We start from the raw sequence: 122,312 nt of genomic DNA, 5'->3' as shown, positions 1-122,312 counted from the left end.
GTGTGTGTGTGTGTGTGTGTGTGTGTCCCCTCTCCTTCATATATCTCCCCTAGTGGCTCATGTTTCTCTCTGTTTTTTTACTATAAACGAAAAGCTTTAGAGAAAAACAGAAAAGGGAAGGAAAGCTCTTCCCAACAGGATGTTGTGATGGACAAGCCCTGGGCCTGCCTCCTGATGACCCAACAACCAGTGAGAGTTGCTTGAGCTATCAGCCAATCCGGGGAGGGAGAGAGGGCAGTTTAAATTTGAAAGTGGCAGTTTAACTGGCAGTTGACTCTCAGGGGACAGGGATTAACTGTCAGTGTAGGCAGTTGGGGCTTGGACTATCTGGCAGGGCAACTCAGTTTTGATTCCCTGAGGGAAAGTTAAATTCTAGAAGGGACTGAGTGGAAGTTGCTGTTTAGGAACACTGATGGCTGTTCTAGGTGGGGGAAATGTACCTGAGCAGAGCTTTGGAATAAAGTGCTGTTTAAAATCCTCTGTAAAGAGTGTGTGCCTGAAACCAGGTCTTCTGCCTCACGCTTTACTCTAGTGGTTCCCAAACCTTTCTGTGCCACTGCCCCCTTGATCCCATAAACTCATCTCCAGTGCCCACTACCCTACAAAAAGCATTTTTCAGAACCCACTAAGGAAGACTATGACACAATAAAATTCAAAACAGGGGCAGATGAAATTATTAGAATACACAGAATTAGCAAGGATGACAGGAAGAATTAGAGATAATACAGATCAATCATTCACTAGAGTGGGATATTTGCAGAAAATATCTTAAAGAGCATTGTAAAAATATGAATTCTCTGGCGGGCCTAGAATGACCCCTGTATGAACATAGAAAACCTTATTAAAACAAAAATGTGGGAGAAGTTTGGAGTGATAATCAAAAGTGCACTACTCAAAAGAAACCTGGGACTCTCGATGGGGTGACTGGAAGTCATAATAGAAGTATTGTAAGAAGTTAATTTAATTTTTTGTAATTTGTATTGTATCATCCTTTGGTTTTTTCCTTTGTTGGCTGTTTTTTTTATAATCAATAAAGCAAATTTTAAAAATTCAAAACAGAAACAATTAACGGGACATTTATTCAAAATCCAGTTAAAACTATGTAGCTTAATTCAACAACATAGATGAACTTGATTCAGAGATGCTAACTTTTAAAAGTCTCATAGCCATTCACACCTCCAGCACCCCCCTGCCACCACCTTGCCTCTTAGATGGGGAATCCTACTGCCTCCCATGGGGCAATACCACCCAATTTGGGAACCACAGCTTTAAACCCCCCTAAAATGTAATTAAACATTTAGTTTTGTTCCAGAAGTGTCTCCTCAGACTTTGAACTTCTGGATGTGGAATGAGTAGTCACTGGGCAGCCTTCATGGAAACTTAATACCTTGCTGCAGATTAAACATAAGCACTTCCACAAAACATTTTCTAGGCCTCTCCTGGGTTAGTAACAGGGAGAATTTTTATCTATTAGTGGGTAGCATCCGTCTGTTTTGGGAGACAATGGAGAAGTGCGTCTTTGGAGGTGAAGTCAAACTGTTGGAAAGTTACAGTGCCAGCTGTGGCTATAGAGACCAATACAAGAGAGACATGTTTTGTTGCAGCTTGGGCAGATGAAGGTGTTCAGTTTTTCTGCTGCAGCTGCACTATGGTGTTTCTTCTCTCTGTGGTTCTCTCAGCAGTCGTTTCTCCTCTGGTCACTACTATAGAAGCACAAACTGACTATTGTCAGGTCTACTTGTCTATTAACAAACAATATAACACACAATATGTCTATTATCTCTTAACACACCTATAAAATCAGTCACGTTACTCAACAGCGGCCTTCAGTGAGGGTGCCTGTTGCACCCCTTTACGACCTTTTTCTTGATCATCCTGCTTTCAGGATTGGAGATACTGTAAATATCCCACAATATCAGAGGTGAAGGGAAAATGGGTTATGTAGAATTAGAGACTTGATGGACAGAACGGGACATGTATAAGCCAAGACTTTAGATGACAAGCACTGAATGTCATAATAAATAACAAGATGAAAGATTTTTATTATTATTATTAAAAGAGGATCCAAAAAGAACTCCCTTAAAAATAACTCCAACCCAAAACTTTTTGTCAAGTGGAATGGAAAGGAACAATGTGGATTTGCCTATAAAGGGACTCATTTGTGGAGAAGGAGAAAATAGAAACAAAATAAAAACTCCACTCTGCAAAAGGACATAAGAGGGATGCAACAAGCCTGGCCTGCATATAAATATCAGAAGGACTTATGGATCAACACTTTGAAAAAGATGAAAAGAGAACAGAAGACAGATACGACTGAATTAAGGGCCAAAGATTTTGGGAGGGTTGGAGTGGGCTGTGGCTTTTGGGTTTGGGAATTTGTGAGGGTGGGAATGGGTTAAAAAGGATATGTTTTCTGTTACATTTTTTGTCTACATTGGTTAAGTAGATGATGGGATCTGGATACTGGCTTAAAGTGGAATATGTGAAGAATTATTAGCTAAAAATTTCGAGACCAGAGGGTGGGAAGGGTGTAGAAAAAAGATTAAATTTAAGTGAGTAAATTTAGCTAATTTGGAAAATTGGCAGGGTTTAGGAAAGGTTCAGAAGTGCCTAGGAGCCGAGGTTTGGTAAAAAAAAATTACCTTTATCCTATTACACAAAATCAATTAATATCATACTTAAATCCTTATAAGTATGATATTAATTGATTTTGTGTAATAGGATAAAGGTAAAAATTTTATAGGTATGTAAAATAGATTTGACTAAGGAATTGGAAAACTGCAAAGAGGATAGACAATGAATTCAATAGGGGGGGATTCGGGGAAGTCAATTGACAATGAAATTAAGGAAAATATGAATGTTTGGCCTAGGGAAATAGGCCAGACTTAAGCAATGATTTTCTCTTTTTTTGTACGTTAAATATGTTAAATTTTAAAAATGTTTAATGTTTTCCCCGGTGAGAGAGGGGAGTGGAAATTTGCTCCCCCCAGTGGGGGGGGGGGAGGATGAATAAATTTAACAACTATGTAATGTGCTTAAAACTGTAAAAACCAATACATTTTTGATAAAAAAAATAAAACAAAAAGAACTCCCTTAAGAGAATCAAGTCTTTTTGTCTTAAGACAGTCTTTAAAAGAATATTTCAAAAAAAAGTTTATTTAAAATAATTCCAGTAGCACCCGAAGGCCCATCTAAGTATAAGCTTTCTAGGTATGAGCTTTCGTGTGTATACACACTTCTTCAGATACTCTGAATCAGAGTTTCTGGCACTGGAAATACAGCTGTGGCACAACTGCAACAAGAGGGGTCACATGGGCAGAATGTACCTATAAGGGGTTTGCCAATCGCTCAATGATTACCACTCTTAGCCAGGAGCATTTTGTTCTGTATTGTTGCCATCACTGGACACAGGACAAACCTGTTTCTAACATCGCTGCCTTGACCAAGGAACCTAGCTTCCACCTGGGAGCACCTCAGGTACAGGGATTTAGCCATCTGCTGGACCCCTTCTTTGCATTCTGATAACACTAGCTAAAATGCCCACATAAGCCTATCTCCAACCTCAGCCCTAAACCTAAACCCTAACCCCAGCACTAATACTACACTAACCCTAACTATCCCTCTATATACAAAATAAATATGTACAAAACATACACAATGTGTGTGTGTGTGTGTGTGTGTGTGTGTGTGTGTATGAATATGCACAAGGGAACATGTAAAAAGTAAGGTAACATATTAAAATAAAAAATAAAATTGTTAGCATGACAACCCATCTACCTTGACCCAGAGGGGTGATGTTTCTTCAGAACTTCTGTTCTGTCTGCAAGTTCCCCAAATTTTCTCTCTTCAGGTTCATTTGCTCATTTCAGATCATTCTACATTCAGCAACATTTCTAAAAGACCATTGCAGTAGAAAAATCCCAAATCTGGGGTGCCCATGAAGAAAGGATCACATGCAGATCGCTGTTCCAGCACCCGGAACGGCACACATGCTGTGCACCCAGGGGCGGGGCAAGCCACCCACAGGGGCAGTGTGGTGAGCACGGGGGTGCCACTACCCGCGGCGAGCATCGGGATGGTGGTGATGTCAAAACTGTGGGAACGTTTATATAATTTAGCAGAGTTTAAACGATCCCCTGTTTGAGTTTATGCAGTGACAAGTGGGTTGCTAACTCATTTGAGTCCTATCAATAATTATACCTTCCTGGTTGATAATCCCTTTCTGTCCCTCTTAAAGAAAACACACATGAATCTGAATCATATTAACACAAACTACTTTACTTTCAGATTCATTCAGGTTTACAGAGTTGTTCCTAAAGGCAGGCTTAGGTTACATAACAGATAAACTATATACTAGATAGTAGTGAGTCATGAGGAGACTAAATCCAAGCAGTTACCAGTTAACACTCCTTGCAGCAACCGACCAACCAACAAAACTGACAAAACTGCCTGCCACATAGAGGCAGTTAGTCCTCTCGGAATGTTGGACTTGACTGACAGCTTTATATCCCACAAATACCGCCCCCCGGGATGACACCTGGAGCGGGCCATACTCCCCTTCCTCCGCCAGTGATTAGACAATCTGCTTTGCATAACGATTATAAACAACAACAACAACAACAAATCCTGAGCAACATCTCCTGTTAGGGCTGTGAATGTCACCAATTTGAAATGCTGGTGAGCTGCTGCCAGTCAGTGTAGACAATGCTGAGGTAGATGGATTGATGTTCTGACACTGTCTAAGGCAGCTTCTTATAAGTAATTTATCTGAAGATGAGCAAGCTAACTTCTCCACAAGAAACGATAATCTTTTCCTTTAAGAGACTTTTTAAAAAGTTTTTTTTAATGTTGCATTTTGGAGCACCTGAGAAAACCCATGCTCCAGTATTTATTGCCAATAGCTGTGAAGCACCCTGGAACTTTGAATGAAGGGTGGTAGAGACCAATAAGTGCAAACCTTAAAAAAATCATAAAAAGGTGGGGGAGAAACCTTCATCAGAGGGAGCTACTTTTATTATTAATATTATTATATGTCTTTTTCCCTGCTGGGACTCAAGGCAACTTACAGATAAAAACACAGAAAGATGCACTCTTAATTGCCTGCATAGGGCTGGTGGAATAGAAAAGTTTGCAGCAGGTGTTTAAGAGTTAAAACAGAAGATGCCTGTTGCATCTCTATTGGAAGAGCATTCTGCAAGACTGGACCTATAACACGGAAGGCTCAGTTTCATGTTGACCTCAGATGAGCCTCACCAGTTCAGGAAACAACCAACAACAGATGAGCTCAGTGATCGAGCTGGGAAATAAGGGTTTGGGTGGTCCCTGAGGTACCATGGAGCTAAGTAGTTCAGGACATGGTAATACAAGGACTTCCATGGTAGATGGGCAGCCGGTAAGGCTATTTAACAATGGTGTCACATGTCTGCTAGATGCCTCTACCAGCAGTCTGGCCACCGCATTCTACACCAGCTGAAGCTTCCAAACCAGACCCAAGGTTTATTGTGTGTTCATCATGCTTGCTCTCATTTCCAATTATAACGATAATGTGAATGAGGAATGTGAATAATACGAAGCAGGAACTGCGGTGCGACTGGGTGTGGAAGAAATGGCATGAATGAGTTTGTGAAGGAACACGGGATTTTAATGAAAATGAGAAGTTTAAAGAAGAAGAAATGTCACTTTCCCCCAAGACGCTTCTTAATAAACTGCCCCACCAACTTCTGGGGTCTCTCTTCGTATTCAACCAGGACTTCATGAGAGCTGGTGATCTGGTCCCCTTGAAGCCGATTCAGGAGTGTGACACAGACCACAGCACCTAGAGGTCAGTGAAAGAAAACAGGAGAGGACCCCAAATGTGACTTCAAGTAACACAAAAGAATGAAGAAGCCAGAAGCCAACTTCTCTTGCCTGCCTAATGATGCTGTGATAGTCCATTAACATTTTTGTTTTCTTCCCCCTATTATTATTATTAAAATATGTATACTGCCCTTCATCCATATATCTCACGGCGGTTCACAGCATAAAAATACAAGATGAAAAAACAAGATACATAATAAAAGCAAGAACAAAAATAAATCAATAAGCCCACTCCTACCCACTACACATTTAAAAGCATTCAAGTAAAAATATGCAAAAGGCCAAATTCTGTTTTCATGCTAGCCAAGATGATGATGATGATTATTATTATTATTAGTAGTAGTAGTAGTAATACTAGTAGTAATATAGTTAGTATTTATACCAGTTCTGGTCACTTGACTTCAAAAAGGATATTGTACAGTTGGAAAAGGTTTAGAAAAGGGCAACTGAAATGATCAAGCGGGTGAAGCAAATCCCCTATGAGGAAAGGCTGCTGTGTTTGAGAGTTTTTAGTTTAGAGAAAAAGCAAGTAAGAGGTGGCATGATAGAAAAGACTTCAATGCAAATTTAGGAAGGGGGCTGTTCCCTTCCAAGAGGGCTTACATTCAACACTAATGCACTTAATGCAAGGTCCACAGCTTTCTGGAGGGCTCAGAGCCCCCTGACATCATATGACATCAGAGCTGCCCACCTATCAAAAGTAGCCCAAGAAAGGGTGTCTACTTTTTGTTCTGGCCTGCTGGACAAAAGTGGCTAACCGTCCCTGGCTTAAACAAACCACAGTTTAGCATTATGTGTAAAATAGGCCACCGTCCTCTTCCAAGGATGATTTGATGCAATCTGATACCTGCATGTAAAGAGCCTCATTTGAATGTCTCCTCCCACATTCTCTTTTAAAACTCGGCAGATATATCTGATACACTCTTGGTATTACCATCAACAAATTTTGTCCACCATCAACCCTGATGAAGAACTATGGATAACACAAAAGCATGCACACTATTTTGAGAAATTTTGGTTTGCCGGATCAAAGTATCACCTTAATAGGAATTGAGCATTAGCTAGCAGCTACCCAAGAGGCTGAAATTCATAGATCAAAGTTTGACCATTTCTATAGCAGATGCATCAAGACTGGCTGCATGAGTTACCTTTGATACCACTAAGATTGCACATCGCTGCAACAATGGCAGATTCCATCTCAATATTTTTTACTCCAGCCTCGTGAGCTGCCTTTAAATATTTCATTTTGTCTTCCTCCGTGTAGGAACAGATAGCACCATCAAGGCGAGCTTGACCTAAAAATATCACATCATATATTATTGACACACCTTGCACACAGAGACAAATCACATTTAACAATACCTCAGTCTCATATTTTGATAGTGTTATGGGTTTGGGGGGGATCAGTCTAGATTAGGGGTGGCCAACTTCCAAGAGACTGAGATCTACTCACCGAATTAAAAACTGGCAGTGATCTACCCCCCTTTTGGGGGGTTCAGGTCAAAGTTGTTGAGCTTCTTTAGGGAAGAAGAAAGCGACATTCAGCTTTTTTTTTTTTTTTTTAGGAAGGAAAGCCCTATTTTTGGTGGTTTGGGTCGTTTTAGGGGTGCAGGACAAAGATTTTAGGGGAGCCAAAGTTTTTTAGCTTCTTTGGGGGGAGCCACTGATCTTCCGGTAATCTACCACAGACGTCCAGTGATCTACCGGTAGATCACGATCTACCTGTTAGACATGCCTGGTCTAGATGACACCTGTGGTTTGTTTCCTAATCTTTAATCCTATGTATAGGAAACTAGGAAGCTTGCTTAACCAGTCGGGCCAGTTCCTTTGTCAAGGTTATGACCTTAATTGCTTAGTCTTTTGCATCTTAAAGGAGTGAACTCTGGGAATGGGATAGTGGCTTCCTATGAATTCTTAGCACCCTTAACAAACTACAATCCCCAGAGTTCTATGGGGGGGGGGGAACATGACTGTTTCCGTATTCAGTAGATTTCAGTGAATTTCTGCTCCCGTTTTTGTTTTCGTCAAAATTCTCTGACCACCCTGGTTAAGGCATTCACTTTCACTTCCAATTTCCAGACTTAGAATCACAGAATCATTGAACTGTTGGAAAGGGACCCTGTGGGATATCTAGCCCAATTCCTGCACTTTGTCAGGGGGATATACCTGTTGCGCTTTCCCACTAAACCTCTAAGCTCCATCACTGCCTTGTGCTCTCTCTTCTCCCTTATCCCCACCTAAGCTTTTAGGAATGTCAATTTCTTTATTCAAATATTTTTTGCCCCACTGGTTTTTTTACCCCAAAGACACCCAGAGCAGCTTACAGATCAATTTTAAAAGAAAAGATGATCCCACATCAAACAGAAGTGCCTTTTACCAGCTGCAGCTACCCATATTGCTCGCTCCATAAGACGCACCTGACCATAAGATGCACCCAGTTTTTAGAGGAGGAAAACAAGAAAAAAAATTCTGAGGAAGGATTGGGGGGGGGGGGTCACATTTTTGGAGGGGGTGCTCCTTCAAGTACTGTCTGTGGAGTGTCTGCCTCCTGCCTGACCTTTCGCACTCCATCGCCTTCTCCTCCATGCCTTCTTCAAACTGGTGTCAGCCCCCCCCCCGGTGCATATTTAGGGAGGGCATCTGGGGCAAGGGGGAATATTCTGGGAAAGTTTCAGGATGGGCAGTTTCTAGAGTGGGCAGAGCTGGGATGGGGGCAGGGGTTAAGAGGGAAGGCTTGGAAAGAAAGGGTCTCTTACAGGCTCAGGGGGCAAGAGCGCATATTTTGGGAACGTTTCAGGGAGCACGGGGGAATATTCTGGGAAAGTTTCGGTTTCTAGGGTGGACAGAGCTGGGATGGGGGCAAAAGCGACAGCCTCTCCGGGGCTGAGCCGGGCTCTCGCTTTGCTTGCTTTAAAGGAGGAGCCCACGGAAGGCAGGCAGGCAAGCCCGGCTCAGCCCCGGAGAGGAGCCTCCTCCTCCTCCCGCCCTCCGCTCGCTCTTCCTGGGGCGGAGATAGGCTACCAAGCCTGCCCCAGCGAGAGGCAGCGGTGGTAGGAGAGAGCCGCTTACACACTGCAGCTTTTTTTCCTGTACAGTGAGCAGGGAGGAGGGACGCATGGCAGCCCCGTCTGCCCCTCCTCCCTGCTCTCTGTACTGCAGGCTCCTGTCCCTGCTCTTGTGGGCATTGGGGGGGGGCAGGAGCGGGGGGGGCGGATAAGCGGCCGAAAGGAGCAGGGGCTGCAGTTGGGAGAGGCGCTGCGCTGCACTGTGCCTCTTCCAACCGCGGCCCTGCTCCCCGCTCCCACGAGCACCAGAGGGGGCAGTGGCAGAAGCGGGGGCAGGCAGATGAGCAGCCGAAAGGACTCCTTTCAGCCGCTTGTCCGTCCGCCCCCACCCCCCGACACCCGCAAGAGCAGGGACAGGAGCCTGCGGCCGGAAGAGGTGCAGGCTCCGGCAGCAGAAGCATCCCTCCACTCGTGACTGCAGTGGCTGCCAAGGGATTCCACTGCCGCCCAGTGCCTTCGCTCCATAAGATGCACAGACATTTTCACTTACTTTTTAGGAGGGGAAAGGTGCATCTTATGGCGCGAAGGCACTAGGCGGCAGCGGGATCCCTTGGCTGCCTTCGCTCCATAAGATGCACAGACATTTCCCCCTTACTTTTTGGAGGCGGAAAGTGTGTCTTATGGAGCGAAAAATGCGGTAGTTCGACAGCTTCGGCCATTCCTGGATTGGGAAGAATGGTTGGCAGAGTTTGTTGTACTTCTGTCCTATTTTCAAAATTTCCTCACTGGCTTGTTCATTCAGTCTGTCTATTTTATTCTGTACTTCATCAATCTTTCTTCTTCTTCTTCTTCTTCTTTGGCGATCACTTGTAGCTGAGTAAGATTGTCTTCCATAAACACGGTTTTAAAAGTGAGTCCGTAAGTGACTGTGGAGACCAATTCTGGATCCACATGTCATTCCACAGTGGGGACATAGATTTCTGGGTGGGAGTGATCACAGTGAGGGCTTGCCAAGCGTGCCTTCCTCTTAGGGTGTTTCTCCCTTTTGTCCTGAGTTCGAGTGTCTTCAAAACCCATGACATCTTTGGTAATGGCTGTTCTCCAATTGGAGCGCTCGCAGGCCAGTGTTTCCCAGTTGTCGGTGTAGTATAATTTTTTAAGATTTGCCTTGAGAGAGTCTTTGAACCTCTTTTGTTGACCACCAGCATTACACTTACCATTTTAAAGTTTGGAATAGAGTAGTTGCTTTGGAAGACAATAATCAGGCATCCGAACAACATGACCAGTCCAACGAAGTTGATGTTGAAGAATCATCGCTTTGACACTGGCATTAGTTTGCCTGTCTTCCCAGGTGATGTGTTAAATTTTTCGGAGACACCATTGATGGAATCTTTTGAGGAGTTGGAGATGTCGTTTATAAGTGGTCTATGTTTCACAAGTATACAGTAAGGTTGGTAGTACCATAGCTTTGTAAACAAGCATGTGCAATTGCTTCCTGCTGCTCTTTGTCTGAGATCTCATCAGCCCCATCGTGGTTGGAGTTGAGCTCCTTCTTGCTGACTGTGGCCACCAGCGCCCACATGTTGGGAGCAAGAGGAGGTGGGGAAAGCAAGCGAGAGAGAAAGGCAGGCAGGGACGGAAAGAGTGGAAGATCCACGGAGCCTCGCCTCAGACAGGGCTTAGCTGGAGCCGCTGCTTCTCCTCCTCCTCCCAGCTCCTCCTCCTCCCAGCTCCTCCTCACACCTATAAATAGTTTTAACAATAACCAAGGGAACATACAGTGCTATTTTTCTAGAAAAAGAGATGCTGGAACTCACCATGAACACCTCCCTCGTTCTCTTAGAATAGCAATGGCAATTGCGCCCACCTGAGAGGTGCCGGAACTGAGTTCCAGTAGGTTCCCCCTGAATAAAAAGCCCTGGGAACAGAGAAATCTCTGCTGAGCTGCACCCACAATTGTGAGGTCTGAAGAGGTTATGATGATGCTGCCCCAGCTGTTGCCATTGGCTGAGGACACTCTGTGATGCCATAAAAGCAAATGGTGGCCAGCTGAGTGGATATAAAGGTGGTCCTTTGCCTCTTCCCCAACAGGACACAGCAGGCAACATTACAGTCACTTGGCTCCAGCTTGCTTGATTTGGTCACTGTGTCTGTGTTCCTGCCCCAGCCTCAGAGGAGGAGGCGTTGTGGGGAGGAGCACACGGATGTAAAATAGAATGTCCCTATTTTCATCTGAGGAATGTTGGAGGGTCTGTCTCTGTTGCACAAGGATGCTCCACTCATGTAATGGAGAATCCAAAGTCATCCTTGGAATAGGAAGTAACTAAGATAAGAAGCTTTTCTTCTTTACTAATGAGACCTCTGTGTGCATTAGTATAGTGGGGTGGGGGGGAGAGGAGGGGCAGCTGCCCCCCATCAATAAAGATAAATAAAAATACATAGCTAATTGAGGTTCTGCCCCCCCCAACACAAGGCCTGCCCCCCCCAACAAAAATCCTGGCTACGCCCATGTCTGTGTGTTTTATTTTACCTTTTAAGCAATGCTAGCAATGCGTGAATGAGACAGAACAGGGTCATAGGACTGAGTAACTTCAAACTGAATTACATCACCCCCCTCCCATTCCTGCCTGGGACACAGTATTCAGACCAAATGGGGCTCCATTGCAGCAGTCTTACCTTCATAGAAATCTAAGGTGCACATTGTGTTCCCAATGACCGTGTTGAACTGATGCAGTTCCTTGCCACATTCCAGCAGTTCCTCAGCCAACTTCTCATCGAGGTTTGTGTTGCGAAGAACAGACTTCCCCAGGACCATCTGTTCTAACTGAGGCTTGAAAGAGGCATCGACAGCCTGTTTGGTGATCACCACAGATCCTGGCTCCAAACCTGTTTATATACATATGCCTTTACTTCCTTTCATTTTAGCTGGCACCGACTTAAAAGGGACCTCCCCAAAGTTTTCACCAGTCTGATTTATCAATTTCACAGTATAGATCCGTTTCCCATAGTGATTTTAGGGAGCCTGGTTCGATCTAAGCACCACAGCCATCAACTGCAAAAACATTTATTTAGAGGGGGAAGGGGGAAAAGACTAAGAGGAAATACCTATTCCGCCAGATGTGCCAATGCGAATAATGATGACGTTGGAGCATTTAGCATGATGCAGAAGTTTGATGAGCTCATGCAACATAGTTGCAATGGAAGACATCCCTATCCCATGCTGAAAAGGAACAACAAACAAGCACCCCCTTCTATCATCGGAAGAATTTCCCACTGAAGATAAATATACCAAATAGCTCCGGTCCCGTTCCCCCCCCCCATCAGCAACAGAGATATAATTGCTTTTAAATTATCTGTGCTCCCAAGAAAGCTAGTGTGATGTAGCTATCAGAGTGTGGGATTAGAACCTGGGAGAGGCCAGGGTTCGAATCCCCACCCAGCTACAAAGCTCACAGTGATCTTGGGTCAGTCCTTCACTCTCAACCTGACCTCCCTCACATGGTGGTTGTGAGGATGAAATGAGGAAGAGGAGACCTACGCACACCACCTTGAGCTCTTTGGGGAAAGGTGGGATATCCCGTATTTTTCCATCTACAAGATGCCCCCATGTATAAGATGCTCCCTATTTGGGGGGACTCCGATTTAAGAAAATGGGGGATGTATCCATGTATAAGACGCCCCCCCCCAATTTTTGACATTTTTAAGGGGGAACAACCTAGTCTTATATACGGAAAAATACAGTTAATGTAATAAACAGACCTGGATGAACTCTTTAATATTTATTTATTTCCATCCTTCCCTTCGAAAAAAGTTTTTCGAAGCAGATCTGCCATTCATGAAGTACAGCAACGTCTATGGCAGAATGGAAATGAAAGCTGAAGAGTAGCAGAACCTCAGGGCCAGTCAGCTACTCTCAGCCTAGCTTACCTCATGGGGTTGTTGTGTGGATGTGACTGGGAGGGGAAGCCAACTGTTTGTACACCACCCTGAGATCCTCAGGGGAAAGGTGAGAGACAAACTCAATACAGTAAATAAGTAAGATAACGGCTTGTGTACTTACGCTAAGTGCTAGCACAGGGCCAGCTTTGTACATGGCGTACCGATCCATTGCGGCACAGATGTTGGGCAAGTCGCAGGTCGGGCTCCCGATGGCCAGCTCCTTAGCGATAGATGTGATGAAGGCTTTCATCCGCAAAGGGCTTCCACCAGTGCATACAAACTAGACCCAATGGCATTTCAAAGAAAAAAAAGGAAGATTTTTAAAATAATATTACTCAGTCTGCTAAATGCAGATAGATCTAGCTATTCTGTAAAATGTTACTGGTGTTATATATTAGATGGGGGAAATCATTTTTATTTATTTTTTTATAAGAATTTATTGACATTTTTACTTATAACAACATACAACCTTAACCACACCTACATTTATACACATACAATACAAATACAATTACACATCTAATACAAAAATTGCCATGATTTTTCTTCTTAATTAGACATCTCAAAAAAAAAAAAAATTTCTTTTTCCAATCTTGACAGTTGACTTCCCCTGCCTTTTCACCTTCGAGTTTATATCCATATTCTACTTTTTAACCTCTTCATTTAAAAAATTAAACTTAATTATATATATAAAATAAAACATTCATCTTAATCTTCATCTTAATTTTAATCGTCTTAATCTATAAACTTAAACCACTTAAATTGACTTTATTTATACTACATCCTCATAAATCCTCACAAATCATCCTCATCAAATCTATCTCTTCTATCCTTTGAACTGCTGCTAATAACATAAAAACTTGAAATATCTCTTTTCATGTTCAAACAAATAATAAAACAAACTATTGTTGACAGTGTTCACCCTCCGATTTCAAAATACCATAACAGGTTGCTTTAGATTTTACTTAATACTTCACCCCACACCCCCTCTGTCCATTCTTCTTCTCCTGATGGCATCAGCACTGAACTTCCATGCAACTTCCCTCTCCCAACGTCCACAGATCCAGGCACAGTCCAAAGCTCTCCTTGCCACGAGCTCCGAGGTATCCAACTCTCCCTCTCTCAGCTTCTCCGGTTCTTTGTAGCATTCCTTTTCTTCTTGTAAATACCTTAATTCTCTGTCCCTGGCCCCCGAGCTCACACCTCGGGGACTGGATATAGCAAATCTTAACATCGCCTTGGGGCTGCCACCCCCAACAAGCGAATTTCTTCTCCGAAGTAGCTCATTCATTTCTTCCCATCTTTGCATCCATCCTCTCAGCTCTTTGACAAGATTTTCTTCCAAAGTGTCAAAAGTTTTGTAAGCCTCCTCTGTGGGCAGTTGGTTCCATTTCAGACCCCCACACAAGACTTTGACTTTTCTGTAAAGTAGTTCCACCTTCAAGGCAGTGAGCCTTTGTTCATCTGTTAGTCCAGAGTTCAATACCAGTTCAAGGACAAAACCCAGCATACTGGCAGAGGAGGAGGAAGTGGGTATCATATTTCTTCTCCTGTCTCTTTGTTCGTCGCCATTTTCCTAAACTGGAGCGCAAACACCGCAACTTTAAATAGAGATATTTTCCGCTAGTTAGCTTCCCAAGAAAAAAGTTTGCCAGTCTCATGTATCGATTTTAGATACTTTATGACCAGTTCTGTGGCAGCAATCCCTCAAATTGGTTAAATTCTTAGGCTCGAAGGGAGGGAGGCAGGCTGCCTTTCTCCTTCCCCCCGGATCGTTCCAAAAACACGATTTCTGCCAAGATTATTTACTCACGACCACCGGGTTCCTTTAGCTCCATTCTTCACAGGTAGAACTTAGACGCTCACCGCGGGCTTTGCCGCCGCATTTGCATCCCGGTTGGGGCATATCCCTGTAAGCCCGGCTCCGTTGTCCCTTCACCCCCACTCCCCCTTTACAGGGGGGCAGGGGAAGGGTTCGGAGCCTCCGCGGGCGCAGCCGGGGAGCCCAGGGTGCGGGACGCTCTTCCCGCACCCCAACCGGAGCCGCGCGCTGCGGTAGCGCGGCTCCTAACCCCCGGGATGGACAAGGCGCTTCAGACCCGAAGCAGCCTTCGACCACCCAGTGATGGCGTCGCCGCCGGAAGTCGCCTAGATGGGGGAAATCAATTCAGTTCACACTGAAAGGTGAATCTACCAAATTCACACCTTCTGAAACAATAGAAGTGAAACACAGCTCGCTATTAAAATTCACACTAATCTAGAATTTGTAATGTAGCTCTCCAGCCAAACAATGTAATTCCATCCTTAGGTCATCAGTTATTCCTTAAGTACCTCTCCCAAATCCAATTTTCAGCCATCAGAGACAGAGTTTAATGATTCAGTGTTCTGACACAACATTCGTTTTCTTACCTTCACGTCTCCAAACAAGGCAGGTAAATTGTGGGTCCCAGTTCCAAGAGCTAAATGATACAGGACGTCCTCTTTCATCTTCTGAAGGTGGGGGTTGGGGACACAAATGGTGGTTTCTCTATCAATGCAGAGTAGACGGGCATGAGTTCATAGCTATGGCACAAAAACAAGTAATGTCTAAGGAAACAGCAGGATGAGTGCCATGACCTCTTAATTATAGCTTTGATCCAACCCTGGTATTCTAAAGCCAACCAATCGTTTCAGTTAATCCAACTGGATCATAACACTTTTTACACTTACTTTGATGGCTGTTCTCCCTCTGCCTTCTTAGCTGTGCCTGTAGAAGCCATTCTATGTGTCTAGAGGCTGAAGAAGAAAAATATTGGAGATAAACCAGCATCTTTAGAGACCTACTATTATCCTGTTATGCACACCCCAGGTTCTGAGTGGTGAGAGACTCCAAGGTTGCCGGCACTTTCCCATGGTTTGGTTGCGATGTCCTTAGGATATATGATTTTATTCATTTACGCATATATATAACAAGAGCATAAGATGAAGGTGCTCTTGTCACTAGCACCATGGCAGATTTTGCTACCCCATTAAGGTTTCTAGGAAGGCCCTCAAAGTTATAGCTTTGGTTCCAACAGAAGAGAGCAAGTCAAGCTTCCCAGTTCCAGACCAGTGTAAGAAAAAAACGCTATCCCCTACTTCTGGGGAAACTGCCAGCCGGGTGAGGTGAGGGGTCTATTCCCACATAGCTGTTTCTATGGCAACACATCTGTACTTGACCAATTCTTTAGATGTGCAAAAAGGATGCTTAACGGATTGGGCAAGGACTGTTAGCAAAGAAGCAAGTGTGACCAAAAATTTAGACAAGTATAAAACAACAGGCTTGGAAGGGACGCAATGATAAATACCAAAGGTACTTTTTAAATCTGTTTTAGTATTTTAACATTCGTATGTTTTAAAGTAGGGTTGCAAATTTTTCTTCAATTATCTTCTCTAAACCCCTTTGAGGTTTTTGTTTTAAACAATCAAGCGGTTTATAAATTTTATGAAATAAATAATAAGATAATAGCAGCCAAACCAACCAAGCCACCAAACCTACAACAATAACAAAGCAAATAAATAAGTGACAAGGTTATAAATAAAATGCTTTGGTGATAAGTTTATGTACAGGAAAGATGGGGCATTCAACTGAACTAACCCTACAATCTTCATATGGTCAAGAGTTAAAGGCACACATCATTTTGTGCAGAAATTGTGGCGGGTTAGGAAGAAGTTCATTCAATCTCGGGGTTGGAAGGGATCTTGCAGGTTATCTACTCTGATCTCCTATTCAGTACAGGATCTGTATGTAATGCAGGAGTCAGTTACAGCATCTCTGGCAGAGAGTGATGTAGGTTCCTGCTTTAAAGACCAGCCAAGAAGAAGTCTAAACTTCCTAAGACACTCTGTTCCATTTTCAAATAACTCCAACTTTCTTTAAAACAAACAATTGGTTTAATTGTTTTAAACTGCAAAACTATGCCTTAATTTACCTGTTGGCCTACCTGCTCATTTCTGATGATCTACAGGATTTTGTACACCTGAAGTAGTATTAAACCATAGATCTATGCAGGTTGGGTTTTCAATCTTATGGGAGGGTCTGAAGGAGGAGAATCTCTCCTGCCCCAGGATAACCTCTGTTTCAATTACACTTAGGAACTGTAGTTCTGTGTCTACAGATCACTGACAGTATGATCAGCAACTTTACCTGACCAGAACTCCTAAAATTCTTTGAGAAAAATCCTTGACAATTAACCTGGATGAGAAGCATCAATGGACCAAAAAAATCACAACTCTCTAACAGACTCATGTGAACTATTTTTCTGCCATAAAAAATAGTATTTACCTTTTTGTCTAAGAGCCCCTCTGCTCTCTGAAAGTACTTCTCCAACCTGCATCCTCTGAAACAATGGCTGCACTGATGTCATTTATCTTTCTGCAATGGAAGATCTGATTGGCCATCCAGTTCATTACATCATAATATCACAGAAATTGTTCCCTCTCAGAATACCAGAATTTGAAGGAGTCCACCAGAGTAGATTGGCAGTGGGTTCCAAAGAGACCAAAGAAAGTCTCTCCACTGGGCTGAGTGTGAAATGGGATTCAGTTCACATTTAAAGGCAAATCTAGCCAATACAAAACACAGCCATCCTTTGGAATTTGCATTTCTCCGAATTTTGCAGTGTACTTCTCCAACCAAATAATGCTTGCAAAAATGAAGATACTAAGGGAAAGTGTGCATCAACATTAATATATCAGTAAAAATACCAAAAGTGAGTTATTTGCCTGCAAAATGTGTTTTAGTCAAAACTGCATACAATAAAATATGTGTTTCTTAGGAGAAACTCACTAGTGATTTTCCTGTGGATTATATATATATATATATATATATATATATATGTATGTATGTATGTATGTATAGATAGATAGCAGGTGGCCAAAGAAACATGTAAAACTGAATTTCAGGAAAAAATTGGAATTTGGAAAAATGAGAAACTGAGTGTGAACTGAAATGCAGGGCTCCTTCAATTCCTACACTTGGCTAACCACTGCTCACTGGCAGAGAAAGGAGTGTGTGGTGGGGGTGGTCCACTCCGGGTGTCATCCCTGAGGGGGGTGTCATCACCATGGGCAATTGCGCAGCAGTTGGACATGCCTAAAGTGGTTGCTGCCTGTACTGCTGTTTACCACCCCCCCCCCAGTGGTTCATCATATGAGTGATGAGAGATCCCAGGGGTACCCAGGGTTCGTGTTTCCCTCAAAATGAGGTACAGCACAGACTATGGTGTCTTTATGATAGGTGGTTTATTTACACACACATATACAGGGTGAGTCTTTTAAAAGAGGCCCCGTGGAACATGTGTACTCTGTATCTATGGGGCCTTTTTTAAAGGACTCACTCTGTATAACCTGAGCGCATGATGGAGGAGTTTGTGGCATTAACACCCCAAAAGGGTATTGTTTCTCTCATAGCCGCATCCTTGGATTCAAACAGAAATCAAGCATTGTTTTCTCTTCCTCTCCCACTTGCTGCTTTGCTTCTAGTCCACGTCACTACAAGACTCAGCTCTCAACTCTGCCTTTGTTGTGGCCAAAACAAAATAAAAAATAAAAAAATTCCTTCCAGTAGCACCTTAGAGACCAACTAAGTTTGTTCTGGGTATGAGCTTTCATTTCAGATACACTGAAAAGGAAATCACCACACCCTTATATATAGTGAGAGAGTTGGGAGGGGTATTACAAGTTGTAGCGTCTGCCCATTTGCTCCCCACCTTTTCCTTTGTTGTCAATGGCCCAGGCTATCACCGCATCAGGAAGTTAGTCTGGCTATTTCAAGAATTAGAATGTAGGCTTGGGGGCTCCCATGGAAACCTAATGGGGAAGCAAGATCTTTTGGGGTGTTTTTGCTATGAGCTCCTCCATCTTATTACCGTATTGGCCTGAATATAAGCCACACACACCCCCAATTCCGACTGAAAATTTAAAGTGCAGCTTATATTTGGAACCAAACACTGCACGCTCGCCTCCCGGCACTACTGCTTCCTGATACTCCTGGCACTACCTCCCCAAGCTGGCGCCAGCTGCTCCCGTTGCCCGTTCCAAGCCAGTTTGGTGTAGTGGTTAGGAGTGGCAGACTCGTAATCTGGGGAACCGGGTTCGTGTCTGCACTCCTCCACATGCAGCTGCTAGGTGACCTTGGGCTAGTCACACTTCTCTGAAGTCTCTCAGCCCCACTCACCTCACAGAGTGTTTGTTGTGGGGGAGGAAGGGAAAGGAGAATGTTAGCCGCTTTGAGACTCCTTCGGGTAGTGAAAAGCGGGGTATCAAATCCAAACTCTTCTTCTTCTTCTTCTCTTCAAGCGGTAGTGCTGGGAGGCAGGCCACACCCGCAAATAAGCCTTGAATTTTAGAGATGCGGCTTATTTGCAGATGCGGCTTATATTTGGGCCAATACAGTATTCCAAGGATACAAAACCATGAGTAAGGGCCTGGAACCTCTTAACAATTTGGAGATTGGGGTGGCATGTCACAATATTACCAAAACCATTCACTATTATGCTATTTGTCATTTTAAGGAAGCTGCACAATGTGCAATTTTTCTACATCAGCTATTTTATTAGTGAATCACCACATTATAACAAACAAGAACCATCACATGAATTTCACTAACAATGAGTCTCCCTGTATGTTAAAAGTTGTTTCCAACAAGTCAAATCTTTCAAAAGACAGTGAGCATAATATAATTATAAAAACTACACCAGGAACCTCTAAAAGAAAAAAAAAAGGGGGGGGGTGTTTTGTTATTTTAAACATTGCTGGTTGTTTTCTGACACTACAAAACTTTAACAGGAAGTTGCTTTGGAAAGGAGGTTTGCTAGCCAGAAACAAATTGTGGTTCCCCCTGAAGAAACAAATCTGAGGGCTATTTCTGTGAGCAAAAACATTTGCATTGTGTCAAAAGCTTTGGAAATAATGTTTCAGATTTCCAGTATAAGTTCTTTACATGCCAGGTCACTTCCTTGCCACTGCTCCTAGTCCTCATTCTTTTTAGATCCTAGATTTCCTGTGCCCTTATGATGGAGACATAGGTTTGATCATTCCATAGTCCATGAACTTCACGAGGCATTCCCGAGCCACCTTTAGGACATGCTGCCTCTGGGGGTCATCAGCCTGCTTCCCAACAATGGTCAGGATTTCCAGCATCTCACTTTCCACCAGTTTCTTAGCCAGCTCTTGGTCTGCGTGGATTAAGTTGTAAACAATCACGAGCCCACGGTGCTGTACGTTGAGCTTGGCATGGAGGCAGAGCCTCTGCAGAATCTCCAGCCACTGGGTTGTCTGCAGAAATAAGATTTGCTAGGTTACTTGCACATCTTTGAAATGTGTAACTACACAGAACTGTTCAAGGTGCTAGTCCACACCATACAAGTAAAACACCCTTATACCACTTTAACAAGCATGACTTCCTCCCAAGTATCTTGGGTACTGTAGTTTGTTAAGGCTGCTGATAGTTGTTATGAGGCCCCGCACCAAACTTTTCTCTCTAACTGCTTCCTTTTCAGGGCTAAATTAGTGGTGAATTATTTCTGAATTAACCAGAGCTGTCAACCTTCCTTTTTTCTTTGCATTGGGAAACGGCCATAGCTGTCAACTTTCCCTTTTTTTGCAATGGGAAATGGTGCTGGAATAAGGGAATTTCCCGCAAAAAAAGGGAAAGTTGACAGCTATGGATTAACTCAGGCATTTCCTGCACGACGAGAAGGCTTTCGTTACTAATTTCTTCATATTATTATTATTTTTTAAAAAATCACAGAATAGAAAAGGAAGAAAAGAAAACGAGAAAACTGCTGAGGAAAGCTCCCCAGAACCCCAGCAGCGGTGAACATCAACTATTAATGAAGCGACAATTTATAGACACTAAAGGGGACAGAATTAGAGAAAGAAGCTACCAAGAAGGAGCTTCAAAATAAAGGCACAGGAGCTCCAAAAAGCCTCAAGGATCAAGCCAGTGGCCCATCTAGTCAAGCATCCTGTTCTCACAGTGGCCAACCAGAAGCCCTTTCTCCTCCTGCAGTTTCCAGCAACTGGCATTCTGAAGCATTGCTGCCTCTGACTGTTGTGACAGAGACGAGCCATCGATAGCCCTCTCCTCCATGAATTTGTCCAGTCCTCTTAAAGTCATCCAAGTTGGTGGCCATCACTGCCTCCTGCGGGAGGGAGTTCCATAGTTTCTCCAGTGCATGACAAACTACTTTCTTTTATCTGGCCTGAATCTTCCCACAATCAACTTCATTGGTTGCACATGAGTTCTATTGTTATAAGAGAGGGAGAAAAAAAATCTCTATCCAATTTCTCCATGCCACAAATTGTTTTATATACTTATATCATGTTACCTCTTACTTGCCTCTTCTCTAAATTACAAGGTACCCAGCACTGCAATCATTCCTCATACAAATGCAACTTTAAACACACACTTAATGCTCCAGGGCAATGAGACCCTTACCACTTCGGTCAGCTTATGGCAGAGTTTCTTGTGGGCAGCCGTGAGCATCGCTAGGGCTCCTGCTGCGGCGTTCTGGACTTTGTCGTCGTCCTCGCCACACAGCAACACAAGCAGTTTGAGTCGGTCATTCCCATCTGCTATGAATCTCTCTTGAACCTGGTGCAGGGGGCAGAGGTGGGGAAAAGTGAGAGAGATCTGGGTTAATCCATCCCCTAACCACAACAAAAAAGGGACAGTGTTGGGGGACCTATAGCCTTGTGGGCCAAACTGGAACCCATGGCAGGCCAAATTGGGCTGCAGGTTGCCCTCCGTTGAGTAACAAGGGCTATTTTACCTCTTTGTTCACCACGAGGTTGCACATGCATTCTGTGGCCGCCTGCCGAAGCTGATCGTGGTTTTCGAACATGTAGTTCTCAATGTCAGGCAGGGCTTTCTCTTTGATGATCTTTTGTCTGAAAGAAGCAACGTGTGTGCGTGAAATTGCAGAGCACACACTAGCATGTTAATTGCAAGTAAAATTCTGCACCTCTCAGGGTGGAATCCTGCAGGCAACCTTGGGGCAAGGAGTCTGAGTGAAATTTGGCCTCCACTTTAGAAGCCAACTCCGAGGGGCCATGAGGGCTTCGGCCCCCACAATAAACTATTTGAGGGGACTGGGCCCCCGCAAAGTTGATGGGCATTCCCATTCAAGTGGTGTGTGTGTGCAATGCATCATGTGATCGATTATGCGGGGCAGGACTTGCCTGGGCCCCCACTAATATCTTATTCAAGTTAGCATCCCTGATCTCCACCTAACAGGCAGGCCACTCTCAGGCCTGGTTGCGGTCTGCAGCTTGTGAAACCACCAGGCGGGATCCCATAGGCCTCTGTGTGACATTTGATTCCAGCTGACCTGCAACATCACTTCTGCCCACATGACTCCTCATACCTTCCAATATGAAGAGGCCCAAACCCAGGGCACCATCTTGCATGAGTCATGTGACCTGCATGAGTCATGTGACCTGCATGAGATTGCATCCCCCTAAAAAGCACTGGGGGGGAGCACAGCGCAAAAAAGCGTGTTTGGGGCACCATGCCCCCCAAAAGTGCAGCGCGAGATTGCGACGAGCATTTTGGCTGCTGTCGTCTCGTGAGAAAAAAATGGGATGTCCCGTTTTTTCTGGGGCAGTTGATGGCCATGCCTCCCGTGGGAGTGAGTTTCATAGTTTAACAATGCACTGTGTGAATTAGTCCTTTCTTACATGAGAAACATAGATCCCTATCTTGGCCCTATCAGGCTGTCTACCAATAGCAGGAGGCCATGAACCCCCCCCCCCCCGGGGGAACAAAATGGCTGCTGCAAATCACCTGAGCTTGTCGCTCCTCCCTGAAAAGTTGGTGAGGCCCAGAAGAGCCTCGTAGTTCTGCAGCCCATCCCGCTCGGTGTTCAGCAAACTGACCAGAGGACGCACGACTTCATACACCTGTGGGAGAGGCAGGCAAATGGATGTCACCCTGGGGCACCCTGGAGTCCTGTGGCCACTCATTCAGACCCAACCACCAATGGCATTCGGCCCCTAGAAGGTTGTCCAGAAAGGGAATGTTGCTTTTGGGCTGATAAAAGTTGTCCCCTCCTTGTTTTAAAGTAATAAATGTGCTCCTGGTGCTCTCCAGTTGCTGGACTCTGTTCTGTTCGCACAAACATAACAATGTTCTAAATATGCCATGGATTGACTCACCCTCTCCCCAGGGAACGCAATGTCAGGATTGGAGATGGCTGCGATCTTGGCCAGGGCATGTGACGCTTTGATTTTGCCAACTTCTGTGCCTTCCATAGCCAAGGGGATCAGGGCCTAAGAACAACAAATTAGGTGATGACACCAGGTAGTTGAATGTCCCTGTTGGCTGAGCATCCTACCCTAAATTCTTATTTGCACATTATGGGGGGGGGGGAGTGCCCCAACAACACACCCACCCACCCAGATTAATTGCACAAAGTATTCCTAAATAGGAGCATCTGAAATAGGAAGCTGAAAGAATTACCTTCCCACCCCCTTGAGCAACGATGGTACCACGGTCCTTGGCATCTTCACACAAAGCAAGAAAAACTCTGTTGGAACAGAAACATACACTTGGGATAAGTGTCCCCCGTTGTTGTTGATTACGTCACAAAAGCAATGGTCTCTCTCTGTGTTGGCAGGGGCTGATTGTTTGTCTGAAACATTCCTGAGGATTCCTGGTGCCATTTTGGCCGCATAATGAATGCCCCCCCCCCGAACCCTTGCTATTAACAGGAACATCTTCGGCTTTCACCCTGAAGTACCGATTCAGCGTGTGAACATCTTTCAGGGCAGAAACAGACACAAGACTTAGTTGGATGCTTCTCTGGAATCTAGAGTCTGTGAGGGCACACAGTTCACCCTTGTATCCTGCACTGACATTTCAGGCTCTCATACAATGACTTTCCTGCTGCATCCTGCTATCGCCTGAGAATTCTGAAAAGGCGGAAGCGAGGCAGCTTACCTGGCTAAGAGCTCTTTGGTCTGATCGGTCAAAATGGCGCTGTCCGCTTTCACCATGCAGACCAGGGAGGAGGTGACTCCGGCAGCGACCAACCGTTTGACCCGCTTTGCGACAAAATCCTTCTTGTCCTGCGGGAAAGTAAGGAGTCATGGTGAAGCCCAACTTTAATCTCGGTCCCTGCCACTCTGTGGAGGAGTAGGGATGGGTGGATCTGTCAATTTCTGGTGTGGTATCATCGTTAGCGTGTTGGACTAGGGCCTTGGGAGAACTAGGGTTCAAATCCTCACTCAACATTGGGTGTGACCTTAAAGGCGAGTCTTCTCTCAGTCCAACCTACCTCACAGGGTTGTTGTGAGGATAAAATGGGGAGGAGGAAAACCACATACAGTTCCCTGAGTGCCTTGGTGGAAAAGGTGGTATATAAATGTAATAAATAAATATATTCCAGTTTCCTGTTTTCCCACTCTTCAGTTCCTTATATTTCTACATCAGGTTGCAATTTTTTTTTTAACAAGCCCTCATGAAAATTAATCGGAACTTTAATGGGAGTTTCTCCTGGTTATAGTCTGCACTTTTGCCTAATATATGTACATATCCATAATGCACACATTTTTTTGCAAAGCTTTCCCCCGAATATAATGCTTTTCCAAACCAGGTTCAATATTTATTATTATGGCCAATGAACAGCATTAAAAAACCCAGGCAAGAAGCACAGAGAACACATTAGTCTGATGTTTATAATGGGGTAAAAAAGAATGAAATTACATACATTCATTTTGTATGTCATTTTCACTAATAGGTTTTTAATGTATTTGTTTTTGTGCTTTCAACTGTTTTAAATTATATGTTAATGGCCTTTTCGTACATAATACTTTGTTGGAGAACCGCAATGCAAAATGTGATGTGAATTGTGGAGCATGGCTTTGCTTCGGTTCTGGTACTGTTTTGTAAAGTGCGAAATAGGTAGGTTTGCTTTTCAGTGCAAACCGAATAAAAATTCTCTCCCATTGCTAGGGCAGAGTTCTTTCCTGCTGGTTATTAACAGCATTTGGTGTTGCCAAGGGTGATCGGCCGGCTACCTTCGGGTGTTCCTCGGGAACATGCTGTTTGGAAAACTTGGCCAATTGCACGAGTTCGGGGACAATTTCCTTGACATCATAGCTGTTGGTGCAGTTCACCAAGACGGTGGCCACCGAGTACAAAATGGTCTTGTCGCTTGTCTGTAAAAGGCAAAAGCAAAGTGGTTTTCTTAAAAAGATAAAATCAGGTATTTAAAGTGAGAGAGACTTTGAAAGCAAGGGAGACCTGTGTCCAGTCCAAGGGTTGCATATCTAAAAGATTGAGTTTTTACAAATGTGGCACCTATTAACAGTGCCGGTTCTGCATATCAAAGATCATTTCTATTTCCATTATGCTTATGATTTATATTTGTTCAGATGAGCCACCTGGGACACGGGCAATTAGGGCTGTAACGATCTGCATGTATGTGGCATTCATGCAAGTGCCTGTGTGATACAGCCTACCTTGGCTAATTCAAACATGGCCTGCATGGCTGGCTCATCTTCCACAAAGTCATCCTTCACGTCGGCGTCCAGGGTCAAGTAAGCAAGACCTTCTATAGCCCACTTCCTTGTGCGGGTGTCAATGGCGGGGTTGCACAGCCATCTGAAGGAACGAGGCAAGGGAGATGAGGCTCAGTAAGGCAAATGTTGGAGAAGATATTGGAGGAGAACAGATTTTAAGCTGATGTCCTTGGACCCTTTAAATATCCAGATTATTTGCAAAACAGTATTATTATTAGTGAGCTCCCGTTGCTCGGTTCCAGCTCCTGCCCACCTAGCAGTTCAAAAGCATGTCAAAGTGCAAGTAGATCAATAGGTACCGCTCTGGCGGGAAGGTAAACGCCGTTTCCGTGCGCTGCTCTGGTTCGTCAGAAGCGGCTTAGTCATGCTGGCCACATGACCCGGAAGCTGTATGCCGGCTCCCTCGGCCAGTAAAGCGAGATGAGCGCCGGAACCCCAGAGTCAGACACGACTGGACCTAATGGTCAGGGGTCCCTTTACCTATTATTATTATTGTTGCTGTCATTCTCTCTCTCTCTCTCTCTCGTTCCAGGGCATGTTACAGCATTAAATTACAATATTAAAAACAATTTAAAACAACCTGCAATCGTTAAAATAAGGTGGGTCCTAAAACCATACACCTCAGTGCCAAAAGCCAGGGTAAAAAGGTGCACCTTCAGCGTTTTCCGGAAGCTGTGCAATGAAGGTGCCAGACGCATCTCTGTGAGGAGGGAGTTCCATAGCGTAGGAGCCACCACAGAGAAGGCTCTCTCCCAGGCCAGCCCCCACAGGTCTCTGAGGGTGGAGGAACTACCAAAGGGCCCACTTTGCTGATCTCAGCTCCTGAGAGCGTCTGTAGGAAAGGATGTGGTCTTTCAGGCATTTGGGGCCTGAGTCATTTAGGGCTTTAAACACCAATACCACTGCAGCTGTTTCAAAACAGGGTTTATATCAGATTTAAACAGAACCCCGGCCAATAATCTGGCATCTGCATTTTGGACCGACTGAAGTTTCCGAATAATCTTCAAGGGCAGCCCCATGTGGAACGCACTGCAGTAATCCAATCTGGAAGTTACCAGAGCATGGAAGATGTGATTCTGTTACAGAAATGCTAGGATATTACACACCACATGGACCTAAGAGTCTTGCTGGGATGTTTGACGAATATGCTTCCAGAAAGTAACTGGGAGGAGCTAGCAATTAGTCTGGCATGCAAACTTGAGAGACTGGCAGCATCTGTTCTGGAATCTGCTCTCCCAACTCCTCCACCCCTTGTCCCCGAGGTCGGTCTTCTGCCACTCACTTCCGGCACTGCCTGGCCAGCTTCTCTGTTGACCCTTCGGCAAACTGTCGCAGGCCGTAGTCTGTGCCCCCGGCGGAGCCCAGCTTGCAAAGACCCTGGGAAGAGAATCAAGGAGGTATTGGTGGGCTCAGTATTGCACTGGCATAGCCACCCCCACCCCCACCCCCCTTTAAAAAATGAATCTGCTGTGGCATCTACTTCAAAATGTAGGCCTCCGCCAACAGCTCAAATCGTTTGGCTTTAGGTTTTGTAGCCTTCCCGGCTGCAAGGTGAAGGGTTGGTACAGATCCTACACACCTTCCCCCAAGGTACCTCACCCATCATTATCTCTTCATTTTTAGTCAAGATTCTGTAACTATTTTATACAGTAACAATTGACAACAACATTAGCACACCTTAATACAACCAAAACACGGAATTATAATCCTAAATAGGATGTTGTTGTTGTTGTTGTTGTTGTTGTTGTTGTACCACCCTTCACCCAAAGATCACAGGGTGGTTTGCAACATAAACAGACAGAAATCATGTGGCCTAAATCACAAATGGTACTAGGATAGTTCATTCGCTAGAGCATGAGAATCTTAATCTTAGGATCGTGGGTTTGAGCCCTATGTTGGGCAAAAGGATTTCTACATTGCTGGAAGTTGGACCAGATGACCCTCATGTTCCCTTCCAGATCTACAATTCTACGATTCTAAGAAGGCCATATAAAAAAAAAATGTTGCCATTTGCTCTGTGACTGGTTTATGGGAACCAATAGCAAAGTGATCATAAGAGTGGCCGGGGAGGGGCTGCATAATGGGGTGTATTAAGTCTTTCCTAGTCCCTTGATTGAAACTGCATCAGGGAAGGACATGCATGATGGACTTCATCTCAGCATTGCTACAAGGGCAGCAACTGCCATTCATCGGGGTTTTGTTGTATCTGTCATCTAATACATTAGAAGGGAGAACATTAAACCTTGCCATAGGGAAAGCCTTCCTGCATTGAGGATAATCAATCATCTCACGCGTGGCATTCCATCTTTGCAGGGGAGGCAAGGTTGCCCCAGTGACTGGGGGGGAACAGGGTTCCCCACTGTTCCCCACCCACCCCTGAGCCAGGAGAACTGACCACCAGAGCTCTGATCTTGATCTTCTCATTCTGGGTCTTCTTGTAGATTTCCTTCAGCAGGCTGATCCCGTTGGTGATGTTGAAGGTGGCCCGGCTCAACTTGGTCGAAGCGTGGATCAGGGCTTCCACGGCCACCATCTGATCGATCTCTCGCTCGGAGCCACAGAGGGCCACCATCATCTCCATGACCCCTTTCATGCCCAGCAGTTTGTTCCCCAAATCGAAAGGCCCCTGCAGGACCCCAGACACTGTTTGGATGGCATGCAGAGTCTTGTCCATGTCCTGGGGGTCAATTTTGCTCCTAGGGGGATAAAAAAAGCAGAGGAAGGAAGGAAGGAAGGAAGGAAGGAAGGAAGGAAGGAAGGAAGGAAGGAAGGAAGGAAGTGGAAGGCATGGTGTCCCTACCTACCCATCAAAATGGCCCATTGGTGCTTGGGGAAATTCAGGATATCCACCCATGATTTAATTAGAAATACAATCCATTTCACCAGTCCTATTTTTCTATAAAAGGAGTTACCAGAGATCATCATGAACATCTTCCTTGTTCTCTTAGAATGGCAAGGGGCTGGAGCTGAGCTCTGGCTGAAAAAAAGCCCTGCATTTCACCCTGGTGGAGGGAGACTGTATAAAATGACACGTGGCATGGAGAAAGTGAGAAGAGAAAAGTTATTCTCCCTCTCTTAATGGTAGACCTCACGGTCATCCAATGAAGCTGAATGCTGGGATTTTTGGGATAGGTAAAATGAATGACTTCTCCACGCAGTGCATAGTTAAACTATGGAACTCCCTGCCACAGGAGGCAGGGATGGCCACCAACCTGGATGGCTTTAAAAGGGGACTGGGCAAATTTGTGGAGGAGAGGGCTATCAATGGCTATTAGCCACAATGGCTATGCTCTGCCTCCACAGCTGGAGGCAGCAATACTTCTGAATACCAGTTGCTGGAGACTACAGGAGAGAAGAGCGCTCTTGTGCTCAGGCCCTGCTTGCGGGTTTCCCTTTCTTTGGCCACTCTGAGAAGAAGATGCTGGACTAGATGGGCCATTGGCCTGATCCAGCAGGCTCTTCTTATGATCTTATATTCTTCCTGTGAACAGGCGGACCTGTGTAGGTGCTCACTGTGGTTGGTCATCTTCAAGTCTCCCTCCTCCCCAGTTGAACTGCCCTCCCTTCTTGGAGTTATCTTTAAACAAGGCTCTTCAAATGCCTTCAGCGTCCTCTGTAAAGCAGGACACACAGCCCCCTTACTCACTGGATGTACTCTTCGCAGAGCAGCCTGAAGTTATCCCTCTCTGGGTCACACCGCAAATCGTCATACAGCTTGTTCAGGAGCACCGAAGCTGTCAGCTGGGTGTTCTCAGTCAAAGGGAGGCAGTTTGGCATGTCAGGGATCTGGCCAGCAACTTTCAGGATCTTCTTGAGACCTGGGAGCAGAGCGGGGGGGGGGGGAGGGAACGAACACAGGGTCAGTTTACACTCAAATGCAGAGATGCAACCTTGGACAAGGCTCTAGGTTCAATCCCCAATAACATCTCCAGGAAGAGCTGAGAATTCCCCTGCCTGAACTCCCGAGGAGCTTCTGCCAGCCTGTGTAGACAACACAATAAAACATCAAACACTAAAAACTTCCCTAAACAGGGCTGCCTTCAGATGTCTTCTAAAAGTCAGAGACTTGTTTATTTTCTGGACATCTAATGGGAGGGCATTCCACAGGGCGGGTGCCACTACCAAGAAGGCCCTCTGCCTGGTTCCCTGTAACCTCACTTCTCGCAGTGAGGGAACTGTCAGAAGACCCTCAGCGCTGGACCTCAGTGTCTGGGCTGAACGATGGGGGTGGAGACGCTCCTTCAGGTATACTGGGCCGAGGCCTCCTTTCTTCCAAGGAGCTCAAGGTGGTGTCTGTGGTTCTCCTTCTTCCCATTTAATCCCCACAACAACTCTGTGGGATAGTGAGTCTGAGAGACAGTGAGTGACTGGCCCTAGGTCCCCCAGGGAGCTTCCTGGCTGAGTGGGGATTCAAACCCTGGTCTCCCAGGTCATAGTCCAACACTCTAACTATTGTGCCACACTGGCTCTCTTTTCCTGCTGTCAGATCTGGACCACCAGGAAAAGAGGATATTGGCGCTGGGCTTACCGTTGTCAATGACAAACAGGGTCCTGCTGTTGTCATGGATTCTCAGGTCCTTCCTCGGTATATTCTTATTGAGCAAATTGAGAGCACGGTCTCGGCCTTGTCCAGACACCTTTTTATTGGGGAGCATGTCCAGGAGGCGCATTGTGACTGCCTTCAGGTCCTTCTTTGGGTCTGTGCAAAAAAAAAGAAAGAAAGTTGGGCAAAACACAGTCATTTCTGGAAAATGATTGGTGTAGCTGTTAATATCCATCCATTTCTGAACAGGGACAGCCTGGCCACTGTTGTCCATGTGTTGGTAACCTCAAGGCTGTAAACCTCTTTGATTATTTTAATGGCATAATATTTTTTTTTGCAAATAAATAATATACACAGGTACTAACTTTCATTCATATCAGCCTTCAACTACCTGATGCCCTCCAGATGGATGAAGGACTCGAACTCGGAGCATGGTTTCCGCCAAAACCTTTAACGCTCAGATCAGCGCTTATCGATGCACCTTTTAGCAAAGTTGCCAATAATTACCCAGCACCAAGGCATCCTCTTTCCCATGCTCTTCCTTCTTGCCTTCCCCGGTTAGTGAGTCAATGATGGCTTGCAGGAGGTTGGAGACGGCCAGCGAGATCTCTTCATGGTTGGTGGACATCCACAGGCAGATATTGTCAATTCCCAGCATGTGAAGGATGGCTGTTGCCTGTCCAGCGAACAAGAGATTGATTTTTTTCTGATTTACCTGCCCGTATTTTCTCATGCTGATGGAGAGTTAAAACTATGAAACCCGTTCTTGCAGGAGGCAGTGGCAGCCACTAACTTGGGTGGCTTGAAAAGAGGGCTGGACAAATTCACAGGAACATGGGGCTTCAGGAAGATGCCTTGCGTCAAGACAGACCGTTGGTCCATCCTGTGGGAGGGTGGGGAAAGGTAAAGGACCCCTGGACAGTTAGGTCCAGTCAAAGGAGACTATGGGGTTGCAGCGCTCATCTCACTTTCAGGTCAAGGGAGCCGGCGTTTGCCTATGGACAGCTTTCTGGGTCTTGTGGCCAGCATGACTAAACCGCTTCTGGCTCAGTGGAACACCGTGACGGAAGTCAGAGCGCATGGAAACGCTGTTTCCCTTCCCGCCACAACGGTACCTATTAATCTACTTGCACTGGTGTGCTTTCAAACTACTAGGTTGGTAGGAGCCGGGACAGAGCAATGGGAGCTCACCCGGTCATGAGGATTTGAACCAAGAGGCTCAGTTGTTTAGACCACAGCGCCACCCGCGTCCCTTGGGAGGGTGGGGAAGGAGAAAGCCTTCCCTGTGGCTGCTCCCAGATTGTGGAGCTCCCTTTCATGGGAGGCTTGCCTGGACCCCTCTATGATTTTCTTTTGCTGATAATAATAATAATAATAATAATAATAATAATAATAATAATAATAATTTATTTGTAAGCAAAAGCTCCCTGCACCCCTTGTTTCAACAGCGCATTGGCCACTCACTGACTGTTCTGGTAGTGTCTTCTGAGTGTTGTACTTTTCTTTCAGCTTTTAGTATTTGTCCTTTTAAACGTTTTTAAGTGTTCTCGCTGCCGTTTTAATATGGTTACTTATTTAATTGCTTAAAGCTCTCTCTCTCTCTCTATATATATATATTGTGTGTTTTAGTTGTATCTGTCTTAATTTATGCCTGTGCTGAGAGAAAGGCATGATACAAGAACATAACATAAATAAAATCAAGTTGGGATTTGGTCAACAGTAGGTCTGGGACCAGGGGGGAGAGTGTAGAGCAGAGGGTGATATGTGAAGCAGGCAACCTCAGAGAACACTTACCCTTGCCTTATGGTCTGTGCACATCCCTGAAAGGGTCCTTATCGCTGCAAGGACTAGCTCTGGGTTTTTTGTGTCTATCAGCCTCAGTAGCAGGTTCAGGCCATTGTTCTGGAATATCCTCTCTGCGCCCGCTTCCTCCCGGCCGAGGACAATGAGATTGTTTGCAGCCTGGTTTTTAAAAAGAAATGGCAATTGACATAATCAAATGGCAATACAAACTCCAATATATATGTAATTGTTTAGGCAAGCCTACCCAGATATTTAGAAAATTGATGCGGGTTTTAATCTGCTTTTAGTTTATCATTAATTTAACTTTTTGAAGATCTTAAATTATTGTTGCTAATTCTTCCTATTGATAGTTTTATTGTTTTATCTTTAAAAAAAACTGCTTTGAGGGCTTTTTTTTTTGCAATGAAGCAGTGTAAAAATTTTATGAAATAAATAATAGGTTTGACCAGTGTTCCTGCATATGTATCACACTGATTTAAGCATGAAAGCCTTTGGGGAGAATCATCTTCTGAGTTCTTGTTCTTCAATAACTGGAAGCCAGGACAGAAATCTTAATTATTATAAATAAATAAACCCCAAGTATATAAAGAAATATCTGTAATAATTAAACAACCTGTTTAGGCTTTCCCACAACCAGAGGCATAGGAAGGTCAGGTGGTACCCGGTGCAGAAAATTTCTTGTCAACCCCCCCATTGATTCCCACCCTGCAAAAATGGTTTTACGTTATTTCATATTTTCTTACAAAGGAATAATAACAAGTAATAATAATAAAAAAAACTTTTATTTATATCGCGCCCTCCCTGGCCGAAGTCGGGCTCAGGGTGGCTAACATCAGATACATAACATTGGTATAAAATCAAACAATAATTAAATTGCCTCCAAAAACATCTCAAAATCAAATTAAAGTTTAATTAGATGGCTTTCCACAGGGTTAGGTTTGGGAACAGTAAGAGCTCCACTGAACCGAAATTTCAGCCTTCACGACACAGGAAAACAGCCAAGTAAACAGCTATTTTGGTGGAGGAAGGTCAAGCTATTAACCGATATGCATGAAATTTCATATATAGCTATATAATCCCTAGTATAGTAAGATAAGACCTTTGGCGCAGGCATTATTTTTTTTAAAAAAAAAGTTTTCATGAACCTCCCTAGTAGGGCAGTAATTGTTCCTTGATAATTTGTCACCCCCTCCATTATGGAACCGGGGGGGGGGGGGTTCACCCCCTACGCCCCCCCTTGCTACGCCCCTGCCCACAACTGTCATTACTCTGTGTGCGGAAGGACTACATGAAAGTTTGTTGTTGTACTAAAGAGCTTTTGACGTGGATGTTAGCTGCAGCCAGGATTTCAATAACCCAGCAATGGAGAACTGCATTTGGCTGTGTGGTATAGGAATTTATGGACTTTGGCTATTGCAAGGGGGCTGGGTGGGGAAGTCACACATAAGCTGCATGTTTCCAGGGTGGTGGAGGATCTGGAACACTGGTGGGGTTTTTATTTCCTTTGCTTTAGACATAGATGCTCAACATTCATCATTCATGGCCGCTTGGGAAATATGGATGTCTTGCCTTTTATATTGGCGTGTCACCATTTCTTTCTCTTGTTGTCTACTGTTTGTTTGCTTTTTATATGGTACGATGGAATGCCCTGCTGCCACACTTTTGGGTTGTCAATCAATCAGTCCTCACCTTCTCTCGCTTCTCTTTCTCACTCTTCTCATCTAGCAGGATCTCAAACATTTGCTGGACCCTGGCATCGGTAGAGAACTGGACACGCAGCTACACCAGGTCAGTTGGGAAACAAGATATGAGTTAGACTAGAGCAGTGGGCAACCTCAGGCCCAAGGGTGAAATGTAGCCCTCTGGCCTTCTTTCTCTGGCCCTTGAGACTCCCCACCCTCCCTAACCATACCCCTATGATACCACTTGGGGGAGTCATGGCTTCTCCCCCAAAGTATCCTGGAAACTGTTAAGGGTGCTGTGAGTTGCTAGGAAACCTCCCTAGTCCTCCTCCCAGTGCTATAGTTCCCAGGGAAGTTAACAATCTATCCCTCTTTACTGGGAACTCTGGAAATTGTAGCTGTGGGAGAGGATACTTCAGCACTCACAAAATATGGCCGATCAGGAATTCAGGACCACGGAGAGCTCTAAGTGAGCAACTTGATTCAGCAGAACTGAACTGAAGCCCCATCTGAACTATATAGTTAATATGGCACCATTCCACTTTAAACAGACATGTCTTCCCCAGAAGCAACCTGGAAAATGTAGTTCATTAAGGGTGCTGAGAGCTGTTAACAGACCCCTGTTCCCCTCCCAGAGCTACAGTTCCCAGGGTTACCCATGAAGCGGGATTGTCTGTTAAAGCACTCTGGGATGGAGTTGTAGCTCTGGGAGAGGAATAACAACTCTCTAGCACCCCTTAACAAACTACAGCTCCCAGAATTCTTTGGGGGGAAGCCGTGACTTTGCAAAGTGCTATTATGGTGCTTATATGTATGGTGTGAATCAGTTTTCACCGATGAGCAGCATCAGAAACTCCAGGTAGAAAAAGAATGATGCTGTTCTCTTCCTGTATCTGCACAAGATTGCAAATGACACCACATTCTAGAGCCAGGGGCCCAGGAAATAAGAAATGCTATCATTGTGACTTTTTCTTCTTCTTAAAAAAGTTAGCTGCCATCCATATAGTGGCATTGCTGGAACATTTGACAGTAGCTGACCATGGTAAAAAAAACAGGCAGTTGGGTGACAGTCTCTGACCAGTCAATTGACCAGCGTGCCGACCTTACTCTGTGCTTACCTTCTCTTGAATAGAGGCTCCTAGACGCCGGAGGGTCTCTTGGAAGTTTTTATTCCGAGGCTCAATAGTGGCACACCTCTGGATATCTTTGAAGGCCTGATCCAGCTTGCCCAGATTCTCCAGAGCTTGGCTACGTCGGTATAAGGCCTTAATATCAGAAGCATTGATGTCGATAGCTAGTGGGGAATTAGCAAATGACAACTGTCACCTTGCAGCAGCTATTCCATCTGGCTGGAGCATTTGGCCCACTCCATGTGGCTCTGCTGAAAGGCCAGCTCCTTTGGGCTGCTGAAGTTCGCTTGTTTATTTTCTCTTTACTCTCATCCTTTTTTTCCTTTTATGCCATGTCATTCAGATTGCAAGTATGCGAACAGGGTCTGTCCTGTCCGTGTACTTTTTTTAAAGGGTTGGGTTTGTGGAGGTTAATCTGAAATGACAGAGCCATTGTTTGACCTACCTCTGGATGCATCTGACGCCGCCTGGGCATAGTTCTCCTAAGAATTTGGGAAGAAAAATGGCTGGAATCAGTGACTGAGACGGCTGGCTTTGATCTCAGCCAAATTCTCTTTCCCACCCCCTGCCACAACACCTTTCCAAGGCTGACTACTGCACAAGCAAGTCAACTTGTTCAATAATCAGTATCCACACAACTCACTCATGACTTCATAAAATGACTTCCCATTGACACCTGAAGTTCAACAATAGTTAGACTACTGCACTGATGCATAACAATATCTCTATTTATTCTTTTGTATTAGATTTGAATGCCTATCCTAATTGATTCCCATTTTACGGGGAACTTCGTCATCACGAATCCTAGAATTGTAGAGTTGGATGGGACCACATGGTCATCAACTCCAACCCCCCCCTGCAATGCAGGAATCTTTTGCCCAATGTGGGGCTTGAACCCACGACCCTGAGATTATGAGTCTCATTCTCTACCCGTTGAGCTATCCAACATCTAATCTCATTGGCTTTACCTTTTTCAGGAAACAAGCTGCCCGGTTTCGGAACAACACCGCCTGAAGCGATTTATCTTTGGCGACCTTGAGGCCTTTGGTGTAGCTTTTGATAGCATTCTCATAATCATTGCCTTGGAAATACTTATTTCCCTCCTCCTTCAGCTGCGAAGCGTCATCCATCTGGGAAAAGAAACCAACACTATCTGTCTAGGACAGGGATGTAGGACTGGATATGGCCCTCAAGACCTCTCTGCCTGGCCCTCTCCATCAACAGGAGGGCTGCATTCCTTTCTGGGCAAACTCCTGGGTGGGCAGAGCCAGAGGTAAAAGTGGGAAAAGCAACAGGTAGGAACATAACCTTTGCGCAGTAGGCTAATTCCAACACACACACTCACCCCACCCCACTGCTCCTGATCCTCTATCTATGCAGAGGTGAGAAAGGGAGAACAACAGTTTGATATCCACTTTCTCCATGCCATTCATAATCTTGTAATCCATCATGTCACTTCTTTCTCAGCTTAAACTAAAACTTCCCAAACGCTGCAGCCTTTCCTCACAGGAGAGTCATTCCATCCCCTTGACCATTTGGGTCATCCTCCACTTTCTCCCCACACTGCATAATTTTATATACTTCTGTTGAGCCCCTTCTTCCTTGCCTCCCCCCCCCCCTAAACTGAGGCATCGCATGTGGCTGATGTACTTCACTCAGTCACAGTGATGATGATTACAGGTATGGTTTTTAAAAGTTCTTTTGCTTGATTATTCTTTTGCTTGATTATTCTTTCACTTGGTTTTTAATACTTCTTTTGCTTGACTTTTTACACCCGCAGTCTCAAAAGCCAATCAATCAATCAATCAATATATACGTGTACGTGTGTTTGTATGTATTATGTGTATGTATGGGCTTTAAGTCTCCTAAAGCTGTTGCCAAGAAAAATTGCTTATTCCTTTTTCAGGTGGCTCCAAAATTCTTCCATCGCCTATCCTACAGCAGACTCTCCCGTAAGCGGCTATATTTGGCCAGCCACAATATGCCTCTGGGATATGTCACTATCGCCTGACACAATCTCACATTCCATCCCCGACAGAAGCAAAACCCACGGTTGATTTTCAACACAACCACCAGCTTCAATCTGCTATTTGATTTCGGTTCCTGCCCGCTCACTACCCAGATTTCCATACCTTCTGCCGTTTCCAAACTCTGAGATTATTCACCAGTATCGGCTGTTTTCCCTTCGATCAATGAACTGTGAGCACTTCTCTCTTTGTGTAAGTGGACTGATATGCCTGCCTGGGCTTCAGACAGATAAGTATATATTTATAGCTCAATGAAATGGTCACAGATCCAGGACTGTAGCACAGTGCAAAAGACCTCAGGGGTGAAGGTCTAACTTCCTGAAACAATGCTTGGCATTAAACTGAGCGCAATGGATGGGTATGAACAATTTGCTGAAATATGTGTCCAAAATGTGCACCAATCTTGGGCAAGACTGAAGGAGGGGCTATTTAATAGCGAGAAAGAAATGCAAATAGCCCCCCTGGATTCACCCCACCCCACCCTCTGAAATGTACTCTGCTCCTTCCCATTCTATTTAAGGAAGTGTCAGACATTTGAAACACTGGGACAAATGGCTTTTACTCCAGAGTCCTAGAAGAGTTTCAGTAGCAGCTGCAACTTGCGGGATGCCTCCAGTACCTTCGAGAACCGCCCCCACCCCCACCGCCGGCAGAGATTACATTCACAAATTACGTTCCTTCTCCAAGGGCTTGGAGAAATTCCAAACAATGGAAATAGCTAGGTGAAAACTCCAGATACACTGGCCAAAAAGCAAGAGAATTGATTGGGCTGATTAACTGTAAACCGGACATTCTTTATGGATTCTGTACATGCAGCCATATAACTGTTTTTTAAAACATTATGATCAAATATTGATTGTTTAATATGTTTAGTGTTGTTGTTTTTTAGCAAATGAAATTTGGAAAAGCAAATAAACTGGACATTCTTTATGGATTCTGTAAGGGTAAAGGTAAAGGTAAAGGGAACCCTGACCATTAGGTCCAGTCGTATCTGACTCTGGGGTTGCGGCGCTCATCCTGCAGTACTGGCCGAGGGAGCTGGTTCATGTGGCCAGCATGACTACTAAGCCACTTCTGGCGAAACCAGAGCAGCGCATGGAAACGCCGTTTACCTTCCCGCCAGAACAGTACCTATTTAACTACTTACACTTTGACGTGCTTTCAAACTGCTAGGTTGGCAGGAGCTGGGACCGAGCAGCGGGAGCTCACCCCGTCACGGGGATTCGAACCGCCGACCTTCAGATCGGCAAGCCCTAGGCTCTGTGGTTTAACCCACAGCACCACCTGCATCCCTATGGATTCTGTACATGATGCAGCCATATACAGTAACTGAGTTTTAAAACATTATGATCAAATATTGATTGTTTAATATGTTTAGTCTTTTAAAGCAAATGAAATTTGGAGAACCAAATAAATTCCTGCAGAATGACAGAATTGATTGGTGGCTAAAGGATGGATGAGCTACAAGGATTTCAGAGTTAATGCTGAAAACTGAAACTGTTGGATGTCTGAAACTCTGCAGCAGCCTTCCCCAACCAGGTGCCCTCTAGCTGTTTTGTTCTACCACTCCCATCATGGCTGAGGCTGATGGGAGCTATATAGTTCAAAACAGCTAGAGGCAACTCTAAAGCCATGTCTCAATTATGTTTTCCTGCTTCTCTTAGAAGTGGGACTTGCTTCTTGACTATAGATTGAAGGCAGGTGTAGCCAGCAACGGTGCCCTCTAACACCCCTAACCACTGGCCATACTGGCTGCTGGGAGTTGGAGTCCAACAACATCTCAAAGGCACCACCTTGGATACTCCTGCTTTAAGGCTACTGAAAACAAAGGAGAAGGCTTTGTTTTACCTTTAATAGGTGGATGGATGGGTGGACTTTGGTAGGTGCAGCTTGTCATGATGTGATGGGAGAACAGTCACATGCCAAAATTCTCTCCTGTGTTCAGCCATCGGAGTCTTGTTCTCCTTTTCCTCTGCTCATCTACCCAGTTAGAGATCACATGAACAAAATATTCTGCTTCTACTGGTCCTTCCCCAGGTGTAAACCTATTGTTATGGGGCTGAGGCTGGGCTGGATGTCCTATTTTATTTTATTTTATTCAGAAATTTTTGAAATGCTTGATGCCATTGCCTGACTGAGAGGACCTTTTATACGCAACAGGGGAGAAAGAAAACTCAAGAAAGAAATACTATATAGTAAGTCCCATTGAATTCATAAAATCCTAGAGTTGGAAGGGATCCCCAAGGGTCATCTAGCCCAACCCCCTGCAATGCAGGAATCGCCGTTAAATAATCCCTGATATACGGCCATCCAATCTCTGTTTGAAGACCCCCACCGAAGGAACAGTCCAGCACCTTCCGAAGTAGTTCCGTTGGGCTCATTCCCCGGCAGCTTATTACGAGTCTAATATAAATAGGCAAGAAAGCTATGTGCTGTCACTTCCACGACAAGCCGGCAGGTGGGGCTAAAGCGCAAGACTTGGTGGTCCTGGAGGAGAAGGAACTGGCCGCTCTAGGAATAAAGCAGGAAATAGAGCTGCAAAGAAGGCGCTCAGTTTGCATGCATGGGGTAAGTGGGAGCCGAAGTTTTCGGAGATGCAGGAAGGGAAGGTCTTTTTCTGGGGCTCCGGTTTTACAGGCAGTTGCAGCTTTGCACGTCATCCTGCCAGCTGCATGCCAGCAACTTTCCAAGATTTCAGGCAGGGGTCTCTCCAGCCCTACCTGGGATGCTGGGGACTCGAACCTGGGACCTTCCCAAGTCAAATGCCTCGCCACTGAGTCAAGAGACCAGTCCTCATGGTTCCAAGTCAATGGCTGATTTTAATAGGAGCATGGAGGGAAAGCTCAGTATTGTCTACACTGACTGGCAGCAGCTCCCAGGGAATTCAGGTAGTGGTTCTCACACAGCTTTGTGCTGGCGATTGAACATGCGACCTTCACAAAAGCATGCTTTGAAACACACCAGGGCACGTGTTAAGCCTATGTGCTAAAATAGTAGAGATATAGTAATGCTGCCAAGTTGTTAATGTCGCAAGTTGTTTTAAATTGTTTTTAATGCTACAACACACTCTGTGACTCTAGGATGAAATGTGGGCAATAAATAACAACATCAGCGTAAGGCACAAGTCAACATCTGCAGGGAAAAAAAGTGGTCTCATTCTGTATAAATCAGCTTCTTGTAGTGGGTTGCTGAGGATTTGCCCTGGTTTCCTTGCTTGTGGCTCCAGGATAATAATAATAATAATGAATAATAACAATAATTTATACCCCTCCCATCTGGCTCCCAGCAGAACGTTAAAAACACGATAAAAGATCAAACATTAAAAAATTTCCCTAAACAGGGCTGCTTTCTTCTAAAAGTCAGATAGCTGCTTATTTCCTTGACATCTGCATCTGATGGAAGGGCGTTCCACAAGACGGGTGTCACTACAAAGAAGGCCCTCTTCCTGGTTCATAGAAGATTCATAGAAACATAACATAGAGGTGGAAGGAACCACGAGGATCATCTAGTCCAACCCCCTGCAGTGCAGGAATCTTTTTGCCCAACGTGGTACTCGAACCCATGACCCTGAGATTAAGAGTCTCATGTTCTACCGACTGAGCTTTCTCCCCAGATCCTCAGGCCTCTTGCTGTTCCCCACCTAGGTTCTCACGCCAGCCATGATCCTCCGTGTGGGGCTGTGTCCTGGGCTCACGCCTGAGATACTGCAGCATCTGAAGACCAGTGGCATCAAAACAGGTCAAGACTAGACTTCCTTTAGCTGGTTTTGGGGTGGGTGCGTGGGAATGAGAAGGGTGTCTGATCCGTATCTTGGGGTTGGGGTGGAGGAGGCCTTTGAAGCTTCTGGGCAGTTATTACCACAAATGATTTGTGTCTTGTCTTTGCAGATATTGTTGGACTCCAACTCCCATCAGCCAGTATGGCCAGGAACTGTGATGGGAGCTGGGTGTCCAATGACGTCTGGAGGGCCACATGTTCCCTGTTTCTGATTCGTTTAGCAGAGAGCGTGGCTTTTGGAGAAAGCACAATGACTGAATCTGATAGCTTCCTGCCTGAAAAATCTTCCAATAAGATTAATAGATATATAAATAAATAAAATTACAGTGCAGTGAGTGAAGTGGCAGGGGTGGGGGAGGAAATGGAGAAGGACATAAGAGGAATCCTGATGAATTGGACCAAAGACGTCAGTACCCAGCTGGATCCTCTAGGAAGCCCATGAGCATGTTATGGTGGCAATAGCCATCTCCCATGGTTTGTTTCTCGATAGTAAAGGTAAAGGGACCCCTGACCGTTAGGTCCAGTCATGTCCGACTCTGGGGTTGCGGCGCTCATCTCGTGTTACTGGCCGAGGGAGCCGGCGTACAGCTTCCGGGTCATGTGGCCAACATGACTAAGCCGCTTCGGGTGAACCAGAGCAGTGCACGGAAACGCCATTTACCTTCCCGCTGGAGCGGTACCTATTTATCTACTTGCACCTCGATAGTAATGGTATACAATCCCCAGAGTGGTTTTTTCACAATCAATCCCTCTTCACTGGGAACTTTGGGAAATTGTTGCTCTAGGAATACTGGTTTCGTGACAACTCTTTTAGCACCCTCCACGAACTACAGCTCCCAGCATCCTCCAGGGAAAAGCCACGACTGTTAAAAGTGGTATCATAGTGCTTTAAAAGTATGGGATGGATGTTGTCTAAGTACTACACCACACTTAAGAGATATTTTGGGGTGGGGCATGGCAGTCCCTGGAACACTACTGGCTCTTCTTATTTTGACCACATTCAAATCATAAATAGCACCATAAAGTGCTATTATACCAGTTTAAGCAAACATGGCTTTCCCCCAGTGAATCCTGGGAGCTGTCATTTGCTAAGGGCTCTGAGAATTGTTAAAAGATCCCCTGTTCCTCTCAAAGAACGCCAAATCCTCAGAGTTCCCTGTGAAGAGATATTGACTGTTAAACCACTCTGATGAAGGGAATGGGGGGGGGGGGGCTCCTGACAAGTGTCAGTACCTGTAAGAAACGACAGTTCCCAGAATCCTTTGAGGGAAGCCATGGCTGCTTAAAGTGGTGTCGTAGCACTTTAAATATACAGTGCAAATGTGGCCTAAAGTGCTTGCACACTACATTTCGTGTTTGGGAATCTTACGGTCTGGTTCCCAGTTGCTGACTATATCTGTGTGTCCCCCGCCCCACCTCTCCCCAAACATTTTGCAGTGGAAGATCTTGTTTCATCAGATCTAGAGGAAATTGCCCAGAAGTGTTCGTTGTCGTACAAGGTGAGTACATAAGAATCTGCCTTATCGTGAATCAGCCATTGCTCCACCTCACTCTATACTGCCGGCATTGACTGGCGGCAGCTTTTCAAGATTTCAGGGGACACCCCCAGCCCTATACCCCATGGTTCCAAGTCAAGGGCTCAGCTGAATAAGAATATCAGAAGCTACCTTAAAGTGATTCCTACCCTTGGGTCCATCTAGCTCAGTACTGTCTACACTGACTGGCAGCAATGGCTCTCCCAGGATTTCAGGCAGGATGTCTCTCCTAACCCCACCTGATGATGCCACTGGGGATTGTACCTGCAACTTTCTGCCTGAAAGGCAGGTGCCATATCACTTATCTATAACCCTCCACCAGGCCTTTTGTGATGGTTTTGACAATATTTTATTGCTCAGTACACACAAAACAGGTAGCAATTCTTCTCTTGCTTCCCAACAAAGCAGGAGTTGAACGAAGATCTCTCTGCAAAGGCTAGAGATATTCTTATTATCATTATTATTAATATTGTTTATTATCACCGCCACACCTTTTTCTGTGCTGCTTTTCAGGTGGCTTATGTAGGGGAAAGTAAATAACGGAAAGTTTTTTCTCTCTCCCTCTCTCATAAGACTGAAACTTTTGGACATCCAATGTAGCTGAATGTTGGAAGATTCAGGGCAGATAAAGTCCTTCTCCGTGAAGTGCATAGTTACACTACAGAACTCCCTCCCGCATGAGACAGGACAGGGATGGCAACTAAAAGAGGGTCGGACAAATTAAGGCTACCAATCACTACTTGCCACAATGGTTATGCTTGCCACAATGGTACCACTCGCCAGAGTGGTACATGCTCTGGTTATCTCCCGCTTGGACTACTGCAATGCGCTCTACGTGGGGCTACCTTTGAAGGTGACCCGGAAACTGCAATTAATTCAGAACGCGGCAGCTAGACTGGTGACTGGGAGTGGCTGCCGGGACTACATAACACCGGTCCTGAGAGATCTACATTGGCTCCCAGTACGTTTCCGAGCACAATTCAAAGTGTTGGTGCTGACCTTTAAAGCCCTAAACGGCCTTGGTCCTGTATACCTGAAGGAGCGTCTCCACCCCTATCATTCAGCCCGGACACTGAGATCCAGCGCCGAGGGCCTTCTGTCGGTTCCCTCACTGCGAGAAGCAAAACTACAGGGAACCAGGCAGAGGGCCTTCTCGGTAGTGGTGCCCGCCCTGTGGAACGCCCTCCCATCAGAGGTCAAGGGAATAAACAACTACCAGTGTGGTGTAGTGGTTAAGAGCGGTAGACTCGTTATCTGGGGAACCGGGTTCGTGTCTCCGCTCCTCCACATGCAGCTGCTGGGTGACCTTGGGCTAGTCACACTTCTCTGAAGTCTCTCAGCCCCACTCACCCCACAGAGTGTTTGTTGTGGGGGAGGAAGGGAAAGGAGAATGTTAGCCGCTTTGAGACTCCTTCGGGTAGTGAAAAGCGGGATATCAAATCCAAACTCTTCTTCTTCTTCTTCTTCTTCTTCTTCTTCTTCTTCTTCTTCTTCTTCTTCTACCTGACATTCAGAAAATACCTGAAGGCAGCCCTGTTTAGGGAAGTTTTTAAACTGTGATATTTTAAATGTATTTTAATATTTGATGGAAGCCGCCCAGAGTGGCTGGGGAGACACAGCCAGATGGGCGGGGTACAAATAATATATTATTATTATTATTATTATTATTATTATTATTTACATCCACTGTCAGGCATGGTTTGCCACAGGGCATAAATACAATAAATAGAGTAAATAAATATAAATAAATGATGGTGTTGGAGGGTTAGCTTCCAGACTTGGCCTTGACTTATTCTGCTTTCTCCTCAGGCCTTAGCTGCAGTAAGGCGTATCTTGCTGGCCCAGTTTGCCTCATTCCCTGTCAATGGGGCAGACCTCTACGAAGAGCTCAAAAACACCACCGCCATCTTGTCTACCGGGAGCAAAAGGCAAGAGCAGACCCTGTCAACTCCTTTACTGGACCTTTCCCTCTGATGTCCAATGTAAAATAGGGCTTTCACCACGGAGATGTCAAAGGATACATCTACAAGGGATACTCTACACCTACTGAGAATTGTGCCTTATGGCATCTTTCCTTTTTTCCAAAGACACATCAGGATTTGAGGCTTCATGTGAGCCTCTGTGGCATGGGGATGCTGTGGTCTAAAACCACTGTGCCTCTTGAGCTTGCTGATCCAAAGGTTGGCAGTTCGAATCCCTGCAACAGTGTGAGCTCCCATTGCTCTGTCCCAGCTTCTGCCAACCTAGCAGTTCGAAAGCACTCCAGCGCAAGTAGATAAATAGGTACCATCGTGGCAGGAAGGTAAATGGTGTTTCCGTGCGATCTGGCTTCCATCACGGTGTCCTGTTGCGCCAGAAGCAGTTTAGTCATGCTGGCCACATGACCCAGAAAGTTGTCTGTGGACAAACACTGGCTCCCTTGGCCTGAAAGTGAGATGAGTACCGCACCCCATAGTCGCCTTTGACTGGACTTAACTGTCCAGGGATCCTTCACCTATGCCATGGGGCCCCTGGCCTAACTTCCTGTGGACCTTGGGAGGTGGTGATCTGCTCTTGTTTTCTGGACAACCTCCCTGGGACTCCCTTCCTCTTCTGTCTTGTCTGTGAGAGAGGCACTCCGAGGCATTTATTTCTCTTCCTGAGGGCCAGATTGTGAGGCCTGGTGGGATGTTCATGGGCCATGGGCTTGAGATTCCTGGTCCATGTGTGAGTCGATTTGCAATGGGGCCAAGTTCAAGGTGTTGCTATTATTAAGGAGATTCTGACATTAGGAAGAACTTTCTGAAGTCAAGAGCTGTTTGACAGTGGAACAGACTAACTGGAAAGGCGACGGGCTCTCTTTTGTTGAAGGTATTTAAACAGAAACTGGATGGCCATCTGTCAGGGATTCCTTCGCTGTGGTTCTTGCGTTGGAGAGGCCTGGACTGGATGATCCTTGTTTTGCCTTCCAACTCTATGCTTCTACAATTCTATTTCCCTGTTCTGATTATTTTTTGTTTTTTGTTTTCCTTTCCCATCGCTCTTCAAGCTTGGACAAGCTCCTGGACTCTGGCTTGTACACCGGGGAGGTGACTGAGCTTGTGGGGGCTCCTGGAGCCGGCAAAACTCAGGTAGGCCGCTTGTGAGTGGGGGGAATCTAGCAACTGGGGTCACCGGAGTCGCTGTGTCTGTTCTGGTTGAAAATAACTCTCAAAGCAGTTGAATAGAATAAAATGATCAAAGAGAAGAATGGTCCACAATAATGGAAGACCTTCGAAAAGTCAAAATAGCAATAGGCTAAGCTTGCCTAAACAAAAATGTGTTTAGAAAGTGTAATATCAATAGGCAGGGATTTCCATGATGATGATGATGATGATGATGAATGATGTTGGCTGGGGCTGATGGGAGATGGAATTCAACTCAACACCTGGAGCTTTTCCAGTTTTGGAAATGACATTTGTGGCGATTGTGCTTTGTAGAATCATCACATGTGAAGGCATCTCAAAAGCTCCTCTAGCCCAGCTCTCTCTCTCTCTCTCTCCATATTTCTAGGTGTGTCTCAACATAGCTGCAAATGTCTCCCACAGCCTCAAGCAGAACCTTCTGTACATTGACTCCACAGGGGGCTTCACAGCCACCCGTTTGCTGCAGCTCCTTCAACTGAGGACCGAGGATGAGCAGGAGCAGGTCTGCGTGAGCCGAAGAGGACAAAGGGCTCTTATGTCCTCTTTATATTATTGCATTTATTTATATTTTGGCTTTTTAAATTTCTCTTCATGTAATAAAAATTAGATAGAAACAAAACTAGGGGTTGGCATCCATCTAAGTTTTACATAGAGTAGACCAATTGAAATTAATAGATCTCAGCCACATTCATTCATTTCAGTGGGGCTACTCTCAAAACCAAGATGTGCTCTCCCAAGTCCACATCCGCAGCACGTTGGCACTCCTGTCTCAGCGACGTCTGCGCTGGCTTGGACATGTCCACAGCTTAGAAGAGGGCGTGATCCCCAAGGACGTGATCTATGGGAAACTGGCTTCAGGCACCAGGACTGTTGGCAGACCAACTCTGCGTTACAAATATGTCTGCAAATGTGGCATGAAGGTTGGCAACATCAACCGCCGCCGTGTGGGAATCCCTTGCAAACCACCACAGTGCCTAGAGACAAACAGTTGGGTCATGCATCCAGAGGACCACTGGGGGAGCACAGAGAGAAGAAACGTCATGGTGCATCTGCAGCAGCCCAGCTGGACTCCCTCCTCTGCCCCAGCTGCAACAAAACATGTCTCTCCCTATTGGCCTCTACAGCCACAGCAGTCACTGCAACCATCCAATGGTTTGACTTCACCCCCCCAAGACACACTCCTCCAACAGATGCCAACAACTCTGAGCAGGACTAATGTTGGGTACAGCCCCGTATGTTTTTTGTAAACCGCTTTGAGTTTGTGGTTCCCCTCCCAATCCAGTGGTATTTATAAATATGTTACAAATAATGCAGAGAATGAGACACATTCTTGGCTGTGTCTGCCTTAACAGCTTTTCCTCCCTGCACCCATAGGCAGAGGCTTTGCAGAGGGTCCAGGTCATCCGTGTTTTTAACGCCTATAAAATGCTGGACGCATTGCAAGAGTTCCGCAGCAGTGCAGCCCACCAGGTGAGATTTCTCCAGTGCTCCTCTGCTTGCGAGACGCTCCATTGCTTTCCACCTCTAGAGCTCAAGCTGTTGCATCATATTACCCTAGAAATCCCCAATGTGTTGGAGTGTGGGTGAATGAGTGGCATTCTGCACATGGTCAGCTATACCCTTCCCTGTTCTCAACTTGCATCTTTCCCGGGGGGGGGGGAGTGGTGGTGGTGGTGGTGGGAGAGCCCTGACACAGAGAGCACACATTGCAGAGCCGAGTCCTCAATCTTAATTTAAACTGCGCCCTGGATCCTTTTACCACTACGCTTCTCCTACTCCTTGGGTTCTGCTATCGAGGACTATTGCAGTGGCTAATTTGCTGAATGCAAAATTAATTTCTGTGCCGAAAACAAATGATTTCCCTGCAATTTTCTGAGCTCTGAGATTTTCCGGTGGCAGAAGTCCTGGATTTTGTTTCCCTTGGTGGGGAGCTGTAAGGGTAATCCCTTGTGGGATGTGTGCAGAGGAAGGCAACCAAGATGATGAGGGGTTTGGAAACCAAGCCTTGTGAGGAACAGTTGAGAGAGTTGGGCATGTTTAGCCTGGACAAGAGAAGACTGAGTGGTGATATGCTAGCCATCTTCAAATATCTGAAGGGCTGTTGCATGGAAGATGGAGCAAGCTTGTTTCCTTCTGCTCCAGAGGGGAGGACCCAAACCAACGGATTCAGATGGTAGGAAAGGCGATTCCAACTAAACTTCAGGAAGAATTTTCTGGCAGGAAGAGCTGTTCAGCAGTGGAACAGATTACCTTGGAGGGTGGTAGACTCTCTTCATTGGAGGTTTTTAAACCAAAGTGGGATGGCTATCTGTCAGATTCATTAGCTGTGTTTCCTGCATTGCAGGGGGGTTGGACTAGATGACATTGAGGTTCCTTCTGGCTCTGCAATTCTCTGATTCGACAACTGTGGCTTACTGTTAATTTGCCCTGCCTCATCGTTGGTGCCTCAGCCAGGGAGGGTGGGATACAAATAATTTATTATTATTATTATTATTATTATTATTAGTATTATTATTATTATTAGTAGTAGTAGTATTATTATTAGTATTATTAGTATTATTATTATTCTATGTGCATCCTCCCTCAGGTCGTCAGTGCATCTGGGCCAGTGAAAGTTCTGGTGATTGATTCCATCTCCGCTGTCGTTTACCCTCTTTTGGGAAGTCGGCAGCCTGACGGTAAGCAGCAAGCCCACCGAACCCCCACCCCTGTCTCTCAGCAGGCACTTGCCTGTTCCAAGTTAAGGGGTTCCACAGAGAACAGCCCCCCCCCCAATCTTGCTGTTGGGTTTACCTTATAAACCAGAAATGGGGAACCTGTGGCACTCCAGCTATTGTTGAGAGGTTTCACAATCAATCCCTCTACTCAGGGAACTCTGGGAACTGTACCCCTGTGAGGGGAATAAGGGATCTCCTAAAAACTCTCAGCACCTTTGACAAACTCAGTTCCCAGAATTCTTTGGGGGAAAGCTGTGACTGTTTTACAGTACTGTAGCACTTTAAACGTATTTTGTGATTGTGGCCTGAAATATTCCTGCCACTGCTGCGTGTGGTGGGGGTGGGGAGAAGCTCTAAGATCTGATGAGCACATTTCTCCTGGTTGGCTGAAAAACCCCTTGCTCCCATGGAGAATAGCAGTTAATGGCAAACTTGGGAGGACCACGTCTCCGTCTTTCCTGCAGGCATGGCCCTCATGATGCATTTGGCGTGGGAGGTGAAAACGCTCGCCAGAGAGCTTGGAATGGCTGTCGTGGTAAGTGGTTGAGAGCAGCCACTAGACATCCCCCTTTTTAAAAACGTTGCCCCTGCTGATTGCATAGGAGAAGAAGGGGGTGTACATCAGTGGTTCCCTAACCTTTCTGGGCCACCGCCTCCTTGGTTCCCCATAAACTCACCCCTAGTGCCCCCTGGCCAGCGTTGTATAGTTAGAGTGTCAGACTAGGACCTGGAAGGCTGGGGTTCAAGTTCTGACACAAGCAGGAAGCCCTGCCCCCAAATCATTCAGGTTTGTGGCTGTGGGAATTTTTCATCATTTTAGAATTGGGGTTGGGGGTTGTACAGCAGACCCAAAAAGGGTTTGTGCAGCTAACTACTCCGAAAGGGAGATGAAAGAGGACTAAAACCTGCCACACTGTTTTCAGCTGACAAATCACGTGACCAGAGACAGTGGGAATGGCCATCTCAAACCAGCACTGGGTCGCTCATGGAGTTTCGTGCCCAGCACTCGGGTGCTGTTGGAGGACGGCAAGGCATCTTGCGGGGGAACTGGCACCTCCCGAATTGCATCCTTGACAAAATGTCCTCGGCAGGTGAGAACTTGGGAAGGTCATGCATCATGCCCCTGTAGCCCCAGATTAAGGCAATGTGGAATCATGGGGTAGGCAATTTCAGATGATCTAGCAATTGCAATTGTAGATGACCTAGCACTGTTCTTGAGAGTGGTCTGGGCTTTTAAAGGTCGTTTTAGAGCATGTGTACCTGGATTTTCAAACAGAATGAGGCTCCCAGAATGGCTTACACGCAAACAATTGAAAATAAGGCAATTCCTGCCTGCAGGCTGAGGCCTGAAAGACAGTCTGAAAGGAGGAGGGAAGAGGAGAAAAAAGAAGGAACTTGGGTGCCAGTTCTAAAAGAATAGCTGGAATGGAAGTGGTTCAGAAGCAGGAGGCACAGCCTGCTGGAGCTGAGATTTAAGAGGAAGCCAGGCCCTGCAGCTTCCGCTCCAGGAACCTTGCAGTCCTTCATTAGCACATTTCTCAGCTCTACATGAAATAAGAGACTGATCCTTATATTCTGTCCTTTGTCCTTTGCAGCCTGTTGGGATTCGGGTAGATCTGGATCTGGGGAACTGGGAGCTGATGGAAGGTGCAGCATGATGTCAACTGGAGAGGGACCCTGATGGAAGATGCTAATGGGGGGCCCCCTGCCTCTTCAGCACAGCTGGCTCCCTTGCAGGATGATGACCCCATACGTGGCAAGAGCAGCTTCAGAAGATGTCCTTCCTTGTTTTTCTATGTACCGACATTCTCCTGATTACTCGTGGAATAGCTATAGGGGCTGCGTTGCCATGCGATGGTTCCACTTGGCTGTAACTTAATGTGGATAAATTTCTGGTTTGAGAGGAATAAAAAGAAAAGAGAAATAGGATGGCCAATTTTGTTACTTCCAGGAAATGAGCCTCTGTGTTCTTATTCTTTGTTTTGCTGTGATATTGTTGTATGAGCCCCAGTCTCCCAGTGGTGAGACACCAGAGTTTGGTTTCCTTAGAATTAAGGTCAGTGGAGACTGTAGTGTCTTTAGAATACATGGTTTTATTTACACATATAACCTGAGCATAGGATGGAGGGGCTCACAGCATTAACACCCCAAAATATATTTCCCCCCCCATTAGGTTTCCAGGAAAGCCCCAAGTCACAGCCTTGGTGGTGCAGTGATAAAACTGGTAGCACATTTGCAAAGCTAAGCAGGGTCTGGTCTGGTATCAAATTGGATGGCGAACTGCATTTTGAGATTCCTGCATTGCAGGGAGTTTGACTAGATGACCCTCGGAGTCCCTTCCAAATCTACAATTCTGTGATCCTATTTTCTTCATATATTAATTAGTTCTCAGGGTCACATGTATTTCTGAGCCATTGAACTCAAGTCAGAACATGTGTCTCTCTGACTTCCAGCACCACCATCCATGTCCCGGCCCCACTGCTCACCCCATTATTGTTCGCCATCTTATGATGAAGTGGCATCCAACCATGTCAGGTGAGAAAAGGCCCACCCATTTGTCACTGTGGCAACAGAGCTCACTGTTTGGCCATGTTTAATAGCAGTACTCCAGTACTTTGAGGCTCCAGTACTTTGGCCACCTCATGAGAAGAGAAGACTCCCTAGAAAAGACCCTGATGTTGGGAAAGATGGAGGGCACAAGGAGAAGGGGACGACAGAGGATGAGATGGTTGGACAGTGTTCTCGAAGCTACTAACATGAGTTTGGCCAAACTGCGAGAGGCAGTGAAGGATAGGCGTGCCTGGCGTGCTCTGGTCCATGGGGTCACAAAGAGTCGGACACGACTGAACGACTGAACAACAACAACAATAGCAGTACTTAAATGGTCATCTGAGGCAATCACCATAAGAAATGAACCAGTCTGACTGGCTCATCAGATTCTTCTACAGTATATCCTCACAGATACAGGTATGCAGGTTTTGTAGGGGACCACGGGCATCATCCAGACTGACGACAGTAATACTCATCACACTATTCTGAAATCCTGTTTTTTATCAGGTTGGTTAGGTTCATAAACTCACACAGCAAATATGTATCACTATTTACAGTTTGCAGTTAGTAAAATTAGCAATAAGGAATAATAAAATTAAAACATTCATGTAAAAGCGCAAAATATATAGACACATATTCTTAAAATAAAACATGATATTTATTCAGAGCTGTCAACCTTCCTTTTTTTGCATTGGGAAACGGCCATAGCTGTCAACTTTCCCTTTTTTTGCAATGGGAAACGGTGCTGGAATAAGGGAATTTCCCGCAAAAAAGGGAAAGTTGACAGCTATGTATTTATTTAGTACAAAATGTAACACATGACATTAAAAGTGTTCGTGTGAGGTGGGGGAATGATCTCAAAAACTAAGACCCTTTGGTTAATTTTTAGTGGATACTTACAGAGGAAAACGAGAGGGAGACAAGTGATAGTTAGCAATTTATTATTTTTAAAAAATATTATTATTTTTAGCAACCATTTAAAAGAAATCTGAAAAGGAATTTTTATATTCCGCCCCACCAACCAAAGCGAGATTGGAACTCGTGGTTTGTCTTTCTGTCTCGTGGCGACTTTCGGCCTCCGCTCCGCTAGGGTGCGGCGAGGCGTGCGCAGGGGCCCGCTTGTCGGTCCTTCTAGCCCGCAGACATCCTTCGTCTCTATGGCGCTCTGCTTGGCCGCCTTCTCTCATCCCGACCATAGAGAGGGGGGCGGAGACGGAAACCCAACTGGGCTTTCCGCTCTTCCCCAACGCTGCCCCGCCTCCCTCTTTCCCCACCCGTTGCCATGGGAGCGAGCGGCGCTGCCCAGGGAGGCCAGGCGGCGGCCGGAGGGGGGCGGAGCCGTGCCGGCGGCCCGCCCACTACTCCATCTGGCTCAGTCAGTCGCAGCCCGGCCTTCGGCGAAGGAGGAAGTGCCGCGGAGGTAAGCAGGGGCCCCTCCCTTGGCCCGAAGGTAGAAGGAAGGGGGAAACGGAAAGCGTGGCTGGGGGGGGGGGGTGCCGTGCCTGCTGGGCTATGAAAGAGAGATTGTATTGGGGGGGGGGCAGCTATGGGGCTGGAGTGTGGGAAGAAATAAGGGGGTGTGGCTTCTTTTTGTGGAGGTCTGTTAGTGGCAGAAGCTTAATGGGGAGAGCCTTTTCCTTAATAACACCCAGTATTGTTGGTGGTGAGGAAATGTGGACTTTATAGGGTAAAAATATAGGGGTTCGGTCCCCTGCTTCTTAATGAGATCAAGGTAAGTTGTTTGGGGGCAGAGACTCCTGAGGTGAGAGAGGCTTATTATTACTACTAATACTACTATTATCATCATTATCATTGCATTTATATACCATATTTTCTTGCAAGGCACTTGAAGGTGGTGGACATAGTTCTCCCCCTCTGCATTTTATCGTCACAACAACCCTGTGAGGTAGCTTAGGCTAAGAGATGCTGACCCAGTGAGCCTCATGGCCAAGTGGGAGGATTTGAAGCCTGGCCTCCAGGTAGTTCTAGTCCAGCACTCTAACCATTACACCATACTTCTTTTTAAAGAGAGATCCAGTTTGCCTGGTGGTGAGAGGAAGTGTGGAATGGATGGGGTTGCAAAGTAGATGGTTCAGGAGGTAGAACATGAGAGGGCTGGGTGTGTGTTTGCTGTTGAGCACTGGCTCTTGTTTTGAAAGAGGGTCTGCGTGTTCATGGAGCGGGGAAAGCAAAGGGGAGGCTGTTTCTTAATTGGAGGCCTGGATTTTGGGTGGTGATGAGGCAGGTGAGTAGATTTTATGGGTGCAGCAAAGTTGGGGCTGGGGACGGAGATTGGTGCCTAGCTTTTGCTTTGTAAGGTATCTTGCTGGGAAGGTTTGTTTTAGAGGGGGTCATCAGAGTTCACAGGGCTGGGTGCCTATGCATGGGATGACAGTAGGAAGCACTTAACTGATAAGAAGAGTACAGTCTAGTCCAGCATCCTCTTCAGTGTAGGGGAAGGGCTGTATCTCAGTGGCAGAACACCTGCTTTGCATGCAGAAGGTCCCATGTTCAGTCTCCATTGGCATCTTCAGGTAGGGCTGGGGAAAGAATCCTGCCTGCCAGTCAGTGTAAACAGCACCTTCCTTATACCAAGTGACCTTATACCAAGTCAGACCCTTTTGTCTATCTAGCGCAGTATTGTTGACACTGACTGGCAGCAGCTCTCCAGGTTTTCAGGCAGAGGGGAATCTCAGTGCTACCTGGATATGCCACTGGGCATTGAACATAGGGTCCTTCTGCATGCAGAGCAAATGCTCTGCCACTGAGTTATATCCCTTCCTAGGAACATAGGAAGATGTCTTCTACTGAGTCAGACTGTTGGTCCATCTCCCTCAGTATTGTCCGCGCAGGCTGGCAGCAGCTCTGCAGGGTTTCAGGCAGGGGACTGTTTCCCAGTCCTATCTGGAGATGTTGAGGAATGAACCTGGGGCCTCTGTAAGCCAAGCAGGTACTCTCCCATGGAGCTACTCTTCTCATAATATAGCATACCACAGCTTCATGGAGTGGCGTCCAACCTCTGCTGAGATACCTCTGGAGAAGTATAGCCACCCCCCACCTTCTGAGGTAGCCTGTTCCACTAATGCTTAGCCCCTACCGTATCAATGTGGAGATTCCAGCTCTGCCCCTTGGAACAACTGAGGAAGTGCTTGCTTTGCCTTCTGCTCAGCAGCACTTCAGATATCTGAAGCATAGGTGTGTGTGTGTGTCTGTGTGTCTGTGTCCCTCTCTGGTGGTTGGAGAGATGGTCAGAGAGGCCTAGCGGTTAGCAATTCCAGAGAGGAGGAGAACTGGGTTCATATCCCCCCTAATCTGTCACAAAGCTCACTGGGTCACTCAGGGCTGGTTGATGTCTCCTATAGGCTAACCTACCCCACAGGAGCGTTGTGAGGATAAAATGGGGAGCAGGAAGAGCCACGTGCTGCCTGGAGGACAGCTGAGATATAAATTATATAAAACTGGGAATTATAATAATATTTCCACTTTGGAGATACCATGGTTTGGGGGCAGTTGGGGAACAGAGAACAGAATTTGTAGGGCTGGGATTTTGGGAGTGGCAATGAGGAGGTTGTTAGTAGGGCAGGGAGGTTAATTGGAGCAGCAGCAAGAATTTGAAGGGAGGTGACTGTTGCCTCTTTGCTAGAGAGGTGATTGTTTTTTAGGTTGGCAGGTGGCAGTGGAGAATCTTTGGGGCAGAGTTGCAGCTATAGGAGAGGGATGGAGAGTCTCACGCATTGGACTCTCTGTGCCTGCTGTCTGGCCCTTGGAACTCTCCCAAAGCCCTGCCCCCTCTTCCCAGGCCCCACCCCTCACTGTCCCTGCCTTGCACCCTCCTCCAGTGTTTTTCCCTGTCTGGAATGCTTCCTTGAACTCTGATCTAGCGCAACTCCCTGCAGTGCTGGAATCACAGCTTAAGAATCCCTGACTGAGGACTATCTAAACTCTGTTTAAAATCCTGTAATGAAGGAGAGCCATAGAATCATAGAATTGTAAAGTTGGAAGGGACCGTGAGGGTCATCTAGACCAGTGTTCCCCAACCTTGGGCCTCCAGACGTTTTTGGACTACAGCTCCCATCATCCCTAGCTAGCAAGGCCAGTGGTCAGGGATGATGGGAGTTGTAGGCCAAAAACAGCTGGAGGCCCAAGGTTGGGGAACACTGATCTAGACCAACCCCCTGCAATGCAGGAATCTTCTGCCTGACATGGGGTTTGGACCCTTGATAAAGAGGATCATGCTCTACCAACTGAGCTATTCACCTTGGTATAATCATAGAATTGTAGAGTTGAAAGGGACCCCAAGGATCATCTAGTTCAATCCCTATAATACAGGAATCACAGCTAAGGAATCCTTGACAGCCACCCAGTCTCTGTTTAAGAATTTGAATTGGTTTGTTTGGGAATATTTGTTGGGGGTCACTTAACACTGGGGCTGGATTGTGGATGGCTTTGAGAGTGTTTTGTCTGGGTGGGAAAACAGATTGTAGAAGTACAGATGACCACGAATGTAATCGCACCCCAATCCCTCTTGTGGGTGTGTCCAGTGCTTTGCTGTGGTGTTGGCCAACTCTTCTTAAACACAGGCCATGGATAGGATTTGGTATATTATGGGAAATCCTTACCATGGCTATTAATGCAAGATGAAATCACATGGTCCTACAAACAGCTACAGTGTAAATGTCCTTTCCAGCAGCCATAATGTTCTTCTGTGCCGTCCTCGTTACCTATCCCATTAACTCTCAGGGCCGGCACTATCATTAGACTGACCAAGGCAATTGCCTCAGGCGGCGGATACTGGAGAGGGGGCTGCTGCCATTCCTCCTGAACCTCTGCCCATTCTTCTTTGTTGGAAATCAAAGCTGGGTGTGCCACAGGCCTGTTGTACACCTCCCCCATGCTAAGTTGCTCCCCTTGGGTGCCCTGGATGAGACTTCCCGTTTGCCGGCATTTGGTTGAGGGCCCTCCATCTTGTCCTCAGACGCTTGTGGCACAATGTCCTGTTTTATGGGCAGTGCTTAAGTACAGGAGCCAAGACTGCTGAAATAAAGTCCGGGTGTGAACGCATCTTAAGTTGAGTTGGTGCCAACACCTTTCGGTACACACTTCTTCAGAGGAAATGGCACTTTCCGTTTTGGGAGCAGATTGAGAACTAAAATGCGTGCTCTACTTTCAGTTTTTAGTATCGGTAGTAATGCGCAGTGGCAGTTCAGAGAAGTGTGTGCCCTATGAGTCAGCACAGAGTGGTAAATATTGAAATTTTGTTTGCTGTGAGTGCTGGAACTGTGTGTGGCAATGTAGACTGGAAATGTAGGCTGCTGTCTGGGGCTGATAAGAGTTGTGGTCACAAAACATATGGAAGGCGCAAGTATGTTGGGAATAAAGGATATCTGTGTGAGTGGGGTAAGTTCTGTGGAAGGGAATTTACACTGTTCTTTGATGATCAATGGGAACTTCTGTGAGATCCCATATAAGCACCCACACTTTGGAACTCCTTGCCTCTTGACACCAGGCAGGCATCTTCACTATTTGGCACCTCCTAAAAACAAGCTTGCCTAGATATGTAGAATATCGACATGTTTTTTTAAATCTGTTTTAGCATCAAATTTAATTATTTTTAAACTTTTAAGTAGTTGTGTTTTCCTGATAGTTTTATTGTTTTGCTGGGTTTTTTTGTATACTGCTTTGAGCTTTTCTGTCTTTTTTTCACAATCAAGCAGTATATAAATTGTATTAAAGTCTTGCTTCTGTTCGTCATGGTATAAATCAAGGCGTAGACCTTCCTCACTCTGTTCAGTTGCCCGCTGTTGCAGGCTGTGAAGAGGAAATATTTGTAGGGACTTTGGACAATAGGGCTGACTCCTGAAAAAAAGATTTTTTAAAAAATTGCTTGCTAACCTGTAAGTCAGGTGTGAAATGGCTTTATCTCTCCTGCCACTATCAAAACCTCATGGTTGAATTTGTTCACGGCCCTGCTATAAGTTGCGCTGTTGAGCGAGATCCTGATGCTTCCTGGTTTGGGAAAAATAAGTGATATGCTGGCACATAGCCAAAGCTATCCTTTGTTATGGCTAAGGGCTTAAGCCATAGGACTATTCACTCAATAATGTCCTTCCTTAAATCCCTACTTCAGCTTCTTATCCACTGCTAAATCCATCACGATTTCTTTGCCCTTGGTTTCAAAGCCCTCTAGGGCCTAGCTGCAGCCACCCCACTCCTTTTCTCTGTCTGCCCTTATCTTGAAACATCCATGTCTGTGATCTCCAGGTATACCACCCTACTTTCCTTTCTTCTTCTGATTTCCCCACTGTGCTGAATTTTTGATTGTATCCTTCTCAGGGCAGGGACCTTTCGGCATGTATTTCTGTAAAGCACACTGATGGCTCTAATGATAAGAGGGTTGAACTAGATGATGCTTTGGGTCCCTTCCAACTCTGCAAATCCATAATACAGTAATGTTGTATGGGCCCTCAGAGTTTGCCTGAGCCCCTTTCTCATTGCATTTAATACTTGCTATAAAGATGTGTGGACACAAGGCGCTTCCGGCAGAAGTGTTTTCCCTGTTTCAGTAACTGTATCTAACGCTAGTGCAGCCGATCATAAGTGCGCAGTAGCTGTGCACTTTATTCCTTATGGTGTACTTGCCTATCTGTCGAAGCAGCATCGAGGCAAGTTCTCCACTGTTAATCTGGTGTGCAGCAGCTTTTTATCTGGAAACGAACACACATCTGTAATTGGCCGCGAAACTGAACATGTTTACGTGTGGAAGTGCATGCTGCTGCTGGTGTTTTGGCCTGGGCTTTGCCCTCGGGACCGTTTAATGCACACACTGCGCCTTTGTCCTTTCTCCTGTTCCTGCTGAACATAAATAAGGAACAAGAGGAAATGGTGTTTGGGTTTCAGCGGTCTCTCTTGCTGGGCTTTGGATTGGAAAATACGGTGTTTGTTTACTTGAAGTTATCTTCAGCAGCCCAGAAGATGGTGGCATGTTGCCAGACTCCAGCTAAGGTCAGCATTCAGCCTCTGGTTCAGTCTTGCTTGTTCATTTTTAATGGGTAAAGCAGGGGTTCAGTTCCTAGTGGCAGCTTCTGGTAGGGCCGAGATTCTCCCTTGCCTGAAACCTTGGAGAGCTGCTGCCAGTTGGTGTAGACAAAACCAGCCTGACTCTGTGTAAGACAGCTTCCTACATAGCATCTGTGGGGCAAAAGGAAGAGCAGGAAGCACAGGAATCAACAAGGTTTGGACCCTCTTGATAACAATGGGAACATAATGGCTATGTGGGCCGATGTAGTACTGACAGTGGATAATGGCTTAATTGCTCTGGAGAAACAGGCTCAGCAGCCTTGTTGTGGCTGTAATCGCTGTGCTGCGTACGTGTTTGCTACCTCTGGGGCTGGAAGACTGCAATCCCATACAATTTAATGGGTTTCCTGAAAGGTAAAGGGGCTTGCGGCAGCAGGGAGCAGGCTGTACACTTCCTCTTTCCTTGTTGCTGCTTGTTGTTGATGGGTCTTCTCTAAAGCTTAAATAGCTTCCTCATTTTGGAAGGCTGCCGTTCCATCTCTCCATCTCAGTTTGAGCTTTGCTGAAGGCCCAGCTCCATTTGGCACCTCCTGACCCTGAACTGTGCTGGCTGCTCATTATAGGAACAACTGTTTAGAAATTGGTGCCTGAGTTGTGATTTTTATTTCCCTCACCCCTTTCCCTTGTGTGTCATGGTTATTTTTAGATTGTAAGCCTGTGGGTAGGGACTGTCTTGTTTTGATTGTATATAAGCCGCTCTGGGAGCCTTTTGGGCTGAAGAGCGGAGTACCAGTGTTCTAAATAAATATTTTTTTGGGTGGATGACCAGGTACTTCTGCTACTGTTTGCTGCTGTGTGTATAACCAGGCACATGACAAGACATTTTAGAGAACAGAAATGTGGTAACAGTTGTTTACAGTTTGCATTGAATCAGATCTATGTGATGCCAACCTTTGAGGCACTGCATGTGTGCTCTCACACACATACAATTTCATTTACCCAGGCAATTTATTTTGGGACAGACTGGTAGTTCAGGGACAGAGCACCTGCTGTGCATGCAGAAGGAGCAAGGTTTGATTCCTGGCACCTCTTTTATAGATTTTATATCCCACCTTTCTTCCCAAGGAGCTCAAGGTGGCATACATAGTACTCCTTGCCTCCTCATTTAATCTCCCCAACAACCCTGCGAGGTAGGTTAGGCTGAGAGGCAGTGACTGGCCCCCCAAATTGCCCAGTGAGCTTCATGACCAAGTGGTGGCTTTGAACCCTGGTCTCCCAAGTCCTAGCCCAACACTAACCACCACTGACTCTCTTCAGGCAGGGCTGGGAAACCCTGGAGAGCTGCTGCCAGTCAGTGTGAGTGATACTAAAGTAGATGTAGCAGCAGCTTCTCCTGTGGCCTTTTTGAAATGGGGTGCTTGCTCAAAGCATATGGTCTCAACAAGCAAATGGAAGAGTGAACAAGGAATTTATGGGAAGTGGAAGAAATTTAGAAAACCTCCAAAATTAGGGTCCTCCCCCTCTAATTTCATCCCACCCGTTCTGTCGCTTTCATCTGCCTCTCTGATCTCACTCACCTGAGCTATAAACTGGGCAGGTCCTTGCTTTAAATTGTCATGCCCTTGTGGTAATGTCCTGGGAGGGTGGGCTTTGTGTATATGGGAGCTTCTTAATTATTATAAGCTCTGACTTGTTTAAAAGTTTTTTTTAAAATGGGTGGGGCATTGGACTGAAATGAGTTGAAATTGAAGCAGGTGGCTTGGGAGGATTAACATTCCTAAATGTATTTTCTTGGAGTAGATTTTACTTTTCTAAAGGGTATAGGATTGCATCTCAGATGATCATAAGATGAGGCTGCTGGATCAGGTCAATGCATCCTGTTCTCATCATGGCCAACCAGTTGGTGTGGGAAATAGGCAAGCAGGATTTGATCACAAGAGCCCTCTCCCCTCCTGTGGTTTCCAGCAACTGGAATTCAGAAGCATTAATGCCTCACAATCGTGGAGGTGTAGAGTCCATGTTTACCACATTTTATACCCCTCCCGTCCCCACAATTATTTAGTTACTACATTTTTATACAACGTTTTCTTCCAAGGAGCTCAAGGTGGTCTACATGGTCCCCCTGCCCCACCATTTCCTCCTCCCAAAAACCCTGTGAGGCTGAGAGAGGATGACTTGCCAAGGTCACCCAGTGAGCTTTGTGGCTGAGTGATGATTCAAACCTTGGTTTCCTGGGTCATAGTCCAACACCCTAACCATTACACCAAACTGGCTCTCATTTTTAGCACCAAATCTTTGCTGGCACCTGTTGTTTCAGTATACAGAAGCATTGGAATCTTACCTTTGGCATGTCTGGAAAGAGTCTATGATGTGATGTGCTTATGAAACAGCAAGAGGTGGTTCTCCTGGAGTTGAATCTGATGATACGGTCACTTTCAAGTGTGACATCCTTTGCTGATCCGAACCTTGCCAGCCCCATCTGAATTGCATTGGAATCAAAGAGCAGGTCTTGAGGCTTCTCTCTCCACCTGCCATCCCACCCAGTTGTATAATTTACATTTTTTTTACATGCATAAGCTTGTATCATAATTTAGATATTGTTATGGGTTTGGGGGTGGGCAGATGCCCCTAAATTGCTGGATGCCAGATCCTCCCCATAATTCCTGGATTTAGTAAGAGTCAGATCTGATTAAACTTTACTAAGCACTGAAACCCCCTAGATTTAGATTCAGGTAGGTAGCTGTGTTGGTCTGACGCAGTCGAAATAAATAAATTTTTTTTAAAAATTGTCCAGTAGCACCTTAGACTCTTAGAGAGCAATATTTTTTATTTTTTTTGATTTATTTCCCCTAGATTTAGTTATGCTAAGGAGCCAAGTCAGCTCTGCAGAGCTAGCTGGATGGGCCATTGTTGTTGTCCTTCAGTCATTCAGTCTAGGCCATTAGCAGGGGACAAAAGCCGCTGATGGCCCATCCAGGAAACCATCAGAGGGCAAAACTGGCAGGCAAGGAGAGGGGGGCTCCTTCTTTGCTGGGTGCTAGTAGGCTGGGGGGAGGTCCTTAGCAGTAAGAAGGAGAGGAAGGGGCTGGGCATGACAGGCTGGAACTAAGAGACACAGAGGATGGCTTTTTGCTATCTGAATCCAGTGCTGCCCTTAAGACCCTAATAGGATGTCAATGCTCTACAATTGCTGCATCTGGACTGAGGTTGTATATATGTGTAAATAAAATGGTATATCGTAAAGACACCACAATCCCTGCTATGCCTAATTTCTGAAAGAAATGCAAACCATGGCTACGTGCCTGGAACCTCACACGGATCGGAGATAGGGGTGGCGTGCAACAATATTTTAAGATTATCTCATACTTAAGATGACTATCATGTTGCTTTGAACACATCAAGCTGCTTTATCCCAAATTAGCCCTGATTCAGTAGCTGTTGCTGGCCTTATCTCCCATTAATTAGCCAAATCCCCTTCTAAAGCCCTCCAAGTGGGAAGTCATTAGTGCGTTCACTTCTACAAGATAGCCCAAGATGGCTCTCCGAGGCTTGTGGGCAGAGAGAGAGAGAGAACAAAGGAACACAGGAAGCTTCCTTATCCCAAGTCAGACCATTGCTCCATCTAGGCCAGTATTGTCTACAGTGCAGTATAGACCACTGACCAGCAGTGGCTCCTCAGTTTCGGACAGGAATCTCTCTCATTCTTAGCTGGAGATGCTGGTGGGGATTGAACCTGGGACCTTGTGCTTGCAAGGCAGACTACCACTGAGCTATAGTCCTTTCCCAAGAAAGAACGAAATAAAAAAATCCTTCCAGTAGCACCTTAGAGACCAACTAAGTTTGTTCTTGGTATGAGCTTTCGATGAACTTGATGCAATGATATCAGCTTTTCAAGACCTTATAGTCATTTACACCTCCAGCACCGCCTGATGCCCTCTTGCTCCTTAGCACCCCTCCAGGTAACCCCCCCAGGAGATAGTACAGTGGTACCCCGTGTTACGTACGCGATCCGTTCTGGGTCGCGCTACATAACCAGGGCGTACGTAATGCGAACGAACAAAAAAAGAAAAAAACCCGAAGTTTGTGCGTTTTTGCACTTCTGCGCATGCGCGAAGTGCGCAGAACGCATCTGCGCACCCGCGTGCTCCGTGGAGGACTTCTGGGTTGTGGAAGTCCGGAACTTGAACGCACGCAACACGGAGCGTGCGCAACACGAGGTATGACTGTACTGCCATGGGTGTAGCCAAGGGATCAAATAAAACAATAGAAAAACTTAACTAACTGACCAATCACACCGGTTATGCCTCCCCAACAAAAGCCCTGCCCCCCTAACAAAAATCCTGGCTATGCCCATGAGTACTGCCCACTTTTGGAACCACTGATCTATTCTTTGGACTTTGGCCCTTGTCCAGCAAGCTTTTCTCACGATGGCCAGCGATGTCTCTGGGAAGCCTGCAAGGAAGAGCAGCGTGCAACAGCACTTGCAATTCATAGCAACTGATATTCGGAGGGATGCTGCCTCCTACCTTCACACTGCTGATTTTTTACCCTCTCTGATAGAGTCCCACCCCCCTGCTTCAGGGAAGGTGGGAGATGGACCGAAGAAATGGTCCCCCACATGTCTGGCCCCTCTGGAGTTTCCAGGGATTGAATTTGGGTTCTTTTGCTTGCAAAGTCGGGGACACTATATCCCTGAGCTATGCCCCTTTTTCTATGCAAAGTTGTTTGGCTGTCACTGTATTGCATAGGACACCCGCCTGCACCTCAGCAGGTTTCTAGCTTTGAGAAGGAGGAGCACCTGAAACCCTGGGAGCTGTTGATAAAATGGATTCTTCTAAATTTGTAGGGTGGGTGTGTTGACCAGAATGATGCCTGGCTGCAGAGAGGCTTTTCATGAGAGCTTGCTTTGGTAGATAAGAAAGCAGCGGGTGGCTGGCTGTGCATGCATGCCTGGAGGGTTCCTTACTTATGCCTGCAGATGGAGTGCAAATTAAGAGTGTTCCAGCTGTTCCCAGTTGTGGGATATTCTGAAAGGAGCCCTCTGACCACTCAGGCCAACGGGACTGTTTATCTGAAGGCAAAAGGCACAAACTGTCTGCAGACAGTTTGCCAGTATGCAGTTTTAAATTTTCATGGCTTTCAAAATTGACCATCTTGTTGAGGTTTTGTGGGAAGTGAGGGTGACCTAGGGTTGTTGCAAAATGCTTGGATCCCATTACCACTTTTCACGCTGGATAAACATGGGTGTGCCAGTGTGACCGTTTTGCAATTCAACAAGTCTGAGGTGTGCAAGTGAGTTTTTTAATGGGTGTACCCAGAACGGAGCACATGATGAAAAATGTTTCCTTTTGGCATCTGGTGGCTGAAAGATGAATGTTTTTGGAAACTTTGAAATTGTCAGTTGTGAGGAGATCCTGTTTGTTTCTAATTTGTTTAAAAGTTGGTGGTGGTGGTTTTTTTTTTACTGCCCTGGGCGAATCCAATAAATATAATGTGTATTATACATTGGAAGAGCCTTAGTGTATCAGGCAGATGGACCCCCTAGTTCAGCAATGTGCTTTTTGACACTTCAGGGAAACCTGCCATTAAAGCATGAAGGTAACCCTCATCTGTCTTTGTCCATGGAGTTTTCTTGGCAGGGATACTGGAGTGGGTTGCCAGTTCCTCCTCCTGTTGAAATAAGCAGAATTCTGTTTTTTTTCCTTTCATTGTCACCTCACCTGTTTTTGAATTTGTTCTGGACTGCTAAGCATTAGGTGTACTATGTTGGCTTTGATGGCTATCCTGTCGGCTTCACATATTTTGTTCGGTTCATCTTCAATCTAGGAACAAAATGTTAGTTGAGTTAGTATAATAACATCTCGAGACACATGCATTTTTACAGCAAGTGTATTGGTTGCATTGTAATCTTACAGGAAGAAGTGAACTCTACACATTTATTCTGAAACATGTTGGGCCCAGTAAATATTTTCCTGTGCATATTGCCAATCAGACAGACAATAGACAACAACCAGTTGCATCACAACAGCTCAGCTTTGGCCACCTCATGAGAAGAGAAGACTCCCTGGAAAAGACCCTGATGTTGGGAAAGATGGAGGGCACAAGGAGAAGGGGACGACAAAGGATGAGATGGTTGGACAGTATTCTCGAAGCTACTAACATGAGTTTGGCCAAACTGCGGGAGGCAGTGAATGATAGGCGTGCCTGGCGTGCTCTGGTCCATGGGGTCACGAAGAGTCGGACACGACTGAACGACTGAACAACAACAACAACAACCCTCATCTGTATATCCTCAGAGTTCAGTAGTGAGATAGACTGCCTCTGAATTTGAAGGCTCCATTCCTTGGTCCTTGTGCTTAATTGCTGCTGATATGCACGTGTCCTGCAAATTATCTAATTAATCCTAGCTGGATCAGACCAAAGACTGATCTCAGCTTTGCTCAACCTAGTGCCTTCTTAATGTTGTCAGACTCCAACTTCCCTCAGCTCCAGCCAGCATGGGCAACGGTTGAGGATGCTTTGGAGTCTGAAATTCCAAAGGGCTCTGCTTCCACAGTTGGAGGCAGCATTGCTTCTGAATCCCAGTTGTTGGAATCCACAGGAGGGGAGACGACTTGGATCCTACTTGTGGGTTTCCCATTGAGGCATCTGGTTGGTCTCTGTGAGAGCAAGTTGCTGGACTAGATGGGCCATTGGCCTGATCCAGGAGGCTCTTTTTAGGTTCTTATGGTGCTACTCCTACTACACTGCTGTTAGTGGCTGCCAACCAGGGGAAAACAAAAAATCGCTGGGGAGAAATCTGCATGGAGGGGGAGACGAGGGTTCAGCATTCTCCTCCCTGCTGCCCCTGCCGTCATAGGCAGTTGGGGGCTCCCTAGTTTTGACAGGCTACTTCTGCTACTGCATCTAGCTTGGCCTTTAGCATTGCAAGCTGCATGTTCTTTAAAATTATTTTTTTAAATAAACAAGTGCACAGGTTGCAGCTCATAAAATCTACAAAGGATCGTTGTGCTTTGTAGTCTTAGTTTATGGTTTTTTTTATTATACTTTGGAAACTTGTTTCATGGTTTTCTTTACTTTTTATGTATGCTTGTTCTTCACTTAGATTTTCTTACAGGAAGTATTCTATATCTATCTATCTATCTATCTGTATCTATCTATCTATCTATCTATCTATCGGTGTGTTATATATGGCTTAGTCTGGATGAACACCTCTTTTCATTGGGAAGAGGTTGGTGTGTGGGAATTAGTAGACCTGAGTCTCAACCATTTGTATAAAATAAGCATTGAAGCATATTCTCCCCCACCCCGAATGCTCCCTTTTATGGCCGGCCGTCCTTCTGTTCTCCTGGGTTGTTTCATACCCACTTGCGTAAACCGGGACCTTTGTCTCAGGACAATATGTTCTGGTTGGCAAAGAATTCTCATAAAGAGTGTGCTTTGGTGGAGGAAAGCATACAAAGAGCAGATGCAGGCATTTATGTATGCAGATAATAAGCAGCTCTGCATTTATGGGAACAGCAAGCATGGTATTCTACAGAGTTGATCTGTGCTGTTGTGCTCCGTTTAACTTGGAATCTCCTCCTCTGGCTTGCTGCGCTTAAGAGCTTGTTGGGTCAGGCCAATGGCCCATCCAGTCCAGGCCCCTGTTCTCACAGTGGCCAGCCAGATGCCTGTGGGAAACCTCTCTCAAATGCATCCTCAACAGTCTTCCGCACACAAACCTCAGTCTCCAACATTCCCACCAACCACACAGATAACACAACTAATCCCCAACCAGCAATTAGTTGCAAAAAATTCTGGACAGCCTTAAGCTTTATCTACAACCAGCTCACGCACCCACCTCCATCTAGGCTTCTGCTTGATACCCTGTTTACAGAGATGAAAGCAAGACCCAGATCGGTAATGTGGATGGTGCCACCCGACTCCAGCACTGACCCTGTAGGCTTGCTCAGTAGCAACGGGCATCCCATTCTTCCGCTCTTCCCCTCTCTGCCTTCCCACCACCTGTGTAGGTGTCACATAGGGGAAGGGATGCAGGATTTCCACGGCACAAAATATGTGGCTAGTGCTGTCCTACCTCACAGGGTTGTTGGTTCGCTGTGCCTTAGGACACTGCTTAAGATATCGTAACCCAATATCGCGCAGTGGCGCCTGACATTAAGGAGCAGATTTTCCTCTGTGTTTGGATATGACTGGGCACTATTTTGAATTAAGACGGTGAACTTTCAAAACTGCTTGGTTTTCAAGCGCTGATTTCAGAGCTTCACTGAGCTTTTGGCTTCTTCGAATGTTTAAGGAGAGCCTGCTGAATCAGGCCAGTCTAGCCCGGCATCTCGCTCTCACAGTGGCCAAGCAAATGAGGATTTGAACACAAGAGCTGTCTCCCCTCCTGTGGCTTCCAGCAACAGAAGCATTGCTGCCTCCAGCCGTGGAGGCAGACCAAAGCCATTGTGGCTAGTAGCCTTTGATAGCCCTCTGCACCATGAGCTTGTCTGATCCTTGCTCTTTTACGAAGCTTTCCCAGCTCTACAATAACCTTTCTGAGGCGAGGTGACCAGAACTGCACACATAATTCCCAAGGCATCCCAGGTGTGAGTCTGCTTTTGTGCATAGGAGACATACTTGTAGCAGCCAGCCTGCAAAAGGACTGTTCCGGATGGGAATATTTTTAAGCAGCAGAGTGATTCATATTCTAAAAAAAATAGAAGTTTCGTTTTATTTGGAGGATGTGTTGAAAGGGGCTTTCCCGTGGGGTGTGTGAGAATTAAGGAGTTGTCTTACAGCAATTTGTCAGGCTTCCTCTGACCTGGTTAAGACATACCTTTTCCTTGTTAATTTGTAACTCACACTGTCCCTGCGATGCTGAGTCACCCTAATTCCAGCGCAGGAAACCTGCTTGTGATCAAACTCCACGTGGATATAACAAATGCTCATGAACAGTGCGAGGAAAGCATAGCAGTCTTGCGTCCAGGCAGACGCAGTAGATGAGGCAGCAGCAATTCCAAACAATGCTTCTCTCTTTGCTGGTGATATAATTCTGCCGGTGAATGCTAACTAGCAGCAACATGGGTTCTATTCATTTATCTGCACTTTTTCTTCCTGACCTTGCCTCAACAGCATTTCCAATGGTGCAAAAGCTGCCTAGAAAAATTGCTTTATGCATTTAAAGGGTAGTAGGTCATGTGGGCTGAGCAGGAAAGCAAAAGGCTGTTCTCAGAGAGCTGGGGAGGGAGACCTCAGCTGAGTAGTCTAGGCCAACCTTTCCCAACCAGGTGCTCTCCATGATCCAGTAGGTGAGAGACCACGTACACAGGGAAATGCCTCAGCAGGTAATCTCTGGGTGCTTCAGGAAGCCACTGGGCTAATATCCCTCAACCAGAATCCCATTGTTCTCTCCCAGATAAGTGCTCAAGGTATCCTTGCCAATACTTAACACCAATTCACATTGGCCCAGGGCTATCTCCCTGATATTGCTCTGTTTCCCCCATATGCTAATCTTGTTTTTCCTATATGTTAATCATGTATAACCCTTCCCTTTCGTGATGTAATGATGTTTCCAAACTGTATTCTGGGATATGATAGGAGTTTTTAAAAGTTCTTGTAACACTGCTCTGGGTGTGCAGTTTGACTGTAACCTATTGCGCAATAAACCCTGTCTTGTCCTTGCTCCAGTGGCTGGACTTCTTTTATTTAACTCCGCAGAAACCAGTGGGCTTATCCCTAAGGGCCAGGTGGCTGGGCAGTTCCACACCTGGGATTTTTCCGTTACAGTTCCCAGCATCGTATGTCCATCTGATGGGAGTTACGCCAGATTGGGGAAGGCTGGTCCAGGCTGTGGATAGGTTTATTTCTGAACTCCTTAAGCCTTGGACTCTGGGTCTTGTTACCATTTCTTGCCCAAATTCTTAGCTTCCTGTGCTGTGCTGGGTGAGTCATCTGACCTTTTGTATATTTGGTCTTCCCCGACAAAAAAAGAAAAGAAAAAACTATTTCCTTGCTGTAACTTTCACTACTGACTTAGTGTTTTGAGAACTGGACCACTGTGGAACATTATACCTTTTAAAAAAGCAAAAACTCCTAACTTTGAAAGAAGAGTTTCTCTAAATAAACCAGCCAGGATTTTTCCAAGTTTCAGGAAATGAATATTAGGCTGGGAGAGTGTGGCTGTTTGCTGGCAGAAAACAAACTTGGTACAAGGTACAAAACACACACACTTCTTCTTTGGCGATCACTCGTAGCAGAGTAAGACTGTCTTCCATGAACATGGTCTAAACAGTGAGTCCATAAGTGACTGTGGAGGCCAATTCTGTATCCACACATCCTTCCACAGTGGGGACATAGGTTTCCAGGTGGGAGTTGATCATGGTGAGGGTTTGCCAAACATGCCTTCCTCTTCGTTTCTTCCTTTCGTCCTGAGTTTGAGCATCTTCAAACTTCCATGACATTGTGCTGCACCAACAAGCACAAAACAGCCCCCCTGCAGTGCCACAAATCCTGCTTCTATGTGGGCATCCAGTGTTGATGCATAAGTGCTTAGAATAGTGGCCTGTTGGTTTTTGGTGAGTTTTATTTGAAGGATTGAAAGTCGTTCATTAATGCTGATAGGGATTTCTAACAAGAGTGATATAAGGAAAAACTGCTCCTTTTCCCTTGTGGGGTACCCAAGAGCCCATATAGAGTCCTGTTTTAGGTTCTCTATTGGTAGGAGAAAATAACAGAGGCAAACCAGAGAATCTTGAGAAGCAAGGCAGCTAGGAAGCCTGATCTTTATTAAAGCTGTTGCAACAGGGTGTTAGCACCCCCCCCCCCAATGCAGGAGAGAGGAAGAGGACTGAGAACAATGGGTTTACCTGGAGAGCCTGACTATTCTTTGTAATGATAACTACTGACCGCTAATCCTGAATCCAAGTTGCAGGCTCATCCTGTTGTTGTTCAGTCGTTCAGTCGTGTCCGACTCTTCGTGACCCCATGGACCAGAGCACGCCAGGCACGCCTATCCTTCACTGCCTCTCGCAGTTTGGCCAGACTCATGTTAGTAGCTTCGAGAACACTGTCCAACCATCTCATCCTCTGTCGTCCCCTTCTCCTTGTGCCCTCCATCTTTCCCAACATCAGGGTCTTTTCTAGGGAGTCTTCTCTTCTCATGAGGTGGCCAAAGTACTGGAGCCTCAACTTCAGGATCTGTCCTTCTAGTGAGCACTCAGGCCTGATTTCTTTGAGAATGGATAGGTTTGATCTTCTTGCAGTCCATGGGACTCTCAAGAGTCTCCTCCAGCACCATAATTCAAAAGCATCAATTCTTCGGCGATCAGCCTTCTTTATGGTCCAGCTCTCACTTCCGTACATTACTACTGGGAAAACCATAGCTTTAACTATACGGACCTTTGTCGGCAAGGTGATGTCTCTGCTTTTTAAGATGTTGTCTAGGTTTGTCATTGCTTTTCTCCCAAGAAGCAGGCGTCTTCTAATTTCGTGACTGCTGTCACCATCTGCAGTGATCATGGAACCCAAGAAAGTGAAATCTCTCACTGCCTCCATTTCTTCCCCTTCTATTTGCCAGGAGGTGATGGGACCAGTGGCCATGATCTTAGTTTTTTTGATGTTGAGCTTCAGACCATATTTTGCGCTCTCCTCTTTCACCCTCATTAAAAGGTTCTTTAATTCCTCCTCACTTTCTGCCATCAAGGTAGTATCATCAGCATATCTGAGGTTGTTGATATTTTTTCCAGCAATCTTAATTCCGGTTTGGGATTCATCCAGTCCAGCCTTTCGCATGATGAATTCTGCATATAAGTTAAATAAGCAGGGAGACAATATACAGCCTTGTCGTACTCCTTTCCCAATTTTGAACCAATCAGTTGTTCCATATCCAGTTCTAACTGTAGCTTCTTGTCCCACATAGAGATTTCTCAGGAGACAAATGAGGTGATCCGGCACTCCCATTTCTTTAAGAACTTGCCATAGTTTGTTGTGGTCGACACAGTCAAATGCTTTTGCGTAGTCAATGAAGCAGAAGTAGATGTTTTTCTGGAACTCTCTAGCTTTCTCCATAATCCAGCGCATGTTTGCAATTTGGTCTCTGGTTCCTCTGCCCCTTCGAAATCCAGCTTGCACTTCTGGGAGTTCTCGGTCCACATACTGCTTAAGCCTGCCTTGTAGAATTTTAAGCATAACCTTGCTAGCGTGTGAAATGAGTGCGATTGTGCGGTAGTTGGAGCATTCTTTGGCACTGCCCTTCTTTGGGATTGGGATGTAGACTGATCTTCTCCAATCCTCTGGCCACTGCTGAGTTTTCCAAATTTGCTGGCATATTGAGTGTAGCACCTTAACAGCATCATCTTTTAAAATTTTTAATAGTTCAGCTGGAATATCATCACTTCCACTGGCCTTGTTGTTAGCGAGGCTTTCTAAGGCCCATTTGACTTCACTCTCCAGGATGTCTGGCTCAAGGTCAGCAACCACATTACCTGGGGTGTATGACACCTCCGTATCTTTCTGGTATAATTCCTCTGTGTATTCTTGCCACCTCTTCTTGATGTCTTCTGCTTCTGTTAGGTCCTTTCCACTTTTGTCCTTAATTGTGGTAATCTTTGTACGAAATCTTCCTTTCATATCTCCAATTTTCTTGAACAAATCTCTGGTTTTCCCCATTCTGTTATTTTCCTCTATTTCTTTGCATTGCTCGTTTAGAAAGGCCCTCTTGTCTCTCCTTGCTATTCTTTGGAAATCTGCATTCAATTTCCTGTATCTTTCACGATCTCCCTCGCATTTTGCTTGTCTTCTCTCCCCCGCTATTTGTAAGGCCTCATTGGACAGCCACTTTGCTTTCTTGCATTTCTTTTTCATTGGGATGGTTTTCGTTGCTGTCTCCTGTATAATGTTACGAGCCTCCATCCACAGTTCTTCAGGCACTCTATCCACCAAATCTAAATCCTTGAACCTGTTCTTCACTTCAACTGTGTATTCATAAGGAATTTGATTTAGATTGAATCTTACTGGCCCAGTGGTTTTTCCTACTTTCTTCAGTTTAAGCTGGAATTTTGCTATAAGAAGCTGATGATCTGAGCCACAGTCAGCTCCAGGTCTTGTTTTTGCTGAGTGTATAGAGCTTCTCCATCTTTGGCTGCAGAGAATATAATCAATCTGATTTCGATGTTGCCCATCTGGTGATGTCCATGTGTAGAGTCGTCTCTTGTGTTGTTGGAAAAGAGTGTTTGTGATGACCAGCTTGTTCTCTTGACAGAACTCTATTAGCCTTTGCCCTGCTTCATTTTGAACTCCAAGGCCAAACTTGCCAGTTGTTCCTTTTATCTCTTGACTCCCTACTTTAGCATTCCAATCCCCTATAATGAGAAGAACATCCTTCTTTGGTGTCATTTCTATAAGGTGTTGTAAGTCTTCATAGAATTGATCAATTTCAGTTTCTTCAGCACTGGTAGTTGGTGCATAAATTTGGATTACTGTGATGTTAAAAGGTCTGCCTTGGATTCGTATCGAGATCATTCTATCATTTTTGAAATTGCATCCCAGTACAGCTTTCGCCACTCTTTGGTTGACTATGAGGGCCACTCCATTTCTTTTACGCGATTCCTGCCCACAGTAGTAGATATGATAGTCATCCGAACTGAATTCGCCCATTCCTGTCCATTTTAGTTCACTGATGCCTAGGATGTCAATGTTTATTCTTGCCATCTCATTTTTTACCACATCCAGCTTTCCAAGGTTCATGGTTCTTACTAGGTTCTTACTAGAATAGGCTCATCCTATTCATGCACAAACACACCTTTAAGACAGGATTTGTGAACAAAAGAGACAATAGGGAGGCTTCTGCATTTCCTTCCCCCTTGTAGAGAAATATTTGAGGTGACTGAAAGAGTCAAAATGGCTTTAGGATTTTTTTCTGTGGGTTTTAGACATGTGGTTCATATATTTATATATGTGTTTGCTCTGTACATTTATGAACATTACACACACACACACACACACACACACACATATATATATATACACAAGACCTTAAAATTCTTACAACAATTGCTTCACAAGATTGTTTTTGATAGCAATGCCTACTCCATGTATTCAATGTTCTTGTTAAAAAAAAATCTTTCCCAGTAGAATGTGTAGCCTCCTTTTTCTTCCTTCAGTTGTCCCTCTTCTGCTCTTGAGTTTCTTAAAGCGCTGCAATATCAATGTTTAAACATCACGGCTCTCTTGCAATGATGGCAGTTCTGCGTTCGGGACGCTCATTATCTGTGTTATCCAACAAAGTCCACCTATGTTCCAGAGCTCAGTTGTCTTTTACCACCGCTGGATGGTGACCCCACTGGGTGTGGTAATTCAGTCAGGGGAAAAGGGAGGCAGACTATGGTTAGGGCACCTTTTCTAGCCCCCCCCCTTTTCAGGGTGAGCAGAGTGGATCCTTAAAAAAGCTGCTCAGTCATGGATACAGCTGCCGATCTGCTCAACTGCCTCGTTCCTTGAGTCAGAACGACTGAATCTGTATTCACCGCCCATGTGCCGGTTCATGACTAGGGGCTTCCATGTTTCACGTTCCTGCCCCTGTTACCATTTGCCAATCCCCATGGGACTTTTTGGGGTTTGGGTTTGGGAAGGGTTTTTGGAAGAGGCCTGTGTGTGAATTTGTTTGATGTGTTTTATGTGTGCACACTGACCTTCACTGCCGTTGTAACATACCCCTTGTTATCACCTGCCTGTTCTGCCATTGAGGACTTCTTGGATTGTTCTTTTTCTAGCTCCTTCCCTTTAACCTTACCGCCTTGGGTGATCCTGCTGGGAGTATGAGACTCCTGATGGTTTCACTCACAAGGGTCATAGGAATGTGCAAGCCCACTCACCCCGACAAGGTGATGATCCAGCGAGTGAGACAACACACACACACACACACACAAATTGCTGTGTTTTAATTTCTGCTGTCTTCTAAAGTGGTTAATGTTAATGTTTGTATTTATACGCCACCTTTCAGGCACAGAAGACACCCCAAGGCAGCTCACAAACAATGCAAATACAACACAGTGTAATCAGACTAAATCTTAAAATACGCCCCTTTTCCTGCCGAAAAGGCAACAGATTCTTCCCCAGAGAAATTCTCTCCCTCATTCTGGGTGTTGTTTTTTTTCTCTCTCTCTTCTCCGGTGGCAATTTAAGAATTTTGGGGCAGCCCTTTAATTATATGTATTGTCATTAAACGCCTTGTTTACACCAGCTTTTGCCCAGCCAAGGTGCCCTCCAGATATTTTGGGGATACAGTTCCCATTGTCCCCAGTCAGCACCACTCAGTTATGCTGAGTCTGCTGGGATTATGGCTGTGCTGGCTGGGGGTGACTGGAGTTGTACCGCCAAAACATTTGGAAGGTGCGTAGGTTGGCAAAGGCCTTTGTAGCAGCTTAGAATAATAGAATTGTAGAGTTGGAAGGGACCCCAGGGGCCATCCAGTTAAAGAATCCCTGACAGATAGCCACCCAACCTCTGTTCACAAAACCTCCAATGAAGGAGAGTCCACCACCTTCCAAGGGTGGTGGACTGTCAAACAACTCTAACCATCAGAAAGTTCTTCCTAATGTTTAGTCCAGGGGTAGGCAACCTAAGGCCCATGGGCCGGATGTGGCCCAATCGCCTTCTCAATCTGGCCCGTGGATGGTCCAGGAATCAGCTTGTTTTTACATGAGTAGAATGTGTCCTTTTATTTTAAATGCATCTCTGGGTTATTTGTGGGGCATAGGAATTCGTTCATTTTCTCCCCAAAAATAGTCTGGCCCACCACATGGTCTGAGGGATGGTGGACCGGCCCACGGCCGAAAAAGGTTGCTGACCCCTGGTTTAATCAGAATCTCCTTCCTTGTCATTTGAAGCTATGAGTTCGGTTCCTACCCTCTGGAACAGCAGAAAACAAGCTTGCTTCGCACCCTGGAGAATCCTAGTGTCGATTGTGAGCACCCCTGACACTGACCAGTTTTGCAGTTCTGAACATCTGCCCACCAATTGTGTGTGTAGTATAGCTGCTGAAGCTCCCCACTTCTTTGAGTCCTCCTAGTGGGATTTACTGAGCTCTGTTAACTTTGGTTCAGCCATCAGTTTGGAAGTAACCGTCACTTTTTTTTTTTTGGCAGTGGTACCTGCCAGACCTGTCATCGTGTCTTGCCAGCTTGTTCCTCATTAGCAAAGGCTTTTGGGCAGTTTCCCAAGCACTTGGTGCTTCCTATTGGAATTGTTGCTGAAGGAATGGCAGTGTGTGTGTGTGTGTGGGGGGAGGCAGGCTTCTCTGTGAGCTTTCGTGTGCATGCACACTTCTTCAGATATACTGAAACAGAAGTCACCAGACCCTTATATATAGTGAGAGGGTGGGCAGGGGTATTACACAGAGAAGGGTGGTGGGAATGGGTGGGACACACAAAAGCTTATACCAAGAACAAACTTAGTTGGTCTCTAAGGTGCTACTGGAAGGATTTTTTTGTTTTGTTTTGTTTTGACTATGGCAGACCAACACGGCTACCTACCTGTAACTTTAAAAAGTGTTCTGCTGTAGCAGAACTGATGTCAGCCGGGAGATGTTGCTGTTTCTCTTTGGCTAAATCCGAACAAAAAACAAATCAAGATTCCTCGCATGTAGAAAATTAGGATACTAGAGGCAAGGGGTTTTCCAGGCATGCTCTACACGTGTCTTTCCATCTGTCTGTACAATGAAGTAACATTCTGTCTCCTAAGCCTTCCTCCGCCTTGCAATCTGAACTGGTCCCATCCAGAAATGGGCTCACCTCTCCTGCTTTTGTGAGAGCAAGGGCATTCTTATCTCCCCGCAAAGCAAAAAAAAACGATTGGCTGCCCTCTGAAATGTGCATTGTGCCGCCCTCCTTCCTACGCCCCGGGCTTTTTTGTTTGTTTGAAGAAACTGGCTTTCTTAACTCAGTTGACTGATCTTGGCTTTTTTGTTTCCCACCCACCCCCTCTCCAGTTCTAACCATTTATCATGTGGGCGACATGCTGCAACTGGTTTTGCCTGAACGGGCAGCCCGAGGAGATCCAGCACTGCCCGCAGCAGGGGACCCGCGCGCAAGCCTACGCCAACGCCGGCTACAGCTCCTTCCCTTCGCCCACTGGCCCTGAGCAGGGCTGCAAAGGCTGCGGGGCCCGTTTCAGCAACGCCTCCCTTAAGGTGAGTGGGGTGTCTTGCTCCACATTGGGAGCCCATCGTGGGAACCTGCTCTAGTTATTTTACTGTGTTTCATGGGAATTGTGTTGGGGTTTTGTATATTAAGCGGTATATAAATATTATTTGTGATGAGGACAAGGGACCACGTCGGCTCACAGTGCTGCACTTGGAGGGCAGAGTGGACTCAGGTGCGCAGTGAGCTGGAACACAACCCCCTTGCATATGGGGAGTTGCCTGTATATATTATATATTGTGATTGATTGCATTTTTTGTAATTGTAAGGTGTGTTTTTTAATATTTTGAATTGCATATTTTACATGGTTGTAACCCACCCTGGGACTTTAGGATGAAGGGAAAGTAATTATTTTTATTATTAATAATAATACTGATGAGAAGTTGAATGGATACTTATGAGAGAGAGAGAGAGAGAGAGAGAGAGAGAGAAAGCACATGTGCTTCCAACAGAGCTTAACTTGTGAACTTGGGTTATTGGGTTATTGTTTTTATTTTTATATGTACTTTTTGGTTTTGTATTCTGATTTTATCCTGTGAACCTCCCTGACCCTGCAGGTATAGGGCTGCATATAAATTCAATAAACAACAACAGCAACAGCTTACTGTGACAAGCTGAGGTGGTGGCCCCTGCCTGCTGAGACGGCTTTTTAAAAGGTTGGGTGCAGGAGGGATTGGACAAATTCAGGAAAGAGGTTTAGCCTCGCTAGGAAAGTGGAGCCTCCACATTTAAGGGCAGCGTACCTTGAATACTGGAGAGCAACAGCAGCGTCTTGCCAGCGGACTTCAATGAAAGCCACCAGCTGGCCGATCTAGAAAACGGGGGTTTCTAGAAGGATCCCGACAGGTGTCTCTCATAGGCATAATTTAATTTGAAGGCACTGTGGGGCTGATTTAGGGTCAGCCCAGGGCTGGCTATAGCCATTTTCATAAGCCAGGGTTGGGGGAAAAAATCAAAGCCTGCCATTCCTGTGCTGGTGGGGCTGATGGGAGTTGTAGTCCAAAGCATCTGGAGTGGACACCAGGTATGGGGAGACTGTTTTAAAACAGCAGGTTCAAGAGCCCCCTTATTCTCTCCTGTCCCCAAACCTGTTCCAAACTTGCACATTTTGTTCCAAACATGCACATTTGTGTCGCACAGGAATGCCTGCGGTGGAAGCGGATGTTTCCCTGCACAGTCTGGTTTTTCCTTGTATTGCAGGCTAAGTTCTGGCACGCTTGAGTCTCCCTGGGGGTGGGTACGGAGGAGGGTAGGCATCTTCACACTCGGAGAAGCCCATTTAAATGAGGAGGGGTTTTCCGCTCCTGGGAACTCTTCCGTTCGGATGGCAGGAGGCCAGCCTTCCAGAATCTCGGAAAGCATCTGACCTCCTGCACGTTCTTGGATGGAAAAACGGCAAGGGAAAGGGAGGCAGATGTGGAGCCTTTGTATGGAATGTGTGTGCACTTGTGTGCTTGTGTACACACACACAACTCCCTTACACAGTGAGCTTCCCAACCATCCTGGGTTAGTTTCCAACAGACCTTGCATGCTTTTGTGATATTTTTCTTGGGCCCCAATAAATAATATTTCCCAACTTTTGACTCTGAACTTATTTCCCTGAAAGTTAATTGCTCGAACTTTTATAAACACACTGGCCACACCTTCCAATATAGGACCTCTTTTCTTATATCTTACTATTTCTTCTTTTTAATGGCATTTAGTTTAATTTAATCCTCTGCTTAGTCCTTGAAGAGAAGAGCAGAATAAATACCCAGTTCCCCCTACTCCTGCCCCAGCTTTTACTTTCTGAATAACCTTGCAAGGTAGATCCGGCTGAGTCTGTGATGTCGTAGGAAAATATACATGGTTCCACCTTCCTCATTTCATCCCCACAACAACCCTGTGAGGTAGACCAGGCTGAGAGGTGGTGGCTGCCCCTGCCCCGGTCCCCTCGTGAGCTACGGCCCCTCCCCTACATGTACACTCTTCCTGGGTTGGGGTACTAGACGCAGAGCTGACTTGGGACAGACAGGACCTCTGGGATGTGGGAAGTCTGAGGTCAGTCAGGTGAATTTCACTGCAGGGCTGGGATTTGAATCCAAGGCTAAAACGCCAGCCACCACAAATGTTACTCCAGCACACCACAAGGGACTGCTGGCTTTCTCCTAAGGAATAAGAGCCTGCTTTGAAGCTCTCTGGAACTGCTGTGGTGGCTGAGCGTCCCAAGATCCTCACCATTCCAGTTTTGCTTCTACTGAACACTTTTTAAGTCATCCAGGTTGGTTTATTTACAGCCAAAGGTCACCACAGAACAAGGCTCCGTTAACACTCAAGGCAAGGGAGCAGCATGCTGCATCATGCACATGAGCATTCGTTTTGCTGCAGTCAGTAAATGGAGGGAGCATCATATGATCATGGAGAGCAGGACGCTCACTGAGCATCTCAGCAGTTTATACTGAATTATCTCCATGACACGAGGGCATCCGTAATTTCTCCTCTCCCCACCCTCTCCACTGAAAAAATGTGATTAAAAAAATAAACGGCTAAAATTTTGGGCAGTGCCTTATACATACCATCACATATGTGTAAGGTTAGCATTTAAGTACAGACTCCTGGATCAGGCCAGTGACCCATCTAGTCTAGCATCCTGCTCGTGCAGGGGCCAACCAGATGCCTGTGGGAAACCCTCAAGCAGGACAAGAGCAGCCCTCTCCCCTCCTTTCTTTCCAGCAACTGCGGCTTCTAGCCGTGGAGGCTGAGCAATAGCAATCGTGGCTGGTAGTAAGTGATAGCCCTCTCCTCCATGAATGTGTCTAATCTTCTTTTAAAACCACCCAGGTTGGTGGCCATCACTGCCTCCTGTGGCAGGGAGTTCCATAGTTAACTATGCGCTGTGTGAAGAAGGAAGAATTTCTGTTACAAGTCCTGAATCTTCTGGTATTCAGCCTTGTGGATGTCCAACAGTTCTAGTGTTATGCGAGAGGGAGGAAAACTTTTCTCTACCCACTTTCTCTGTGCCATGCATAATTTTATAAACTTGACTATCACACCACATTCTTTTCTTCTCTAAACTAAAAAGTCCCAAACGTTGCACTCATTCCTCATAGGAGAGTTGCTCCAACTCCTTGATCATTTTGGTACTCGATCATTTGCTACTGAGGCACTTTAGCAAAGGGCTTTCTCTATCTGTTGTATTGATTCTAAGCAGAAGCAGGCATTAAATACTGTTGCAACAATGGCTTATGTTGAAATTTTTTATGGTATGAGTGAAGATTCCTTCCTTGAATTCTGAATCCTAAGCAGTCCTCAAATCTGGGATAGCAAAACACCATTCTTTTCCCCACCTTGGCTGGGCTACCAACTCATTTTTATTTAAATCCATCAGCAACTTCTAATTTTCTTGGTTAACAAGCCATCAATTTCCTTATGTGTATAAAGCGATCGTAAAATATACACAGGTGCAACCAAGACATGAAATGCCTTGAAAAACCAAACCAGTACGAAACAATCATATGAACGGTTGGCTCGGCTTGATTTATCACTGACTTGTTATCCAGGATCCTACAGTGCCCAGAAGCTCGTTTCTTTTTTTGAGACCCAGCTCCAAATACAGGGGTCTGTCTTATCTCAGAGGCTCCCAAACCTTTTTGGGCCACTGTCCCACCCCAGTTCAACACATCTCCAATGCCCCTTACCCTATAAAAAGCATTATTCTGATTAGTTGTTTCCATGATTCTCTAAGGAAGATAAGAGCACGATAACATTCAAAACAGTGACAGTTAATTGCACATTTATTAAAAATGCAATTACAACTGTTTCAACAGAAACTGATGAACTTGGTCCAGTGGTACCCGTCCGATAGTCATTTAACTCCACCTCTCCCCCAGGGGGCGCCACTGACCACTTTGGGAAGCACAGGCCTGTGTCTTCCTCTGCCCCGGCTGCGTCCTCCTGACATTCCTCTCTTCCCTTTCCTGGACAGCACATCTGCCTGGACTGTAAAAAGACCTTCTGCCTCGCCTGCTCGCACCAGCCGGAGAGCGGCCCCTGCCTCTGCCACCTCTGCGAGCGGTCCGGGCCACAGCCTTCCAGCGGAGGAGCTGATCAAAATGAAGGGGAAAGACCTGCGGGACTACCTGGAGCTGCGGGAGATCTCCACCGAAATGTGCCGCGAGAAGGATGAGCTGGTGTATCTGATCATCGGCCAGCAGCCCACTGTGGGTCCCCAGGGAGACAGGACTGCCCGGGTTTCTCCGGTGACGATCGTCTCCCCTGCCCAGGAGCGAGAGGCCCCTGCACCTACCTCATCCGGACTGTCCTGCTGAGTGGCCTCGACAGACCCTGCCTTGCAGACTGAAGAGCAGCCGCAGGTACTGCGAGTGTTAATCTCCTGTCGAAACACCTGTGTGGTCCTTTGCCCTCACTCTTTGGCAGCTTCGTAAGGTTATTGTTTGCCTCTCAAGGGTTCATAGCTTCATTTGTAGACTTATTTATTTATCAGTCTTGGTATTCTATATTGCCCCAGCCTACCATGTCCTAATGTGTGCCCCAGTGCTAAGGTGGGCAGGGCTGGATTTTGGTCTTTCCAATTTCAGCGGTGCCCTATGTGAGGCCAAGATTTGCGCCTCTCGCCTTCCCGTTCTGCTCAATTCACAACTATGTCATTTGCAAACCCCGCAGTGGACCCCAAGGCCCAGTGCGGTGGAACCATTTGCGCTTCCCTAAATCCGCCTCTGAGTTGGTGTAAAACCAGCCTGAAAGCATTACAAAGCATGTCAGTGCTATAAAAACAATGTGAAAACTCCAGAAAAGGCCTGAAAGAATATAGGAACATAGGAGCTGCCTTTTTGTTCCGTCTAGCTTAGAAGTGGCTACAAATGACTGGAAGTGGCTCTTTGGGGCTTCAGACAGTCCATGCCCTACCTGCAGATGCCTGAATTTGAACAGCACCTTCTGCATGCAAAGCGGATGCTCTTGCACTGCACTATGACCCTTTCCAAGATACGGTCCTGAGAAAATCCTGATGTAGGTGCTAGGTGAGCCTCTCTGATGAGAGCATTGTGTAACTGGGTGCCGCCACCAAAAAAGCCCCCTCCCTAGTTTTGAGTTGAATTCTGTGGGTGCCTTCCCTTCTGCCTCTTCTCCCTCCCACAAGCATTAATAAATAGATAGGGTGTTCACCCACCCATTTTTACTTTTTGAAGTGTTCCAGGTAAAAATGAACTCCAGTAGAATTAACCTGAGCCTTGGAAAACCCATAGAGCTGAAAGAGGAAGTGGGAAAGAGTGGCACTCTTCCCCGCTTCCTCTTACAGCTCTGTGTCTTTTTCAAGGGAGGAAAAGGAAAGCACCCTCATCACCGAGGGGTCAGTGAGCATGGGCAGGCAGGGGAAGGCTCTTAAGAGCACCACTAAGCCTTGGGTGCCGCATGGTGACCACTGATCTTTACCAACCTCATGCAGCTCTCTGGCAGCCCCTCGCCGTTCTGCTGCGTGCTGCCTTGGCTCAACCCTTTAGCCCACAGGCTAGCCGGAGGAGACCATAGAGCCCTTTTTGCCCACCCACCCCTCCTCCACAAGACATGGGGGGTGGGCAGCACCCAGCCATGCAGAGATTAGAGTGTCCTTGGCCCTGCAGCGCTGTGTCACAAAGAGCCAGGCTGCCTTGCATTCTCCATGATGTCAGCCCCGCGTCACAATGGAAGGCAGCAGGGCACAGCCAGGCCTTCCCAGCATGGGCTCTTGGACTCTGCAGCTCAATCATGACTGACTCAGGCCTTGGGGACACCACCGTAGGGCTTCCCTACTCAAGCGTAGGCGGTCTTAACGGGGCTTAGTCATCATTAAGGTAAAGGGGCCCAGCAGACGTCGTTTCCCAATGGGATCAATTTCAGCATCCAGCTTGGGTCTGTTTGGGATCTCCCGAGTTTCCTCTTGGTTCCCCCCACCCCATTATTTTTGTTTTTCTTATTTGCAATATATATATGTAAAGAGTGATTCATACGCAGGTGATTTTTTTGTTCTTACATATCAGCCCCGCACAGATTATTTAATGCAATCATAGAGTTGGAAGGGACCTTTAGGGTCATCTAGTCCAACCCCCTGTAATGCAGGAATATGCAGCTGTCAAACCTGCAACCTTGGTGTTGTCAGCACCATGCTCTGACCGACCGAGGTATCCAGTGACTGAAATCCAGTGATTTCAGTTTTTATACAAAGGTATCATTCCACAAGCCGCCATGTGTTCTCAGAAGCCTATAACCATATTCCATTGATGCTGCATATGTAATAAAATTATGCCAGGCTGATGGAAAAGTAGTGATTTTCTTGCCTGTTTGACTCACTTGGACAGTTGTCAGTTTGGCCATTGATATTAAGTCCCAGAGTTGTGAGAGCCAGATTGCAAACAGGTCTGCATTTAGAGTCTTCCTTTTGTGATTCCTTGTGCATCATTCTAGAGTTCCAAGAAGGACCAAGGATAGTTTCTGTTCATTATTAATTGATTGCTTATACAGTATAATTAAACTTACTATCACCCAAAATCTCTAAGCGACTGATGTTAAAGAAAAATAGATGCACATATGTAATAACATAGGGAAAAGAGGGGAGGGAATCATATAATACATTGTTGTCGTTCAGTCGTTCAGTGTGTCCGACTCTTCGTGACCCCATGGACCAGAGCACGCCAGGCACGCCTATCCTTCACTGCCTCTCGCAGTTTGGCCAAATTCATGCTAGTTGCTTCGAGAACACTGTCCAACCATCTCATCCTCTGTCGTCCCCTTCTCCTTGTGCCCTCCATCTTTCCCAACATCAGGGTCTTTTCTAGGGATTCTTCTCTTCTCATGAGGTGGCCAAAGTACTGGAGCCTCAACTTCAGGATCTGTCCTCTAGTGAGTACTCAGGGCTGATTTCTTTGAGAATGGATAGGTTGACCTTCTGCAGTCCTGGGACTCTCAAGAGTCTCCTCCAGCACGATAATTCAAAAGCATCAATTCTACGGCAATCAGCCTTCTTTATGGTCCAGCTCTCACTTCCGTACATTACTACTGGGAAAACCATAGCTTTAAACTATACGGACCTTTGTCGGCAAGGTGATGTCTTGCTTTTTAAGATGTTGTCTAGGTTTGTCATTGCTTTTCTCCCAAGAAGCAGGCATCTTCTAATTTCGTGACTGCTGTCACCATCTGCAGTGATCATGGAACCCAAGAAAGTGAAATCCCCTTCTATTTGCCAGGAGGTGATGGGACCAGTGGCCATGATCTTAGTTTTTTTGATGTTGAGCTTCAGACCATTTTGCGCTCTCTTCTTTCACCCTCATTAAAAGGTTCTTTAATTCTTCCTCACTTTCTGCCATCAAGGTAGTATCATCAGCATATCTGAGGTTGTTGATATTTTTTCCGGCAATCTTAATTCCGGTTGGGGATTCATCCAGTCTAGCCTTTCGCATGATGAATTCTGCATATAAGTTAAATAAGCAGGGAGACAATATACAGCCTTGTCGTACTCCTTTCCCAATTTTGAACCAATCAGTTGTTCCATATCCAGTTCTAACTGTAGCTTCTTGTCCCACATAGAGATTTCTCAGGAGACAAATGAGGTGATCCGGCACTCCCATTTCTTTAAGAACTTGCCATAGTTTGCTGTGGTCGACACAGTCGAAATGCTTTTGCATAGTCAATGAAGCATACATTATCATTTCATAATAATATACAACTTAAGGAAAACAACATAGCATCTCTTTAAACAATAGCAAGTGCATTGGTAGTAGTAGTAGTAGTATTAATACCACCACCACCACTAATAATAATAACCACTATATGCACATGGTAAACAAAGCAATGCTCCCACCAAAACCTCAACCTCCTTCCTAGTCCAGAAACTCTTCACATTGAATCAAGAATTTTCCTTCCTCTTTGTCCCTCCCTCCAAACCCCATCCCACCCTGCATTAGTCCAGCAGCAGTAAATCAGCTTTGGGTGGGTCCAGCGTCCTCCAGGGATGGTCCAGCATCTTTTCTAGACTCTTCTGTCTCTCCATGGTGGGTTTTCTAGGGAATTTCAGCAGCATCTGTTTTCCTCCTAGGCAAATGGGCATGTTACCGAGCCAGGGCGACATGGCGGAAGTCGAGAACGCAGTGGAAGCACTGACCGAGGAGGAGACGCAGGTAGGCGAGGGCCGATCATGCAGCCAGAACGGGGAGGCCGTGTGGGGGTGGGCCAGGGGTTGTAATGAGTGCTCTGGATACCAAAAAGGATTATGGGGATCCTGGTGGTGCAGCGGCTGGATTTCAAGGTGGGTTCAAGCCCCACTTTTACCTGTAAAATCATTTACGTGTGGCCCTATGGAATCTTCGTGCACTTATCTCTGCTTCCGCAGCTCCACAGCTTGAATTTCACAGTGTGATGTCCCCTCACTGGTGGACCTGTCTCCTTCCTCTGCTACCCACCAGCTGATTGTATGTGGCTTGAAACCTTCATGTTGCTCTAGTTTTGAAATGCCGTGGGGTGTGTGTACACACACACATTCTAAGAAGGCAAAACGAATGCAGTTTTGAAATGGTGGCTAAAATCTGTGCGGTTCTGAAAGGTTCAGTCTGCCCTCTAGGTTCAAAAAGGCATCCATTGTATCCAAAACCTGCTCCTCAGTCTCAGGAACCATCATGCAAATTTGGATGCCGATAGCGTAAAAGGTGTCTGAATGCACAGCAAACAGGCAAACAACTTTCCAAAATACATACCGGTAGTAGATCTGTTTGTATGAGAGATGTGTATATCTTATCTGTGCGGTATATTATTTATGCCCTACGACTTCGCCAATTGGCTCCAAAAGTGAGCCACAGCCAATGACATGATAGAATATTAGGGGATTTTGCGTTGTGTGTAAGTTGTCAGGATAGGAATTTGCTCAGTCCACATTTTTAAACAAACTGACCTAGTTTGCAACTCCCAGATCAGAAATATGATAGCCCTTTGGGTTTTGTGCTTCTCCAAATTTTGTGATTCCAGTTCTTGGCTCAGAAAAATGTACTGCAAAGCATGCAATGCATTAGGATAAAGTATTATTTAGAAATGCATTGAATTTGTATTTGAATATGGGTTTTTTTTCTTTTTAAAAATCACAAATTAATGAAGAAATGGGATGGGATGGAGTTACACTTAGAGGAAGTACACTGATCAGCCCTTCCTTAGTATCAAGGAGGAGAGGTGACTGAAGCTTGCTGTTGTAGCCCATCTCTCTCCCACCCTCTGGTTCCAGCTCTTCTTGCCATGGCCCAGCCTACCCCAGACTGGTGCCCTGTGCACGTTTTGGAGGATGCCTCCCACCATCCCTGAGCATTGGCCATGCTAGCTGGGGCTGAGGACTTGCAGTCCAAAATATCTGGAAGGCAGTCAGTTTGAGAAGTCTTGGGTTTCTACCACCCATGTATTTTTATTAAAGCTAAATGCATTTGTGCCACAATCTTCACCCTGATAAATATTGCCCCCAGTTCATGGGTCCAGGTTAGAAGGGCATTGCAGGCAAAGAAATCCGGTTTCTAGCAGGTGCTCAGATATCCTTACACCCCCATGTGCTTGGTGAAACGTTTATGTGTGTGACTTCCCGTAGCAGAGCAGTGACTGAAGACGTCTTGTAAAGTCTGCGTCTTCATGCCTAAACCCCGGCATGTGTTGGAGAGACAGCTGTTTTGGCTGGCTGGCTGGCAGATAGCCAGGATGAAGCCTCACAGCCTTACCCGCAAACGGCTTTGTATTTCAGTCCACCGACTCTGAGGATAACCTAGTTCCGGGGCGGAGGGCATCCCTCTCTGACCTGACAAGTGAGAGACATCGATGCCCTCTCCGTAAGGCAGCTGAAGGAGATCCTCGCTCGGAACTTTGTCAACTACAAGGGCTGTTGTGAGAAATGGGAGCTGATGGAGAGAGTGACCCGCCTGTACAAAGAGAAGGACCTTCAGCAGCTGGGTAAGGATTCTTTTTTTATATACACACACACACACACACACACACGTATTTTTCTGTGTATAACACGCCCCCATGTATAAGAGGCCCCCTATTTTTGGGGACTCAAAAAAGAAAATGGGGGGAGATTGCCCCCATGTATAAGACTACCCCCCTTTTAACATTATTTTTAGTAAAAAAAACCTTTACACGGAAAAGTACGGTATATATCAAGGGCAGCAACTTTTTCATCCACTGTCCCTCAGACCTTGTGGGGGCCCCCAGACTATAGGGGGGGGGGGTGAACGAATTCCTATGCCCCACAAATAACCCAGAGATGCATTTAAAATAAAACGACACATTCTACTAATGTAAAAACATGCTAATTCCAGTCCGTCCGCGGGCTGGATTTAGAAGATGATTGGGCCGGATCCGGCCCCGGGCCTTAGTTTGCCTACCATGGTATATATATATCTGTACATATCTTTGTATATCTGCTGGAATGAGAAGGCTTTTTTAGTTTAGAGTAAGAGGCGGCATCCTACAAGTTTGTGAAATGCTGCGCAGCCTGGAGAAAGTGGAGAAAGGTTTTTCTCCCTCTTCCCGCACTAGAACCCATTCACATCTCATGAAGCTGAAGGTTGGGAGATTTAGGACAGATAAAGGAAAGCCCCTCTCTTCATGCAGCACATGGTTAATCTATGGAACTCACGCCCTTAAGAGGAGCCAAGTTGGATGGCTTTCAAAGAGGATTAGACAAATTCGTGAAAGGGAAAGCTATCGATGGCCCCGGCCATGAGGGTTCTGCTCTGCCTACACAGTTGGAAGCAATGTTGCTGAATACCAGTTGCTGGAAACCAAAGGAAAGGCAGGGGCTCTTGCACTTGGGTCCCCTAACAAGCACTGGTTGGCCACGGTGAGAACAGGATGCTGGACTAGTGAGCCATTGGCCTGATGCAGCCGCAGGGTCTCATGAAATTGGCATAAAAAGTGTTAAGAACCTCTGGGCCACCATAGGATCTCCCATTCCCAGAGCTTTGTTCCCTTTTCTCCTAAGTAATTTTTCCAGTCCCCACTCCCTTCTTCCCAGAACGCAGTAGCAAGGGAACGACACATCTTGTTCATTTATATTGAGCATGGTTGCAATAGGATTTCATCAAACTTCTTTTTCTGTTTTCAGTTTCTGATACGGATGATCAAGCTGGTAAGCAGCCTTTGTTTCTCCTTTCAAAATGGTTTCTCGGGAAGGACGGGAGTTTGTTTTGTATGTGTGGGGGGGGACTTTGTCTCTCATTTATGGACAGCAAGTAATCAATATGAATGTGTATACATCTTGATGATAGGATGAGAATGGCAAAGCCCAGAGTTGATGCTGGGAAGTTTTGGAAAGCGCTCTCGCTCAGACATGGGCCCCTTCCCCACAGAGCCCCCCCCCCCAGTGTGCTCCATGTGGGGCTTCCCTTGTTCCAGATTTGGAAGCTGTAGCACAATTGCTGACAGGAGTGAGACCCCATCAGCAGATTGCCTCTGCTCAGAAATGCCCACTAGTTGCTGAGTTACTGTCTGGCTAAGTTCAAGGTGTTACTGTTAGTATATAAAGGCCTTACTTAACAACTTGGACCAGTTTACCTGCAAGATCACCCTACCTCATATGTGCCTACTCGACTGATCCAAACTGTTACAGGTGCCACAGAACACTCATTCCACATTTGTAAGAACTTGGAACTTTTAGTGTGGCAGAGCCTGCCTATTGACAACCTTCACTGTACTTCTTTTTGATGCTTGCTAAAAACATTCTTGTTTAGGAAATAATAATAATAATAATAATAATTACTACTGCTACTATTATTCAACCCTCCACCCTAAGCTCCCAGAGCAGGTTACAACAAATAAAAACCCAACATTAATGTTAAAACACTAGTGCAGTCGTACCTTGGAAGTCGAATGGAATCCTTTCCGGAAGTCCGTTTGACTTACAAAATGTTCAAAAACCAAATCGCGGCTTCTGATTGGCTGCTGGAAGCTCCTGTAGCCAATAAGAAGCCGTGGAAGCCCCGTCAGACGTTGGGGTTCCAAAAGAACGGTTGCAAACTGGAACACTCACTTCTGGCTTTGCGGTGTTGGAGATCGAAAATGTCCCGAGTTCCAGGGTGTTTGGGATCCAAGGTACGACTGTACAGCATATTAAAAGCAGTTTAAAACAACTATACATCCAGACATGTAGAACGTTCAACGAGAGTCTTAATCAGTGTTTAGCTTATTGTTGATTTTAATTATTTTTCTGAACGTTTTAAATATCTTTTTATTGGTAGTTCCCCCCCCCCCTGTTTGTAAACTGCTTTGAGGCTTTCTTTTTCTTACAATCAAGTCCCCCCTTTGTCGTTTCAGCTCCCTCTGGCAACGCCACTCTCCCTGGCTCGGAGGACAACCTCTGCAAGGTCTGCATGGACTCAGTCATTGACTGCGTCCTCCTGGAGTGCGGCCACATGGTTACCTGCACCAAGTGTGGGAAGCGCATGAACGAGTGCCCCATCTGCCGGCAGTACGTGATCAGAGCTGTCCATGTCTTCAGGTCTTAAGGGCTTTGTCCGAAGCAGGGCGGAATCTCACCCCACTGTGACGGAGAGCCGGTGGGTCCCAGCTATCCAGCCCCTCCTCCCCTCCATTCCTAAGGCGCCCCCTTACAGGCGACAGGCGAGCCGAGGGATGGAGGAACTGCAAAAAGACTCAACAGCTGTGATAGGCTGGGCTCTCCCCCTCCCCACACACGTACGATACTGTACATTATACCGCAGTGCCTGGAGAGCTGGAAATCCTCAACAGATCTCGAAAGCCATGAGCCATTCCTCCCTCTCTCTCTCTCTGTTTGCTTGCGACAGGGCATCAACAAAAGGCGTGGCTTTCCCCCAGACGTTGAGGCTCTTCCCCTCTGGAGTGAATAAAACAAGGTGGTCTAAAGAGGAAGAGATAACTCGCTGCTCTCAGTTCTCCTCTCTTTTCTCTAAAGAGGCCATTTACAGGGACGTCAGCGTTTCATTTGGGACTTCATTTTGGGACATTTTTTGTGAAACAAAACACAAGGACTTCTTCGGTTTGTTCGCTAGCCTTGCAGGTCAGGCTAAATGCTGCCTTGGATGCACAATCCAAGCAAATGTGTGGCTTCCTGGTGGCCATGGTGAGGAACGTCCCTCCCATTCATGCAAGGTGGGACTGGGAGCGGATTTGCAACTGTGAAGGAGACATTTCAGTCCAGTTTCTTGGCACATGAGTGTCTTTGGGGCTACTTCCTTGCGTTTCATTATTTTTTGTTTACCACCCCCTTCCTGTGAGCAAGCACAGTGGTCTTTGCAGAGCCCTGGGTTTACTTGTAGAATTAGTTGTCGTGTTCTGTATAGGAAAGGAGGGCCATACCCTTTGGAATGGACCTTGGCCAGAGCAGTTTCATTTTGGGGAGTGGTAAAACCAGCCACCTCATTCTGATGTGCCTCTGAACTCCCCAAAGGCCCTTGTGCGCTGATAAATCATGATATTAGTGTGGGTAGACAGTTTTGAGATTATTTTGTTGGGTCTCTGGTGACTCTCCGCTATGAAACTGGAATGGACAAATTTCTCATCAGCTCACTTCAGGAGGCCGAAGACTGCGTGCTAGTTGGCTTTTAATTTTTTTAATGCTCGTTTTGCCTTATGGATGCCAAACCATGGCATCTCAGTTGCCCGTTTTGAGAACACAAGCCCATTGGCCATCTGCTGGAGTGCTGGCTCAATTTGGAAGAGAGGACTTTGCCAATGGCAGGGGAGATTCCTGCAGGTAAGGGCCCCTGCCCTTTACCCTGAAATCAGCTCTCGAGTGCCGGCTTCATACATCGCCCAGACGGCAGCCTCTGGTTTGTCAATTCCCCTGAACATGGACTGATTTTTTTTTTATAAAAAAAACAAGCAGCTGCCTGGAGGAGACGGAACAGTATCCCCGTCTTCTTACTGTTAATGGTGGAGCCTCTCATAAGTAACTCTCAGACATGGGTTTGGAAATATCCAGGGAGACCCGCTCTGTTTACACACATTTTCTGCCTTTCTCTCCCCTGTGGTTCAAAAGCCTTAAAACAACAACAATGGTACTTTCTTCTGCTTGTGCTTTCCCTCAGCAGTGTCTTAACTCTCAAGTGGACCCAGTGGCCTTTCTGGACCAAACTTCAGGTATTTTAAGTGCCTCGCAGAGATGAAGGGTTGCGGGGGTGGGGGTTGAATATAAACTTGCCTTAAACTTCTTGAGTCCTTGCGCAGTTACAGAAAGGGGTTTTGCAGGAAAAGCGTTGGGCGTAAAATGTGTATGCAGAGTGGTTGAGTGGGGCTGTAGACACCATATTGCTGCTGGTCTTTGCTTGCCTGTGGGTAGACATGTCCATTGTGGAAAAAGGCAGCCTCCCCCCCCCCCCCGAATGGCTTTAATCTTCATGGCAGCACAGCTTTCTGAGGCACCAGCCAGCCTTTCCAGGAAAAAAAACAATGAGCATGCACCATTCTTTCCAAAGATCTGGCTTCTGAACTGGACCATTTGTACCTGAATTGTGGCCTGCAAAGTGATGGGACCCTCACCCCTTGCTCTTTGCTCCTGGGTAGCACCTGCTGCTAGACAGGTGTGCTGTCTGCATATGCCTCCTAACTTTTGCTGCCAGCTTAGCCAGTACGGACAGTGAAAGGGGGGGGGGGAAATTCTGCTTGGGAGCGATTAAACCAAAGAACAACTTTAATTGGCTGCTGCTTTATTTACTCACGGACTGGAAGATTTTTATAACTCACACACCTGTGCCTAGGGGGAGAAGAGCTAATCTTTGGTTTACTCGCTTCAGCAATGGAACTGTACCAAACAGCACACCATACCGACCACAGATGTGGAGAGAAGCCTGAGCATTCCGTTATTTCCAATTTTCACAGCTAGCGGTGGAAACCCTATGTGAGCCATTTCCCTTTGGATCTTCCAAATTTCCTTTCCCTTGTAGGAAAAGCCTTTGCCAATTTTTCTGATCTTAACTTCACTCCACTCTCCAAGCTCTGGATGGGCTGACAAGCTGTGGGGATGGAGTTTTATGGGGTTAATGTTGCAGGGAAAGCGCAGTATCTGAGAATGATACTACTTTATATGCACAATTCTTCCTGCTTCCCACCCTCAACTTTGGTGAAGTTCTTATGTGGTTGCAGTTTTGAGGAACAATTTTAAAAAGATCAAGGGGATGAATTTTGTTCATTCATAAGGGAGAGCTGTCAGTAAGGAATAAATTTGGGATAGATTGGGGAGGCAGGAAAAGAGGCAGCTCATTAATGAGGAAAAATACATTGGTCTACACACATGGGTAAATTAAGTGCATTATAGATTTAACAGGGAACTATTTGTGTCTAGCAGTTAATTCTGGAAAGCAGAGCTAGATACAGGAAGGAAAAAAAAGTGTGTGTGTGGTGTGAGATGGGAATGTCCCCACCCATTCACCTTATGTTTGTCTGGGTAACAAGTGCACAAGTTGGTCTTAACTGATCACTCCTCCTTCCTTTGCTGCAAAGCTGGCTATGCTTCCTGGGCTGTGATCTGGTGAAAGTGATGCTGGTTTGTGACTTGGCAGGAAGCTGCTGCCCTAAAGCTGTGGAAAATAAAATTTGTCTGAAAAGTTTTTGGTTTTTTTTTTTAATACAGCAAATGTATGCTTTGTTTGACCAGCGGTGAAAGTTAAGTCTATTACTGAGGCCTGTTGAACCACACACAGTTTTCTTACAGATGGTGGAACTGAATCCTGCCTTATAATTTTATAATAAAATGGAAATGCCTTATAAAAAGTGACTTCTGTCATCTTTTCAACAGCAGATAGACTCCTTTGCCTCCCTGCTCCAAGTAGGTTTTCGGTAGCAATGTGCTCTGATGCTCTTAGAAAATGTGCATAATTTGAGGCTGGTATTCAACCAGTGGAAATTCCATTCTGTTAACCAAGTAAAGTGTGCATTGTCAGGCTTGCTCTCTAGAACTGGTGGCACCTGGAGTCAGTGCTATCTTTCTAGAAAAAGAGGTGCTGGAACTCACCATGAACACCTCCCTTGTTCTCTTAGAATGGCAATGGCACCCAGCAAAGAGGTGCCAGAACTGAGTTCCTGTGAGTTGCCCCTGAAAAAAAGCCCAGCCTGGAATCATTCCTCCCTGACTGCATTCCCTTGCCACCCCTCTTAATATTTGTATACTGCTGTGTCATTAGAAACGTATCAAAGGAGTTTACAGCAACAAAGTTAAAAACACATCAATTAACCATTGAGGAAGGCTGTATTCTTAATTGCTCTCATAGGCTTGGTGGAACAGAAAAGCTCTCGGCAGACGTTTAAAAGTTGGCCTGCTGAATCTAATGGCAGTGTGTTCCACAGGACTGGACTGATGACACTAAAGGCTCGGTTCCTCACTGTTGTCAAATGAGCCTCACCTACTTGGGGAATGACCAACAGCCCTCCTGCAGATGATCTCAGTGACTGAACTGGGATATAGGGTTCAGGTAGTTCTTGAGATACTCAGGACCTAAGTTGTTCAGACCTTTTACAATTAATACAGGGACTTTGAACCTGGCTCAGTAACAGAGGGGCGGCCAGTGCAGCTGTTTTAACAAGGGTGTCTTGTGTTAAAGCTCCCATCAGCAGTCTGGTCACTTCACAACACATGAACTACAGTGGTCAGGTTAATGGTCAAGTGTGAAGCCATGGAAATTGGAATGACAGCCTCTTCCCAAGCCAGGCAACATGTTCCCACATGGGGAGGAGGTAGGAGAAAATTCTCTTGTAGAAAGGGGAGTAAAAGGCAGAAACCTTCAGACTTGGCTGAGGAGTTTGCATGGCAGTGACAGCTCTGCTGCACTTGTGGGTCTTGACCCTATAGTAGGAGAATTGCTCCCTTAGCCCTTTTCATTTTGCAGTGGGGGGGGGGGGAGAGAGAGACGACGACGACTATACCCTTTATTCCTAGAAATTAGAACAGACCCATGAGGTGAGATTTAATTTGATTTCCATAATGTCAGTTTATCAGAGCTGCAAATTTCATCCCAAAGGTGTTAAACCTTTTCTTTAAAAATGTAGTAAAGGCACCCTTAAAGCCACCTTGCTCCCCTCACCTGTCCCTGTGGCTGCTGCGGCCCTGGCATGGGCCAAAGACCATCTTAGCAAGGGGCTACCAGCCTCCTTTTCCGTATGCATTCCCAGATCCAGTCCGGGGAGACGTGCTTGGCAGATGGATTCTCTTCCACGTCCCCCATGACGTGTGTCGCCGAGGAGGGTGTCAAATTCGCGGACCAGGTCTCCGTCGTAGGCAACAAAATACCGCCTGATTTTGCTGAAGCCTTCCACGGAAGGAGGCAGGTACAGCTTCACCCCAGTGAAGATATCCAGCAGCATCTGCGGGCAGAGAAATGGGAAGGCACACACAACAGGGTGGTGAGTGAGGAGGGACTCAGCTTGCTATATGGTGGGTTGGGAACTGGCGGCCCACAGGCCTAGTCGGGCCCACAGGACTTCTCCATTTGCCCCATGAGGTTGCTTCAACCGAGCCACACCTACCTGACATCACCGAAGGTGGGGGAGGGCTTGGACAAAAGGGGCTTTGCAGGCACTGATCGGCAATGTCTGAAAAGCCCCCGACAAAGCATTTCCATCACTGGAAGGCTTCCTTTGGAAATAAAATGCATCGCAAGAGGTTGGACTAGATGACCCTTTGGGTCTCTTCCTACAATTCTATGAAACATTGTCTTTTTCCAAAGGATTCAGATTGTTGTTCAGAACGCTTCCTTCAGTTACAAGAAAGTAAGAAGAGCACAGCTGGATCAGGCCAAAGGAACGCTTTTTTCACAGCTGTTAGCTATTTACCTCTGGGAAGTCTGCAAGCAGGGGGCGAGTACACTCCCCCCAGGAGCTGGTATTCAGGGGTATGCTGTCTCCAACAGTGCAGGCAGATTATAGCAATCCTGGCTAGTAGCCACTGATATCCATATCCCAGGAGAGGGATAAGGAGGTCAGGTCCTCTTACCTTCCCCTTCTCTCCTTCCAGCTCAGAGGCTTTCCTCTTCTCTCCTCGCTTCTCCGTGGCCTTCTTCAGCGGGGACTTTTCTACAGGTTTGCTGGCTAAAAAGAAAAAAGACAACAAAACATTCTACATCAGTGAGTTAGGCTGCCTTGCCAGGAGAAGGGAGAGGGCAGTGCAGAAGGGTCAAAGGTGGGCATCTTGTGGTGATGTGTCCTTCCCACTCAAGAGGTCACACAATGCTATTTTAAAAACAATCTCAAAAAGTGCACTGGTCTTCTAGCTCACCTCACCCCATAAACTGTGGAGTGGGAAACTGATCACTTAAAATAATTATCAGCACCAGTTAAAGCCACAGAAGAAGAGCCTGTTGGATTAGGACAATGGCCCATCTAGTCCAGTATCCTGTTCTCAAATAAACACAGGAAGCTGTTATACAGAGTGAGATTATTGGTCCATTTAGCTCAGTACTGTCTACACTGACTGGCGGCATCTCCAGCATTCATGCAGGAGTCTCTCCCACTTGGGGACTGAATTTGCGAACTTCTGGGTGCCAAGCAAGTGCTCCAACTGAAATACAGTCTCTCCCCTTCTCGCAGTGGCCGATCATCACTCTATTCCTGGCTAGTGACAGGCAACTTGATTGCAACAGTCTATTTCATACTAGGGTTTGGATGGGCTTTAGGGTGGCCTAGATAATGTTCTGGAAAGCATGTGGCAGGGACTGGTGTTGCCCCTCCATGAGAGAGGGTAGGCCTTTGGCTGGGGTCCCCCTCTCTCCTTATAAGAACTTGCATGAAAGTGGCCTCTCAATTTTTCTCACAGGCTCATATAAGATCAGTATAAACAGGCCTGGTGAGCATTTAAGGTCCCCATCTCTAATTTGCAGGTTGCCATCTGATTGGATTTCACTTTGATTCTGATTTGATTTTGATTCTGATTCTGATTTGATTTTTTTTGAGACTCCTTCAGGTAGTGAAAAGCGGGATATCAAATCCAAACTCTTCTTCTTCTTCTCTTCTTTATGGAAATATGTTATATATGTGATGTTAGCTGCTCTGAGCCCAGTTTTGGCCAGGGAGGGTGGGGTATAAATAAATTTTATTATTATTAATTATTATTATTATTACCCAGAAACAATTTATGCTGCTTGTCCAAAGCTCAGAGCAGCTTCCAGAACAAAAAACAAGTAACTATTATAGAGACATGGAGAAACCTAAAGCATGAATTACAAAAATGGAACAGCACCACTGATGAACTGAAAGACTGATCAGTGCACAATGCCCACTGCAGGGATGGAGGAACCTGTGGTTTGCTAGACGTCCAACTCCCATCAGTGCCTGCCAATGGCCAGGGAGGATGCTGGGAGTTATAACCAACATCTGGAGGGCCAGAAGCTCCCCTCCCTCTCTGACCTAGCCAATCTCTATAAGAAAAAAGGTGCACCTTGCAGAGAGTGAAGAACTGTGGCTTTGGGTTGCCCTGGGGCCATGACCATAAAGGCCCTGCTTCTACAGCTGCACCTCACCATGTGTTGTCAAAAGACAAAGCAGGAACACAGCTGGGTGTGTCTGTATTTGGGGCAGGGTTTGATGCCCAAGGGAACTTTCAACAGCCCTCCCCACCACCCCCTCCCACAGCAACAAACACCCCAGCCCCCACACCTTCAGGCTTCTTAGCTTTTGCCGGGGACTTGCTGGAGGGCTGCTTCAGAGCCTTGCGGGGAGTGGAAGACCTCGACTGCCCTTCTGTCTCTCCGCTGCTGCCAGCTGTGGAGTTCTCCTCCTCCATGGCGACCACAGTGAAGTCAGACTTCTCCTTGGACAAATGGTAAAGCTCCTGCCCCCCGCCAGAGTACAGGGATTTGCCATTAGAAAACAGGAAAGAATCCCTCAGCCAAGGAACAAAGGAAGGTGCTTCCGGGTCCATCTAGCTCAGTATTGTCTACACTGACTGGCAGCAGCTCCCCTGGGTTTCAGCAAGGAAAAACCTTGCCAACCCAACCCAGGGATACTATTGGGGACTGAACCTCGGATCTCCTGCATGCAGAACATACACTTCACCAATGAGCTCCAGCCCTTCCCCTTGAAATGAAAAACATAATTTTAAAAGATCTATCAATCTATTTACAAACACACATGTACAAATAAAGCTGAGCCAGACCTCTGGTCCATCTTACTCAGCACTGCCTACACTGACTTGACAGTGGCTCTCCAGGATTTCAGACAAAAGCCTTTTGCCAGCCATACCAAAGCATGATTCTAGGCCTCTTGGTTCTGACTACAGGGTTGGGGGTTAGACTAGATGACCCTTGAGGTCCCTTCCAACTCTACAATTCTATGATTCTATGAAACAAGAGGAAGCTGCCTCGTACTGAGTCAGACCACAGGTTCACCTAGCTCAGCACTATCCACACTGACTGGCAGCGGCTCTCCTAGATTCCAGGCAGGAGAAACCTTCCTAATCTAACCTGGTGACGTCATTGGGGACTGAACCTGAACAGATGCTCCACCACTGAGCTACAGCTGCTTCCCCTAAGAATCAAGTGAAGTTCCACTCCTTTTGGTTCTGAAGGAAGGGCAGATGAGCAGAAGAAGTGGGTGACTCACCCGGAGTTGTGGTAGGGAGGTGGCCGTGGTCCAGTCTTTGTCGTCTCGGATCCGCGTGCAGCGTGGAAAGCGGATGGAGATCCCATCGGCGGTGTGGGCCTCTGCTTTGGAGAACTCAGCCCCCGTGATCTCCCAGACTGGTGCTTCCTAAGGCAGAAGGCAACAATCGCAGAATGAGCTGACCCAACCTTTCTTTGGCCAACCCTCTCTCTGCTGCCCAATGCAGTTAAAGGATAGCAGTTTGTGAGGGAGAACTCTGCTGGAGAACAGCCAGAATTCTGTGCGAGTTCTGCACAAGACTGGAACAGAATTCAGCACCCCAAGAATCTCAGCTTGTGTTCTGAAAATTCTAAAGGAAACTACTAGTCCTCATGACCAGAGAGGCGGTCTTGGGAGTAATGGGTGCAGAATTGTAGTGTATTAAGCACGCACATATACACAGCCTGGATAATGCTCCCTCTTCCTTGTTTTCAAGAAGTCTGAGAAACATTCATCTGCTCCCAATATACTTGAACGAGATTCTTTTTTCAACATGGTAAGGAGATCTGAGGGAAGTGGTTGAGGCAACATGGTGTGTGTTCTGAGTTCATAGGAAAACCCACTTTGGGTCTTTGATCCACAGAAGAGGCAGGGTGCCAAATGAACAGATATGATTAAAAGGGACTTTTGACAAACACACAAATACAAGCTGATCGCATCCTGTGCGTATTTAACTTGTGTGATTTAAACCATACTTGGCTGAAGACAGGATGGTTCAAATTGTGCAAGTTAAATCCAAGCAAGGCAGAGCTCTTTTTGAGCCGAGTCTGCTTGGGGTTATCTATTGCGAAAAGAGCTTTTAAGTTCTCCACTTCGATTGCTGGGCAAGGCCCGCTTGGCACATAGGCACCGGAAGTACAGGGGATTCTCCTGATCTCCCCTACCCACTAGCCATGGGGCAGATCCAAGGGTTTAGGAATGTGCAATTTTTTGTATACAGTCGTACCTTGGATCTCAAACGATCAAAACCCGGAAGAGAGTGTTCCAGTTTTTGAATGATTTTTGGGAGCTGAACATCCGGCGTGGCTTCTGATTGGCTGCAGGACGCTCCTGCAGCCAGTTGGAAGCCGCATCTTGGTTTTCGAACAGTTCTGGGAGCCGAATGGACTCCCGGAACGCATTCTGTTCGAGAACCAAGGTACGACTGTATGTGGAATTTTAAAAACTGAACTACCCCCCACCCAACACACAAAGCTCTCATATGGAACAGTGGTTTCTCAACCAAGGATCTAACTGGGTTCATATCTGCTTAGCTTCACCTATCTAGCCACACCAGACACTAACAATTCATTTACTGAGCCCCTCTGCCCACAACATCTAAAAAAGGTCCACATTGAAAATCAGAGCCCATTGTTACTTTTGCACAGGGACAATCCTATTCCTCTCGCCCTGCAGCTTCTGGCCCCTCTCTCCTTCTCTGGCTGTTTTACCTTTGGATCTGGAACAATGAAGTCTGGGTAATAATTCTTATTTATTTTCAGCCAGTTTGGAATCTTACTGGGATCCTAGGAAGGAGAGAAAACAACACAGGAAGTCACCTTCAAAATAATCCCATTCCTTGAGCCTACCAGCTGCACCCCTTGGAAGATCTTTGAAGAAGAGCCTGGCTGCTGTATCAGGGCCCATGGAGGTCCAGCATGGCCCAGCATTCTCTTCTCACAGTGGCCAATCACAGCTAACTGTTCTGGGAAGCCCACACAACAAAACTGGAGTGTAACAGCGCTGAAAGGACTACTGGAAGCAGCCATAGGCTGAGTCGGGCCGTTATTCCATCTAGCTCAGTGTTGTCAAAATGATCAAGGGGATGGAGTGACACCGCTCTGAGCAAAAACTGCAGTGTCTGGGACTTTTGAGAGAAGTTAAAAAAAATTTATGCAGGGCATGGAGAAACACTAGAACTTGTGTGCATCCAATGAAGCTGAATGTTGGAAAATTCAGAAGGGATAAAAGAAAGGACTTATTCATGCAGTGCACAGTTGAACTATGGAACTTGCTCCTGCAAGAAGCAATGAAGGCCACCAGATGGATGGTTTTAACAGACAATTGGACGAATCTGTGGAGGAGAGGGCTATTGATGGCTATTACTAGTTATGATGGCTGTGCTCTGGCTCCATGGTCAGAGGTAGTGATGCTTCTGAATGCCAGTTGCTGGAAACTGCAGGAAGGGGAGAGCACTCTTGTGCTCAGGTGCTGTCTTGTGGGTTTCCTGCTGAGACATCTGGCTGGCAACTGTAAGAACAGGATGCTGGCCTAGATGGGCCATTGGACCTGTTCTCATGTATGCTGACTTGACAGCAGCTCTCAAAGGTTTGAGAATCCCCGCAACAGACACTCGAGGGCAGTGACACCTCCGGGCTGCAAACCTTGCTGATCTTCACCATGTCCAGTTCCTTTTGCAGCCGGGCCAGCGTGGCATCATCGTGGCCGCCAGCGCATTTGGTCACCGTGCACCACTTCTGGCTGTCGGGATCGTAGCAGCCCATGAGGAAGATGGACATCATCCCCCCTGTGGCAGAGAGAGGGAGGGAAATGGGGTACCTGCTTTAGAGAAACTTAACTGGAAACACCTACTTTATGCCCCATGGACCGCAACCAACAAGATTGGTTGCAGTGATGGGGGGGGGGCAGGAAATTTCCCAGGCCTCCCAGGTGTTCCAGAGGCTGGTTTCTAAGACACCCACCTTTGCTCCCTTGGCCGTAGAAGGCACCCAAGACCACCAGGTCTGCCGTGTCAGCCATTGCCCCCTCGTTCAAGTAGTCCTTCTTCACTTTGAGCCAGTGGCGTTTTCCTGGCTCATAGAGGCTCTGCACAGGCCAAAGCAAGAAAGAAGGGGCGGTTGGCCAGCGTATCACATCCAGGGCTGTGTGTCATGTTTAAAAACAAAAAACTACCTCCTAGTCCTTATGCTTGCAAAAATAGGCATTGAAGCTCTAGGACAATGCCAGCTGATAGATGTGAAGTTGGAAGAGGCAGGGGTAAGAGAGAGACGATTTCTAGATGGAGACCTTCAGTTTAACACACATTTGCACCTCACTCTTCTGTCTAAAAAGTAATCAAAATGTGCCCCTTTTGGCTGCTTCAATCTGTGGAGCTGTCACTTTTACAAGTGCAGCATAATGTCTGTTGCACACATGAGAGAAACGGATAGTTTAGTGTCATGCCCCTAGTCTCTGGTACTTCCTGCCTCTTTATATTAGGCAGGCACTTATGTGAGCGAGATGAGCGCCGCAACCCCAGAGTCATCTGCGACTGGACCTAACGGTCAGGGGCCCCTTTATCTTTTTAAAACCTTTTTGCTTAGCCAAGCCTATCTCGACAGGTAATTTTATGTTCTTTTTTTTAAAGAAGGTTGATTTTATCTATGATCATTTTATTATGTTTACGGGTGTTATTGCCAATTTTAATGAATATTTTGTACCATTTTATGTAAACCACTTATTAATGTTTTTAAAATAAACCAAGCTGAGTAAAGCTAAGTAAAATAAATTGTCCGGTGTGTGCATCAAAAACACAAGGCTACATGCCTTCACGTCTTTCAGCACCAGTCCCTCCAGCCCCTCACGGATGACTCGGTTGATCATATCAGCAAGGTCTGAAGCTTTCTGAAAGAGATATAGCCAAGTTAAAAAGGATTACCAGAGGGGGAGTGATTGGCTGTGTTAGTTTCTTGCAGGAATAATAATAATAATAATAAGGAACAAAATGCAGAACTGTAAAACTCTTTCTACCAAGAATGGAATGTAAGGAAGTCACTCTGTCACCATTCCTAGCTAGGATTTTCTACCTCAGTCAAATCTGGACAAAACATAAAAGAACTGTCTGGATTCCAGAACACTGTGGACATTATAAGGCTACTGCTGGGAGGCTCCTCAGAATACTGAGCTCATTTTTGCTGGTGGCGATTCGAGAGTCTTCAATATTCCCCGTGGGGACATTTCCAAGTGTTTCCAGCTCACAGTCTGGAATGGCACCCACCGTGACGTGCTTCATCTCCGAGAATAGGATTCGGTTGGGGATTTCCACCATGTTATCGTAGAGAAACTTGCGGCGCTCACGGAGCGGCCTGGAGAAAACAGGGCAGAGATGGAGAGGGATGATGAGAAAAACAGGTTTCGGGACGCAATGGGCCTAACTTAATTTAATTTTTATTTATTTCATGAAATGTAGACATTAAAAGAATAAAACAGTGAAGTCGCCAATAAAAACAGTAAAAAAGCAGCTATTTAAAACATTCAAAGAATAATGAAAACCAAAGATATGCTAAAAACCAGATTAGAACACAGATCAACATTCTACATATCTGGGTAGCCTTGCCTAATCAAAAGTGTTTTTCACAGGTGTGAAAAATAGGACAGTGAAGGTGCCTCCCTGGTGTTCCAAAGTGTGGCTGCCGCCGCACTAAAATATTCAATTTCTTACAAGTGCATAATGGGTATTATATGGCACCTGTAGAAGGGCCAGTTCTGCAGATGAAAGGGGATAAATAGGAACAGATACGGTGTCGAGTTATACCGAGAGAATGAGACCCACCTGTCCATCAGACTGACGTCGTTGAAGTAGATACAGTCAAACACAAAGAGGCAGACATTAGCGTCCTGGAAAGCTGCTTTCTGCAGAGAGACAGTGATGTGATAGAACACAGATTGTATTTGGGGTTGGGGAGAAAAACCCAGTAGAGCTAGGCTGAAGCTCTTCCATTTGGCAAGGCTCACAGTCTTCCCTAGGTCTCCTTGCTGCCTCTCCTCTTTGGCCTGCCTTTCTCCACTGTGACTGGCCGCAGCCTCTCCCTGTGCCAGGGCTGGGGAAGCTGGTGCCCTCCAGACCTTGCTGGACTGCAGGTCCCATTACCCCTGACCATTAGTCATGCTGGCTTGGGCTGATGGGAGTTGGAGTTTACTTTGTGCAGCTCACAGACAGGGCTTCAGATCCTCCCATGGTTGCTCCCTGCCCCCCTCTCGGAACTTCACAGAACCAAAGAGTTGAGAAGTACCCAAAGGGTCATCTAGTCCAACTCTGTGCAATGCAGGAATCAGTTTCGTCTAGGAAACTGATCTTTGTCAGACCAATGACGGTGCCCCTGTTTAACCCAGTGAGCTGTTCCACAGATGATCAAACCAACCATGGCTCAATGCTTCAAACTTTGCTAGCAAAGTGCCCTTCTAGCTTGATGAGTGACTGGGGGTGAGGTGGTCCGACAACCCACAGTTAAGGAAGCAGGCTAGGTTTGCATGTTAAAATGAGACATCATTAAAAAACAGCTTCAGATTGTGGTTTACTGGCAGTAAACAAACCACAGTTAAAACACTGGGCAGGATTTGCATGTAACATTAAACCAAGGTTTAATAAACCATAGTTTAAGTAAATCATGGCCTCTCTGTAGGCGAGATGTCCCTAAATTCTGCCTTTCTTAAGTTCTTCCCATCTTCCCTGAATCTAGTCTAAGCTGACAGTTTCAGTGGTCAATCCCATGAGTTGCATGAGAGCGGGGGGGAAGGAAAATTCTTGTCTTCCTACATATGATACCCAATGCTATAACCTACCAGCCTTGCCACTGTCTGCCCCACAACCTAAGCTTAGCATCTCCCAAACTGGTGCCCCCTAGATGTTTTCAACTACAACTCCCATCTGCTGTTACTTGCTGTGTTTTAATAAAATCAACCTGCTTTGCAGTGAGTTGGGTCATTTCTTCCATTTTCTAGGCAGGGAGAGATTATAACCACGCACCTTGTGCACTCCAAGTGTCCCAAAGGGAAGGGGCTTGGCTGTCTTGTTGTCGATTAGAAGGACTTCTGCATCCAGGATCATGCTGTGTCCCCCTGGAAAAGCCTTGGGGATGAAGTCCTTGAAATGGGCCACCTGGTTTAAACAAAAGCACATCATGAGATCAGGGTTTCTTGCCTGGGTCACTCCTCCTGTTAGGGAGAGTCAGGTGATCACTTCAGGCAGCAGAACTCTGCTGGAGAAGGCAAGGGCACCTACTTCCCCTATACTAGAACATGCCAGGCATGTGATATCAGTAATCAGCCAGCCATTTGTTTCCACAGAAAGCAACCCAAAGAGTGTTGGAAGTTTGGGCACAACTCACATTGCAGAAAGGGGTTTAAACAGACAGAGTAAGGGACCTCCAGATTCCCAAACTATTCCCGCACCCTTAAACTCTATGCCAACCCATCTCTATCCTTTGAAGTTTAAGAATGATATGTCTTAGGTTGCAGCCTGTTTACAATTTCCACGAGGTGAGAGGTCAACCAACACGTTAGTCAGCCAGCACTGCAGAACTATTTCCTATACTCTCAGTCTGAATACCTTCCAATGAAAGGTATCCTCCAAGCAAAGATTCATTACACTATGTTAACCTTCTGCTGCTGCTTATAAACTCCAAACACTGGAGTGGTGTAAAGACAGTGTGGCACAGTGATTAGTGTCAGACTAGGACCTGGGAGATCAAGGTTCAATTCCCGCCCCGCTCCCCCGCCCATGAAGCTCACTGAGTGACCTTGGGCCAGACATTGGTTCTCAGCCTAACCTACCTCACAGGGTTGTTGTGATGAGGAAATGGGGGAAGGGACCATGCAAACCACCTTAAGCTCCTTGTAGAAAAAGGTGGGATATAAACGCAATCATAATCAAGTAACAGAAGGTTCCACTGACCTTGTGTGGAAGGACAGGTTTCAAGCTGCGACTGAAGTAGCTGAAGTGGTCGCCTTTCTTGTGCACCTGGACACGCTCTCCGTCGTACTTGATCTCCGAGTACATCCCGTTGGGGCATTTCTTCATGGCATACTTGATGGACTTACAGGCCTCGGCCTTGTGGGAGAAAGGAGAAGGAAAAACCCATCTTATGACTTTTAATTGCATGCAGATCTACAACACAGGAAGCTGCTTTATATCATGCCAGAACATGGGTCCACCTATCTCTGTACTGTCTACACTGACTGGCAGCAGCTCTCCGGGATTTCAGGTAGAAGTCTCTCCCAACCCTACTGGGAGATTCTGGAGGTTGAACCGAAGACCTTCCGCTTGCAAGGCAGTTTCTCTAGCCCTGATCTATGTCCCTTCTCCTTGTACAAGCTAGGCACAAGTTGTCTTCTACTATGCAGACCAACACCTATGTAAAACAGTACTGTCAAAATCCAACAGCAATCTTCCAGCTGCTCAGGCAGAGATTTTTTCCAATCTTCTCCCCTCCACCCGAGGTGTTGAGGTGTGATCCTGGGACCTTCTGCAACAACCTGGTGTCCTCTGGAGGTCTCATATTACAACTCCAATCAGCCCAGCCAGTGTGGCTGACAGCACTGCATGATATCTGGTTTCCAACATCATGATATACCAATATATCACAATGTCTGAAATAAGGATGGAGCTATGTAGAGGCACTGGCTGGCTTCACGTTTTTCCCCACATTGTGATTTTTGCATAGCACACACACATCATGATTCACAATCTATTGCCAGGTCAAAAATTATGAAACTGATCTCACAATATGGACTTCAAACCGGTTTTGGACGATATATTGATATATCGGCCAGTCCTAGTGACTGATGGGAACTGTAGTTGGAGATATCCAGAAAGCACCAGATTGGGGATAGCTGCTCTCCCTCTGAAAAAGGGATTCTCAGCACTTTGGAAGACCCGCCTGCAGATCACAAGACCTCTCCCTCCTTGGAAGCAGCTCTGGAATGATTTATACACCTGCCCTACTTTCCCCCATCTTCTGGCATCCAGTTGGTCCCTGTGAGAACAGAATGCTAGGCTGGATGGACCCCTCTTTGGCAGCAGCCAGGCTCTTACATTGCAGAATGGACTGTGGTCCATGCAAGCTCATCCCACAAAAAGGGCCACTAGATTCTTCCTTGTTTTAGCCTTCATTAAAAGCCAAACAGTTGACAGAGATGGGAACAGGAGGGCATCTAAAGGGAGCTCCACAGGTTGGATGAGAAGACCACCAGGTAACAGGGTTTGGGGTTGTTTCTTTTTACCAGCATGGGTTGAACGGGGGTCATCAGCGTGGCCTGGACGCTGAGAGTCCTCTTTAGGCCTGGCACCTTCTGGGACTCCTGCTGGTTCCTCAGCACCCTTTCTACCACGTCGTGGAGGTTGCGTGAGGCTTTGAAAGCCTCGTAAGCATTTGGATCCAAGGCATCCAACCTGAAAGGAAAGGAGGAGGCAGGGAGAAAGATTGTGGGAGTTAACAGTCTCTCATATTATTTTCCTATAAAAGATTAGACGAAGTCATAGAGGAGAGGGGCTATTGATGGCTACCAGCCTCAATGGTTCTGTTCTGCCTTCACTATTGGAGGCAGCAATGCTGGAAGTCACAGGATGGGAGAGGGCTGTTGTGCTTGAGGGTGGACCGCTAGCCTGAACCAGCAGGCTTTTCTTGTATTCTTGTCAACTGAGAGAGAAGAGGGGAGAAAGGAGCTGAAGAGGGCTGTGTGAGGGATAAGACCACAGAATAGCTGAGGAAAAACTGAGGCCTGGATATTTAAAGGTCAGTGCATTATTTATCACCTCCCTGTTTGTGGAATTCTCTCTCCAGGGAGGCTTGCCTGGTGTCATCGTTGCATAGTTTTAGGTGCCAGGCAAAAGCATCCCTTTTTCAATCAGGCCTTTCTCTCTTCATTATCTGTGACCTTCTTGAGTGGGTGGTATGTGCCTTTTCAAAAATAGGATTGTCTTTTAGATACAGTTGTACCTTGGTTCTTGAATGGAATCTGTTCGACTTTCGAAAACATTTGGAAAAGCAAGGCGCGGCTTCCGATTGGTTGCAGGAGCTTCCTGGGCTCAATCGGAAGCTATGGAAGTTGCATCAGACATTCGGCTTCCAAAAAACGTTCGCAAACCGGAACACTCACTTCCGGGTTTGTGGCGTTCAGGAGCCAAAATGTTCGAGTCACAAGGCGTTCGAGAACCAAGGTACGATAGTATATTGTTGTCAGAGTCAACATATGTGTTTGTTTATATATTGCAAGTATATAATTAACAGTAATTGTAATAAATTTCTACATACAGTCGTATCTTGGATTCCAAACACCTTGATACTCGGATGTTTTTGCTCCTGAACGCCGCAAAACTGGAAGTGAGTGTTCTGGTTTGTGAACATTCTTTGGAACCTGAATGTCCAATGGGGCTTTCGTGGCTTCTGATTGGCTGCAGGAGCTTCTCCCTGCAGCTAATCAGAAGCCGCACTTTGGTTTCCAAACGTTTTGGAAGTCAACTTCCAATGTATGGCTGTATTTATTTAAAAATTGTGTACCACTGAATCATAAAAGAAAGTCAACATTGGTTTACAGCAATAAAACCATAATTGTTACACCATTAACCATCGTGGAAGGATCTTTTCTTAATTGGCTGCATAGGCCTGGCAGAATAGAAACATTTTCAGCAGGCGTTCCAAAAGCTGGCACAGAAGGCGTTTTCTGAATCCCCATTGGCAGAGCACTGCACAATACTGGGCTGATGACACTATATGTATTCGTATTTAATGCAGTTATATCCCATCTTTTTCTCCAAGGGGCTCAGGGTGGTATACATGGTTCCCCAAACCTACTCCTTTAATCCTCACATCAGCCCTGTGGGGTAGGTTAGGCTGGGAGACAGTGAACTTCATGGCTGAGTGGGATATGAACCCTGGTCTCCCAGGTCCTAGTCCAGCAGTCTAACTGCTATGCTACACTAAATGCTTGGTTGCTGGGGCTGTTGAGAGTCAGGAGAGCAGCAGGTTCTCTAGCTCCATTTCAAAATGAGCCCAAGCGGTCTTCTATGTCTCCATCACATCCCACTTTTAGACTTCTGCATTATTTCTAGAAACGACATACACACAGAGAGCGCTTACACATGTTTGGCTCCAGCATTCATTTTCAAGTCATGCTTTATCAGCCGGATGATGCACTTCAGGTCATTGGCCGTGCACCTGAAAATAAAAAAACCCAATAAAGAACAATCATAAAACAAGATTATGAAGCATAACCATTAATCATTGGAGACTTTATCAGCTGCAAACTGTGCACTTGTTTATTAAAAAAACTTAATCATAAGGAACATGAAGCTTGCGGTGCTGAAGATCAAAACAGACACAACAGCAGCCTACCAAGCCAGCCTGTAAAGGAAGGGGCAGTAGGGAGAACACTGAGCTCCCCTCCCACTTCTATGCAGATTATTACTCCCCAGTGATTTTTTTCTTGTTGGATCAGTCCAGTGGCCCATCTAGTCCAGCAACCTGCTCTCACATTAGTCAGCCAGATGCCCCAAAGAGAAGCATGCAAGCAGGAGCCAAGCACAGCAGCACTTTCCCCTAGTAGCCATCAATAGCTCTCTCTCCTCCATTAATTTCTCTACTTCTCTTTTAAAGCCATTCAGGTCAGTGGCCATCACTGCCTCCTGGGGGAGGGGGGAGGGTTTAACTATGTGCAGAGTGAAGGACTTTCTTCTAATCTGTCCTGAATCTCCCAACATTCAGCGTCATTGGATGACCACAAATTCTAATATTATGCGACAGAGAGAAAAACTTTCCTCTGTCCACTTTCTCCATGCCGTGCATAGTTTCACAAAATTCCTTCTCTTACCTTTTCTCTAGAGTAAAAAGTTCCAAATGCTGCAATCTTTCCCCACAGGGGATTTGCTCCATCCCCTTGTTTTGGTTGCTATCACTGCACAAGCAGGATTACAAAAGCACCAAAACAGTCTTCCATTCAGACATGTAAACGGATCCCTGCTTCTGCAAAAGCAAGCTGGGAACTTGTGCTGCCGCTTCAGAATCTGTCCTTTGAGCAGAACCTGTTGTGGCCTTCCTCTAATCTGCTGCCCTCCAGACGTTGTCAGACTACAACTCCCATAAGTCCCAGCTGTCAGATAAACTGATGGTAAGGAATTATGGGAGCCCCAATAACACACTGGAGACATGGAGAAGTTCCTCCCCTCTAGCTTGATCTCCCTAGCCAGGAATCTCAAACATCTTACTATACCTGTTTGCAACATCCTGCAGCAAGCTTTGCTGGTCGTCCTCTTTGGAAAGCTTAGAGAGCTGTGTCAGGAAGTCATCAACCTCTTGGATCGTCAAGAGGCTCTTGGCAGCTGGGGGGCAGGATTTGCTCTGCTCAAAGAAGATCCGCACTGTCTCAGACACGTCACCCTGTTTAAAATAGAATCATAGACTAAATCACGTAATAGAATTAGTCTTTACACAAAATAGAAATGTAGGATTTGAAGGGACCCTGAGAATAATCTAGTCATCTACAGAAAACAGCTAGAGAATCCCTGGCAGATAGTCATCCAACCTCTGCTGAAAAACCTCCAGTGAAGGGGAATCCACCACTTCCCAAGGTTGTCTACTCCATTTTAGAACAGCTCTTACTGTCAGAAAGTTATTCCTGATATTTAGTTGGAATCTCCTTTCTTGTCATCTGAATACAGTGATTCAGGTTGTCCCCCCTGGAGCAGCAGAAAACAAGCTTGCTCCGTCTTCCATGTAACAGCCCTTCTGTCCTCCAGGCTGAACACCCCCAGCTTCCTTATCCTTTCCTCAAAAGGCTTGGTTTCCAAACCCTTGATCATCTTAGTCTCCCTCCTTTGCACACCTTCCAGCTTGTCAATATCCTTCTTAAAATGTAGTGCCCAGAACTGGACACAGGGCTCCAGGTGGGGTCTGACCAAGGCAGAATAGAATAGTGTTCCACTTGTCCCATTTGGCAAATCACTCATATTTAATAAATAATAATATGGGGGGGGGGGTTACTGCTTCCCTCAATCTGGACACTAGACTTCTGTTGATGCAGCCTGGATTAGCATTCACTTTTTTTGCTGCTGCATCACTCTGTTGACTCATATTAAGCTTGTGTTCTACTAAACCACTGGATCTTTTCCCTATGTACAGCTGCCAAGCCAGGTGTCCCCTGTCCTAAATGTGTGCATTTGATTATTCCTGCCTAAGTGCAGAACCTTAGGCCTAGAGGGCCAAGATTCAAGACCATTACACAACAAACTCATTCCTCACTTGTTCAAGGTCTCGGACCATGTCTTCCTGGCTGCAGCCAAATATCCTGCTGAAGAGCTTTACGATCTGCTTGTCATTCAGGTTGTAAACGCTCTTTATGACCCCTGGCAACAGCAGCTTGATTGTCAGGTAGAGATCGCCATGGAAGCCATCTGGGTACAAGGAAAGAGGTGAGAATGGACAGCCTGGCCTCTGTGGACCGCATTTGCCCACAATGAAGAGGGCTCTGGAAAACCCACAGCCCTAATCACAGCAACCCAAGCTTATCGCAGATGAATATTTTAATCTTTGCTTATTGCTGATTTTACATCTGACTTCAACGTCTTTGTTATTTCTATTTTTATCATCTAAGTCACTTTGAGTGCAAAACAGTTAACTAATTGTTACTCTTTTGAATGTTATTGTGCTATGATCCTCCTTAGTGGGTTGTGCAAACTGCTATTCAGAAAAATGCTTTTTGTAGGGTTTGAGGCACTGGGAATGAGCTTATGGAACAAAGTGGGCAGTGGCCTGAAAGCGTTTGGGGACCACTGACATATAGCACAGCACACATATGTCGTACATTACATCACCAGGATGAAGAAATGAACTGTGTTCCACTTGTCCCATTTGGCAAATCACTCATATTTAATAAATAATAATATGGGGGGGGGGGTTACTGGTTTGTTTTTTGGGGGTATTTTATATTTTTCTTTTTGTATTTTTCTGTTGTGAACCGCCCTGTGAGCTTCAGATGAAGGGTGGTATACAAATTTAATAGATAATAATAATAAATAATAATTGTTCATATATTTGAGCCTGCCCTCTACATCAACACAAACACTCCCAATTTTTTTAAAAAAGGGAAAGGGAGAAGGAATTGTACCTCCGCTGGTTCCCTTCTGCAGGAAGTCCTGGATGATCTGGGTCTTGACGTTGTAGCTAGGCTTGTCGGCTACCATAGCACAAAGCTTCCTGAATTCCCGCAGCAAACAGTCCTTGTGCTTTGGATCACTCTTCTCTGTGGACAAGCTGGGCTTGCGGGGAGATGCAGAGGCCACTTCATCAGAGCTACCCGGCTTAGCTGTGCAGAAAAAGGAGAACTTCAGGGGAAGATACTGCCGACTGGCATGACCTGCGATTTCCCACCCACCCCAAAACATTTAATTGCACTTCTGGCCCATCCTATCCTGAGGACCAGGTGTAGGTGACAACACCTGAGTAGATCCAAGGCAGCGTTTCTCAGATTTGTTGTTTCTGGATTAAAACTGAAGATGCTGAAGGCTCCAGCTCCCCTCAGCCCTAGCCAGATTGCCCAACAATTCAGGGATGTAGTCCGGCAACATCTGGAGGGCACCACGTTGGATATCTGTGTTTTATCAGGACGTCTGCTGCAGATCATCACCAGCAAATGGTTTGGAATGTCAAACCAGCCAGCCTGATCGTAGGCCCGGGTGATCGGAAGGAAGTCTTGCTCATTGTGCTCAATAGGGGCATGTATCACAGAGGTGGCTAGCCTGCAGCCCTCCAGATCTTGCTGGACTACAACACCCATCAGCTCCAGCTGCAATGGTCAGAGATGATGGGAGTTGCAAGGTGGGCGAGGCTTGGCCAAAACAGCTTCATGGGCCAAATGGGGAAGCCCAGCAGGCCAAATTGGCAGGGCAGAGGTTTCCCCATCCCTGTGTGTAGAGACTGTGAACAGAGGTACATTTTTCTACCTCTTTCATACCTTAGGAGTGAAGCTGATGGGCAGCAGATTCAGAACAGATGTTAGAAAATGACTTCTTTACTCAGCACACTTAACATATGGAATTCCCTTGTGATAAGATGTGGTGATGCCAGCTGGCTTAGCTAGATTTAGAAAAGGGATTAGACCAGCTCAAACCACTCGCCCACTTGCCATAGGCGACAAGGAATTTTTTGTAGGCAAGCAAGCTGGCTAGAGGGAGGGACAGCGTGTTCCATCCTTCCTCCATTGCCAGTGCAGAACAGGTGGGCTGCCAGAGAAAAAAGGCCCTTCCTCTGCACCCAGAGAAATGTAGCAGACCTGTAAGCCCCACCCCCCTCCAGCAGATTGGTATACTTTTGTGGGCTTACTTACAAGGCAGAGTTAGACAAAATCATAGAGATGATGAAGGGGGAGGAGGAGGAGTCTACCAAGTTATTGGCTACAATAGCTAAATGGAACCTTCATGTTCAGAGGCAGTCTACCTCTGAATACAAGGCGCTGGGATGCAACTGCAAGGGAGGGCTGTAGCCTTTTGTGCTTTGCACTGTGAGGTGCAAGATACAGAAACAGATGGACCCTTTGGCTTAATCCAGCAGGGCTCTTCCTGCATCCTTGAGACTCTTGCCAAATCATCAGTTAACGAAGACTATCAGCAGATGGCCTAAATGTTAAAACCCAGCTCATTGGCCAAGGATTGGCCACATCCAAGAGCACCTGCAGATTTCCCCGCTGAACCAAAGCTATGACTCTGAGCCGGAAATGCCACCAATGAATCACAACCAAAACAAAGAGGTCCGTCCATCTCCTATGCACCTGTAAACCCTGAAAATTTCTTTGGTGATGGATCAGAAGAAGCTGCCGGCATTTTCTTGGGGGAGGTGATTTGACCACTGGCAGAAATCTTCGCCTGGACGGGGGCCTTTTTCTTCGGCGTGTTTGCAGCTTTGGAAGTAAGATCTATGAAGATATGAGGGGGTCAAAGGTTAAAGGCTTCAGGAGCCACAGAATTTATTCTACACCTCTACAGGTCTTGAGTAATACATGTTCAGAGAAACCTGCCTCCCTTTTAAAAAAAAAACTGAGAAGCTACTAGCAAGTGTGATTTGACATGTATATAGCCCTCATCTCAAAAGCCAAACGTAACACAGGCAACTTGTGACAAATCGGTTAACTATGGGCAGGATCCTATTGGCAAAGTAATGGAAGATGACTGGCAGGTTGTTGTAGGGATTAGAAGAGAGGAGGAGGAGAACCCTGTGTGCCACTTTGAGTTCCATGGAAAGGTGGGATATAAATGCCATAGACTGAGCTCACAAAGTTAAGATAGACCAAGTTACGCTATGAAATTATACAAAAATGAATGATTGTAAATTAAGATATAGAAATATAATCTCAATATGAAGATCATATAGAATCAATAAGGAAGTCACACACGGGTGGAGGGAAGACATGGATAAATAAATAAATACATGAAAAAGAAATGGAAAAAGCAGTATATAAGAAAAGTAAAATTGATAATGTATTAACATACCATGTATATGTATATGAATATGTATATGGATATGCTATATATGGATTATTGTGTTATATTGATAAATGTACAAAATGTAATTTAAAATGTACTGCAAAATAAAACAAAAACAAAACAAAAATGCCATAAAAACATAAAATAAACACAAGGACAGGAAGAAACACCAGGGACAGAAAAATTGCCACAAACAGGAAGAACAAGGATATAGCTTGAGTTCCTCATTTGTAGTTTTATAAATCATTTAATGTGTCAACACAAACAGAAGTTATGAATATAGCAGTTCTTGTATAAGGAATTATGATGATGACTAGAATGTAATAGAAATTAATAAAATTTTGGAACGCAGAAATAAAGCAAATAATCAAGCCATCAATTCTAGCATGTGGGGGGCCACCTTATTTTAATTATATAATTCAGTATTTGAACGATTGGTATTAATAATTGTATTATAAATTGGTATTGCTATAATGAGGCCATTACTGGATTGTAATTGAAAACTAATAAACACTATCTATCTAAATAAATAAATAAATAAATAAATAAATAAATTTGCAATGCTAGTACTAATAATATAAATGAATGTGGCTAACTTTAAGTAGCCAAGGCTCTGAATACTGGGCTCTATATAACTGCTCTTACCACCACTGCTTACCCGAGATGTGCTGGTTTATCAGCTCCTTCTCACTGTCCTGCAGCTCCTCCCAGCCCTCCAAGTCCGTGATGTCCTCAATCTTCTTTGTCGTCGCCCGGGCCCTCTCCAGCTTCTCAAAAATGCACTTGATGTGGTACCACTCCTTCATGTCCCCACCTGACTCTGTGAATGGGTTGGGCACCACCTTCCCAATCCGCACCATCCCCTTGAGGATCTTCTCCTTGCACTTCTTGCAGCCTGCGGTGCCTCGCTTGGCGTAGTCCACGCAGTAGCGCTGCTCTGCCATCTCGGAGACTGTGCACAGGGGCTTTGAGGGCCAAACGGGCAGTGGCGCTGGGAAGAGAAAGCCACGGGCAATGCACGGCTGGTACCACCAGCCAACCGGAGATGGGGTGCTGCTGCTCCACAACCAGGAGCACCTGCGGAAGGCAATGACCTTTTGGAAACTGTGGCCAGCACGGGTCTGAGCTGTCTGTGCTGACAGCAAGAAGGTTTTTTCACTTCTGCTGAGGGTTCTGGATACCTTTAGGAGATGTACCCTGAGCAGAAAAGGCATGTAGTTTCCTGGGACTCAGCTACACAGCTGCAAATAAAACATTTCAAATGTGTTGTAAAGTGCAATATACAAATGTGACACTAGATGGCGACAGTGAGCTATGCAAAATTCAATGTTTTTTTCAAAACTTTTTTTTAAAAAAGCTGCTTCACAGCATTTTTATATGTGCGTAGATTCCACCCTGGTCTCCTTTTTTCTCACTGTGCTAAGCTAAGAGAAAGCAGGGAGGCGGTGGGGAAAGACACATATAACTCTGTACAAAAGGGGTCTAGATAAGAAAAACTGAGGCCACAATAAATTAACTTGCCTTTTTAAGAGACAACAGGGCTCTTGCAGTGTCTGCTGAAAGGGGGAATCACCACTACTCTTGGAGACATCAGTCTTCCTCAATGAATGGAGACGTTCACTTGGGATTCATTTATTTAAAATACATATAAAACCACCTTTTAAGGCGAAACCCTCTATACAGCTCCTAAACAATGGATAATCAAATATACATTTCATTTAAAATAAAAGACAATGTTCAAAACAGCACCGAGCCTCTTAAGACCATAAAATTGCAGTTTTTAAAAAAATGAAGCATCAGCAGAAAATACAAGCCGTAACTTCTACTTTTATCAAATTTCTTAAATTGCAGTACTTCAAGAAATCCAGCCCTCTCCACTTTTGAGAGACATGTATGAGAGGCTAAAATTGGAAAACAGCATTTTAAAATTGTGGTTATTTTTTTGGCAGCTGTGAGGGAGAACATTTTTTTTCCTGGTGTGATATTACTGTTACAGAACTCTTTCCCACTCACAAAGAAACTGGTTTGGTCAAGTGTTTGACTTTGTGGCGGCTGGTAGGGCAGATGAAAGAGAGCCCAGCAGGAGGTGAGTCAGAGCCAAAGACAGGCAGAACCACTAATTCCACTTTTGTTCCCATCCTCCTCCCCACAGCTGTGTTCTACAAGGGGCAACTAAGGAGGAAGAGGAAACTGACAGCAGAAGAGAGCTACCATGGGTCTGAATTCCTTCAAGTGGGAAAAGTTTCCTCTTTACAAATGGCATTTGAACTAACACTTGCACTTTGAACTGGCTGTTGTCAAATAACAGTTCAGCGCTATCGAAGCTTAATGAAACTGGGCGGGTTTGCAGTTTTTAATCTTTTTATTTAAATTAGTCCTGTTGCAAAAACAAAACATGTGCAATGGCTACAGTCAGTAGGAGAAATATATTACAAGCGACACGCATGCCTAGCAATTTTAGGGTTAACCCACGTGGAGCAGACCCGCTTCTCTATTTAGTACACTCACAAGCTAATCCCACCAACCTTGCTCAATGAATATTGGGAGAGCCTCCCCACCACCTCAAGTCTATCTTAGGTAGGAAGAGAAAGGGGGAAAGGAGGCTCCAGGCAGAGAGAAAAAGAGACCCCTTGACAACAGCTCCTCACCCTCGCCAACCCCGAGTCCCATTTTTCCTCCTCCCTGCCCATCACCGTGGCCTCAGGCATCTCGTGGGCAGGGGAACCTTGGTGGCTACCGCGCATGCGCCATTTATATCCCCCACACTGACGGTTGGGAGGGGGGAGCGCAAGCCACGCCCCCCATGGGCTCCCATCACCAGCAGCTGAGGTGTAGGCTCCTTGAAGGAGCGGGGAGCAGGACCCACCGGCGCGCCCCCTCGCCCATTTTCAACCAGCTCCCCTCCTTCGCGGACACCCACCTTCCTTCAGGCCGCCCCTTCAGCCTCGGCGAAGACCCCTTTTAAATCCGGGCATCTCCGGCGCCCCCTCTCGCTCGTGCTGCGGGCGCATGCGCACAGATAGTCGCGTCGGCCCCCGCGGCGTGACGTCACCTTCTTGTTGCTGCTTTCCTAAGGTTCTTTGGAAGCACGCAAGGCCATGTTTCCGCTCCCGACCCGAGCAAGCCACGCCCCCTTTCCCTCATATTAACTCTTCACCTCCCGTTTTCAGTGTGCGCATGCACACGAAAGCTTATACCAAGAACAAACGTAGTTGGTCTCTAAGCTGCTACTGGACGTTTGTCTATGTAGGAACGCCATAGCTTTAAAGCATACAAGAAGAATTTTGGGAACTGTAGTTCACCACTCAGATCTACAGCTCCCAGGATTTGTGTGCGTGTGGCGGGTGCTTTAAAGGTGTTTTGTGTAGGCAAGTGAACTTTGTTAAGTGGCACTTGCTCCTAGTATGCATGGATCTAGTTGCAAAAATATTTTACTTATCTATTCGTTGTATTTACAAATATCCCTTCTGCCAAGGGAACCAAAGCAGTCTACAGTTTTAAAGTAAGGGTGCACATTTCTTTAGAATTAGGTCCCAGTGTGATCAACAGCAGTCCCTCAGTGCTAAATGTGCTCTACTGCCCAGATCCAGTTGCAAGGCTAGCAATGAGGGTGGCAAGCCTCCACCCTTACTTAGGAGCATGTGAGAGACAGTGTGGTGTAATGGTTAGACTGTTGGACTAGGCCATGAGGCTCACTGGCTGATCGTAGTGGCCCATCACGTATCTCAGCCTAATGTGCTTCACAAGGTTGTTGTGAGGATAAAATGGAGAAGAGGAGAAACATGTTTTTACCACCTTGAGTGTCTTAAGAGGGAAAAGTGGCATACAAAATTTAATAAATAAAAATGGGTAATAATAAAGAAGTACTGCTGAACTCAGTGGTGCCGACTTCTGAATAAGCATGATTGGATCCAGCCGCTAATAATGTGTAGGAGCAAGCCCCAGTGAAATCGTTCCTTAGGAGACATGCATAAATTCAGGGCTGGCCCACCCTTGAGGCAAGGTGAGGCAACAGGTAGAATTGAAGTTTCATGAGCACATAAGCAGAGGCTGATGGCCCATCTTGTCCATCCTATTCTCCCAGTTGCCAGCCAGAGGTGCCTTATGGGAAGCATAAAAGAAATAATAAAAACAAAAACAACCAAACGTGAAATTTGAAATTGGCTATTATGTAGCTTAACAGTGGAAATCATTTCAGATATTTATCATACTTATCTAGATTGCATCCTCCTTCTGAAGCTGGCCCGGTGCTAGCAAAGCTGTGACGAGAGCTCCCATCATTTTGTCAGCTTCCAAATGTGACTGCAAAGTTACCTGGAGAGGAAATCTTAAACGCAGGCAATTTTATGTTCGAGATTGACGCTCGGAGGTGTGCTCTCTGATGCCACATCTATAGGTTTCTATCCTTTTTCTGATTTCTATGGAAACGTCACCCAAAAGCTTTCTTCTAATTTTGTTTCTTCCCTGAATTTGAAGCTAATAGAGTCTCATTTTCTTTCTCCCAGAAAGTCATTCAGCATCAATCTGCACAAATAGTGTTGTAATTTGTTATCTGCTGGCTACATTGCAGGAAACAATTTTGGTACTATGATGCAGGCACTGGATACACTGCCAATGGACTTTCAGTGTGGATGGTGCTTGACTTTATTATCAGGTGGGGGGTGGTGCCATAGAAGAGAACCCAACACGACATTGTGGTGTTTGTGGTTTAGTTAAACCATCCAATTTTGTGTGTGGTTTTTTTAACAATGCCAAAGATCAGTGTTCAAATCAGGGATCATCAACCTTTTTTGGGGGCTGGTGGGCACATCTGGGAGTCTGAGAAAGTGTCATGGCCTCCACTCTGAAAATGGCTGTCATGGTGTAGGTTATATAACAGAAAATGGCAGGTGCATGCCCATTCCAATCGAACCCTGTATAAACTGCATGCAATAAAACAAAAGTATTTTTAGAAATCCATAAATTTATATAGACCCTTGGAATACCAGGTGTCAATATCTTATGAGAGGCATCTCTTATTTGTGTGTGTTTGGGTGTGTGTGTTTTGCTGTTGGTTTAAGATGCTTCAGTCTATGTTGTAAACCGCTAAGAGTTTTGTTAGCATGTATGCGGTGTATAAATTGTCTAAGTAAATAAATGAAAAGATTGCCTCTTCCTGAGAGCGTTGAAATGAAAGCGAAAAGGCAACACTGACTCAGTAGGGTCAGTAGTGTGTGTGTGTGTGTGTGTGTGTGTGTGTGTGTTTCTTCCAGCAGTGACAGATATCAATGGAAATATATATTAAAAAATAAATGTCCAGTAGCACCTCAGAGACCAACTACCGGTAAGTTTGTTCTTGGTATGAGCTTTCGTGTGCATGCACACTTCTTCAGATACACTGAAACACAAGTCACCAGGGGTCAGCAACCTTTTTCAGCCATGGGCTGGTCCACCATCCCTCAGACCATGTGGTGGGCTGGACTATATTTTGAAGGGAAAAAAATGAACGAAGTCCTATGCCCCACAAATAACCCAGAGATGCATTTTAAATAAAAGGACACATTCTACTCATGTAAAAACACACTGATTCCTGGACCGTCTGCACGTTGGATTGAGAAGGCGATTGGGCCGCATCTAGCCCCCGGACCTTCAGCAACTTCTCTTTCCAGTCTATTTCTGAAATTCTTTTGTAATATGACAGCTACTTTGAGATCTTGTATAGAATGTCCTGGGAGATTGAAGTGTTCTCCAACTGGTTTCTCTGTCTTGTGATGCCTGATGTCAGATTTATGTCCATTTATCCTTTGGCGTAGGGTTTGGCCTGTTTGTCCAATATGTTGCTGAATTACAACTTATTGCCAAACTTAAAACCATGGAGAGACCTGGTCCGAATAGAGACATTGGATTCTTATCTCATTATACATGATAAAGCTATTTTTGGCCATCTCATTCCTTGGTTTTTCCTGTAAGACCAATTGCAGTCGTTAACAGTCATCAACAGGTTTACCACACCTATCAGCCAATCACCCATTCCCACCACCCTTCTGAGTAATACCCCTCCCTACCCTCTCACTATATATATATAAAGGTCTGGTGACATCTGTTTCACTGTATCTGAAGAAGTGTGCATGCACATGAAAGCTCATGCCAAGAACAAACTTAGTTGGTCTCTAAGGTGCTACTGGACAATTTTTTAATATTTTTAAAATATATTTCTACTGTGTCAGACCAACACAGCTACCTACCTGAATACCAATGGGGTCAGATCCTGATCTGTGCCCTCTCTCTGCACAAAGGAGAGCAACACCCTGAACCAACCACAAGCAAATGGATTCAAATGGCAACAAAGGAGATTCCATCTAAGCACTAGGGAGAATTTGCTGACAGTAAGAGCTGTCTGACAGTGGAACGGACAATCTCAGAAGGTGGCGGACTCTCCTTCATTGGAGAGCTTGGATGGCCATCTGTCAGGGCTTCTTTTGCTGTGATTCCTGCATTGCAGGGGGATGGACTACATGACCCTTGGTGGTCTCTTCCAACTCTACAATTCTACGATTCTATGAAATGCCATGCAGGCTGCTGGTTCCAAAATAATGATATTCCAGGAGTCACTCTGCAAGAAAAGCAGCAGCAGCAGCAAATGTGTTGGATGGCCTTGGGGCTCTGTAAAATCATGAATTATTAAGTTTCTTGTCCATCATTCCCAAGGGTATCCATTATTATGGGTATTAAATTTCCCATCCAAGAGGGGGGGCGGAAATAATGGAGGGGGGGCACACACAGGTTTCAGATGCCATTCTGCAGATCGCTTTGATAGCCTTAATGCAAGAGTTTGCAAATTGATTGTTGGATTAGGGAGCTGCTTGAGAGTTAATTGATTTTAAATTTGGGGAATGCAGCAACGAGCGATGAAATATGGTCACTTTCTTTAAACTCCTGCTATCTTTTTTTTCCAAGAGAGAGAGGGGGGGGGAATGAGAGGCACAAATTACCCCAGGAACGTCACAGGAAGATGATGGATCTGTCTCACATTTTGCATCAAATGAGCAATTAAAATGTAAAATGAGGAAGGGGGGGGACACATTTGCTTCCCTGCTCTGAATTTACTAGATCATGGATCTCCTTAGTCCTTAGTGACTTCTCGGGCAATTTATTGCTCCCATACTCTGTGCCACAGTTGTCCGGAGACCTCAGTGTCCAAACTCTCCTATAAAGAGGGCAAAATTAAACTATGGAACTCCCTCCCACAGGAGGCAGTGATGACCACCAACTTAAGGTAAAGGTAAAGGGACCCCTGACCATCAGGTCCAGTCGTGTCCGACTCTGGGGTTGTGGCGCTCATCTCGCTCTATAGGCCGAGGGAGCCGGCGTTTGTCCGCAGACAGCTTCCGGGTCATGTGGCCAGCATGACAAAGCTGCTTCTGGCGAACCAGAGCAGTGCACGGAAACACCGTTTACCTTCCCGCCAGAGCGGTCCCTATTTATCTACTTGCACTTTGACGTGCTTTCGAACTGCTGGGTGGGCAGGAGCTGGGACCGAGCAACGGGAGCTCACCCCGTGGCAGGGATTCGAACCGCTGACCTTCTGATCAGCAAGCCCTAGACTCTGTGGTTTAACCCACAGCGCCACCTGGGTCACTGACCACCAACTTGGTTGGCTTTAAAAAAGGATTAGACAAGTCCATGGAGGAGGAGAGGGCTATTGATGCCTACCAGCCATGGTGGCTATGTTCTGCCTCCACCACCACTCCCCAGGCTCTGATGGGCCCACAGCTGGTTCCTCCTGCCATTCCTCTGCATCCAACCAGTCCATGACATTCTGCTGTATGATGAAGTGCTTTCTTTTGTACAGCATGTCCAGGATCTGAGTTTGTGTGGTGATGCAGGGGTTGACAGTAGGATCCTACAACCCTCTCCTACCCCAAGAGAGGGAGAAACACAAGCGTATAATTGGCTAACAACAACACGCTTTCTATCCTTGTATATATATCTTCCGTGGCGGTGCGGTTGTTCATTGTTAACATTTCCCGTTAAGCAAACCTGAGTTATTTGAAAGCTTTCAGAAGCATTTGTGTAAAACACCCCGGGTTTGTGCTGGGATATGCTAAACGTACAATGGAAGCTTGCCAATTAATTGAGGCGGCGGTGGAGATAATGGGTTTATGGAAATGGAGGATTCCTGCTGGAGGGAGCCGCCAAGCCACAAAAGCATTAAACCTTAATGGGATTTTCTCCTTCCCTTCCCTGTTACTTTGCTTTTGTTGCTGCTTGTAAACTGTTTTATTCTTCGAGGCCTCTCTGTGGCTCCAGAGTGGAGAGAAACTATAGTAAAAAAAACAACAATGTTTTTTAAGAGCGGTGACATTGCTTGGCATGACCCCTGGCCTTCAGGAGGAGCTGACCATACGCACGTCCAGAGGGTAGGTCCAGTCTCCTGAATACAGTGGTTTACAGTCCACAGAACCCAAAGGTGGCACTTCAGGGTGCTTGGAAATTCAGGGCAGTGATCCAGAGCCTGCTGAGCACAAACATGGGAACCTGACTCACCAGAGGATTTGAGTGCCTCTCCAACAACGACACAAGGAGCATGTCTAGCAGGAGGCCACAGAACGGAAAAGATGCTGCCATCTTCCTGCCAGGGGGTGGGGTGGGGGGAATTGTAAGAACCACAGTCCTCAGTCCTAAGGGTTGGAACTTGGTGGAAGTCGGACTGTGGAGAAAGAGATTCAAAAGCCTGCAGTTCACCACCTGCCTTTGCCCACTTGGAGCTCTCCGTGGTGCTGAAACCACCAAGTGGCCTACTTTGAGGTATCCATGGTCTGAAACCACTAAGCTGCCTAGTTGGAGCTATCCATGGCATTTTAATTGCTATCTTGGCCCCATGGGTACCTGTTGCTAGGGCTGTGCAACTGAGCAAACTGAATCCTTCAGCATCTCCAGGTAGGGCTAGGAAAGACTCCCTGTCTGAAACCATGGAGAACTGCTGCCAGTATAAGACAGTACTGAGCTAGATGGGCCAATGGACGGACGGGCTCTGTGTAAAGGCATCTTCCTAAGTTATTAGCACCATGCCTGCTCTCTCCACCACCTGAAAAACTTGCGGTATTGCAAAATGTTCCATACACTTCCATTGCATGTAGACTTTCCCAGACCCTACTCCTGCTTCACTGAAGTGGGGACATTAGAAGTGTATTAACATTACACCATGCATTTGCAACACATTCTAAGGAGTGAGAGGGTTTAGGAGATGTGAGGTTGCTGCTTTGGGGGTATCCAATCCTCTTACACCATTTAGTGATACCCCAAAGAGGTAGGGGACCTACTGTAGGTCCTTAAGTATTAATAAGTTTGGATTGCATGAGCCACTGTGAACTAGGACTAGGAAAGTCAGCAGAGGCAGAGATATTATCAAAATCTTCCATTTGGTATTTTAGCCACCAGAGGCTGCTGCTGCCACATCACAAAAAAAGTTTTCTTTGGGGTCTGAACTGACAGTGACTGAACAGGAATGAGACCTTGGATTCGTAGCGGAAAGCTCCATGAAGACATTGGCCTAGCCATGGGAAAGGTGAAATCCGTAGTAGGGATCATTTGGAAAGGGATTGAAAATTACTGACATTTCATAATATGCAGTCGTTATTAATCTTGGATTTGGCATTCATTTATTATTCCCTAAGAGCAGTGGTTTTCAACCAGTGTGCTATGGCACCCTGGGGTGCCTTGAATGATGGTCAGGGGTACCGCGGACAACTCTGGCCTCTGTCCCTCTTTCCTTCCCTCCTTCCTCGGATGCCCTCTCGCATCTCTGCCTCTCAAAGGCGTGTACAGTTTTTGGTTGCAGCAGCCCTGGCTACCAGCTCCGCAGGCGAATGGCACCCCTGGGGTTGGCCAGGGGATGCTGTTTGCCAGGAGATGAGGCGGCCCCGGAGTTAGCAAGCCAGTGGGCGAGGGAGTCCAGCCAGCCAGTCCAAGCAACCCTTGTTGCTGGGAATGGACAGACAAGTGGGAGGCTGGACAGGCAGGTGCTGTGCTGGCCTTTCTTTTGCTTGCTGTGTGCAAGGCCTGCCTGGGAGCTGAATGCCCAATACCGAAGGGGAGCCTTTCTGCCATGCAGGTCTGGCGGTACTACTACTGCCCCCCATGGTGAATAAGATGCTGGCCTCACACTCACCAGTCTCCATTGGGCTGCTAAAGCTGGGGGCATCCTCTTCCCAGGCCCCTGGGGGGTGGTGTGAGGAGGCACCTCTCTTTGGGGTGGGGAGGGGGTGGCTCAGAGACTAGGGGAGGTGGCAGCAGCTGCCCAGAGGACTCCCAAGGAAGGGGAGAGTAGCCTGAGGGAACACTTCACGAGAGAGGGTGAGGGGTTGCCGGCTCTGTAGGCAGAGGACTTATGAGCCTTGGAGCATGTTTCCTCACAGGGGAGCCTCAGAAACAATGTAGTTGTTCAAGGGAGCCATGGACTCAAAAAGGTTGAAAGCCTCTGCCACAGAAGACAGAATCAGGATTCTATATGACCTGAGGAGATTGGCAAACTGGGCCAAAAACTAACACAAGGAATTTCAACGGGGACAAATGTAAGGTTACAAGAAAGAGATTCCAACTAAACATTAGGAAGAACTTTCTGGCTGTGTGAGCTGTTTGACAGTGGAATGGATTCTCTCAGAAGGTGGTGGATTGTATTTCACTGGATGTTTTAAAGCAGGATTTGGATGGCCGTCTGCCATGGATGCTTCAGTTGAGTTTCCTGCATTGCAGGGGGTTGCACTAGATGACCCTCAGGAGCCCTTCCAACTCTACAATTCCGTGATTCTGGGACATAACAAGAACCCTGCTAGACCAGGCTACTGGCTAATGTAGTCCAACATCCTGTTCCCACAGTGGCCAACCAGAAGCCCATGATGGGAAAGTAGCAAGCACAAGAGCCCTCTCCCCTCCTGCGGTTTCCAGTAACTGGTATTCAAAAAAAAAGCATTGCTGACTGTGGAGGCAGAGCAGAGCCATCCTGGTTAGTGGCCATCGATAGCCTAGGATGTTCAGGAGAACTTATGGATGAACCCAAAGCCACAGGTTCCCTGTTCCTATTACATGGGAACACTCAAGAAAGTCAAGAAGAGGCAGAAAGAATTAAGAGTTTTCATATCCTCCTACTTCTGCATTGGGGTGGGACTCACTGAGGGTGATTCAGCCCCAGGATCCTCACTTGTATAATAGCAATCCAAAGACTCCAGATGTAAAATGCAGGGAGGAAATTATATTTGATCTGCACAATTGAATGGATTAAAAACTCTCCCAGGAGTGTAACTGGCATTTTCCTGGTATCTGTTACATATGCCCATTACAATATTTTATTTGGGGGGGGGGGTTGGGGGGAGAGAGAAGGAAAGAAAAAGAGCAGGTGCCCACAAAACGGTTTCTAAGAGTAATCATTTGACAGAGTTTAGTGTGCTAGGATCTTACCATTATCATAATCTTACAGATAGTCTTCAGTGCTCTCCGGCTGAAAGCACCTTGGCAAGCCTCCAGTTTTCTGCAGCTCAAATTGCTTGCTGCGCTGATCCAATTCTGCAGCAATTCCCTATCTTCCTAATAAAAACACATCCCTTGTAAATCCTAATATTAAAAGTCTCGGGTCCAAAGGGACGGAGTATCTTATCATCCTTTCCATAATACTCTCCTGAACCTCTCAATAGCAGGTTTAAGTAACTCTGCATTTCCACATCTGATGCACGAAGCTGCCATCTCTGCCGTGAATAGTAAACACACACACATACACACATCACTTGATGGCTGCACCACCAGGAAGTGCTGCAGGAGAACCAGTTTGGTGTCATGGATAAAGGTGCCAGTCTAAGACTTGGGAGAGACCAGGGTTCAAATCCCCACTTGGCCATGAAGTTCACTGGGTGACTTTGGGCCAGTCGCTGCCTCTTAGCCGAACCTACCTCACAGGGTTGTTGTGGAGGGAGAGACCCGTGCAAGTCACCTCCCTAGAAGGAGAGAATGTTGAATCCTGCTTGCAAACTATAGTT

At 46.0% G+C, this 122,312-nt stretch overlaps 5 protein-coding genes across 9 annotated transcripts; 2 read left to right on the top strand and 3 right to left on the bottom strand.

The window, feature by feature from the left end:
- Nucleotides 1-5,619: 5,619 nt before the first annotated feature.
- LOC117060262 (uridine phosphorylase 1-like) lies at nucleotides 5,620-15,913 on the bottom strand. 3 transcript variants are annotated; one of them, XM_033172473.1, is made up of 7 exons: nucleotides 15,510-15,913; nucleotides 15,210-15,362; nucleotides 12,922-13,080; nucleotides 11,967-12,081; nucleotides 11,538-11,747; nucleotides 7,005-7,151; nucleotides 5,620-5,815 (listed from the first exon to the last, which is right to left on the bottom strand). In XM_033172473.1, exons 2-7 carry the CDS (start codon nucleotides 15,285-15,287, stop codon nucleotides 5,676-5,678), a joined length of 849 nt encoding a protein of 282 aa, XP_033028364.1. In that variant the 5' UTR covers nucleotides 15,288-15,362; nucleotides 15,510-15,913; the 3' UTR covers nucleotides 5,620-5,675. The 3 variants fall into 3 exon arrangements, with proteins under 3 accessions (XP_033028364.1, XP_033028363.1, XP_033028366.1); XM_033172472.1 differs by having other exon boundaries at nucleotides 15,210-15,327; XM_033172475.1 differs by lacking the exon at nucleotides 7,005-7,151 and having other exon boundaries at nucleotides 15,210-15,327.
- A 3,638-nt stretch (nucleotides 15,914-19,551) lies between these two features.
- On the bottom strand, nucleotides 19,552-36,740 carry UNC45B (unc-45 myosin chaperone B). The gene is made up of 20 exons (XM_033172058.1): nucleotides 36,637-36,740; nucleotides 35,473-35,634; nucleotides 34,950-34,986; nucleotides 34,493-34,668; nucleotides 33,382-33,471; nucleotides 31,684-31,851; nucleotides 30,397-30,565; nucleotides 29,875-30,045; nucleotides 28,993-29,164; nucleotides 27,742-28,042; nucleotides 26,629-26,723; nucleotides 25,287-25,428; nucleotides 24,843-24,983; nucleotides 23,764-23,891; nucleotides 23,284-23,350; nucleotides 22,980-23,093; nucleotides 22,609-22,724; nucleotides 21,596-21,713; nucleotides 21,262-21,417; nucleotides 19,552-20,096 (listed from the first exon to the last, which is right to left on the bottom strand). The coding sequence occupies exons 2-20, from the start codon at nucleotides 35,632-35,634 to the stop codon at nucleotides 19,830-19,832; spliced, it is 2,790 nt and encodes a 929-aa protein (XP_033027949.1). The 5' UTR covers nucleotides 36,637-36,740; the 3' UTR covers nucleotides 19,552-19,829.
- A 2,213-nt stretch (nucleotides 36,741-38,953) lies between these two features.
- RAD51D (RAD51 paralog D) lies at nucleotides 38,954-49,679 on the top strand. 2 transcript variants are annotated; one of them, XM_033172265.1, is made up of 11 exons: nucleotides 38,954-39,099; nucleotides 40,176-40,269; nucleotides 41,746-41,807; nucleotides 43,653-43,771; nucleotides 44,872-44,953; nucleotides 45,375-45,509; nucleotides 46,382-46,477; nucleotides 47,595-47,685; nucleotides 48,189-48,259; nucleotides 48,648-48,815; nucleotides 49,320-49,679. In XM_033172265.1, exons 1-11 carry the CDS (start codon nucleotides 38,959-38,961, stop codon nucleotides 49,380-49,382), a joined length of 1,122 nt encoding a protein of 373 aa, XP_033028156.1. In that variant the 5' UTR covers nucleotides 38,954-38,958; the 3' UTR covers nucleotides 49,383-49,679. The 2 variants fall into 2 exon arrangements, with proteins under 2 accessions (XP_033028156.1, XP_033028157.1); XM_033172266.1 differs by lacking the exon at nucleotides 45,375-45,509.
- A 1,897-nt stretch (nucleotides 49,680-51,576) lies between these two features.
- Nucleotides 51,577-87,000, top strand: RFFL (ring finger and FYVE like domain containing E3 ubiquitin protein ligase). Its single transcript, XM_033171866.1, is given in 11 exon segments — nucleotides 51,577-51,694; nucleotides 74,264-74,464; nucleotides 78,439-78,526; nucleotides 78,529-78,546; nucleotides 78,549-78,826; nucleotides 82,540-82,559; nucleotides 82,561-82,621; nucleotides 84,214-84,272; nucleotides 84,274-84,419; nucleotides 85,576-85,599; nucleotides 86,784-87,000. Coding segments are annotated over 10 exon segments (1,071 nt in total). The 5' UTR covers nucleotides 51,577-51,694; nucleotides 74,264-74,278; the 3' UTR covers nucleotides 86,975-87,000.
- Nucleotides 87,001-91,402: 4,402 nt separating this feature from the next.
- On the bottom strand, nucleotides 91,403-113,336 carry LIG3 (DNA ligase 3). 2 transcript variants are annotated; one of them, XM_033171647.1, is made up of 20 exons: nucleotides 113,225-113,336; nucleotides 110,963-111,545; nucleotides 109,593-109,736; nucleotides 107,934-108,131; nucleotides 107,069-107,220; nucleotides 106,041-106,207; nucleotides 104,912-104,989; nucleotides 103,056-103,224; nucleotides 101,728-101,883; nucleotides 100,801-100,932; nucleotides 99,607-99,686; nucleotides 99,052-99,139; nucleotides 98,601-98,678; nucleotides 97,757-97,880; nucleotides 97,439-97,581; nucleotides 96,506-96,580; nucleotides 95,037-95,183; nucleotides 94,092-94,266; nucleotides 92,434-92,528; nucleotides 91,403-91,805 (listed from the first exon to the last, which is right to left on the bottom strand). In XM_033171647.1, exons 2-20 carry the CDS (start codon nucleotides 111,516-111,518, stop codon nucleotides 91,479-91,481), a joined length of 3,084 nt encoding a protein of 1,027 aa, XP_033027538.1. In that variant the 5' UTR covers nucleotides 111,519-111,545; nucleotides 113,225-113,336; the 3' UTR covers nucleotides 91,403-91,478. The 2 variants fall into 2 exon arrangements, with proteins under 2 accessions (XP_033027538.1, XP_033027539.1); XM_033171648.1 differs by lacking the exon at nucleotides 113,225-113,336 and adding an exon at nucleotides 111,826-111,913.
- Nucleotides 113,337-122,312: the final 8,976 nt, after the last annotated feature.

This window comes from Lacerta agilis, chromosome 15 (assembly GCF_009819535.1).
Source record: "Lacerta agilis isolate rLacAgi1 chromosome 15, rLacAgi1.pri, whole genome shotgun sequence".
Lineage (NCBI taxonomy): Eukaryota > Metazoa > Chordata > Lepidosauria > Squamata > Lacertidae > Lacerta > Lacerta agilis.
Note: the sequence above shows the minus strand (reverse complement) of the source record. Positions and strands in the feature narration are given on the sequence as shown.

What these genes read in the sequence shown, in the direction of transcription:
- LOC117060262 (XM_033172472.1), bottom strand. Translation starts at nt 15,559, where the DNA reads ATGGCTTCTACAGGCACAGCTAAGAAGGCAGAGGGAGAACAGCCATCA. An exon ending in GAGGGAGAACAGCCATCAAA is followed by an intron (nt 15,328 to 15,509) that starts GTAAGTGTAAAA and finishes CTGCATTGATAG; the next exon opens with AGAAACCACCATTTGTGTCC. An exon ending in CCTTGTTTGGAGACGTGAAG is followed by an intron (nt 13,081 to 15,209) that starts GTAAGAAAACGA and finishes CATTGGGTCTAG; the next exon opens with TTTGTATGCACTGGTGGAAG.
- UNC45B (XM_033172058.1), bottom strand. Translation starts at nt 35,634, where the DNA reads ATGGATGACGCTTCGCAGCTGAAGGAGGAGGGAAATAAGTATTTCCAA. An exon ending in GAGCCTCTATTCAAGAGAAG is followed by an intron (nt 33,472 to 34,492) that starts GTAAGCACAGAG and finishes GACCTGGTGTAG; the next exon opens with CTGCGTGTCCAGTTCTCTAC. An exon ending in GGGAGGAGCGACAAGCTCAG is followed by an intron (nt 21,714 to 22,608) that starts GTGATTTGCAGC and finishes TGCTTCTTTCAG; the next exon opens with ACAAAAGATCATCAAAGAGA.
- RAD51D (XM_033172265.1), top strand. Translation starts at nt 38,959, where the DNA reads ATGTGCTGTCACTTCCACGACAAGCCGGCAGGTGGGGCTAAAGCGCAA. An exon ending in GCTCAGTTTGCATGCATGGG is followed by an intron (nt 39,100 to 40,175) that starts GTAAGTGGGAGC and finishes TTCCCCACCTAG; the next exon opens with GTTCTCACGCCAGCCATGAT. An exon ending in AGCTTGGAATGGCTGTCGTG is followed by an intron (nt 48,260 to 48,647) that starts GTAAGTGGTTGA and finishes CACTGTTTTCAG; the next exon opens with CTGACAAATCACGTGACCAG.
- LIG3 (XM_033171647.1), bottom strand. Translation starts at nt 111,518, where the DNA reads ATGCCTTTTCTGCTCAGGGTACATCTCCTAAAGGTATCCAGAACCCTC. An exon ending in AACCTGTCCTTCCACACAAG is followed by an intron (nt 100,933 to 101,727) that starts GTCAGTGGAACC and finishes TGTTTAAACCAG; the next exon opens with GTGGCCCATTTCAAGGACTT. An exon ending in TGGAAGGAGAGAAGGGGAAG is followed by an intron (nt 91,806 to 92,433) that starts GTAAGAGGACCT and finishes CTCTGCCCGCAG; the next exon opens with ATGCTGCTGGATATCTTCAC.